The sequence below is a fragment of the Gordionus sp. m RMFG-2023 genome, chromosome 1, assembly GCF_954871325.1.
Source record: "Gordionus sp. m RMFG-2023 chromosome 1, tfGorSpeb1-WG-v2, whole genome shotgun sequence".
NCBI classification, from domain to species: domain Eukaryota; kingdom Metazoa; phylum Nematomorpha; class Gordioida; order Chordodea; family Parachordodidae; genus Gordionus; species Gordionus sp. m RMFG-2023.
In genome coordinates, this window is record NC_088775.1 from 6,727,510 (window position 1) to 6,860,240 (window position 132,731).

A 132,731-nucleotide genomic window follows, 5' to 3' on the forward strand; every position below is an offset into this window, starting at 1 on the left:
GACAATTTTGCCACGAACTTTTGAACCAAATATAATTATATTATATTTCCATAGATTTTTTATAAAAATTATTGTTTCATAAGGGAGCATAAATATAATTTAAACAGATGACAGGAACGAGAAAAATTATTAAAAATAAAGAAAACTCCAATTCTATTTATTTTTAAAAATTATCAGAGAAATAACATGAATTTTAACCCTTAAATTAATAGGACAGTGATTTCTTTGTGTATGTTTTCTAGATAAAAACATATTTTTAAAATATATTTGATATTCACCAGATAAGGATGTTTTTTGAAAAATTAAAGCCTCAATTTTGGCATATCTTATGATTTGTCTTTTTTTTAGATAAAATATTTTTATAATCAATAATACTCTCCTCTTCTACATCCATTAAAAAAAATTTAGACAAAAAGGAAAATTAACCAATAAATAATTGAGAAAAACATTATAAATTAGCAAATTTTTATTTGTATGAAAGCATTTAAATTTTAAAATTATTAAATAATTTACTTAAAATATAAAATTTTAAATCAATCTTTTTGCACATTTTAGCGCACGCGTCCTAGACGTGTTAATGACTAATTAGCTTAAAAATTGAAAGAAAAATATTTTTCATAAAAAAAATGTAGTAATAAAATATATTTTTTTTAAACTACCCTTCCTTTACGCTCTCTCTCAAATTCTGTTATGCGTAGAAAAGTTGGTATTCATTTTAGGCCTGGTTAAAAATTATTTTAAATACTATAAAAATTTTCAAATGAAAATGAAAACATTTGCAATAAAATGCTTCGTGATGTATTGTTTTTATTTACTTTTAGCTTTCGCATTTATTCTGACTAGAAATTCTATTCTTGGAATATATACTTCATAAACCCCGGGTCGTTTCCATAAATTTCTAAGAGTTATTGTCAATTTGTTGCCATTTATAAAGGATTTCGCTTCTATCAAATTTTTCTGCGAATAATCTTTCAAATAGAAAACTTTAACTATATCTGAGGAAGTGATATTAAATTTGCCTATATTGAGCTCGACATCTTGTTCACTGTTATCATGGGCTTCTATATTCACAATTTCGCCTAAATAATTATGTAAATTTTATATGTTTATTAATAAATACTTAATTATTTTTCAAAAATATCTTTTATAAGTATACCGACTAAGAACAGATAAAGCTTCGAAAATTTAAATATTTTTCATTTTTCAGCTGTGACAAAATTTTAATATAATTTTTTTTTTCCGATTCTGGCCCCGGCATTTTTCAAAATATAAGTTAATTGCATTTTTATAATGTGAAAAAATAAATAAATCTCCGATTACTTTGACTTAATAAAAGTTCTAATTATCTTTTTTATTTTTATAAAAGAGGAGAAAAAAATCACGATTTTCATATATTTTTGTTAAATATGTTTTGCGCATGCGTCATTTTAAGAGAAATGGTTTGGTCAGACATTGAAATAAGTTCGCCACGTTTCCAAATATCAATTCCTATGGGAAAGTAATGTCGAAAAAAAACAGGTTCTCGTTCAATTCTCGACCCAGATCCGGAAAGGGATATGCAATGTTTTAATGAATACAATATCCAATTCTAGTTATTCTAAACTAACCAAGAAAAAAAATAGAAGATATCAATATATATTTAACTAACCCTTTACTTCTAAGCTGATTTCTGCTACATGAACCTCGTCGATCAGTACTCTATATATTCCAGTAGGAACGCATTTTTCTATGCTGAAATTAAAAACATTACGATTGATTGTGAGATTTATTAGTTTGGCATCAGTATCTGGGGATTTCACATGGAGTAGTGGGTGAAAGCTATTAGTTGCTAAATAATCGGATACTGTGGGCCAAATAAAAAGAGAGACTGGCAATATTTTATTTGCCTTTCAAATCTTTCGACTATAAAATTTGTAACAAAATAATATTTAACTTTATCGTAACAAATAAAGAATCAAAGGCAAAAAATTTTTACGCTTTCTACCAGAGTTTAAAATGTTCTTTAAAAATAATCTTAAAAGACTTTTGATATTTTTTTGATAGAATATATTTTTGCAAATAATATTATTGATCAAATTTTACCGAAGATTAATATAAATTTTGAAAGTATTAAATATTTACCTTATATAAACATTCAAAGATCTTAAAATATATTTATGAAATATTTTAGAAAATATGAAAAATCTTGAAATTATTTAAAAAATGTTTTTATTCAATTTTTCTGGTAGCTTTTAATTAAATTTTTGACATTTCATTTTAACAATTTTCTTAACTATTTTGGAAAATTTTTTAAATTTAATTTTTTACTCAGTATTTTATTGCCAGTAAGAAATTATATTACCTAATTTTCAGCCTATAAAAAATCTTAGCCTTAATATATCCAATTAGACATATTTTTTTTATAAAAAAAGGATAATATCTAGAATAGGTTTTAAGAGGTTCTACTGCTATACACGATCTTTACATTATGATAAGAAGAAGAAAAAGTATTAAATAATTTTATAATATTTTTAAACATTTTGCCACTTGAAATGATTTATCATCCGGTTGCTTATCTTTCAGCGAGTATATGCCTACGGTTTCATCCAAGATTTGTACATCTAGCATTGCCAAATTTCCTAACCAATAGCCATTCATTTCTTTTTTAATTCCATCTTTTTCGTAAATCCACACTGGATATTCTTCTCGGTTGTTAGCAACTAAAGTCGATATGTTTACTATTTCACCCAAATCGTCTACTTTCAGTTCTTATTTCGAATTTTTTTTTTTGAAATTTAGGGTATGGATAAAATATTTGTGGATAAAAAGCATTCGATATAAATTATTTTCTTTAAAATAATAGTTATAACCAAAAGTGGCCATATCATGCGGAGATGCAACGACACCATTTCTTTAGTCGATACTTAAATTCATCGTTGTGATTTCCGAGTTAAAATTGACAGATATTAAAACAAATTGAGATATAAACTTAAAAAATAAATATCAAATGCACCTATTCTAGATACTATTTTTGACCACGAAAATATTTTTCAGCATAGTAAACAGTAATTGTTCTCTCCACTTCAACCTATATTTTTTGAAACTATGCATCCCCTGACTGTTATTAATTTATTTAAGCGTTTTTTTAAAAATATTGTATTTAAATACAGTATTTTGGAAGAAAAAGATGAGTTGTTTCTATTTTCAATTGATCGAAATATTTCTCATATCCAATATACATTTATTTATAACTATTTTAAATGTCTATATCGGCGATTTACCTGTGCAAATCGAGTTCCAAATTGTAATCCTTATTTATTTTGTTCCCAAATCGTCCCTCTTCTCTAGGAACTTTTTTGTCATTATGAATATCACCAAGTAGTTCATCTATCAATAATTATGACATTTTTACAAATTTTTAACATAGCCTCAGGGATATATATTCATAACGTGGAAAAGATTTAAAAGCATTAATTAATTTAAAATTTAAATATTATGCTTTTTTGCTTGTATTATTTTAAATTTATTCTCTGGAGTTTGCATTTTAATATTATGTTATTGGGGGTTTCTCTAAGGGCCTGTTCAAAATGGGGTAATCACGGAACGTAAAATCCCGGTCTCTGAAGTCTGGAAGGCAAGAGGTGGGCACTGTTGCTGTCCCAAAAGGTAAGGGTCTGAGATAGGTAAGGATCTTTAGACGTTGATACGTTATTGTGATATCTTGAGTGGCTAGACTAGATGAGATAAAGGCTGAAAGAGAATGTTGAAGTGGAGATCGGATACTGATGTCACCTGACTCGCTTGGGGGTGTGGCCTTAAGCCAGGATGAGTACAAAAATTTTATGTTCAATATATTCTCGGGGAGACCCTTGATTTGGATTTCATGAGAAATTAGAAAATCGCTGCATTTGTAGAACATTGCTAAGTGCGTAGAGGATTTAGGAAATATTAAAATAGTTTTTAATTATAAAAAATGATTGATGTGCAGGAAGGTAAATTAAATAATATGCTAATTTAGACAAATTCCTGAGGGGTTTTTATTTAAAATTTTGATATTTTTTCCCTCTTATGGGTGATCCGAGGTGTGTCATCTCATCCCTGTTGATGACATGGTAAGATTTTGGAAATATATTTCACTCTTAAGATTGAGTAAATGACATGTAATATGTGAGAGTTCCACGATTATGGGTGGGATAGACAGGGTTGTGGAAAGGTTGGCAGCAACAATGTCATCATCGCGATACCAGGAATTTAAGGTGAGATTAAAAATAGATTTAATTTCCTGAATTATTTTGCTGATACTAATGTAAAGGAGGGCAGGGCTCAGGGGGGAACCTTTTAAATTTTCTCATGAGATTTGATTATGTTATTATTCTATTTTAAAAGTTGTGATAAATGTATGATGTGTATTCACAAATGAATATAAAACGCATTATTGAAATCAAGTTTTAAAACTGTCATCGGGAATGCTATTTAATAGTCATACTAGCGAGATAAATGCATATTTCTAAGCCTCCAGGAACGCCACAACCTAATTGGAGTGTCGACAGGAATGAGGAAAGAGACTCCCTGATACGTGAAGAAAGGATTATTTTTGAAATAGCTTTTCGGAAGAAAGACTCTACTATGATTGGACGGACTCCTCCGTCCTTTTTTTTATGAAGTTATTGGCCGAGCACCTAATAGGAATGATGGGTGCTGGAAGAGGCCCAATGAGGATTACATTTAATAATAGGGTAAGATTCGGTAAGAGTGTTTGCATGCAATTTTCGGTTGTTTATCTTGAATAAAGATGGCACGAATGATAAGACTCCAGAAAAGTCTTTTGTATAAGATCTAACAGTTCATTGTCTCGTCGATATTGATTTAAGGAAATAGGAGTTTCGCGTGATGGAGATAGAAGTCTCCGTGTAAACTAAAAAATTGCGGGAGTCCCCCTGATGGGGCGGGCTGGCAACCCTGCTTTTAACTAGTAAAAATAAATTAATAATGGGAACAGGAAAGGCTAATATTTTTTTTGAATACAAATGTCTTAAAATCAATGGTTGTAAAGAAATAATATTTCTTAGCAATTATGTTACTCAGATCGCTTCTTTGAGCATGAGAATTTTACGAGTTTTAATTTTGAGTGGTGAAATAGGAGCCATATTTATATATTTATAAATAATTATTATTTTCGAGTATCTGCCAATCTGTGGAGCTGTATAGGTGCATCTATTGATTTTGTAAAATATGATAAAAGGAAAATGTAGAAAAGAAATAGAAAAATAAATTTTACCCAATGGAACTAATCGAATATGAATTTTTGAATATTCATTATTGATCTCAAGGCTTATGCCTTTAGGGGAACGATATCGTTTTTGAACTGAAACATGAACGGTTGTGGCGTTCTTTGCATATATCCAATTTACCTCTTTCGCCTCATCAGATTCTTCTATCCTCAGATTGTTAGCATTTTTGAAAAATCCCGTATTCACTAACATGTTACAATTTTTTAGAGTGTTATCATGACAATACATCGATAATTCTCCTGTTATAATAATTTAATTGTAAATTATAAATATTACAACCATAAATTTATATTTTGCCATATTAATTTGATCAAAATATAAAGTTAAATGATGCTATCTGCTTGTTTTTTTTTAATGTAACAATTTCTTTTGTTAATTTATATAGATATGGTCTTAGCAAAAAATATTTAGCTATCTATATAAAAGGGTTTTTAAACATCACTGAACGTATCCAGGTTTTTTATAAAGAAGGGAAAGGGGGAGTTTAATTTTTGAGGGAATTTTCTCACCACAAATTTTATTGAATATTTTTAGGTAACTTCTTTAAAAATATACTATGGCCAAATTATAAATTTGATTTTTCATTGTATTATTTTAAAAATATTTTAACTTACATTTTATTATTATTTTACAAAGTTCTTTTTTTAAAAAAAAAGATGAAAGACGTTCCTTTTATTTTTGACGAACTTTGAATGTGAACGCGTTCATAGTTTAACGTCCGTTCAATTTTAAAAACACTTTTTATTGTTATTTATTTGAAAAATTTAATAAGTAAGCCGGAATTAGCTTTTGCGAAGTCTTATATTTTATAATCAGCTGGTTTTTCCTTTTTCACATCTCAATTTTTTTTTAACACGCCATTATTATAGTTTATTAATTTGAATATTATTGTTTATATTTTAATTTAATGGATTATCATAAGCATGGACATTATATTTTCATCATCATTCAGATTCTGAAAATTCAAAACCAGATGAATTAATCCATGGCCCAAATATTTTATAGTATCATTCTATATTGAAGGCTCAAAAAGTATTATATCAGTTTCAAAATCTTCAAGTTCCAATTTAAAACGACATTTGATTGTAATATAAATAATTTTTTATATAATATAATATAACTAAGTAAAATCATTATATTTGAAGAAAAAATGCATTTGGGCTATTTATCAACCTTTGATAGACTTAGTATTAAATGGGATGAATAAAAGGTATTAAAACTATCACTATCAAATTAATTACATGTATATTATTTTTTTAAAGATTTGAACCTATATATGAAGATCAATATGTTCTCTTTGCAATTATACATCCAGTATTCAAGCTTCAATGGCCATGAATAAAACTTCCACAGAGCGAACCCATTAAAAACAAACTTATATGTTATTGAAAAAATACATTGAAAACGTTAGAAATTATAAAGCAATATCCCTTTATTTGACAAGGAAATCGAGATGGATTGGAGGAGGATAACTTATCTCAATTTTTTGAATCAAAGGACAAAACAATAAATGTTTTTTTAATAAATTCCCCGCGTTAAAAGAGTTGTTTATTAAGTATAATACCGCAAGCCCCTCATCTACACCTGTAGAGGGCGTTTTTAGTATAGCTAGCGTTCCTGTATATCAGATGAAAATTTTGAAACAATTGTTATTAGAAATTAATAAGAAATATTATTCGCTATAATATATTGTATTTATAATTATATTATCAAAATAAAACTATATTATTTTTTAACATGGCTAATATATTGTGTTAAAAAATGTATGACATTTATTTATATTAAGTTAAATTTTTTTTTAAATATATCATTAAATTTTGAACGAACGTGAACGCGTTCTATTTTTATCAATGAACGTTGAAGGCGAACGCGTTAGATTTTTATCAATGAACGTTGAAGGCGAACGCGTTAGATTTTTAAAAAATTAAATTTTGAACGAACGTGAACGCGTTCTATTTTTATCAATGAACGTTGAAGGCGAACGCGTTAGATTTTTATCAATGAACGTTGAAGGCGAACGCGTTAGATTTTTTAAAAAAAATTATATTTTTGGGGATATGGAGGCGGGAGGGAAAAATATTGGCAGAAATATATTTATTTTCATAAAATAATAATTAAGAAAACTGGCGAATTTGTTATGGGGTGAAATTCCCTTCCCCACCCGGTTTCGACAGTGGATAAATTGAAGATTATTGTATTACAAAGCTTATATAATTAATTTTTTTAAAACTATTATTACATTTTCAGATATTTAACATAAAACAACGAGTTAATTATATCATGCCTTTAAATTAGCGTTGTTAAAAGACTCAATTTTTAAAAACGGCTAACCCAACATTTTAGTCAAAAAATTTTCGTTAATAGTTGCCCAGACCTTTCTGTCATCTATGAGTCAAATCTTCAGGCTTGGCCAATATTTTTGGGCCAAAATCTTGGGTCAACAACGCATTATAATGGTAATAATATAATAACTCAATGGGTGCGAAAAAAATAAATAAATTCAGAACTTTGAACCAATACAAAGGTTACTTCGAGGATGATTAATTATAAATACCCATGCCGATTATACACATACAAACTGTTAAGATATTTATATTAGAGATCTACAAAAAGTAGGCCTGGCCCGTATTTTTAAATATATCCAAATTTATCAATTTTATGTTGAATTTTTTATGTAAAATAAAAAATATTTGATTTTATTTATAGGAGACGACATGTAACATATATCGTTTATTTTGAGTAATTTCTATATTTTAATAAATTCGGGCCGGTTCGGTAAATTTTTTCAAAAAAAATTTCGGGTTCGGGCCAGGCCGGGCAAAACTTTTTAAAAAAAATTCGGGCCGGGCCGGGCTTGAAATATTAGGCCCGATGCAGATCACCAATTTATATAAATATATAATTATTTTTTTTACTTTTCACAAAAATGGTAAGATTTTTCCATCCATGGCCAACGCCGATTTGGTGCTTCCCTTTCATATTCATTTTAACCACGTCAAATGTTAATATAGCATCCCCAGAATAGGAAATATTGGACGAAAAATTACCTATATAATTTTTAAAAGTTATCACGCGGTCTTTAAATTGTGCTGGAAATTTGATCTCTATAATACCTCTTTTGCCTTCTGTTAATTCAACAATCGTGTCTTCGTTTTTTTTAAAAAAATAAAAGTTATATATAAATTGGAAAATTGGAGGGTTGTATTATTCTTCTTATGGTTTATTTACATTGATGAGGGGAAAAAAAGTTCAGATTTTAAAACAATCAATGGCTCCTATACTTTCTGAGCAATGGAAGCAGAATATCGCCCTGAAAAGTACACCCCCCCCCACCCCCTCGAAATGATGGTTAATTATTTTATGAAACCCATAAATTTTAAAAATAATTTTTATTGAATCAATCTTTAATATATAATATAAATAAAATGTAAAATTAAATATATATTTTTAAATTATTATTTTTAAATGAATAATTTAGACAAATTAGGGGAAGAGAAAGCGAAAGAATTTACAATTTTATCAATATTTAATTGTTTAAATAAATTTTTTCCCATTGATAAAATGGTTAAATTATTAAGAAATGGTTCTTTAATGGTATGACGAAGTCTTGTTTTAATTAATTTAATTTTACTCAAGACACTTTAGGGCAGTACATAAGGTGGTAGGAATGGTAAATAAATAATAAAATTGTTAAATTAGGGATAGTAGAAATATTTAAAAGTAGACGATAAAGTAAAATAAACGAATAGTTTTTCCAGTCTGAATCATAAGTCTCAGAATTATCATAATCATAAGAAGAATAAGCTAAATAATGTATTAGTGTATAATAAATATTTTAATTAAATAAATTTACAATTCTCAGAATCTGATAAATCTTTAGATTCCTCAACCTCTAGGTCACGTGTAATAATTACACCCCCGTTTTACCCATCTTATAAATTTTTCGAAACTTCAAACATTTCTTCAAAAATTGGACTTGAATTTAAATGGTAAAATTCGCTCTATCATCTTTAACAATTGACTTTTCCGCCACATTCTTTGGTGTAAAAAATGAAGTTTGATTCAAAGAATTCATCATTAAATCTTTCATTAAACTGATGAAAGCACGCTTCTTTTTGGAATGTAATGTTTGAAGTCTAGAACTTTCAAAATCAAATGGTAGATTTCTCTCCTTCATAAAATCTTGTGCCTTTGAAAAAACATCATAAAATTAAGTGTTATTATATATTGGGATTAAAAAATAATAAAAGAACAATAATTTAAATTTTACTTTTCAAATTAATCAGGCAAACTTTTGCCCAATTGAATTTGATTATTAAAATGTTATAATAAGACCTCCTCCCCTCCCTTATTATTTAATTTAATATGTATTAACAGAATCACGAGGTAGTCGGACATAGCAAACCAGAAATCACCTAGTTATGGATGGGTATAATAAAACTATATAAAACTCAAATTTTTAGAAGCAGTTGCTTCGGTCCCCTCCAGTTGTAGGGGCCACTTAAAACAATTCTATACATAATAATAATATCTGATAAAATAATTCAAAATTGTAGATTAAATTTGTAACTTATCGAAAACGGTAAAGTTATTTGAATTTGACAAATCACTTGGTCGCCAATTACGATTCTATACAATCCCCCATTATCAATATTACAATGGACTATTTTAATTCCGATTTTGCGTTTCCTCTTCACTAATTTGATTTGTTTATTCTTAATTTCTTTTAAATCAATCCATATTAACCCCATTTGTTTTTCTATCGATGCATTATTATAATCAATGCTATCATTTTTTAGGATGGTATAAATGAGGGGTTCTTGGAGACATTCGATATCTAATTCGATATAATAATTTCTATTGAATATAAAAAAAAATATTAAAGGATATTATTTATGTACATCTTCATGTATTATATTTCCTTCCTTCCTTCCTTCCTTCCTTCCTTCCTTCCTTCCTTCCTTCCTTCCTTCCTTCCTTCCTTCCTTCCTTCCTTCCTTCCTTCCTTCCTTCCTTCTTTCCTTCCTTCGTCTCTTTCATTATATTATAATAAATATAAAAAATGGGAATAACTTTTATAAACGGTTTTTTTCTCTGGATTATTGTTTATAAATAATAATTATAAATTATACTAAAACATTTATATTATATATTAATTAGTATAGAATTTATTCGCGCAAATTATGAAGATATTTTTTTTACTCAAATTACTGAAAAAGTACAATATTTCAAAAAAAAATTATTATTAAAGGGGCTAATGATATATCAACATTGTTAGTAATCCTTTCCTATTCCTTCATCAGTACCCACCTTATAACCTACTATTCTTCCATATTTAGCCAAACTGATCGATCTTAAGAGGGGTAATTTAAAAAAAAATAATAAATCCAAAGGGAAGGTAACATTACATCGCATTTATTGTTATTTAAAATTAACGGAGACCTGTTGTTATATGGCAGGTATTATGCTCTTTTGCGACAAAATTTCATTTTTATTGGTTAATAAAAGTAGTGTTTCTTTAAATCACAAAGTTTTTTATTTTTTATTGTTTAAAAATGAGTCATCGCAATAAAGAAACCCCCAAGATAAAGAATTTCTGGCAAAAATAAAATATGCAAGGACGATGAGTGCACTGTATCAAATCTTTATATATTTTTTTTTTACTAAGTGATAATATTAAAAACAGTAAAAATTCTACCTTTCTCCTTCATAAAATTTTTTCTAATCACCCTCTAAATATTTTCAGATCAAAATCGTCAAAAGTAATCCAAATCCTCCTATTCTCTCTTATTATGTTTAAAGATCTTCCCCTCCCCCCAGAATGTGTTTACTATCATGGTTTGTGAGTCTAAATTGACTATAGACTCTTCAGCTGCCACGAGATTTACATCGGCGTTAGGGGTAATTGGAAAAACGTCATACAATATAGTTTTAATCTCTAGCATGATCATTACAAATATAATCGGTAAAAATATTTGTTTAGTGGGTAGATTCTTTAGGTGGAAACACAACTTAAAATATTTTGATGTGTTTTAGCCTTTCCAGAAAATTTGTTCCATAAATTGACCATTTTAAATTTTAACCCATGCAGGAGCTCTAGATAGGCTTAAAACTCCGAACCACGTTTATTTGGCATCATAGCAATGGTCACCATTACTTACAAATTTCATAAAATTTAATAGAATACTTTTGCCTTAAAGCAAAAAATAGCAAATAAAAAAGTTGGTAAAGAAAAGTGTACTAATAAATTGATTTTGATCAACATCTTTTGAATATGAATATATAGTCGATTTGTATAGAAATACACCTTTTTACCAATAAATAATATATGACATAAGGATAAAGAAGTTATAGCTGTTTGCCTTTTAACTCCACCTTCTATACAGCCACGGTCTCCCTTACTTTGTTTTTTAAATACCCAAATTGATTTTGTAGTCCTAAAAAAAGTTGATTTTGAATATGGGTAAATTATAAACAATATCTAAAAAATGAAAATATCAACTCGTGTAGTAATTGTTTAATAATTTATTTATTCTATTTATTAGATGGATCCACGTGATAAGATTTAACTCCTCAAATCTCTATTTTAAAGTCGATATTTTGAAATAACTTTTCTATATAATTTGATTCCATTTTTTAAGAATTAATATTTTTCCAAAAATCTTCAATAGGGGCCCCGCCCTGCTCCGATCGTATTTAGATTTTTTTTTAAATTCGGGAAAGGCTAAAAAAATAACTCAGGCCTGGACCGGACCTAATTTTTTTTTTTACAAAATACAGGCTAGAACGATTGAAATCATTTTATTATTAGACAAAGTAATTGCTTTAAAACAGAATTTTAAAAAAATTTTAACGTTTCAGTCTGAAAATTAAAAAAAAAATAAGTGTGACCCTTTCCCAAGTCTCTGATGTTTACATTATATGAAATATTGTAATATCATTTTAAAAAAAATTGTAATATAAATAACATTAATCACCAAATATCCATTTTTTCAAATCTTATTATTATATTATATTTTATTTTATAATATATATATATGCACCTGATTGGACGATTATAGAACTCCAGACGCAAATTGCTATAATTATTAATCCATATAGTTGTGTCATATTCTTCATGAATCGGAAACAAATCTTTAATTATTTTCAAATATTTTCTGAAAGAATATTATTAAGTGTTTTTCATTTATTACATACACGATCTGTAAAATAACAAACTTCAAAGTTTTATAAGTTAATGACAATTTTAATTCGCTAATTTTACCAAAAAAACAAATGGCTAATGAATTCACGTTGTTTTCAGAACAAACAGATATATAAAAAACAAGAACCCTTTTAATCTTAATCTCATCATCTCTAAGAGGTTGGTATTCGAAGATCTGATCCCAAAGGGGATCAATAGTAATTACAAAAATTGATTATTTTTTTGTATACAATTAATTCATAGATTCGTTCCCCTTTTTATATATTAAATTTATAAAAAAGATGTTATTTAAAAGTTACAATTAGCAGAGTTTCAAAAATATATAATTGAACTATATTTTATCAAAAACGTCTAGATTTTAAATTTTTCTGCAGATTTATTTTGTTTTTTTTTAAATAAAATTATCCTATCAAATAAAAAAGTATATTTAGCTCCCATTTTTACATTAATCTTAACCTATATAGTTTAATCTTTAACCATACGATATTCTAAGAAGGTACCTGCGTATGAACCTAGATTTCAGAGATTAGTTATCATACAATGAGGGTTGAAAACTTGCTAAACTATTGGACAAGTAACAATGTATAAAATATTATTTAAAAATAAACAATTTCAGTTATTTCTAGGGTGAATTAAAAATATTATTTTAAAATCCAAAAAAAATTAACCATACTCTTTTTAATGAAACACCATATATGAAATCAAACAAAACTGCTATGTTTTGATTAAAAAAAAACACAGCAAAAATTAATTTATAAACTACGCGTACCGATTTTAGAACTGTGCACATTATGAATGCCCTAAAAATCCGCGTCTAACGAGAATCGTAATTAGTCCAAATAAAAGAAACACCTTGATTTCTAGACACTGTCGCAGACCGCACGGAAATCAATTATTTGATTAATTTGTTGCTTCTGAATCGCATATTAGATTATCGAGCCATGCACAATCGGCGATGATAGAAATAAGAGAAAATAATTTGACAGAAAATAATTTCATCGAGAATGAAGATGTTTAAGAAATATTTGTTAAAAATAAACATAACTAAATCATTTAGCATCTCTTCTTTATTTTATTTTTTTTTTGAGAGATTGCATGACTAAAATTATTTCGAAACATTTGTAGCTAAAAGAAAATTACATCTTTATTTATTTCATTAATAATAGGAATAAAGTTTTAAATGCATGCCAAAAGTGTTGGGTAGCTGTTATTATTCTCTTCCACGCAAAAATTTTAGAAATAATTTAAAGGAAATTAAATTGCACAATGTTGTAGAAAGAGAAAACATTTGCCCCAAACACAAGTAATATATTATATACATATATAAGAGGTTACCTTTTTCTCTTCTTTCTGTTCCCAAGTTAAATTTTATTAGATTAAAATTTTTTTAAATATAATGTAAATTTTGTTTTATGAAATGTAAAACATAAATTGGTTTTAATGCTTAGCTATTTATTTCTTATCTCCCCTCAAACAATTTTACCTTTGTACCTTAGATTAACCTTTCCGAAAATTCAATTAACTTCTTTTTTTTTCTATTTTTTTTTTTTATTTTTTATTATTATATTTATTTATTTCACATAACACCTAATTAAAAATATTATAATTTATAAATTATAATTATATAATTAAAAATAAAATTCTATAATTGAGTCCCCAAAAAGGAACAATAATTGTGTCTAAAAATTTCTATTTGAATTTTTTGTCGAATAAAAAGGAATTCTCTTGGTTCGATATAGATAGTTTCTACCGGATCTTTTTGCTTTTATATTTTAACAATTTTTTTATAAACATGCTTACATTTTTTTTCTTATTTATTTTTTAAAAAATAACCTTTTTAAAGGTTTTGCTTTTTAAATTTTTGGTGAGATAATTACTGGTTGTAGAATTTTTATTTTTTATTTTTATGACCATGGCTAAATAACTCTTTCTATATTGATCATGTAATTCTACAAAAAATACTTAAATAAAAATTATTTTCATGAAATGAATACCCCCACGCAGATGAATCCTGGAATTAGCATGATGGGATGATAAATTATATAAAATCATGTAATTCGGCTTTCATTTTAAAAAAAGAGAGGTCAGGTTTTGATAGATTCTAATGTTTATATTCAATCGTTGAAAGTATTGAGAAGAACGGGAGGATACATATTGAGTTGTATAAATTTGTATCATCTTTTCCTTAAAAATGTTATTCGAAAGGATTAAAGAGAGGATGAAAAAAAAAGATAAAGATCATGAAATAAGAAGCAAAAAAATTGAGAAAAGATTGGAAAAATAGAGATTAAAACCGACTTGAAGAGATCGCAAAAAAATTAGAAATTAAATAAGACGGAAATTTTAAAATAGCTAAAATGAAAGAAAATGAATATATATATACATTTCTGTCTAATAAAAATGACAACAAGAAAAATTAAAATTATTTTTTAAAAATATTTTAAATAATACGATTTTCTATTTTTGAATGAAAATTTTCTCGGACCTTTTCCTATTTTGATTGACTGACACCTTTTTGAGTCTTAGCAAAATTTAATAACTATTTTAAATAGTGACTATAATTCAAAATATTTTGAAAAAAAAAATACATTCGTAAATATTATTTTCATAAAAATCTAATATAGTTTAAATATTTTGGCCATCGATAAGTGGACCTTAAGATTAGGATCGATTTTTTAAAACAGCCCGATTAAGATTTTTAGCCAAAATAATATTATGTAAGCATCCAGTGGCGAATAGATGTCCATGCATTTCTGCTATATATGCAAAATCTTCGGCTTACATAACGTTATTTAGGTTATAATCTTAAACGAGTTAATTTATGTAAATTAAATAATTATTTCAGAAGTTGGGCTTGTAAATAGGCTTGTAAAATGGTAGATCATGAACCCCTGTCAACTCTTAATAAATTATCGTGATTACCAATGTAAAAAAGAAAGAAACCTAATAGAAATATTAATTTCATGTTTAATTATTATACTATAATTTTAATAGTATATCAGCGCATCGTATTAATTTTCCAGTATTCATCTCAGTGAGGATATTCATTTCATAAAAATGATTTCCATTTGACTATTTTTGTATAATTACACGATCGATATGGAAAGAGTTATTTAGGCATGGCCAGATAAAATATAAAAAATAAATTCTCGCTAAAAACCTCTTAAAAGGATTATTTTTTAAAAAAAAAAAAATAAGAAAAATGTAAACATGGTTAAATAAAAAAAAATGTTAAAATTAAAAGATAAAAGATAAAAGCAAAAAAGATTCTTAGAAACTCTCGATTTTCAAGCTAATAATAAAATATTAAAATCGAATTTTCGTAGAGGTTAATCTAAGGTACGAAGGTACAATTATTTGATGGGGAGGTGGGAAATAAATAGGTAAGCATTAAACCTCTTTGATGTTTTATTAATTGTTTCTTAAATTTAAAAATTATTAGTCTAAAATAAAATTTACCTTGGAACAGAAAGAAGATTCTTGGAAAAGGGTAACCTCTCATATAGAGGTGGGCGCGGGCCTAATTTTTTATTCACCGCCCGCTCACGGTGGCAATAAAAAATTCACGCCCATTCACGCTTACCACTAAAAAATTTGACCCGACCCGCCCGCTCACGAAAAGCAATATTTTGATTCACGCCCGAAAATTCACGGTGTTTTTAAATTTTTCAAAACTATTGCTATAATTTTACAATTTTTTGAATTCATTCTATTTATTTCTCTAATTTCTTAATTCATATTAATGACAAAAAATAAATACAATCTATAAATCGCATGTATTAAGAAAAAGAAGAATGCCCATCTTTTTTTATTTCAATTGTGTGCGTCTTTCCTCTAATAAGAGATTGGCTACAGAAAATAACCTTTCACTAGAAGCCGAACTTGCAGCTGACAAAATTTTATTCGATAATTTTCTCAAAAAAGGAAATGAATATTCCTGCTTACAAAACTTCAAAATATTGTCTTGTTATTTATCTTATATGAATCTTTTAAGTTCATCCTCACAGCTTTCATCGGTGATATAGATGCTTCATCAGAATCATCTAGAAATTCTCTAAATTTTTTATTTAGAATATACGGTCTTTTATGATTGTAGGATGAATTGAAAGTTATAAATGATAGTTGGTATTGACCCTTTAGAATATAAGGTTTTTCATGAGTTTAGGATAAGTTAGGAAAGTTATAAATGATAGTTGGCATCGACTTATGCATATCATCTAATTTTATATCATTTAACATTTTTAAGATTGTTTTATATATATTATCCTTTTCTTCTTTTATAAAAAACTTAAGCCTTTTGAAATTTGGATCTAGAATTAAGCCTACCTTATGTAGTGGCTGCATAATAATCTTTTAAAAGAAATCTTGTTCTGTATTTTAAGGTTTTGATTATTATTGTATCACGTTCAGAAGGTTAACAAAATTTTACTAATTTTTGTTTCCATAGACAAACTTCATTTATTGTGGGAGGAGAATCTGCTCTCAGATTATCTGAGCATTCTTAAAATATTGATAAAAATTTATCTAACTATCGTATGATGCTGATATTAATTGTGGCTAATCTTTTTAATTCTTGCTTTCTAAACAAGTACACCTGTATTTCAGAATATAAGAAACTATATCATGATATATACAGAACTCATCTTGTTATTCTCGTTATTACATCTTGTTTAAGGGTGTGGCTTAATTTGCTATTATCTTTAGATTGTTGAAATATTGTACTATTTTTTTTACACCATTTATATTTAAGTATTTCAGTTAAACAATTGTCAAATATAATGCATAATATTATTTAGTATATGGCATATACATGCTAGCGTTTCGTCATCTTTGAATGCACTTATAAGATTTACTCCGTTATCACTCACAACTATACATTTATTTAGGTAATTTTCTACTTCTGTATATTCTCCTAAAATTGAATTGACTACACTTTTAATATTGACGTTTTTTTTCATCCATCCTTGCTAAGACAAATGTTTTTAATTTAAAATTGTAATGGTTAAAAAACTTATATTTTTATAGTCATCCGTCCAAATATCAGTGATTATGGACAAGTAATTATTATTGATCATGCTTTTAATCTTAAATTTTATTTCATTGTATATTTTTGGACTTATAGTATTCATGAGAGTTTTCCGGTTCACAGCTTTTATATTTTGTTATCCATAGTAACTAGGCCTAAAACGAATTATTTGTTATTTGATATTCGATTCGTATTTTACGAATACGAATAACACAATTATTCGATTCGAAATTTCGAATCGAATATGAATAATGAGGAAAATTATTCGTATTATTCGAAATTATTTATATATAAATATTCGTAATTATTCGCAAATATTTTATTGCAAGTAAAATAAATCTCGATTTTATAAACTCTATCAGTGCGATTGAGAAAATAGAAACTTATTATAACTTAACAAATATTCACACTATAATATCAACAATACTGGATCCTAGACTAAAAATGGAATTTTTTGAGAACTACCAACTACATATAACATAGACACGATAAATCTATTAGAAAAATTTAAAGATGTATATAATAATTACAAAATAAAATATAATATCAAATCAACATCAGTTAACCCAATAGTACAGTCGAACATGGATAGAATTTTTAAACAAAATAACATCGCATCAGTATGTGAAGTGGAGACATATCTTAACGATATAAGAATCAGTCCAAATAAGAGTCCCTTAGAATGGTGGAGATTGCATGGGGATCGTTTTCCTGTGTTGTCGATAATGGCAACTGATATATTGTCAATTCAGGGATCTTCGGCTTCATGTGAGCGGTTGTTCTCAATAGGAACAAATATGAAAATGAAAAATAGAATGTCTTTGAAGGAGGAAACTATTAGAAAGACTTTATGCTTAAAAAATTGGATATTATCAAATTCGGATTTACTATAATTTTATTTTTTTGTGTATTATTTTCTATTTTTATAAAATGAGATTATTGTACATTTTTAGAAAATTTTAATAAAATTTGCATATTAGATTGAAGAAATAGTTTAAATATTTTTTTATAAGCAATTCTAATTCTAAAAATCGGATATTTTGGTCAATTTGTTTGGTTAACGTTATATGAAATCATTGGGTTTTATTTCGTTTATTTTCTATAAATTTTTATATTGTAATGACAATTAGTTTAGAGAATCCTTAAAAGTGTCATCTTTAAACATCTGTAAAATTTTTTTTGCAAAATATTTTATAAGCTTTAGAAAAATTTTCGAATCGAATCGAATATTCGACGAATCAAAACGAATAATGATATTATTATTCGTGCGAATACGAATAGCGCAATTATTCGATTCGATTCGTTTTTTTGTAGGCCTAATAGTAACACCAACATTTATCTTTTGACCTAGCTTGTATAATCCTTTTCTGATGCATTTAAAGATTGAAGATCTTTAAAATTAAATATAACTGGCTTTTCTGTAAAAAATTTACGCAAAATTTAGCATAAAGTCTCGGATAAATAACACCTAAACATAAAAAGAAAATAGAACTAACGAAATGTTACCGGATGTTGTTTATAAAATGCGGAAGTTTTTTAGTTTTCACAAATAATTTTTTTTTAAAAAAAGAACTAAATTAAATAAGAAAATATATAATATAATTATAAAATTGCAAATTTATATTCATAAAAAAACAATTATAAAAATTAAAATTTCCGTGATTCACGGGAAATTTATGTTCACCCCCGATCACGCCAGGGAAAAATTTTGGAAAGGCCCGTCACGCCCAATCACGCCCAATCACGCCTTGGAATTTAAAATTTATTCACACTCATGCCGTGACCTACAATGACACGCTGGGTCACTCGTAATTTGCCTGCGCCCACCTTTACTCTCATATATTTATATATAATATTATTACTTGTGTTTGGTGATCAATGTTTTCTCTTTCTAACAACAATGTACAATTTAATTTTCTATCTATGTTGCTTTTAACAAATATTTCTTAAACATCTTCATTCTCGATGAAATATTTTCTGCCAAATTATTTACTCCTATTTCTATCAATGCCGATTGGGCATATTTGGCTCAAGAATCTAATATGTGATTCAGAAACAACAAAGGAATAAAGACGTGTCTTTTATTTGAACTAATTCCAAATCTTGTTAGATGTGGATTTTTAGGGTATTCATAATTTGCACAGTTATAAAATCGGTACGCGTAGTTTTATAAATATGGTTTTTATAGTATGGTTAATTTTATTTTATTTTTTTTAATTTGAAATTTGCAGTTTTTTAAACATATATTTTTTAAATCACCATGGAGATTATTTATTTCTAAATAATATTTTATATGTTACCTGTCAAATAGTTTAGTTAAGTTTTCATCCCTCATTGTGTGAAAACTCATCTCTGAAACCTAGGTTTATAATACACATGTATCATATTGTATGGTTAAAAATTAAATATTATATATTTTTTATTTTTTATTTTATGTGATAATTTTTTTTTAAATTTAAGCGTTTTGTATAAAATAACTCTACAATTATATATTTTTGAAATTCTGAAAACTAATAAATAACACCTTTTTTTAAGGATTTTAATATATATTTTAAAAAAACATGTCTACGAATTAATTTAATCAGTTATTGATCCCTTTCGGGATCAGCTTTTTTCTGTGGAAACCAATCTCTCAGACATGTAAGATTTAAAGGGTTCTTAGTTTTGTATTTCTGTTTGTTGTGCAAACAACGTGATTTATCATTAGCCTTTTATATTTTTTTCATAAAATTTGCAAATTAAGTCATTTATTTTTTTTTAACTTTGAAGTTTGTTATTTTACATATCGTATGTATTAAATGGAAAACACTTAACAATAATTCTTTTAAAAAATATTTAAAAATAATTAAAGATGGTTTCCTACTCAAAAAGAATATGACCCAACTATATGAATTAATAATTATAGCAATTTGCGTCTGGGTATCATCGTCCAATCGGGTATGCATATACTATATATATTATAAAAAATAAGAATGGATGCAATATTAAGCGGTTAATGTTAATTATATTATAATTTTATTTTCAAGATATAACGATATTTCATATAATATAAATATCACATACTTAGTTAGGTCGAAATTTGTACCTCTAACCAGTCCTGATAGACAAAATAATTTCCACCCATTTGTTAATTTTTAGACTTGAAAAACGCTATGACTTGTTAATCTGTTCATTTTAAAGACAAAAACCATTATCTAATATAAAAAAATTTTTTTTTAAATCATAGCCGATATTTTGTAAAAAAAAAATAAAAATTAAACCTATTTAAAGCTCCCTGGCCTGAGCTATATTATTTTTTTAGCCTCTTAGAAATTTAGAAAATTTAACAACGATTCGGAACAGGGTCCGAGTCGCGTTTGCAGATCTTTGGAAATTTAATTATATTTTAAAAATGAAATTAAATTCCAAGACAAATACACGAGATAACTGGCAACACCCCCCCCCCCTTATTAGTGTTGTTAAACGGCTCGATTTTTAAAAACGGCTAACCCAATATTTTAGCCAAAAAATGTTATGCAAGCCTCTAGATCTCGTTAATAGATGTCCAAATCTTCTGCCATCTATGAGCAAAATCTCCAGGCCTGCATAATATTTTTGGCTAAAATATTTGGTTGACCCGCTTACCCTCCATCCTTTAAGAAATGCAACTTTAAAAAAAATTAAGCTAGATTACTATTATAATGAATTTTAGATTTTTGCTGTTTCATAATTTGAAATTGGTAAAGTGAAAAGAATCAAATATTAGACTTTTTATTATAAACATAAAAATAACACGAATTATAAAAACTATAGAAAAATTTTAAAAAAGGAAGAAAGAAAAATTGCCATAACTTTTTTTAATATTAATATGATCATAAATTAAAATAAAATTCAAAAAAAAATACCTAAGGCGTCTTCAACGCGGATTATTTTTGAAATTTACTTCTTTAGAGCAAAGACACCCTATTCTGGTATTTTTGAAGTTTTTTATATATTAAATAATTATTATTTTTTATTTATATATTTTTTTAGGATATAAATAAAACAGGACCTATTCGGGTTACATCAATCTAAATCACCTCTTTTTTAGGCTGTTTAGAGGACCCTAAATAGGCAACTAAACTGACGGCTATCTAGAAATATTGAGCTTTGGCAGGTGCCGTAAAGTTTAGAATTTTTACTGAATTTCGCTGACTTTTTTTCTTAAAATCTAAGACGTTTTAGAGCGTGTCATATTTTTCTGAGCGATTTATTTTTCAATCTAAGCGTTTTAAGTTTTATGCAGTTTTTTTATTTGAGCATTTGAGTATTTTTTTCTGGGTGTTTTAAAGATTTTTTTCCTAGAATTTTAGTTTTAATTCTTTACGAAATATGAAACCTTTTATAAATAAATAGTATGTCGTTAATAAGTAAGCTAAAAATTAATTAAGTTCAAGCTTTTAGGAAAAGTAAATATTATATTGTATAATTTATATATTTTTTCGAGATAAATGAATATTATTTTATAGTATATTTTTTCAGTTGCAATTGCAATTATATTTTTTATTTAAAGATATTTTAATTTAAAAATTCCGTTGATTAAAAAAATTATTTTGAATATTAAAGGTGATTGAGGTACATAAATCATTAATAAAGAATAAAAGTAAGCATAATTATAAATAGTTACTTTTTTATAAATGTAACTTAGAGTAGTTACTTCTCAAAATTAACTTTTAACAACAAATTATACATAAAATAAATAATATAATTATAAAAAATAAATCATAAAATAAACAAAAAACAATGATAGTATTAGCTGGATTTTTTTTTTGTTGAAAATATCGATATCTGATAATCGCTCATAAATTTCACGAATCGTAATATCAAATACAGAGCATCCTATCACCATTTTCACTTGCATGATCAAGTTAGATTTTTTGTCTATAGCCTTCTCGCCTGACAATAGCAAATCTTGAATTATTTAATTATTATTCTATAAGAAATTTTATAGGAATCTTAGACGAGATTCATGTATATTTAATGACGCTAGAAGATATGCAGTGCTCAAAGTATGTTCTTGTTGATAAATACGCAATAATTTTTACGAATCAAGTATGCCACTCGGTAGTATTATATTTATTTGTTTAGATTTAAAAGTTTATTTTATGCATGATGCTGGCTTTTATGGCTAATGTAAAAGAACTTTTACTTCATGAAGCTTGAGGGCAGCTTTGCTCAATTAAAAGGATTCTGAATATCCTGCTATTTCTGCAATGGCTAGTGATAAAGTTTTTAATCTAAGATATTTTTTTATCACTGTGTTTTGGATAACATATTGTTGATATCAAGCTTGGCTCGTACAAAATTGCCATCGATATCGAAGGATATATGGTTTGCAATAAAGCAATTCATTGACAAAAGATTGCCTGATTAATTTGAGAATTTCAAGATTTTATGAAGAAATCTACCTTTTGATTTTGAAAGTTCTAGACTTCAAACATTGCTATCCAAAAAGGAAAGGTATATTTATATACACTATTATTATTAAATCTATTTTATTTTTAGCTTCAAAACAAGTGTAATTTAGGCTGCACTTGATTAATAATGCATTTTTTAAGGGAATGGCGGAAAAGACATTTGTATCAAGGATATATCATTAAATTTTAGTCAAGTTTTTGAAGAAATGTCTAAATTATTGATATGATGGCTAAAAATGGGAGATGTAATTAATACACATAACCTGAGAATATAAAGGTTTGTCAAATAACAGAGTTGAGCAGTACAGGGAAAACTTTATCTTAGATACAAAATTCTTATTTATCTTGTACTCAATATTTTTTGACTAACAAGATACTAGCATCTTTATCTAAGAACTTTATTCTGAAACGAATCATTTTCATTTTCTTGACAAAAGATACAGTTACTTTTTAATATTCATGTTTAAAAATTTACAACAGAATATAACCTTATTTTCTTCGTGGAATCATGTATTAATTTCTAGTTTTTTCCGCCATATTTTAAATATATTGACAACCAAAATCAGCTGGAAAATTTACAATTCACATAAAGATAAATAAATAAAATAACAATACCAATGAAATGAAATGAATAAATAATATATTTTATATATAATGTAACTCGATAGAATATTATTACCAATTTAATGTAATCTACTTTTTAATTTGTAGGATTATTAACAATCATGGCAGTAAAGAAGGCGAAAGTGAAATTATGAAAATAAATTACCCTGAATCATATCCCAATCTTAAAATTAAAGATGTAACATTTTTATAAATAATCCATGTCAAAAAAGACAATGTATACAGGCTGAATGTCACACTTATACAAAAAAAAATGATAAAAGGTTAAACAAACTCTTATAAATATTTTGTTAGATTAAATATTATCTATAGGAAAATTTTATGTTATAATATAATTATATATTTAAAAAAAAAAACTAGAGATGCATTTTAGGATAATTAATATAAATTAAAACCAACAAACTCTACTATAAAAAAAAATGATACAAACCAGTGTATCTGCTTCATTTGATGTCGTTAATAAAATAAAACCAATAATTACACAAAAAAGAATTGATTAGTTGATATGTGCATTTATTGTCAAGGTTTACACCTTTTGTGGCAAGACAGCCTGAATTTATTACAATGATAAAAAGTTATATAATTTATAGACAAATATAAACTTTCATATGATAATTTAGACTCTTAGTAATGTTGGATCATTTTTAACTTTCTCAGGGAGGTGTTTGCAAAAAAGAATAGAGGAAATTTTTTATCAAACAGCTATTTTAAAAGTATTATAAAGGCTCAATCATATATCTGCACCATAGCATATTTGTAGTCTACAAAAGCCCTTAGTTTTATGGGAATAACAGCTTACTGGGTAATACCTTATTTAAAAAATTTTTATATTTGAAGATTACCGAGAAATTTTAAAAGGCAAAGCCTTGGCATGTAGAAGAATGTCTGAAACATATTCATTTGATAAAATTACAGAGTTATTTGAAGCTAAAAAATATATTTATAAAGTATATATTTTTTACATTTTCATTTATAATATATATTAAAGATTGATGCAAATCAAAATTATTTTTGAAATATGCGAGTTCGTAAACTTTATATTTGACCGAAGCTTATAGAACAATATACATAAATGTGGGAGGGGGGGGGGGGGTACCAAAATTCCGCAGTACTTAGCCATAGCTTGGTAAGGTACATATCTAACGATAGCGTATTGTAAATAAGTTATTATTTTTAATCAAGGCCTTCCTCCAATAATATTCTCTATTTACTTAGCCCGAATTTTTATTATAAATTTTACAAAAAAAATATAAATACCCGCATTTTTACAGGATGATAAAATGAAGTAAAATTCACGAAAAATTTTGAATTATAAATTTATCCGCCAGGCCCGATTTAAAATTTTTTTTAGGCATTAAGCCAAACCAGATCCGAAATATTTTTAAATGAACCTGAGCTCAATTTAGCCAGTCTCCAGGGGCCATACCAAAAATCCTGAGAATTCAATTTTTATATATTATTTTTCTACTAAAAAATATGAACAAGCAAAAGAATACAACAAAAAATCAATAAATATTATATTAAAATTTGGTTCGACCAGATCGACCTATTTGGTAATTGAGTGTGGTAAACCTTTTCGACCACAATACACGGTCGATGTCGTATATAAACCCCCACCATTTAACAACACTAAACTTAGTATAAAACTGTCTCTAAATCTGATTTAAATTTTATTCAGAAATATCTTTGAAAATTAAAACTGCCTGTTATAAAACTACATCCATTTTTATAGAATAAACGTGTTGAATTTTTTTTTAAAAATATATATTATGTCATACTATAATAAAAGTGTTATTTTGATGAAAAAAAAATACAAAAAATATAAGTAACTAAATTATCATATTCATATGTAATTATAAAAAATAAATCAATAAATAATTATATATATATATATTATGAGAAAATAAATAAAATAGACAATAATAAACTAGTATTATTTACCCACATAACTACTAACTTTTTTTTAACGCCATTTAAAAATTAAATTTTTATTCTCTTATTCCTGTATATTCAACGAACGAAACTATGTAAGAAAACAATTATAAACATTAAATAAGAATATTGATTTTAAAACAATTTTTTTTAATCTAAATGGTAACTTCTAAAAATGGCAGTATATTTTTTTTTGCCCCGAAAATGCTTTCGAGCATAGCATAACTAATGTTACCGGGTGCTTTGGTCTGCCACTGCTAAGCTTTAAAAATCAATCAATACCCTGTGCAAGTAATAAAAAATAAGCATTTTAAATCAATAAATAAGCAAAAAAGGATCAATTTGGTCAAAATTGGAAAATTATTTGCTATTTTTTGAAAATAAATATAATACCCTAAGACTTAACAAAATGATAATATAGTCACTTTACCAGATATATCCCCTTTATTATCTCTTATTTAATATTCATTACCTCGTATACTTAGTGTAATTAAAATAAAATATCAATTTTAGCTCCAACAATGCAATCTCAACAAGGGGTCAGTCAAACTTCTGAAGGAAAAATTCCCCTCTGCGGAAATACGAATTGCCAATGCATAAAATGCGAATGCTCTAAGGAATGCTGCAAAGTTCGATATTTTTAGTTCATAGAATAACGACACATTATAAGTATACTCAGAAGACTGATCTTTTAAGATCATAATTAGAAAAACATTTTTTTTCCTTTAATTTCTACATATACATTAGCAACTTTTTTTAAGTTAAAACATTTCACAAAATTTTCAAAAGATAATAATTATTTAAATTAAACAGGGAGGCATTCTGTTTATTATATTATGTACTATTTGAGAGCATAATAAATAATATAAAATACCTCTAGGACTTGACTTCTTCGTTTTACCTTTTCTATCTTAGATTTTATCCATCTTAATTTTATTATAAAATCATATTTCTTTTATAAAGTTTAAGCATTAATTTAAAAATTTTTCCTGAAAATAAAATGGGTAAGGATGGGATAGCGTCACTGAGAGTATTAAATCCTGCTAAACATATTTTTGTATGTCGCAGTAAATTTGTGATGAGGGCATGCTATTACTCTTAAAAAAAACAAGGAAGAGGGTAGGAGAATTTTTGTTCTCCCAAGAATTTGAAGCACAATTTTTTGTTGAAATTTTTTAAATAGTTTATATCTAAGCATATTATATCTAGGGTTGTTAAAAAGCCCTGGTCAAAATAATATCTGAAGATTTTGCTCATAGATGGCAGGAAGATTTGGACCTCTATTTGCCAAATCTAGAGGCTTACTCGATATTATTTTGCTAAAATCTTTCGAGATAGAAAGAAAGAAAGAAAGAAAGAAAGAGAGAAGGAGAAGAAGAGAGAAGAGAAGAAAGAAAGAAAGAAAGAAAGAAGGAGAGGAAGAAAGAAAGAAAGAAAGAAAGAAAGAAAGAAAGAAAGAAAGAAAGAAAGAAAGAAAGAAGTAATTATATCTGTTATATAATAATAGCTATTAGGTGAGATATACAAAAATTGAAATATATCGCAATGATGGCATAATTTTTTAGAATACTTTTCGTAATTATTAAAAATAATCATATTATTCTAATATAATAATGTATAAATCGGAATAAATATATTTAAAAAAAAGGTGAAAAAAACTATTATATTCGCCATAGTGAATCTTTTTCGATATATTTAATAATATTATCACAAGTTTCCTTGATCGTTTATCGTTGACCTGTGACTTGTCAGCCACTATTTTAATATATAGAGAATAATTACACTGACTTATAAGAGGCGAATGAAAATATTTTTTAAATAAGATTTGCCTGCAAATCTGTCATAAGACATTCTTAAGGTAAATACCGCGCTCACAAACTCTTTCAAATATAGGATTATAATCATGATTATATTCCCCCATCACATTTACGAGATCAACATCGAACTTCAATAGGGACAAAGTCATTAGTTTCCTCTTTCCCAAAAATGTGAGGCGCTACTGGCCAGTTATCTTTTTTTTAAATATTCTATATCAGATAAGATAACTAAAACGATAAAACTATCATTTAATACAGTATTTTTAATTAGTAGAATTATCGGAATCAGCCCCCCTCCCCAATAACCTATTTTGTATATAATTGATTTTCGTTACCAGTGTGCCTTCTGTTTTCCTTTAATATTACTAATCCATGTGTGTATTTATTTCCTTAGTTTCTTAAGCCTTATTTTTAGATATCAGAACTTACCAGGTATATCCTCAGACGAGTTTAGAACATGAATCGTTTGTTTTATTAATTTTTCGGCTTTAGGTAAACTGATTTTCTTATCTGAAGCCTTAAAGACAGATTTGATTATTTAAATGGAATATCACATATCAAGGCAAGATCTGATAAGAATTCACCACTTTCTAATCTGGTAGACAACCCGTCAAATTTTTCTCTGTTGCTAGAATTTGCTACATTTTTGGTAATACAGGGCCCCATAGTTATTCCAGATTGCTTTAACACTAGGAAGACTAAAACACCCATTGTAAATCAAGCTTCCAAAATATATCTATTTTAAAAATATTTATTTTTTTTACAGTGCGGCAAAAGTGACACAAAAGGAGAAAAGGGCCAAAAATGTAAATTTTTTTTATTATGTATTGATCCATTTTATCAATTTCTTACATATTTTCAATAATACAGGTTGTAATGAAAGTTGCCACTGTTGCGACAAGGGATGTTGTAACGTAATCTTTTTTAATAATATCTTCTTTTAAATATCTTAAATTCGAAAATACATATTTTTTTTAAAAAAATGGTCTAATTTTGTGATTTTAAAATCTTTATCTAAGTTCTAAGATGATTAAGGCCACCATTTTTATGATACTTACTTTTACTCTGTTCATTTTCATAGCATATTTATTTCATATTTTTTTAAATTATAGTGCTGTAAAAAATGCTGCGCTGAAAAAGGTTGCACGCCTGGCAAAGAATGTTTGAAAGGTCCAGGATGTAAGATACTGATTGAATAGAATATATATTAGAGATATGCAAAATTTGGGCTGGTAATTTGGAAAAAATATTTCTGTTTTTTAAAAAAATAAATCTTTAAAAAGGAAAATTTATGATTTTTCATTTCATAAAAAATATATTAAAACTGGGCATGCAAAAATATTTAACGGACAGGGTTCAAACGGGTTCCGACTCCTAATTAATTTTTTTTAAATAAACCGGGCTTGGCTTATAAGTCGCTCTGATCTTTATGTATATTACTTCTTTTATTTAAAGAGAAAGATTTTATAAAACTTTGATGTTCATAAAGATATTTCAATAAAATAATAGCACTAACAAAAAAAACGATCCAACCATACATTATCTCTCATGATTATGTTTGAAATTTATTTTATGACATATAATATAAATTAAATTTTCTATCACACATATTTACTTCATTCCAAGCGATATGAATCCATCAAAAAATGATAACATTATTTATTGATTTTCTATAGAATTCATCTCAAGGGCATTCTTTGTAAAATATTCATGACAAATTATAAGATTGTGATATAATGACCATAAACTTTGCGGCCTTATTTAAATATTGATCATTACTTTAGGGCTATAAAATAGATGAAATTTACTTTAATTTTTTTTTTAAATGGCAATTAAATAAGTAAATATAAAGAATTTGAAAGGGGTTGAAAAGCGATGTTCATTCGCTCTTTCTTGAAGCACGTGATTTCAAAATAATATATAAATATTCGTCGTTTATTTATTTTTTAGGTGATTGTAGTTGTAAAATGCAAAAGAAATGTTTCATGAAAACCTGGACACAAACCTTAAATTAAATTATTAAGTTAACTATTAATCCACAAATTGTGCAGTTTTATCACACATAAGCTTTATTTATAGCGTATCGTTAGTTGAACTTTGTCATTACACTATCGAAATTATATTATAAATTTATATGTATTATTGATAATTTTATATCGTAAATTATTATGATAAAAAATTTGTCGAAATGTCTTTTTAAAAGATTTGATGTTAGCGGTTCACCTTTTTTTGTCAATAAAGAATACACCTTAGGTTCAATATGATAAACTGCATCACAGTTAGCGCAAATTTGTATACTTCATCTCGATATCGTGGTAACCATGAATTCAGGGTAACGCCACATTCAGTTTGCGCTAATTCGCTGAGTTGAATATAAAAGTATAGCGTCTTTTGTTAAATTAACCCTAACGAGTCCGATTGGAAATATAAACCCAACCCTATAAGGGTTGGGTCGAGGAAGGATTTTTTTGCCCCATGGAGGGGTAAATTTTAAGGATGTGCTATAAAAAAAACAGTAAAACCTATCCTTATAGTTTAATACTCCGGGTGGAAAAAGTATTTCGAAGCCGTTATAGTTTTACGAACCATAGTAATAAAAAATCTTAAAAAGTAAATTAACAGATCCCTTAAACTGAGAGGTTGGATGCTGGCACCCCTTATATTAAATAATCTTACTAAAATAAGGGCGGCTTCTCATTTTCTGCTATATTAAATTCCTGTACATTAATTTTTATATACTTCACCAAGAATTCGCGCTAACTGTGAATGCAGGGTTATTCTAGAATAATTCCACATTCGTATGAAAAATTTTTAAAAAAATGTATTTTTTGCATTCGAGTTAGAATTATTAAAATGATTCGTTTTTTTATTTTAAAAAAAAATATTATAAAAAAATAATTCATACGAAAAAATATTTACAATTTTTTAAATTTAACAAATAGGAAAAAGAAACAGTAATGTTAACCATAGAAATTTATTATGGAGTGACATAAATTCTAATAAAAAGTATTTTGGGTAAGCAAGCAACAGATCTTTAACTTATAAAATTTTTTTAGCATTTTAAATTTGGAGTCGTTCCCAGAAATATTTCCCGGTTATAACTTTTCTGACTTAAGAGCCTTTTAAAGCTCCTAAACAATTGAGATAATAAAATACCAATTAACCTTACGTCTCAGGAGCTTAATCTATTCTAAGCTTTAATTATCGTTTAGAAATAATGTGATAAGATGCGGTATTTATCATTCTTTATTGTTTCTCATTTATACCTTGATTTTACATTGATTTGTTTAAAAAAAACATGTGATGGATTCCCGGTTCGTAGCCTTTTTTTTAAAATGGAATCAACCTCATCTAAAGCGACTAAAAATACAGGCCAAGGAGGCACTGTTTTTAAAATAATTTTTTCATAAATTATTTAAACACATCATTTATTTATTATAATATATGAAAAAATGGATGTTTTCGCATGTCGTCTGTGGCCTAGTCGGCGAGTGCGTTAATAACGAATCCGGTAGACTTGGGTTCGAATCCAACAAGGGTCATTTTTTCTTCTAAGCCAACTTGGCGGTTTCATTAGGATAGATGACACAGAGTAGATCGGATTCAACCCCGTGATTCAGTTAATATATATTTTTTTTTAAAAAAGTGACATATTTTTACAAAATCTGGTAATTGTTTAGCAAATGGTTTGACGTGTATTATCACTAGCCATCGAAGTGTATTATTATTGTTTTTTTTTAAAAATGTAGGATTTGTATATAAAAATATTAATTAATATAAAAAATTAGATTTTTTTAGCAAATTGATATATATTGTTCAATCATATGTTTTGTAAAACGATTTAGGGAAGGATGAAGTTGAAGAAAAAAAATTTAGAGATTATTAAATATACTAGTCAGATATTCTTTTATTTATAAAAATAGATATAATGAGTAACATTAGCAGTTCATATAAAATATTAACCAAACAAAAGGAAAATAATATTTATAATAAATTTTAAAATAATTATAAATTAATTCATTATATAATATTGTCAGGATTTTTTATTTAGTAAATAAATATAATATAAAATAAATATTGTAAAATTTATGACAATGGCTTTAAAACCGGTGTCTGCATAATGGGCATGTTGTGTTATGACTTGTCTTAAACCATTTGTACTTTTAAAATAATAATAATTATAATGAATATGGTATAAAGAAAATCTAAGAAAAAAATAAGAAATTAAATAAAATCTCACTGAGTTGGAAATTTTTACATTTGTACATCTAAAAGATCGATAAATATATTTTTATATTCAATAATTTTCCTCACTTATAATGACAATAACCAGAGTTCGAAAAACAATTTTTAAAGATTTATTTAAACTTATAAAAGATTCAAAATTTTAGTTAAAATTTGATCAAAGACTATTCTCGAGAAAATAATAGTGTGATAAATCCTAATTTTCAGATATAAAATGGATATTCTTAGAAGTTTTGGCATAAAAATTATTTATTTCTAAATTGCAAAAGTTTGATATGGAAAAAATATATATTTCTAAAAAAATCGTCTATTTAGCCTTCTAACGTCTCGTTCAACAGTTAGCGCGAATTTGCGGGGAAATAAATAAAACATACTCTATTTTTGTATTCTTGGCCGCGAATTAGCGATAACTGTAAATGAGAAATAAAGCTTCCTCTAACCATCCTAAAAAGAAAGGCCAATTATATTAAAATGGTTAAATGATCTGTTTTATTTGTACCGAAAAAAAAAACAATATAAATATTAATTGTACAAACAAAAAAAACAGACCTAAATGAAGTGTCCTAGTTCAAGATCAATCTGTTTAACCCAGGTTAAACAGAAATAGGTTTAAAAATAAGACGGACCAGGGTTCGGCCTTAACATATTTTTTTTTAATCCTTACCAAACAAGTAGAATGATATTTATTCTTGCATTGAGGGCATGTGTTTTTGCCGAGGGAATAATCCTTTGGGTCTATCATAGAAAAGCATATCATACATGACGCAGCTCCTTTCACGTATCTATCAACATTTCGCTTCCATAATTTTAAACCATCCAAAATGGAACCATCCTAAAATATAACAATGTCAATAAAAAATTTAAAATTTACCTCAAAGTCAGCGAACTTATTAGCTTGTAAGATAAAATAGTTTATAAAAACATATCAGGGTTGTTTTAAAGATAGCTTTGACAATTATTTAACCCCCCCCCCCTCCCATTGTATATTCTATCGCCTGTGCCTAGAGCATTCATAGTAGGATCCGATTTAACAGCTGATCGATTTTTAAAATCTGTTTATGAGACAATTTTTTCTATTATTAATAGTAATAATAACTTTTTTCTATTCGTGATAGTAATTCTAAAAAATATCTTAAAAGAAGAATTGATCTCTTAAACAGATTGCTGTTAAATCGTGTGGGATCGGATGCCATTATGAATGCGGCCTAGGCCTTTCTAAGACAACGCAAAGTCATCATACTCTATATATTATGAGCGCGTTTAATTGTAAGAGCCAGGTTCTCCATTGAGTCTGATTAATTCCGGATTTTTTGTCGCAAGTTATTTGACACGGGGTCAGCGGGTACTCTAGCGGCAATTTGATGTCTATTTCTATCGAAAAATCGTCAGCTTCGTATGTAGCAGATATTTCACGAACTTTGCTCTTGACCTGTAATAAATAGCATCCATTTTTTTTTGGATTATAGTCTAATTAGAACAGGATTGACTGTAGCTTAAACTGGTTTCAAAAATAAAGTTACCAGTCTACCATAAATAAATCGTTTTGGTTTGTAGGTTCATAATAGGAGAAGTCCCAAAACTCACGAGGCTCCGTAATGGAGTTTATGTTTTAATCTCAGGAATTTAAAATAACGCGTTTTGGGAGTAAGGTAAAAAATATCGATTATTTGTTTACGCAGCTATTTCAGCTATGGGGTGCTAAAAAACAGTTGTAAAATATTTCAGAGCAAAATGACCGTTAAATAATGAGGGTCTCACTTCATAAAGATCTTAGATAAAAAAAGCTGCATTATGTTCCAATAATAAATTAGGAAGAGATTGATGCATAAATCCTTCATCAAAATGTCATCTAAAATAAAAAAATATTATACTTTAACGTAAAATCGGTTCTGATCTTCGGCGAATGGATTTTTAATGACCTTATTCGGTTTATCAGATTTTGAGCTTGCTTTATTGACCTTAGCCACCGAATTATCTTTGGCAGTGGCGCCATCTTGTTGAGGGAAATAGATAGCTATTCGGTCGAATTCACGATCCATCAAATGCTTCGCCAATTCGAAATGAACGAATAGCAACTTGTTGACTCTCGCTATGTTAGCCTTGCTCCTGTTAGATTTTTTACCACCACTACTATCTGGCGAAATCGACCAGACTTGCCTGAGTCTGGTCGGGATTTCGTTCAAGGCTAAGAACACTTGGTGCAAACAAAGGCATTCGCGAGTAAAAGTGGAAGGATTCATGTTAGTTATTTCGAAACTCGAAGGGGGAAGCGTCGGTTGAGCTTTGAAATCTATTTTTTTTTTAAATTTGGCGAATAATTAAAACGTCTAGTAACAATAATTTTATCAATTATTATACCAAATGAGCCTACTAAAAGTAATCGCCTCTTTGCTTCTTTATGAAGGTCATCAGGGTGTCGAACCGAAGAGCGAATCGTTATTATAAATACTTTCTAACATGTTCAACCCAGTTCATAACTGTATTTGAAATCATATTTATTTATTTTAAATGATTGGCATAATTTTAAATATTTTTTAAAAAAAATAATTACCAATTTATGATGTTACCTTAATTTGATAGCTAATGAATGTTTTCAATTCAAATAAAGTAATTCAGCTTATGTTCTTTAATTTTATTTGATATTTTTTAAAATATTTTTATTAGATTATTAGGTATTATTATCAAAATAATATAATACGATGATTATTTTAAAAAATAAAAAACTTATAAAAACCAAAACGAACCAATATAAATTTGAAATAATCGGAATAAACTATTAAATCGATTAAAGTTTAAAAAACGATAATGAATTTTATTTCTAATTCTTTTGTATATATACATTTATATAATAATCCAATTTAATTTCTAATAATATGCAATTTGATTAACCTCGATAATATAATATTACATGTCGGAAAGTTATAATATAATATACAAATAACGTCCTTTTAAAATATATAACGTGACCTTTTAAAATATATCTTACAAAAATAAATATTCATATGTAACATAAACCAGGATGCCCACCTTTATGTAGTGGTCATATTCTTAAAATATTTGTAAAATCTGGCCACCTTCCTATATTAGGATATTAATTCATATATTGTAATTATTTTACTGTTAATACAATTTAAATAATAGCAACAATTAAAGTACTGAAGCTTAGTTTTGCTGTAAAATGTATCGAAACAAGTAACGGTAGACGTTAATTTAAAAAAACGCTAGATTATGACATGACATTTATAAATTAAATCTAAGAATTCGTCATTTTATTGGTTTTATATATATAAAAAAATAACCTTGTCGAGGTATCAATATTTTTCCCATAGCGGCCATGACAAATAAATCGAAATAGGAATCCATTACGACTTTATTTCTTTCGCCTACATTCTCATCGAAAGATTCTTGGAACGGTAATCCAACTTTGAGCCACCAGGTATGGAGTACATGTTTGTCCTCGCAATATCTGGGTAAGATTTTGTTGTTCTCATCGTAGAGTTGGTTGGACCAAGTCAAGATATCGTCAAAGCATTTGTCCAAGCAAAGGTCCACGAGCGTACAATCGGTGCGCTCTTTCGCGAACATGTTATGGACTTCATCCATAATCTCGAGCTTGTCATTTTCGCTTTGGGAATAAGACATTATGTCGTTTACGTTGGTCTGTATGGCTTTCAACTTCAGGGATTGGTCGGAACACGTCCTGAGGCACAGGAAAGTTAGTATAACGGAGTAATTCAAGCCTAAGACCAGTGAGTTTTTAGTGTATTCGTCTAGCAAAGGTAAAAAAAGAGGCAATTTATAGCTCGTTGATTATAATAAAATTTGAAATAAATATAAAAGGAAAAACACAGCGCCATCTTTTCCGAAAATCCAACCAAGTTCGATTAAATTGCGCAAGTTGCTCAGATTGTAATTAAACTATAAACAGATCGTCGTCATATTAATAATTTTTATTTGGATTAATTTTATAGGGAATTTGAAAAATATCGTACCATGTGGTTAACATAATACGCAGAGATCTGCAGATGAACCATTTTCGCGGGCCTGTCCCGGTTTTTCAAAAATTTCCGGGCTCGGATTTTTTAAAAAGATATTTGATTTATTGTTAATTATGGTAGCTAATAATGATGATTTAAAATATTTAGTTTTAAAATATATAGAATAACCGGGCCGGTTATTTGTAAAAAAAAAATTTCAAGCCCGACCACAAGTATATTTTAAAAAATTAAAATACGACAGCCGGGCTTATAGCCAGGCCAGCAGGTCTCTGATAATATGAAAAAATAGATAGATACATTTTTAAAAAACATGTGTATCCGCAAAAGAAGATTAATATCTTAAAGAATCATATTTGTCAAATTCAGGCTTTTAAAAGATAAGATTAGGGTCATTTCATGATAAATAAATCATAGAACGTTGTTTTTCGGAAGTAAAAAAAATATTAAAAAAATCTTTAGTGCCGATGAAAGTAAAACTAAAAATGAGTGATTTCGATAAGTAAGAATTAGAATAGAATAATATTATTATTTCCTTGACTTTAACAGTTTTAAGAGATCTCAACTCAAATTCCAACTTAAAGTTCACTTAGAAGTAGAACCATATAATAATTGAGATCAAGATCTTGAAATTATAGTTAAATTCTATTAATTATGGTATTACTTTTCGGTTCTGCTAACATGTCGGCATTCGTTTTTTTGCTCAACAACCCTAGACATCTGTTTAAGACGAGGTTAATTATTTTTGGATATACCATATCTTCATCACCTTCAAAATAAAAACATTAATTAATAGATTTTAGACTTAAAAAAATTTCTTTCTTTCCATAATATTTGTATTTTTTTAAAAACCTTCTGGTTCAAGAATCTTTTCCGTATCGGTTTCGAAGATAGTAACGTTTCTCCATTCTTTATAATTTTTCAAGGTTCTAAAATAGTATATAATATGAATTAGAATTTGAATCGTGATGCCAGCCCCCTCCCCAATATATATATTAGTGATCTGCATCGGGCCTAATTTTTCAAGCCCGAACCCGAAATTTTTTAAAAAGTTTTGCCGGCCCGGCCCGAATTCGAAATTTATTTTAAAAAAATTTACGGCCCGGCCAGGCCCGAATTTATTTAAACATAGAAATTAATTTTTATAATTACTTAAAATAAAAGACATATGTTATATAGCGTTTAGTTTCAATAAATTAAATCAAAAATTTTTATTTCACATAAAAAATTAATAATAAAATTGATAAATTTATAGATATATTTAATAAAATTTCCAAGGTCCGACCCGACCCGGCCCTAAATTTTTTTAGAAATATTAGGCCCGGCCCGAACCCAATTATTTTAAATAGAATTAGGCTTGAGCCTGACCCGAAGCCCGTTCAGGCCGGACTTGGGGCGGGTACGGGCCGGCCCTAACTTTGCAGATCTCTATTAAAACCCACTTTATATTTAACTTGTTCTATATTTCTACCCGTAATGCTTCCAGTACTTCCTTACATATTTATGATTTCTTTTCATTACTCGCCTATCCAAATTTTAAAAAAAAATTTTTTTTTACCCGCAAACCAATAAAAACGATAATGTTTGCAAGCTTATATCCCGAGAATTGCACAAAAAGTCCATAAATCGCGTTATCAATCGCAAAATCAATTTATCATGGGTTAAATGCTCGAGCGCTTCATCGCTATTTTCCCCTGCTGAGTCATTGTTAGGAATTTCGTCCAACGCTTTCTCGCAGGTCAATAGCAAATCCTGCATCCGCGAAGCGTAATAGACTGATTTGCAGAGGGAGGCCAAAACCAGGGCGTCCAAATAGGAGGAGGCTGTATTATTTAAAATTAAAATTAGGATTTGTGCTATATTAAAAAAAATTATTAGAAGCCATGCTTATAAATTTTAGGCTAAAGAATAACTTTGTTGAAGAGTTATAACGGGGCAAGAATGACCAGGCTTATTTCGCATAAAGAATTGATAGATGGGTATATAGATGGGCGAAGCAAAAAACTCCAAAAATTCCTTGCGCGTTTCTTGGCATTTGTCGGAGGAATTTAATACCAACGAAGTCAGAGATTGGGAAAAGTTTAAGAATTTCAGGATGAACAATTTCACATTTATCCTCGACGAGTTCCCGTGATCGATTTTGTAATCGGATACCTTTTCAGCGTAAAGCGTGTCGAGGATGTCTATAACATCCTTTAATTTGAATATAATTTTTTTTTTTTAAATTGAGGAAATGCAGAATGGGAAAAATATTTTTTTTATCAAGTTTTCATTTTTTTGGATAATATCTTATTTAAAACTTATCAGTATCGGGTAAATGCGGTATTAGTGCATTTAATCGTCTACTATTGATCCCTTAAAAGTGTGTACATATAGGTAATCAGCTGTAGACGCCGCTTCGTGGTATGCGAGTAGACTAAATGGAAATTTATCGTTTAATATATACAATATAGTTTTTTTTAAAAAGATTTTAATTCTAAGTAAAAGGAATACAGTTATTTAAGGGAAAGGAAAATGCCATTTAGATAAGGTGCAGACAATAAAATGGCCCTATCTAGTGTTGTTAAATGGCTCGTTTTGAGCCTATTTTTAAAAACGGCTAACTTAATATTTCGTCCAGAAAAATATTACGCAAGCCTCAAGATTTTGCTCATAGAATGAACAAAGGTCTAGGCATATATTATTGAAATCTCTAGACTTAGGCAATATTTTTCTGGCTAAAATATTGAGTTAGCCGTTTAACAACACTAGCCCTATCCTATGTATGCACACGCTTAAATATATTTCAATCTAGAATATATTTATATCATTGAATAATTGGAAGGATAATTTATTCGTATTTATATTTACGTTTAAATCGAAAAGTAATTTAATGGAATAAAAAAATAGATCGTATCGCTTAGTCACATGATCATGCCATATTTGATACAATATGGTGTCCAGCTAGGCAAAAAATTTCCTAAATGGAGGTAAATGTTTAATACTCTAAATCCAAAACCGTGTTTTTTTATAATTTTTTTTTACTTTTCGTTCACTTTCTAACAAACCGGCGGTTGAGTAATATAAGGTTCCATATCAATTTTTAAAAAAAAATATTAGGAGAACATTTAAGAAAAATATATTGTTTTTAAATAAATTGTAACAATGCAAATAAAAGAATTATTATAAATTTATATTTTAACATTTTTATTGGAAGAACTCATCTATAGGAAAAAAATATGCAATTTGAAATAAAAGTAGATATAGAACACTATAATACTCAACCGATGCAACAACAGTTGCAAACAAAAAAAATAGATTAAACTATGAAACGTTGCATTCTAATTTTATATGTGTCACCATCACTAATGAGGGTCTAATTTTCATTTTGATCTAATCTTTAGTTACTATATTTTTATTCTTCGAAATTTTTAACTTAGTAAATCTATCCCATATCTCCCCAACCTTTAATCCTAATCCATAAGTAAGTACATGTTTTAAACTTTCTAAAAATTATAAACCATCCAAAAAATTAGATTGCAAATCTTACATTGCTGATAGTTTCAGCCGACTGCAAATCAAAACATTTCCTAAATATTACTTGAGCTGAGTTATTATTGTATTATCGAGAATGATTTAATAAACGTATACATATAAAAACAAACAACAGTTATGAGGTTCCAGTCCAGGTTCCAGTTTCAAACTCAGAATTTTAATTTCAACATTTTAGAGGATTTATAAAATATTCTCAGTTTTTTGCTTTTTTGTGCATTTCGCGTTTTAAATTTCATTAGATTTTTTTTACCGGTGTATAGGACACAACGAGACAAAGCAAGAAATCGGTATTTTTCCTAGTCAAAAACGTGATCGGATCTTCGAACCCGGCATCATTTCCGTCTCTCCCGTTCTTGTTGGAATTCGTGTGTTCTTGATGATAATGGTACCCCGATATGTGCTCTATAAAAGTTGTAAGCATGCCGAAAAAATCGGTCGAAAATTTGAGATTGTGTTCCAATTGTTGACTAAATGAATTCAACGGTTGTTTTAAGCTTGCCGCGAGCTCTTTAACAGTCACGAGATCTAGAAAAAATTTGTTGGAAAACCAACTAGAAGCGTACTCAAGTAAACTATTAACCGGGTGGAATAGAGCGCCAATAGTGGATCCATCGAATTCATTCCTAAATGTTTGAGAAACGTCTTCGAAAACCATGCCCATTTGTGGTATGAATTGATTCTCAACGATTAAAGAGTCCGTTTCTGTCATCGCCGTTAGCGAGTCGTAAAGGTTTTCCAATTTTTCCAGCTTGTCGAAAAAGTAGCGGTTAAGTTCGTTGCGACGCTTTTCCTCCAAATCGTCGTAGGGCGTTACACTATTGATCAACTCTTCCGCTTTGGGGTTGGGCATGAGGGGTAAGGGATTCAGTGCTAAAAATATTTTCTTTTCCACCTCCTTGCCAAAAGGATATAAGTAAGAAAAGTTGTTAGTAAATTTAAGAGCCCAATCGCCAATTTCGATCAAGCTTTGTCCAACTTGGTATTGAAATACACATTGGCGGAGAAATGTATTCAAGATAGTAGCACTACATTCATTGGTCTTAAGGTTGAAACTCCGCGAACAGAGGTGGAGCCAATTTAATAAACGCGAAATTTTGTTAGATATTTCTTTGGTATCGTAATCAGCTGACTGGGGTGGGTTGATATAATTTACAATGATGTTAGAAGTGTCTAGCGGATTTTGAGAGCGAATTTTGTTTTTTCTCTCTTCCAGGTGTTCCAAGAATTTTATAATATAAAAACCAACCTGAAAAGGCCCGATCGAGTAACGGATAGAAGGGAAGAAAGCGTTTTCGTTAGACGGGAAATAAATATCGCTCAACGGGTAATTAGTGCGATCCCTGCCCGAATCGTTGTCTCTTGGAGTGAAATCGTTGGAGAGAAGGTTCAAAAGGTTCCACTAAATCCATTATACAAATAAAAATATATCAAATTGGCAAAACTTATTAGAGCTGATTCCCTCTCGCGTCGATTTCTGATTTTAATAAAAACATAAAGGTTCCAGTTTTAATAAATTAAAACCCAGGTTAGGTCATAATAAAACCACATTTAAAAAGTGGGACTAGATCTCTAATTATTGATTGAGAAAAAAAAGGGAACTTGAGAATTCTGGGATAAGCTTCGATCAAAATAATTCTTGATGGCGGAAGGATCTTTGGGTAAAAATGACAAAACTAAATCGAACCCAATTTCGCTGTCATCCATTGATTTGGTAAGGGCGAACATCTTTTCCATTAGTTTGATGAGCAATATCTTGCTGTCAAATTATAACAGAAATAAACAGTAATTATATATAAATGTCGCTTGCTCTAAGAAATAATTAATTTCATCCTTTCTCTATACTTCAGTTTCTTTCTTTTCAAATTATAAACTTTAATTTTATTTTTACTGGAAAGGACAGTTTTCTTCATCGGACTCAAATACTTTTTGACTCGTCATATTTCCTATTTCCTTCAACTTTTCACTATTTCGTGCATTTTTGTTCAAGTATTTTTGCATGTAACGACCCCAAAATTCAGCTACATCATTCAGGTATGATTCCGTATCGAAATTGGTATTGATTGTCGTTTCGTTCACATCTAAGGAAGCATTAAAGAATTTAGCCACAACTGACCCATTCAAATCTAAGAATAAAAGAGCCGAATAAACGGAACAGAAATGCGGATCGATATTTGGCGCAATGTTCGGTTCTGCGCGACTTATCGTGGTCCTGACCCAATTAAGGCCGTTTACAATATGTGAGAGACGAGTACGTTTTCTAAAGATTTCATCACCATCGTCTAGCAAAAGGCTTATGGAAATCCTGGCAAGATAGCTTAGCAGTGTATTCGCGAGTGTTTCCCAGAAACGCGCCGATGCATCGTCACCTTTTCCTTGGTGAGCTACTTTAAAAAATTGGCAAAGATTGTCTAAGCAACCTTCGATAGTTCGGTATTCAATCTGAAAGTCGCTATCAAAAAAATCACTGCCGTGATCGATTGAGATTGAATCTAACACGTTAAATACTGATTTGGAAATGTTTAATAGGAAAGCTAGTTTATGAGTATCGAGCAAAATGAGGCACTTGTCCGCGTCAAAAGATTTAGTTGATTCTTTATCAGACGCGTAGATGGTTGCAGATGTCGCGACCCGGTCCACCACACCCGTGAAAAGAGATTTGTCCTGCATAAAATTGTTGTTTAATTTTACAAATAAATAAAATTAAAAATAAATAAAATGCATTTTACAGAAATAATCATTTTAATTCTAATCCTTTCTTCTTCAAATGGGCATCGAATCATTTTGAGAAAAATCTTAGCTCCTAAAATTTGAGATTCAATGTCTCCAGGAAACTATTTTTCATAATTAACTAAATTCTTTAGAGTCCATTGAATAGGGCCAGAGGTTGCTGTCTTGACTTGTATGTGTTTTAAAACTAACATATACAATGTAGTGTCTATCAAAAATCTTATTTATGCGCCTTTTTGATAAAAAAAAGGTGTGGTTAACATAAGATCAAAACTTTCTACCATTGTATATGTGAAATCTCGAAGCGTTTATTTTTTTTTTGGTTAAAATCTTTTCGTTATTTTATAGAAAGCGTAAAAATCGAGTTTCCGTCAACACTTTAAAACCAATATTAAAATAATTATTTATAAAAATAAACTTTTAAAAAAAAATACATGTTTCACGTACTAAACTGAAGATATTTTCGAATAATTTTATCTGATCCATGTCATTCACGTGAAAAAAAGTAGTCGCCAAGATTCTGGACATGTGCGTGATTGACAGGAGGGAGAATCTGTCAGAATTTTGGTAAACGTTATGCAATCGCGTAAATATCCTCTCGTAGTCTTCTCCCGCTAAATTTTGGTTAAAAGCCCCATCGACCTCGTATAAAATTTGAAGATTCTCCAGAAATAATGGGGTTAATGATGGATCGAGGTTGTGTTGATATTTGAGACAATAATTTAATTGGCAAGTATAACTCAAAGTTTGTAATAAGGCAGAATAATATTCGTGGTTATTATCTTTTGAAATCGGTAGAGGATTGATGATGCCACAATCCCTGAACAAACTACTTATGAATTTGTGTAACAATAAGGCCAAATTTTCGTAAAATACTTTAGCAGATCCCTTATTTTTTAAGTTGTCCAATAAGGTTAAGACACCAATAGATGAGAGGAATGGCTTTACGTGCATGAAATTCATATTTTTAATAAGATCATTAGTACTATGAGAACGGAAACGTAATTCCTTCGTTTCTCGAGGTGATTTATCGACGCCACCACTGCAGACAATGGGAGCCAATAATTCGTTCGTTATAATTTCGAAGCATTTTGTGGCTATACACGAATTCACGATTTCATTTTGGACGCACTCGCGCAAAAATTTACCAAAGCTATGCATGAAAGGCGGGTTGGGCGCGGGAATAATGCCGTGCACGTTACAAAGGGTTGATATTTGATGTCGACAGAACTTATAGACCTATGTTTATGAAAATTGAAGTTATAAACCATAAAATTGCAATAGATTTAATAAAAAAATTTATATTACCCAATCATCGAGAAATATATTGAGCCAATCATCATTTTTAAAAGTAGAGAGAACGTAGGATATGCATTCGAAATAGCAATCGTATATGGTAGATGTCTTTTGGGAATTCCTAATCCTGGAATTCGAAAGAGTCGAATCTTTCAAACTTTTATCAATAATTATTTGTAAAATAGTATATTTAAAAATAAATTGATTATAAATTAAAAAATTCTATTCTTAACCCTTCAATATTCTAGGACCCCTAGGCATGCTAACTGTTAATTATTATGATCTGGGATCTTCAGTAGCTTCATTAAATACATCTTGGAATATATATTTTAAATTTCATTTATTTTGGTTGAGAAATTTTTAAGATATAAGCATTTCGCGACTGATGGAGTCTGTGAAACCTCACTAGAATAAAATCGTTAGTCTTTTAGACCTTAGTTAAGAAGATAGGAAATTTTTTTTTAAAAAACTTTCCATTTTATTCAGCTGAATAAATAATAATTTTATGAAATGTTTTGGTTTTAATATTCAATAATTTTTTTTTATACTTAATATTCAGTTAAATTTTTTAGAAAATTTTGGTACAAGTTATAATTATACTCAACATTTTTTCGATCTAAGCATAGTAAATTATAACAAATGCATATATTTTATAAGGCTTTAAGGTTAGTTCTATCTTATATCAAAATATAAAAACAAAATAATGAATATAAATGGAGATATATTTAATTGAAATTAATATCTATTAGACCCCACTAGAGCATGTATTTCATTTATTTTCATCGGAGTATTGAAGGGTTAAATACTTAAAACGTGAGTGATATTAAATTAATGACTTATATTTAAACAAACTTTTTTTATTAGTGTTTAAATCCGGAACACTGAGATCCGAGACAAATTTAAAATCGGAATTAGAAGCTCCCCTTTAAAAATTTACAGGAACCGGTACCCGGTTTTAAAATCTCCGGAAACCGGTTTTGTCAAAAGTGCAAGCAATATAGTTTAAAATGTTGAGTGGTAAGATTTTAAAAAAAAATATCATTATCTTTAACAAAGCAAAATACAAGTTGGGGTTTTAACAAGAAAAATGTATATATATTTTTTAAATTTAGTAAACGGAGGCCATAACCAGTAATCATAAAATGACCTGGCTTAATTTTCATTCCATTTAATACCGTCATGGACATTTAAGGAATAACTTTAAAAACACTGTTATCACACTTTAATAGTGGTCTTTCGTAAATTGTCGAGTAATCATTTCAGGTATTTGACTTCTCAAGAATCAAATAAAGAAAGAGATAAAAAATATGGCTTCACAATCAGCTGATTTGCAATTCCTATTAAATAATATTGTTATATCCAAAAATCAATGGTCAAATTTTTGTTTTAAAAATGAACTTTCTTATTTTCGAAAATTAATTCCAAAATATATTTTAAACTGCTAAACCGTTTAAAAATTATGTATATTTTTCTATTGTTCTCCATTTTTTGTTATTATTATTTTTTATTTTTTCAAATTTAAATATTTTTAAAAGAAAATAAAGTACAAATTCAAAATTTGGGAAATAAAATAGAAAATATTTTTGTTTACATGATATTTCAAAAAAAAATTTTTTTTAAATGTCGTTACGTAAAATTAGAAAGGGAATTTATAATTTAAGCAATAATTCGAAATACCGCCAAAAGATGATTTTATTCGTTTTCCACGCATGCTCCATTAGGTATCGATACAAAACGAGGAGATCAAGAACAAAAAGTAAATTCTGAAGGTATTAATCTCGCAAAATAGAAAATTTAATTGTTACGCGGTTGATGCAAAAGATTGAATTTTATCACACAAATTATGATGATCCGATCAATCAAGAAAAAATTTGACCTGCGAAAGAAGAGTCATGAACACAAGACAATTCTCCCATATTTTTCTTCGAGGATATATTCAGGAATAACTAAAAATTAGCTAATTTCTGAGCGAAGGAATTATTGTTTATCGCAACTGTCAATCGTTGATCAAAGTTTTCAAACTATATAATGTACTTTCTGTTTACTTGAAAATGGTATTCCAAATGAAAATAATTTTCGTAAAATGTTGTGAACGGAAAATTAGGGAAAAACGTCTTGAGATTAGCCAGAGCAGATGTTTATTCATATTCACAAATAATTTCAATTTTGAAACCGTATTTGGAATGCCATGCCCGATGACAACATTCTGAATATCAACTTGTGGGTGAACTGAATGAGTGGCATTCATAGATTGGTATTGAATGGAACAGGCACAATAAATAATAACATCGAGTTTGATTGAAAATATAAAATATTAATAGAGGAGACGTACAATCTTGGATTCATTCCGTTCCTTAAAAGTATAATTAGGTAGTTTGCCCTATTTTCAAAACCTAGTTTTTAGCAGAGAGCTATCACTTAGGACACCACCTCCCCAAGCCATATCAGAAGGCGTAGTAATTTTTTAAATTTTAACATTGGAAAATTAAAAAATAAATGTCATAAGATGATTGACTCTTGTTTCAAGTATAAATATTATGTAATATGTAGTAAATTGGAATTATTAAAATTATCTTTAATTTTAACATTTTAGCGGTTTCAGGTGTAACTCGCGCTAGTAACAGGAATATGATTTTAAAGTCGTGGTTTCAAAAATACAAAGTAGCCCTCAAAAGGAAGATAAATTAGCTCGCATCTCAATGACTAAAAGATTTTCTTCAGCATGTACTTGTAGAAATTGAGTGGAGAATGGAGATCGCTAATTTTTGTAGACTTCCTTGCCAACAAAAAAAGCGTGCTTTCTTATCAGGACGAAACGTAGACCAACGTGCTGAATGATCTTTTCTCCTTTGCATTCACCTTGTGCCTTTTTTTTCGTTTTCTGAAAATATTCATATAGAAGTTTTCGAACCTAATTTATTGATAGCGCTCAAATGATGCACCATGAATTTAGAAATTGGATAAAAGAAACAAATTTGTGGGGTTTGTAAACCAATGACTCTGATTGGACAAGGACAATGCACGTGTCAAATTTATTTAAAATATATTATTACAAATTTTGTTTATACGAAAAATATATTTTCATTTCAAAATTTAAAAAATCTGGAGTATGCGTACAAAAAGAATTTTCGACCCGGAACAGACGATTTAGTCTTTAAATTTTGTTTTAAAGTAGAGAATTACGTAAATTTATAACTTTCTATACGAACCAAACAACTCGTATAAAATTATTTTAGGCCCAGGCAAAAATTTTTTTGAGTATTATGCATCACATGATTTAATGAAAAACTATCATTTGGTATTACTTAACCATAGGGAACTAACGCGCATAAAACCAATAAAAAAAACTATAGAAGATAAGATCAACATAGCCCCTAAGCTTCAAGTGTCTCACCTCAATAAATCTACCAGTTGTACTGTTCAAATAAAAATTCATTAAGCATAGAGATTACCAAACTAAATCTGTTTAGTGACGTATAATAGGATATAGAGAACCGTGTTTTGGAAGTTTCTATTAGGTCAAAAGATGGGAAGTCTTTGACAAATTTCAGTTGTCCCGGATGCGGCATAGGGTTGGCAAAAATCGTGATTTTTTAATGTAAATCGCGATTTAAACCAAATAAAAATAATTCAAATTTTAATGAGAGAATTATGGTCTAAGATTCTAAAATCTTGTTTTTTTAAATTGCAGTTAAATATTATCTTGCAAATAAAGGACTAATGCTTAAGGGAACAAGTCAGGAATTGTTGAAAAATAAATGATTATTATTTGATACCTTTTCAAATATGATAATAGTTATTTAAAAAAAAATTTAACTATCAATATCGGTGTCGAAAGAAGATCGGCTAATATTGTTGGCTAAAATAACTTTATTGTAAAATTTTCTGATTTAAGTGAAATTTAATTTTTTCAAACTCAACTGGTTAGAAACTAGCCCAATTTAAGAAACTTGAGGGCATATTTTTCATTCATAAATTTATTTATTTTTCGGTTCCTATTACTATTATTTTTGAAAATCTTGAAACCAAATTTTGTATTATAGTATAAAAAAAATTAAGTATAAGGTAATCTATTTTTAAGTTCATTAGATATAAATTTCTAATTATACAATTATATTCCAATACCAATGTTGAGGATATAAATATTACTTGTGATTTTTAATATATGTTATTTCTTAATTTAACAAACTAATTAATTATTTGTTTTATTTTAAAGAAATAAAAATAAATTTTTGATGTTAGTTTCGTTTTACATTTAGAATATTAAATAATTTTTCGCTATTGCGATTTAGATCAGCAGCTATTTTTCTACTATGTCAAAATTTGAAAATAGAAAAATAAAATTTTCTGTCTAACAAGTGATTAATAGTGCAATCTGATTATTTAATTTGCTTATCTAAGTCCTTATCTTTCACTGTTTTGATTTAAATCATTGATTTTTTTAAAAAAATCAAGACTCCAATGCGACATCACCCAATCTAAGCAATTTCGGCAATATTAGCTATGCTCGTTTTAAACAAATGAAATACAATAGATCCGAAGGTCGATTTTATTATTTCTTTTTGATGATAAGAACATAGGCAATTCGTCATGTTACAGGATAAAATAGAAAATCATATAATCCAAATACTAGTTATTTTAGCTTATAATCTATTTTTTAAAAGGTTTTTATACATATTTCTTAAATCTTTAATGTTTGTTTTCTTTTTAGATAGACCAAATCGATAAATTTGGTGCGATAATTCTAGGTTTCCCATCTGTAAAGCAATGTTATAAAAAAATACTAACCCCATTAATAAATCGATGAGGAGATATTAATAGTTATCATTTTAGTAATAATTTATGTTTGGGGCTTTTCACATGACACGACAAAAAACTCATTCAAAATCTTTAAATATAAAACAGCTGGGTAAATTATACTCACCTTTGCCGTCTTCTTGCTTATGAGAAATAGATTCTGAGGTGTATATATATATTTACAAATATATGACGGCAAATCTCTTTAGTAAAAAGGCAACGAAAGATTTCAGTCCATACAATGTGTATGATGAGAAGCAGTGTTAATTTAGCTGAAAGCTAACGGCAAACTTGCATGAATCCTTCCATTACCATTTTACAAATGTAAATGTTTAAGTTTTATTCTAAATCCAATAGAAAATATATTTCAAAATTTAATCAATTTTTTTTTGTGTGAGTGAAAAAAAAATTATCATAATATTCTTTTAAAAAAATATATATTTGCAAAAAGTAAAATATGTTTATACAATTTTTTTTAAAAAAAGAAAAAAAGAATGGGCTAAATGCTAACAGGCAAAATAGGGTGAATTTAGGGATATAGTTATATTTATATTATATCAATAATGGTGTATTGTATAGTATTGTCGAAATCGAGATTTCGCCGATTATTTTTTTTAAAGAAAAAGAGTGGAAATAAGATTTTAGCCATAAAAAAATCATACAAAAGCATCGAAATTTGGCAAATAGATGGCAGAAAAATTTGACCAAACCTCAAGAGTTAAATAAATTTTTTGAGGCTAAAATTGTTTATTTAGCCGTTTTTTAAAAAAAAATAATATCGGAGAAATTTTAGATTTTATGATAACACTAATAGTGTGCTAGTGTATTTCTGTATTACCTTCCATTGTTAAAACGCTCAAAAAAATTTTGCACAAAGCTTTCCACATCGTATCGAATATGATTCGATTCCTCTGAAATTATACTGGTAATGAGTTTTAATAATATTGGCAAAGATGGACTAAGGGTTTTGTAAAAATCGGTGTTCCTAGTTTTACCCTTGTGGTCTATAAAATTGATATTGCTAAGATCGTGGTTTAGTTGCTGAGTTAGATGATCTGCACTCTCTGTACTTGGGTGAGATTTTAAATTTGGGTTAATTGGATGTTCTGGTCCAACAAGGTTTAATATTGCAGGGATCAGTATAGTTTCCATATCTAAAAACTCTTGATAAAGCTTGAGATAATTTTTGCAAGAGTAAAATACAAAACAATATTTAATTTTTCATAGTATAATATAAATTCAATTGTTTGAAATTTAATTTTAAAATATTGTTTAGTAGTTTTTTAAAAATAATTCAATATGTTATATTTTCTACAAATGCATACTTGAAAATTTTTCAGAATATTTATGAGTAAATCCAATATGTGGAGATAGTAAAACTGAGGGTATTTGTTGTTATCTTTCAAAATCTCAAAAGTTTTATTACAAATAAACTTCTCCCATTCATGTAAAAGCACTGCAAGTTTTTCATCTTTATGATCCTTATTCCTGATCTTCTGGGTATGACCAACATAAACATTCATGATAGAAAAATATGCCCTAATAATTCCCTTTTTTATATATTTTAAAGTGGTATATATGAAATTTGTTATAAGGATACTTACTTATCAGAGACCTGCAGTTAGGGCCTAAAATAGTCATTAATTTTAAAAACCAGCAAGGACCAATAATAAATATTAAAACATAAAATGAGCCAAAAATATTTTACAATCTAAATCAGGTTTATTTTTTAAAAAAAATCAAATTATTTACATTAACCAAATGATAAAAATCATGACTGATGATTATAAACAATCATTTGCTCATTTATTCAATTCTTTTCTGAATATTTTAACAAAATGCTGGTAAATAATAGAAAATGACCAAATTTTAAAAAAGATCGGGACCAAAAATGTTTAAATTTTAAAGGTGCAGGCCAAGCCCAAAAATATAAAATAAGGGTAATTTAAAAATAAATCCAATCCAGATAAAGTTGAAATCTATAGGTCACTGATAAATATATAACTTCTCTATTAAGCTAATTTATTCTTTATAAAAATAAAGTATTACTTCATTGGAAGTTTCTTTAAATAAATCCTCTTCCATTAAAACTTTAAAGATTACATTGAGATTTTCAGGTTTTAACAACAGTTCATGGTTTTCATAATTGAATCTTGATAATAAATCATGAATTGACAACAGATTTACAGTCAAAAACATATTTTCATCAAAATTTTCCCTTTTGTATAAATGTTTTAATTTTAAATAAAATATTCTTACCTTTTTTTCTTAGCACTCTTTAGATTTTTGATAATAATTAGGACCAAAAAATCTTGGATTTTTATAAGTATATTATTTGAGTTATCAATACCATCGTACATCAATGAAAAGTTATCACAATGTTTAAAATTACAAAATGATGATATATACAAATTAGATAAGAAAATTGATATGTTATTATCAATAGTTATATTTTGTGATTTTATTATCTGGCAGAAACATTTAGATATTTTAATAGAGAGTTCTCTTACAGTGTAATTATTATTCTAAAAATGAATAAATATATATAAAATAAACAATAAAATATTACAAAAGTAAGAGATTCATATAACTTTATCCACCCTGAAAGAATATATCTTATGTCATTTATATTTGCATTTTCGCATATGACTGTAATATCTTGGAGTGCCTACATGTGAAAATATTTATTAAAATTTAAATTGATATCATACTTTAATTTTTGTAGTTAAATCTTTTTTAATTAATTTTTTTAGAGCTAAATCAAAAATAGGATTATCATATTGGCCGATTATTAAAGGAGCGTCTTGTACATTAGATTCTGGCGTTGGGACTGAAGATTGGGTATTAAAACCTATAAATCCACTTTTAAGTAAGGTTGGATCAGATGATAATATTTGAGCAGCTCGTTGGCTACTCGAAGGCTATAGAAACAATGATTAAAACATATAAATAGAATATTATTAGTAACTTTGATGTTCCCTTTAGTCCGGTAAGCTTGTCCCTTAACCATGATAAACTTTCGTATCTTTCAAAATTATTGGAATTGTGTTATATTCTCAAAGAAATGAAAGATATGTCGATGACAGCTGTTAAATTTTATTTGATAATTGTCACCACTCACCAGCATATTACCAATTTTTAGAACTATCTCATATGTTGTAAAAATAAAATCTCGCATTCATTTTTTAATGAATTTAATTTTAATTCGGAATTTTGTAAGCTTATTCTTAAGTTTATATATTTTATTTTATATATTAGACTAAAGCACATTTTCCTAAAAGATTCAATTATTTGGAAAAAGTTTCTTATGATGGAATGTCTGATTATGCTAAAAAAATGGAGCAATTAAGCCGTCAGATATTCAATGAGGTTGTAAGCCCTACTGAGAAAACAAGTATGCGAGTTGTGGAAAGGCATTCATATATTCCTTTATATAAAAATCCACATTACGTTAAATGGTATCCAAGATTATCAGAAATAACAAAATTAATGGGAATATTAAGAGATCATGGGCTTTATAGGTTAAAATATTATATAAGATTTTTTTAGAAAAAATTTGTTCAAAAATTAACCAAAAATATTATCTGTATCTCTGATTTTTATGATAACTTTATTTAATAAAGAGATAAGATTATATAGGGGCCCTAAAAATAAAAATTAATTACAGACCAGGCTAAAAGTGATTTGTAAGGCTCTATATTGTCCTAAGTATTAAAGCTATGCTACCTAACTGTATAGTTTAAAAATAACTTTAATTTGATTTCTACAATGGTAACATTTTTTGTGTCTAAGCCATTTAAATTTTTTTAAAAAATTTATATGAGATGTGATCAAATAGAATCCACTTTACATTACCTTTTTCTTTTACAGAGATGAACATTTAGATTTTCGAGAAGAATATGCTCGCTTAAGAATACTGAGAGGCAAAATGCCTTTTGTTCCTAAAGATAAAAGGACTGGTGAAAAAATCATACGAAAAGTTAAAACACCTGAATACTAATTTTTAATCCTAACATTTTATTAAGATCATTTCAAATTTTATATTTGTATAATGTATTACATAATAGTGGAATATTTGTTTTAATATTGTATAAGATGATTAAAAAACTAACTGTTATATGTGAAGAAATAATTTTACAAATATGTAATTATTACTTTTCCAGAATCTGATGAACTATTGAATGATAATTATTATTTCCCAAACAGAACTTTCATTAAAAATTTAAAAAAATTCCTGAACCAAACTCTTAAAAAGGTTTGTAATGAATCTATTAAAACACTAATTTGATAAGATATGCTCTGTTATTTAAGTAATTTAGCATAATAAAGTATATTCAACTATAAAATTTATTCTTTCCTTTTAATAGACTTTATTTGACAGAAGATTATTTTAAAATCAATTTAAATAGAATTTTTTCTTTACTGAACTGATATTATTTATTTTTGCAACTGATATTTTCTATGGATTTACTTCCCTGCATTTTTTTTAAATTTAATTTTAAAATATAAAAAGTGTCGTTTTTATTCACCATTTAATTTGCATAGTTAAAAAGTGTATATTTTCCAAAAATATTTTTATTGATATAACCAAAATAGTGACATTTTAGGGGATAAGTTTGGAATCGCTAAAAATTTGAGTAAATAATACAAAAGATGCTAGGAAGTCAACACTTGTATTTAAATTGAGTTTTTAGAAAAATCGATAAAAATGGAGATGCTCCCAGAATTGGAAATTTGAGAATATTGATGATATTTTCCTCATTTTTAGTTATTTTTTTAAAAAAAAACTCAATTTAAATACAATAATTTACTTCCCTAGCATCTATTAATATTCATTTTAAATTTATTTTAAAAATTTTCTAGAAGACACTAGATTCCCAATTTTCATTTTGTTCTAGCGATTTAGAAACGGGAACCTATTTTCGAGTACATAAACCTAAAAAAAAACAATTATATATGCACGTAGAAAATACAAAATATAATTCCCTTTTTTCCGTAAAATCACCATTTACTTCTGATGAGTCCTACACCATCAATATATAAATATAATATCTGTAATGGACTTTGCCGAAAATGATAGATTCATATTTGAAAATTATCTGATTCGTATTTTTGTAGGTATAGCATTGAATTAGAGAATGGGAAGGGTTATTTTTTAAAACCAATTTTTAAGTATGAAACTGGGTAGGGAATGGATTGAAGTTCGGGTTTTAACTTTTGGTCTTCATACCCCGTGCTCCTTTTTACACATTACATAACGAATTTAAATATTATCTCACATTAATCTTTGGCACATTTTAATTTTTTTTTTTAATATTTTCCAATCAGAGTAATCTCTTTGGTACAAATTAGAAACGTAGTTTTGACCCACCAGCATAATTTTTTAAAGAGATTTGATTGGTTGGTTAGTTTGGTTCTTTATTTTATATCTGGTTATTTTATTAACTTAAAAATTAACGTTGATACACAACCAATTTTTAAATAAAAATAAGCCTGTCCTCGCCATTTTCTTTTTATAATAATAAAAATATAATCTCATTGTTTAAATTTTTCAAACCCGGTTTGGGCCTCGCTGCCCAACAACCAGTCCATTGCAGCCTCCTGTTATGTATAAAATTTATTCTAAAAGTTAAATATCCTAAAACAATGGCGGAAAAAATAAATAACGTGATATAAATATCTATCACATTTTTTAAAGTTTTTATTTGATCCCTAAGCCTACCTATTAAAAAAAAATGTTAGAAATTTTAACTACGTTACCGGAAGTCCTCGAACAACCGATTGTGCTATACCTACAAATCTTTTATTATAGCGCGGAAATGCGTTCCAGCATGTGAAGAATACCTACCCTAAAAATTTCAGACAATTTTATAAATTATTGACTTAAGACATTACTAACAATGAACCTCTCCGCCAATAGATTATTTGGCTTTAGACCGGCATCGTTATGTCAGCATACAAACATACATAATAAACTGTAAATTTGTTTGTATATTATTGCCAACAAATTAAGCATACAAAATGTATATACATCTTTATTACACACCAAACAAAATATGAATAAATTTACATAAAAATTTATATATGTTTATATAATATCTTAACAAAAGATAAAGAAATGAATCATCAAATTAAGCCTTGCTTGACAACATGATTGAAAAATTGCATATTATTTATAAAAAAGGAATATTATAATGGATTCATAAATGCATTTACTCAAATATAAGTTTAAATATACAAAATTGAATTTATAAAATTATATCAGCAGCTATATCATTGTAGTTATCATGTATAGATCTAATTTTATCCAAGTTATCTAGAGATAATGAAGATCATTATTGATATCAATATCAAACCAGCAACAGAAAAAATAGGTTCATTCAAGGTGCTAATAGCTGAGAGAATTGCTAGAAAGGTTTTGTATCGCGATGCACAGGTCCAATTATATAAATAATATTATTTAACCATTTTAGATTAAATTTTGTTAATATACCAATATAGTTATCTCTTAATAAGAACTTAAATCAAATATAAGGATTTGAAGGACAATTACTCTTTATCCCTAGTAGAGGTTTGCATAACTGACCCGTTTCGGCTTATAAAAATTTTGCACCCGTGGCTCAGCACGGGGATTTTTTTACCCAGAACAACTTGTTAAAGGTTTACGGAAGGTAAGGCCTGATCTGTAAAGTTATTTTGTACGAATTTTTCGGCTATCGCATTTTTGATATCTTTATTTATCTCCCATCCCCCCCCCCCATTCCCTTGTTAATTAAGGCCCTTTACCTATTTTCTATGGCTATCTATTTCTACAACAAAGTTTTATTAACCAATTGTTTGATTAAATAATTTCTATTTGTAATTGGATCACATCATAAATACGTTTTTTGTTTGAATTTACTATATTATTTATTTTAGAGACCTTAAGATGCAAATAAATAAGCAATTGTAATTTATTTTCAAATAGTAAACAAAATATTAGCATTCAAATAAATATATCAAAATTCTAATGCCAGGACTGGCCTAAATTTTAAAACAGATTTGCAAGGTCTTGCCTAATATTTTATATATAAATTGCCTGACCTGGTCAGAAATTTTTTTATGTGTAAATTTCCCGGCCCGTTATAATTTTTATAAAATTTACGCGGACCATCCGAACTTAATTCTGATTTTTAAGTTTAACCCCCCCCCCCCCTCTGCCCCAATGTTATATCATCGCAAATGTCAATTTCTGCCAAAAGATATTACCACAATGCAATCAAACGCATATTATTACAGCTAATATATTCACTACAAATTAAATTTGAATATTTGAGATAATCCTCATTCATCGAATTCAAGTGTATATTAATATGGTTGTGAATTAATATAGCCTTCAAAACTCGCAAATCCATCGAAAAACCTTTTAAATTTTTACCAACCAAATTAAATTATAGCTACTATCTTATTCTCGAGAATGTTGTGTAACCCCCTCCCCCACACACTCCCATCATAACTACTTTTCCCTTGACTAAAAAGTCACCTTAAACGCGATTGATTGGTATCTTCACATTTTATTCTCTTATCTGCCCATTTACTATCCGTCTTTCATAACCTCCCAAACAATTTTAGAATTTTTTTTTGGACACTGCCTTGTGTTGTTTCGTCCAAATAAATATTTATAATTTTTTTAAAATATATTTTGTCTCTCTTTATTTATTCATTTATTAAGATGGTAATTTAATATTTTGCTAAACATTATTATAGCTACACCATTTTATAAATACAGTACTGAATATATATCATATAATAAAATATTATAGGGCAAGGTATACTAAGTACAGCACTGAACATATATTATATAAATATACAATGATAATATATAATTTGAATATCATTTTGTTTGCAAATAATAGTGTCTTAAAAAAATCTATTTTTCGATAAAATGCTGTCTAATATTAAAATTCGTCGTTTTTCTTTTAACTGCATCATCACCATAATTCAAGTTTTGTTCATGTTCGAACTATATTTATATTTTTATATAATAATAAAACACTAATTAACTAAAATTAATTTTTTTCTTTCCGAAAGTTTTCCAACTTTTAATTCTTAGCCATAAAAACTAGTGTTGTTTAAATTGTTTAGCAAATTTGATTTAGTCGGGGCAGGTTTAAAGCTAGAAAATAACCCCTACCCAATGACATAATATTACCTAGAAACTCAAATTAATTTGTATTTTAGATAAAAAAAAATAGTAATAATAAATTTCATATTAAACAAATTTTCCAATTTAATGCCCACTTATTCCATTTTTAAAAATTATTTTATTTGCGCCAGATGGATTTATCCTGGCATAAACAATTTCAGTTGAAATGTATGTTAACTTTTAATTTAAATATTAAACTCACTTTTAAGTGACGGTATAAAATATAAGAAAATAAGCTGAATAATATTTAATTTCATTCCTTATATAATCATACCAATTTCCAAGAACTTCGGCAAGGCATTTTCCTCTCTAAAGAAGTTAGGAATGAAAATTACTCATCCACGGACGATCCTAAAGTATATTATATTTGCCAGAACATTAGCTTAGAAATTTGCCGTTCAAACCTTTTTATCAATTCACGGCTCCATATAGCCTATTAGCCATATTTTATTAATAGTATTTTTATTGTTCATTTTTTTAAACCTTTTTCTTAAATATCTAAACAGATCAAATTGATTTATGTTAAAATAAAACTGATAAAGAAATGTAAGCAACATGTTTAAAATTGATAAAAAAAATAAATATGTTTTTACAAAAAAATTGAATGCTAAGAATAAAATATTCTTAAAAATTTGAGAGCAAAAAAAATACTGAATGCTATGAATACATTTCTTAATGCTCAGATTAAAACTAAAATAGCTAGAATAAATATTGTATTCAATCTTGTATTGTCAAAGTATAACAGAATAATGCTCAGATTTAAAAAAGAAAATGCTAAAAATATTACAAATGCTATAACTAGACTATGATAAACTTTTTTTTTCTTCTTAGGACACCAAATTGAATTATATATAGGACAGTACAAAAGATTAAATTTCCGAAGCAAATTCACAAGATAATTGACACTCCTTTGAGATATGAATCTTAAAAAAAATTATGCTTGAAATTGGTAAAGTGAAAAGAATTTTAATTGAAAAGATAACACGCATTATAAACTTTAGAAAAATTTGAAAAAGAAAGAAAGAAAAATTGCTATAACTTTTTTAATTTTAAATAAGTTGAAATAGTCCTAAAATTAATACTTAGAACGTGTCCAGCGCGGATTATTTTTGAAACCTATTTCGGCGTATCCAAGGTTATTCAGCCTTAAGAGCTACACCCCATTTCTGGTTTTTTATGAACATTAAATAATTATTAATTGTTATATAGGTATTTTTTTTTAGGGTACAAATTAAACAAAAAATCTATTCGGGTTCTATAAATCTAAATCACTTCTTTTTTAAGGTGTTTAGAGGAAGCTATATAGGCGTTTAACAAATGGCTGTCTAGAAATAATTTGAAAGTTGACGAGGCCGTAAAGTTCAGAATTTTCACCGAATTTCGCTGATATTTTTCTTAAAATCTAAGACGTTTTAGGGCGCTTCATATATTTTTCCCGATCGATTTTATTTTTTCAACCTAAGCGTTTCAGTCTTATGCAGTTTTTTTTATTTAAGCATTGATTATTTATTTTTTTCTGAGTGTTTTTAAAGGTTTCATTCCTAGAATTTCACTTTTAATTCTGAGCGATTAAATATGAGCCTTTTATAATCCAATAGTATGTCATTAACAAAGATAAAAATTAATTAAATCCAAACTTTTAAGCAAAAGTAGGTATTATATTGTATAACTTATATCTTTTCTTTCCATTTTTGGATAGTAATGTTCTAAGTCTAGAACTTTCATAATCAAAAATTAGATTTCTCCCCTTTTAAAAATCTTGTGCCTTTGGAAAAACATTCAAAAATAGAGTGTAAATATCTAATAATATTTTCAAAAAATGATACGCGATAGTAATTTAGGATATACTTTACAAATTAATCAAGCAATCTTCTTTAGTGCAAACCTTATATCCTTCGATATCGTTTGCAATTTTGTACAAGAGAAGCTTGATATCAACAATATATTATCCATAAAGTGATAAAAAATAATTTTCAATTTTAAAAACTATAGCACTAAACATGTTAGAAATAGCAGGATCTTCAGAATTCTTTAAATCTGGCAAAGCTAAATTTTTTTTTACATTAGCTGTATAAAATAAAATTTTAAATCTAAAAAAATAAAAATATTATTACCTAGGGGCATTCTTGATGCCATAAAAATTGTCGCGATTTTGTCAGGTGCAACAATCTGACTTTGAGCACTGCATATCTTTTAGCACCATTAAAATTTAAATGAAACTAGTGTAAGATCCCTAAAAAAAATTCTTAGTTTTATTGTGGATCGTCATAATTGAACAATAATTAAATAATTCAAGAATTGCTATAGTCAGGTGAGAAGGCGTTGAAATCTAACGATGGTCATGTAGGTGAAGATGATAATAGGGTGTTCTGTCATTGATATTTCGATTAACTTTATGTACGATTATCAGATTTCTATAGATATTTACAATCGAGCCAATATACTATCATTGTTTTTTGATTATTTTATGATTTATTTTTATAATTATAAAATTTATTTTGTGTATAATTTCTGATGTTGTTAAAAATTTTGAAAAGTAACTACTTTAAGTTATATTTATAAAAAAGTAACTATTTACAATTATTCTTACTTATATTCTTTATAAATATATGTAACTGTGTTTTATGCTGCACTTGATTTAATGATAAGGCGATCTTTTTAAGGGAATGGCGAAAAAGACATTTGTTAAAGATTATATCGAGGATATATCATTAAATTTTAGTCAAGTTTTTGAAGAAATGTCTAAGTTTTGAAATATGGATTAGATAAAAAGTAAGTGGGGGGGGGGGGGGGGGTTTAATTATTACATAGAACCTGGAGGTTAAAAAATCTAATGGCTTGTCAGATAGCAGAGTTGGGGAGTACCGCGAATGCTTTATCTAAAATCTTGGACTCAATCTTTTTGATATTTTCAACAAATTACTAATATCTATAACTAAGAAATCTTGTATTTTCATTTTCCTGAAAATATAGCCACTTTTTAAAATTCATGTTTAAAAAATTTACAAAAGAATATAACCTAATCTTCTTTGTGGAATCATGTATTAATTTTCTTAAATGAAAAATTAGCTGGAAAATTTACAACTCCTCACCCTAAGATAGGTGGATAAAGATAACAACACCAACAAAATAAGTAAAGAATATATTTTATATGTAAATGTAACTCGATAGAATATCAATATCAATTTAATGTAATACTTTTTAATTTGAAGAATATTACTCACATGGAGTGAAGAAGGAGGTCATGAAAGTGAAATTATGAAAATCCCCCGAATCACAGTAGTACGTGGCCATTACTGGTAAAGAACATATCTGACGATAGCTTGTTTTAAACAGGGATGTGAACCCTTCAACAAAAAAAAGTGTCCGGGACAGAAGTAAAATTAAAAAGGGTTCGGGTCCAGGTTCCGGGTTCAGGTAATAAAAAAAATGACTCAAAATAAGAATTTTTATACATAAACATAATTTACAAATAAAAATTTTAAAAATAAAATAATTTGTATTTTAAACGTTTTATTCAATCGCATAATCATAATATCTTCTAAAATATCATCCTCGTCACGTGAATTAGATAATATATATTTCAAAGATGAAAATCCACTTTCTACACTGACCTAAAATATATAGTTATCTTTTGTGTCACCGGTACAGCTATGACGATTTTAGACAAGATATTTAATTATGGATTGAAGAATTTTCTTCCCAGAATTTCAAAATATTTGTATCCTTATTTATTCTTTTAACTTCTGAGAACTTTTCTATTTAAGATGTAATGGACATTTTTGGATCCTCATTTCTATTTTATGATAATTTGATTTTTTTTTCTCTATCTAAAAGTAAAATTTCAAGATCATCAATATTACTATCATTATCATTATTATCACTACAATCAATAGGTATTGTCGTAGCCGTCAATAATAATGGAGTTATAAATCCTTAAGATGGTCTTTAGCAATCTGTTTTTGCTCAATACTCAATACTCAATAAAACTTGATATCTATGGTCTAAATATATAGAAGCATATACGTTTACAAATATTATTGCTTCGAATTTTCATGTTTTCTAATATTTCATATGAAAAAGGACTAGTAAATCTTTCTAAATCTAATCGGTATCTTATCCATATGCCATAAAAAAATCAGATAAACATAATTGTTCTGATTTTAATCTTAATTTTATTATTTTTAAAGGAACTAATACACTATTAAGGTCCTATCTGGCACCAATCATCTTCCGAAAAACGACTTTACATTTAATAAAATCAGTACACAAATCTTTCAAACTTAATAATCGTTCTAGAATTTAAAATTGAGAACCAAAGTGTTGATATTGCCATTGACCTTTTCATTGATTTTAATATTCTTGCAATTGTGAGAGTCTTAAATATTTTGCAAAATCCCTTGCTTTATCGATGATAGTTTTCCTACACAAAAAAATAATTTGTGATACCAATCTCTAAATAAAATGGAAGCCCAGTAAGAAAATTAAAAGAAAAACGCGAAGATAAAAAATTAATTCCACGAAGAAAAGTTAATAAAATAAAATAAATCGTTTTTTAAAAATTTTTTTTAATAACATCTAGAACCCTTTGACCTTCCACTTTTAAAAAGGGGCCTGGTACAGCCAAAATACAAGGGTTATGCAGGGTTCAGGGTCCCGATTTATATCCTTATAAATATTTTATTACTTTTAATCATAGCTTACCCCCAAAATATTATCTATTTGCCTAGTCCTATTTACAATAGTAAAATTCACTAGGAAAAATTTCCCAAATATAAATTTATCTGCCCGACCCGATTTTTAAAATATTTTTTTTAGGCCGAGTCAAACCAGTTACGAAATATTTTTAAATGTACCCTGAACCCAGTTTACCCGGTCTGCAGGGAGCTATACCAAAAATCCCGAGAATTCAATTTTTATATTTATACTATTTATTATTTTTTCCACTTAAAATATGAACGCGCAAAAGAATACAAAATCAATAAATATTATATTAAAATTTGGTTCGACCAGATCGACCTATTTGGTATTTGGGAATGGTAAACTTTTTTGACCAGCAATTCATGAACAATACTAAACTTAGGGTAAAAGTGGCTCTAAATCTAATTAAAATTTTATTCAACAATATTGTTAAAATTTACAACGCTACTTGTTATAATCCTCTACACTCATTTTTATAGAATAAACGTATTGAACTTTAATTTAAAAAAAATATATATTATGCCATGCTATAATAAAAGTGTATTTTGATGAAAGAAAACCAAAAAAAAACATTAGTATATAACTAAATTATCACAGGTAATTATATAATAAATCAATAAATAATTATATATATAAAAGTAAATAAATAAAATAGACAATAATAAACTAGTTTTATTTACCTACATTTTTTTCAAAATTGTTGCGCCATTTAAAATTAAATTTTTATTCTCTTAATTCCTGTAAATTCTAAGAACGGAACTATGTAAGAAAACAATTATAACATTTTAAAAGGAATATTGATTTTGTATCAAATTTTTTAATCTATATTTTTTTTTGTTTCGAGATTGCTTTCTAGCATAAAACTAAATATGCTGTGGCATCTGGTCACGACTGTGCTTTCTAATTGGCACAAAAAGGTCGGCCAATGCTAAGCTTTATAAATCAATACTGTGTGCGAGTAATAATAAATATAATAAGCATAAAAGGGTCAATTTGATCAAAATTGGAAAATTAAATCATTATAAATATAATACCCTAAAAACTTGACTAAATAGTAATATAGTCACGTTCCCTTTATATTATCTTATTTAATATATTTTTTGTAGCAGCATATACTTACTATAACAATGAGTGAACAAGAGGCTGGTCAGGACACTGGAGAACAGAGACGTTTCCTCTGTGGAAATGCGAATTGCCAATGCACAAAATGCGAATGCTCTAAGGACTGTTGCAAAGTTCGATATTTATAGTTCATATAATTACAAGAAATTATAATTTCTTTCAAGATCAGAATTAGAAAACCATTTTTTTTCTTTAATTTCTACATTTAGAATTTTTTATTTAAGTTAAAACATTTCACAAAATTTTCAAAGGTTAATATTTATTTAAATTAAATGGGGAGGCATTCTGTTTATTTGATAGCATAAATAATAATTAAATACCTAGGATTTGACCTCTTCTTTTTACCTTTTTCTATTTTTGATTTTATCCAAAACAATGTCTTGATTATATTATAAAAACACATTTTTTTTTAGAAAGTTTGAGTCTTAATTTAAAAGTTTTTCCTGAAATTACGATGGGTAAGTGTAGAGTCACTGATAGAGTACTAAATCTTGATAAACATGTATTGTATGATGCAAGTAATTTTAGTCTTAGGGACACGCTATTACTCTAAAAAAAAAGTCAGTGGGCAATTAAAAAAAATAGAGGCGAATTTTTGTTTTTTCCAAGAATTTGAGGCACAATTTTTTGTTGTTTTAAATAGTTTATATCGGAGCATATATAAAGTACATTATAGCTATGGTCGTTAAAAAGTACGATATAATCGACCATGCAAGCCTGGAGATTTTCATAAATGGCAGAAAGGTATGTATCTCTAGCGGCTAAATCTCGAGGTTTTCATAATACTGTTTTGCTAAAAAATTTCGAGTGTATATAATAGCTTATTTAGTAAGATATATAAAAATTGAAATATATTTATATAAAAACTATTATATTTGCCCCCCCCCCCAATTGATCAATTTTGCATTTGATTGATTTTCGTTGATACCATAGTGCTTTCTGTTTTCCTTCAATTAATTCAAATGTATTTATTTCCCTAGTTTTTCGAGCCTTTTTCAATTTGGAACATACAAGGCATATCCTACGATTTTAGAACATGAATCGTTCTCTTTATTGATTTGTCAGCTTTAGGTAAACTAATTTTTATTAACTGAAGCCTTAAAGACAGATTTGATCATTCAAATGGAATATCATACATAAAAGTAAGATCTGATAAGAATTTACCACTTTCTAATCGGGTAGACAACCCATCAAATTTTGGGCTCTTTCTAGAATTTGCTAAATTTTTGAAATGTGTATACACGGCTCCATAATAATTCCAAATTGCTTTAACACTATAAAGTCTAGATCATCAAGTACACTTCCAATATTCAGGAATAGAATAATTCATACGCTATTTGAACCAACACCTTTTGATTTTTGTTAGACTTGTGCCTATAAAGGTTTTACAGTTATTAATATCTGTGTCACTTTTTATTGCATCAGACGCTGGTAATTCTAATCGTAAACAATTCCAGGGTATGATAGTTGGATATTCTTTTTATAGGAAACCATTAAAATAGGAAAGTGTTTTTGAATTAAAAGCGTAAAATACACTATCATTTGATTTATAAAATATTTTACAATGTTTATTTCATGATAAAAAAATATTAAGAATATGCTAAAATCCAATTATATAAAAAACAATTTAAATTTAAGGGGCATATACAGTCCTGGTATGGTAATAAGCTCGATATGGAAATAGGGTATATCAGAGTTAAATGTATCAAATGCAATTATTCCATTTATATTTTATATTCCTTTGTGTTATTTTAAGCAATGCTAAGTAAAATAAATAGGCCTGCCACATTCGTGGTTACATAATGCATATCCAAATATAAGATTTGATAAATTGAGCAAAGGTATTAAATAAACATAGGTAATCAAGCATAAATATTGAAGTTATTAAATAGAAATTTATCCTTTTCGCCGTCAAAAAAGAATGAATTGATTTATTCATCATCCACGTTTACATGAACGAAAATCGGTTAGAAGCAAGCCCTCCCACTAAAAATTGTTATATTCCTAACTTTTTTTTATTGGTAAAATACTAATATACCTGTCTTAAGAGACTTAATTGTAGGGATCCATATTTTAATATTAATTCCTTTAACATAGATATATTACTCAACATATTGTGGTGTTTCCCAACCATATGGTGAATAATTGGTTAATATCTAAATTAGTGTTGTTATAAACGGTTCAATTTAGCGAATTTCAAATAATAACAATAGCTAAAATAATATTATGCAAGCCTCAAGTTAATAGATGTTCAAACCTTTCTGCCATCTAATGAGCCAAATCTCCAGGTGTGGTAATATTTTTTGGCTTAAATATTTTGTTATCCATTCTTAAAAATTGAACCGTTTAACAACACTAATCCAAAGTTCTCTAATAATTGGTCCCGAGAGTATAGCATTTGTTCTTAGTCATTCTCTCATTTTTTTTATTATTTGAAAATTGTTTTCAATAAACTTAAACATAAATTATTTGAAATCATACATAAATTCCTTTCTTTCTTTTATATTTTTTTTAATGGAATATAATAATATTTTACATTTGAAAATTACTTTTTTTAAAGCTATTATATTTTTAATACAATCAACTGTGCTGTATTTTGAAAATATTATTATGAAAATTTAACGATTATGATTATCCTATCTAATTTATATTTTGAGGGTGTAATTTTCTGCTTCATTGAGACTCAGCTTGAGTAACCTCCAGATGAAGTTCTGCTTCATTGAAGCTCGGAGGGTAGTATGCAAGTTGTTGCACTTCTTTCTTTTTTATAAATATAAATTTTATATAATTTTATTGTTAAATATCCATTTTAAAAATATTTCTTTTATTTTACAGTGCGGCAAAAATGACACAAAAGGAGAAAAGGGCCAAAAATGTAAATTTTTTTTTGTCATTATGCATTGATCCATTTTATCCCTTTCTTTATCAAATAATACAGGTTGTGATGGAAAATGCCACTGTTGCGACAAGGGATGTTGCAATGTAATGCACCTTTTTAATAATATCTTCTTTTAAATATATTAAATTTCGAAAAATAATATCATTTGAGATATTAAAATCTTTATCTGAAGTTCTAAGATAATTAAGGCCGCGATTTTTATGATACTTACTTTTTACACTGCTCTTTTTCATCGCATTATATTTTTTTTAAAAATTTTTTTCATTTAAATTATAGTGTTGTAAGAAATGCCGCGATGAAAAAGGATGCACGCCTGGTAAAGAATGCGTGAAATGTCCAGGATGTAAGATACTGATTGAATAGATTATAAAAAAAATTGGGCCGGTTGGGGAAATTCGTGCTGGCCCAGAAAATGAAATTTATGATTTTTCATTAAAAATATTTTACGGACCTGATTCAAACGGGTTCGATTCCGGATTTGACTTTTTTTTAAAGAGAAAGATTTTCTAAAACCTTTGAATTCATAAAGATATTTCAATAAAATAATGGCGATAAAAAAAAAGCATTCAATCATTACATTATCCTCTCATAATTATGTTTGAGATTTAATTTTATAAGAATTGTAAAATTAAATATCTATCACACATATTTTACTTCTCATTTCCACGAGATACCAATCCATCGAAAAATGATTATACATTATTTATTTTTTTTCTATTGAATTCTTTTCAAGGGCCAATTCTAAAATATGTATGAGATCATTAGATTGTGATATGCGGACCATTAATTTTGAGGCCTTATTGAAAATATTAATCATTACTTTAGGGCTATAAAATAGATGAAATTTACTTATAATTATTCTAAAGAAATAATAAATTAAATAAATATAAAGAATTTGAAGGTGTTGAAAATCCATGTTCATTCGTTCTTTCTTTAAGCATGTGACTTCAAAATTATTTTATTTTTTTAGGTGATTGTTGTAAAAAGCAAGAGAAATGATTTCGAGAAAACCTGGATACAAGCATTTAAATTAAATTATCAAGTTAACAATTATTCCATAAATTGTGCAGCTATTATTATGCATAAGCTTATTTATAGCGTAGTGTTAGTTGAATCTTTTGTCATTACACTATCGAAATTATATTTTTTATAAATTTTATATGTATTATTGATAATTTTATATCGTAGATGATTAAAATAAAAAATTTGTCGAAATGTCTTTTAAAACGATTTGATGTTAGCGGTTCACCTTTTGAGTTGATTGTAAGATCCAAATCTATCAGTTAGCGCGAATTTGTATACTTCATCACGATGTCGTACTAACTGTAAATTCAGGGTAACACGTAACACCCCTCATTGAGTTAATTCGAATTCGATGAAGTTTAATATAAAAACATAGCGTATTTTGTATAAATCGCTAACAACTCAAATTGTGAATATGGAATCAATTTTATACTATAGGGTTGGGTCCAGAAATGGTTTTTTTGCCCCATGTGAGAGGAAATAATTTTTAAGAGGGTGCACTATAAAAAGAAAAAATAAAATCCATTTCAATACTTTAATCCCCAAGGTGCAAAAAGTATCTCAAAGCCGCTATAGTTTTACGAACCATAAAGTAACAAAAAAATCTTACAAAGAAGATAATCGATCCTTTATAAATGTTTACAGGCAAAACTAGTTCTTTAAAAAAAAATTATTTCATTTAGCATAATTTGAAAATATTTATTTTTTAAAAAAAAAAAATAAACGAATCCTTATAATTTAAATATTAGCTCATATTAATCTTTGGCGCATTTTAATTTTTTTTTAAAATATTTACCAATCAGGGTAATTTCTTTGATACGAATTAGAAACGTCGTTTTGACCCACCCGCATGATTTTTTTAAAGAGATCATTTGATTGGTTGGTTAATTTGTTCTTTATTTTATATCTGGTTATTTTATTACAATACATGGTTGATACTTAAATTAGCATCATTTTGAAGTAAACAACTTATTTTTAAATAGAAATAAGCCGTTCCTCGCTATTTCATTCGTATAATATTTCAAGCCCGTCCGTCCTTTATAAGCCCATTGTTAAAAATTTTCTAACCGGTCTGGGCCTCACTGCTATTCAGCCAGCCAACTGCAGCCTCTGTTTATGTAAAAAATTTATTTTAAAAGTTAAATATCCTTAAAACATTGGCAGAAAAAATAATAAATAACGTGAACTAAATGCCTGGCACATTTTTATATATATATATATAAGTTTTTATTTGACCCCTAAGTCTACTTATTTAAAAAATTGTTAGAAACTTAAATAATATTTATCTATTCTAAACTGCATTTGTAAATAATGCATTGTTATATGTCCTTAATATATGAATCATAATTTTAAAATAAATTAATACAATCTTTTCAAAAATATTTCTTCCGATTCATCAACATCTGAGTTAATTTTCTAATTTGTAAATTGATAATGAATGAAAAGTTTATCAATAAATGGTCTGAATTTTTATAGTATAGTATTACCGAAAGTCCTCAAACAAACGATTGTGCTATTTACCAACTTTAAATCTTTTATTATAGCACGTTTTTAAAAAAGAAATTTTGTTTTAGTAATTTGTTTTTTTTAACTGAAATGCGTTTTAGCATGTGTAGAATACCTAACCTAAAAATTATAGACAATTTTATAATTACATATTGGCTTAAGGCAGCACGCAAAAACAGACCTGTGCGCCGATAGATTATTCGACGGCGGCGACGCGTGTCCGTTTTTAGACCGACATCGACGTGCCAACAAAACAACATGCTTGATAAATAGTGTAAATTATTTTGTATATTATTGCCAACAAAATTAAGCACAAAAAATCAAAATTTAACCAAACTTAATATGAATATAAATTTACATAAAAATTTATAAATGTTTAAAATATCTTTTAACAAACGATAAAGAATTGAATCATCTCAACTTAAGCCTTATTTATCAACATGATTGAAAAATTTGACATTATTTATAAAAAGGGAATAAAATAATGGATTCATAAATGCATTTACTCAAATATAATAATAAATATACAAATTGAATTTATAAATTATTACCAGCAGAAGATATATCATTGTAAGTATCATTGTAAAAATATAATTTTCTCCAAGTTTTCTGGAGATAATGAAGATCTTTGTTGATTTCGGTATCGAACCAGTAACAGAGAAAATAGGTTCACTCAGGGTGATAATAGCTGAGAACTTATTTTCCTAACAAGTATTGTAAATTATGTAATTCTTGCTCTGCGTTCTATAACGTAAGTTTCAATTTATGCTTGCTGTCCTAATAGGTCATATTATTGTAAGAAATATAAATGATATTGATACTAGTATTTGTTTTAATTTATTATGAATATTTTTATACAAGATTTGTGTTTTCTAAGACATTTATAAATAAGCGTCACGCCACCGCCAAAATTGGAGGTACCATGAAATGCTAAAAAAGTTTTGCGACGCAAGCACAGGTCCATTTTAAAACAGATTTGCAAGGTCTGAATGTTATTTTATGTATAAATTGTCTTACCTGGTCCGGAATTTTTTTTATGTGCAAATTGCCCGGCCCGTTATAATTTTTATAAAATTTACCCGGTCCATCCGAGCTTAGATCTCTGATTTCTAAGTTAGTATAAATATTAGCAATTACTAATCCCCCTGTCCCCAGTGTTGTATCATCGCAAATGCCAATTTCTGTCAAAAGATATTATAACACAATGCAATCAAACGCATATTATTACAGCTAATATATACACTACAAATTAAATTTGAAATAATCCTCATTCATCGAATTCAAGGGTATGTTCTTATGATTGAGAAAATATATCTTTCAAAACTAGCAAATTCATAGAAAAAACTTTTAAATTTTGACCATCTAAATTAATTTATAGCTGCTATCTTCAACGAGAGTGTTGTATAACCCCTTCCCTCACACACACTCCCATCATAACTACTTTTTCCTTGACCAAAAAGTCAACTTCTAAAGCGATTGGTTAGCACATTTCATCTCTTATCCGCCAATTTACTACTATCTGTCTTAATATTTTTTTCATAACCTCTCATTATAAAACAATTTAAAATTTTTTTTTCGACACTGCCTAGATATGTGTTGTTTCGTCCAAATAAATATTTTTAATTTTTTTTATATATATATATTTTTCCCTTTATTTATTCATTTATCTAGATAGTAATTTAATATTTTGCTAAACATTATATAGAGTAAAGAAATATCACCATTTTATAAATACAGTACTGAATATGTAATAAAACATTATAGGGCTAGGTATACTAAGTACAGCACCGAATATATATATTATATAAATACACAAATAATAGTGTCTTTTTAAAAAAAAATCTATTTTTCTATAAAATGGCGTTTAAAATAAAATTTTGTATGATAACATCTGTCCAATCCTAAAATTCGTCGTTTTCCTCTCAACTGAACTCATCATCACCATAATTCAAGTTTTCTTGTTCCTATATTTATATTTTTATACATATATAGTATAAATTTATAAAAATTTTGCAAGAAAGTATCGAACCAATAATAATTAAATTATCCTACCTCTTCGAAAGAACGATCGTCGTTTTCATTCTCCTTGCCTATAGAGAATATGTTAATAATAAAAATAAAGAACTATAATATTGCTTAAAATCGTTTTTGAACCTTATGGACGTCCCAGCTTATAAAAGGGTTCAGATGGTGACGTAGAGAATAAGTATGGGGCCCCGTAATCCCCTAAAAAAACAATTTTTTTATATATTAAATAAACTGGAAACATATATAAAAATCATAAGATTCAAAAAAAAATTTGAATCAGAGAAGAACTTCAATGCATTTAGACATGATTGATTCTTGAATCGTAATTTAAAATTTCGATATTTAGGACACAGTTTAAGGCATGCCGTAGTTTTTATTTCGCTTATAACTGGTTTTTATTTATTGATTAGAAAAAACTTAATGATAAATTAGTAGGTACTTATCATGCCTTTTTCATTGCTTCTATAATTTCCTTTCTAACATTCACTCTTGGCAATTTTTTATTATTTTACCAATAATGTTTTTCTTTAAACTATTTCAAATAATGTGCTGAAGCAGTAAAAAGTAATGAAATAAATTCGCAATAATTATTGGCATAAATATCAGAGATAATGCTTCCATATCTGGGGTTAAGTAATTCAATTACTATTTTTGTGGCTTTCAAAATTGATTAAAGAATTAATAAGTAAGGCACTAAATAACAATGCAAAAAGTTATAACTTCTATATACTCCGTTCTAGTATGATGCTAATTTTGATAATGATTTATTTTTTTTTACCAATAATTCTTTCCCCTTTTAACCAATCTACAAAACAGAATAAAACAACATAATGTTCTAATAAAGCCCTACTTAATGATTTGGTATAAACTTCATTTTTAAACTTGGCTAACTTCTCGCTTAAAGTGTAAGGTCGTGTTTTCTTTTTATAACTCAGTTTCCTTTTGGGGTTCTATATTCGATTAGGAATTATAAAAGAACAAGATTTATTTTTACCAAACGGATTAAATTAATATACAAGCACTAAACATTAATCAAGTCGATTTTTAATCCTAAGATTGGCCAAAATTTTATTACTAACAATTTTTTCATTTATGCTGGCTACTATTCTGGTAAAGCCAGATACTAACAAGTCACACAATATTGGCATATTTTAGAATTAGTATTTCATATCCGAAAAATCATATTCTTTATAATAGGGACCAGGCTAAAGGCCGGTAAATAATCCCCCCCCCCTCCCCTTTCTACTTATAGATAAATCCTTGCTACCTCACTGTGTTCACATGATTTAAAATGATATAAATGGTCTCGAATCGGTGAATGAGTCTTATAATGAGAATTATAAATTTGGGCGATCTATATCATACCAACTATTCAAACTAGTGTTTTAATACTTTTGTTCCATTTAATAAACTATTTATTAATGTTTTTTCTTGCTCAAAAAATTTTTTTTTGGAGTATAGACTAGACGTTAATATTTCAAAATTCATTTTATTTTGCAAGTTTCAAACCAAACACTTTAATCGTTTTACCAATAGTCGCTCCATCCATTCCAAGATGATAGTAATAATATAAATTGTTCTATACCCTTATTATTTAACGTTTAATATAAAATAATAATTTAGCGTAGGGTTAATATATAAATATAGGAAAATTTACTTTCGCCAAATTCTAAAAAGAGATTTTAAAAAAACTGCATATATAGATAATACTACATGAATAATGCAACTATAATCAGAATATAACATTGTTATAACTTTTCTTACAGTTCTACTAAAAATAATTATCCTATCGTGAAATTTCTAGCTTTGATACTAATATTTTTGGCTAAAATCTTCAGGCTTAATCCCACCCTCCTCCCCCCACCTATTCTTGAAAGCTATGTAATATAAATTAAATAACAAATTTGAAGTAGAATTTACTACTAATAATTACCTAAATTTTCCGATAAGATGGGACTCCCCTCGTCTAAAAAAATAATTTTTAAAATATAAAATGATTACCATCCATAAATGGTTAAATTTCAAATTATATTAATAAAAAATTGATTATAAATCAGGGAAATCATCGGGAAAAAGGCCCTATCAAAAACATCATTTGGAGTAAACTTTCAAGCTATATCATAATTCTTGTTTTTAAACAATTCTAAATCGCTGTCTTAGATATGATTTGTTAATTAAACTTAAAAACAATAAAACGATCTTATGTAAAATACATTAATTTTCTAAATAGAATGTTAAATTCATCTTTAAGATCATACATTAAGAGCAGATAATTATCCATAATTTTAACAATAAATAATATTAGTTTTAAAGTATATGCTGCCTGATCTCAAAACTAGTTATATAATTTAAGGCATGATGTTAGTGTTGGGGAAAGGGAATGGGGTGGTTCTGGAAGGTTTTTTACGAAATTACTCAAAAATTTTGAAGAAGTTTTGATTGATGTTTCATTGTGGTTTCCATTTTTTTTTGAAAACGATCCTTTCCTACCAGGTTTACAGTTATATAGTATATTATTTAAAGATAAACCAATCTTAACATAATAATCTCAAATTAAAAACATTAGCATGTAGATATAAAAAAAAATCATTAAGTTAATAAGATAGGAGATAAAATGGCATACCTGGTACTGTCATTCCTTTTATATAAAATATTTTAAAAAATCAATTTGTTCATCCTTCGAGATGTATTAGTTATTAATGTTTTTTTTATATGATGTTCAGTTTTAATATCTCCCAACCTTTTTAAACAATGGCATCGTTGGAGGATTTAAGGTGAACGCGATGCGATCACAATTTAACAGCTGATCAAATTTCTAAAATTTTTCGCAGAAATCGACCAGCGGTTATGAGTCATTTTTATCTATAAATATCAAAATTGTCTTTCACCCTAAAACTTATATCTAATTAGTGCGTCAATCGCGAAAAGCATATGGACTATAACGTTATTCATAAAATAACAAAAGCAGAAAGCCTAATCCTTATAGAAGAATGCTAGGACTCGATCGCGATCTGGTTTAACTCCGTTTATTACGGTTGGTGGTCCAACAAAATTTAATTTAGCTTAACCCAGAGTAGCGGATAAACCCCTTTAAATTAGTTTGCACTGGTATAACCATATTACGTGGTTTAAGGCAGATTTGAAACCCTCATTTAAAAATAAATCGTATACAAATTTTTATATGATTATTATTTTATGTTTTTTTATTTCTTATTTATGTTTTATAATTGAAATAAAGAAAAAATTGACTTTCTTTTTTTTATTTAAAATATTTTTCAATAGATTATTATGAGCCGATTAAAAAAAATGCATATTCTGATTTATTTTAATATATTCCAAAACTTATAAAAACCATGAAAGGTTAAACCATTGTGGGTTTCTAAACCGGATCAAACCGACCTATTAAGAACCTGAATCAAACTTACAGTTATAACGTATAACAATTTTCCTTTTACGAATCAAAAAAAAAAATTATTTTATATGATCTATTCCCCCTTCCCCTCCAGATTAAATATTTAATTAAGCACACACCTCCTAAAATTCTCTTTTCTTTAACCCCCCATTGGATTAAATTTAATGTAAAACCCCTGATTTATGGTTCCCGTATTTAGAGTCTTTCCAGTTTAAAATTTCTGTTGAGAATAAGACATGTTAATTAGAGATTAAAAAATTTGTTTTTACCTTTTAACATGGGAATTAATAATAGAGCCATAATACAAGTTAGAATATAATAAGCGAAATTCATTTTTTTTGACCGAATTTTTTGAAATGAAATTATTTAGATATAATATAATAATCTTTTATATTTTAATATTTTTTTTAAAATTAATTTTTAAATATAAATGATTGAATTTTCGTTTATTTAAAATATTATATACAAACTCTTATAAATAAAAAATAAAAAAATTTTGTAGATAGGTAAATAATAAATAATTCTTTTTAAATTAGTCATATTTACTTAGTGGTTGCCAATTAAAGAAAGTAAAAATATATTATTATATTATATAATAAAAATTGTTACCCTTTTTTTAAAAAATAAAAATCAGATTATTCGTTGTAGCCATTTTTATATTAGTAATTTGAGGGGCCAAGAAAAGTTTAGTAAACATTTGTTTATAAATAGGGAAAAGCCATTTTAAGTTAATGTTATAGAAACAAAAATAATTATTAAACTTTATACTCTAGTATGGTTACTCGTTACTTTTGAAAAGTAAATTGTTATATTTACTGGTTATGTCTTTAAAAAAGGTGAAACTGGTTAGCTACAAGTTAGATTATTTTGCAAGTCACTTTGTAAATAATTTTTATAACCCATCCTAGAGGTCCGGTCCGCAGCTGGTGAGTTTTAGCCCACAAGCCCGTCCGCCCAACATTCTTACCCGTCGACCCTTTAGTCTATAAATCTTTACCCACCCACCCCTTAGTCTATAAGTTTTTACCCATCCGCATATTATTTATAAAAAGTTCGAACCCGCGTCGCCCAAAATAAAATTTAAATAAACTCAAGGCCGTGGTGAAATTTCTAGCTTGGGTACTAATATTTTGGGCTAATCCCACTGCCCCCCACCCATTTTTGAAAGCTATGTCATATAAATAAATATAACAAATATGAAATAGAATTATTACTACTAATAATTACCTAAATAATCATAATAGTTGGGACTCTCCTGGTCTAAAAAAATCATTTTAAAATATAAATAATCGACTAGTCATCATCAGGAAAAAGAGAAAGAAAACCATGGAAAAATATATCATTTGGTGTAAACTTTTAAACTACGTCATAATTCATTTTTTTAAACAATCCTAGATAGAATATGATGATAATTAAACTTAAAAACAATAAAACGATCTTATGTCAAAATGCATTAAATTTTTTATTAAAGGTTGCCGGTCGGCTTTTCTGAATAGAATGCTAAATATTGCACAATAAACAATATTAATTTTAAAGTATTTGAGCCCTAATTGCCTGCCCTAGGTATATAATTTAAGGTATGATGTTAGTTTTGAGGGAGGAAGGGGGTTGTCTGGAAAGTTATTCTCGGGAATTACTCAAAAACTTTGAAGAAGTTTTGAATGAAGTTTCATTGTGGTTTCAGTTTTTTTTTTAAAAACGATCCTTTTCTTCCAAGTTTTTCGTTACAAAATATATTATTTGTAGATGTAAAACCAATCTTAGCAATCAAAGCATTAGTATGTTGATATAAAAAAAATCATAAGTTAATAAAATAGGAGATAAAATGGCATACCTGGTATTACAATTCCTTTTATATAAAATAAAAAATCAATTTGTACATCCTTCAAAATGTAATAGTTATTAATGTTTTTTATATGGCGTTCAGTTTTAATATCTTGCAACCTTTTAAACAGTAATATCGTTGGATTGAATTTGTACGCGATGCGATCACAATTTAACAGCTGATCAAATTTCTAAAACTTTTCGCCAATTCGACCAGCGGTTACGCGTTATTTTTATCCATAAATATCAATTGTCTTTCGTCTTAAAACCAATACCTAATTCGTGTGTCAAACAGTATCGCGAAAAAGCATATGGACTAGATCGTTATAATTTCATAAAATAACAAAAACAGAAAACCGAATCCTTATAGATTATTTTAAATCTTTAACTGGTTGGTTAGACAGGACTCAAGAACGATTTAGTTTAGCTCTGTTAAGTACGGTTTGGTTGTTTAGAACAAAATTTAATTTAGCTTAAACCAAAGTAGCGGATATACCCGTTAAAATTAGTTTGCACTGGTCTAACCATATTACGCGGTTTAGGGCCGATTTGAAACACGCATTTTAAAATAAATCGTATGCAATATGATTGTACGAATTTTTTTTATTTCTTATTCATGTTTTATAATAAAATAGAGAAAAATTTGTTAGGTTTTTCTAAGATCCACGTCATTTCGGCGCGTATCTAATACAGTTGAAGTTTATTATAAATTTATTAGTGTAAAACAAAAGGATGATTAAATAGAAGTCATTTTGAATGTTGTATACCATACCTATTAATTATTTCTACATATATTTTTTTTAAAAAAAAATCTCAATTTTATTCACTAAATGTGTAATATCAAGAAAATATTTAATATTATTTAAAAAAAAATTAGCAAACCAATCTTTAAACCGATTTCTTTGGTGGACCAATTAGCCTTGTTATAAGATATGTTGATCTATAAAAAAAAATCAAATTATTTAAACTAGAGTTTGGAACCGTTAAAAGTATTGTTTAAAATTTTTTAAGAGATTTTGTTCCATTTAGGTTTGAAAAATATTATTTAGGTTCGGATCGGTATAGAATTTAAGACAGTTCTTTTTGGTTCGTCCACTTTTTATAAATCTGATTTTTTTAAAAAAAAAATTAATCATAAACCTTGTATATATTATACTCTTAGAGAAAAAAATATTTTTGATAGATATTTTTATAATTCCTTATTTAATTTAACCATGTAGATTATTTCTTATCTAATTAACTTATAATTTGCTTAATCTCTATTAAATTGAGTATATATAAATTAAATACAATAAACTTGGTATTTATTGTGAGATGAAGATAATAGTTCAGTATAAATAATTTTAATTTGATAATAAATCACGAATATAAATTGCCCCCCAAGGAAAATTAAAATTTAATTTTAAATTAATTATTTTAGAAAACCGTTGTCAACCGGTTTAAATTGGTTCAAGAATATTTGTAACAGTTCGGTTCGCTCTTTATATATTTTTTAATAAAAGTTCGATTACGGTTACGGTTCAATGAATCGTTACTATTCGCTTCGAAACCCTGATTTAAAAATGATATTTATTTTTTATGATTAATAGAATAATTTTAAGGATTCTTAATAAATCTATCAAATGAGTCAGTCTTAAAAGGAAAATCTATTTTTTTTAGTCAATAATTATTTTCTAAATTAATACAATCGCTGGATATGATTGAAAAGTTTAACCACTGAGCATGAGACTTCCCTTTTGTTAATTCCTAACTTCTAAAAAATATATTTGAATTTTTTTTTGATATCCAACCCTCAACATGACTTCTATTTAATGATCCCTTTGTTTTTTTTACTAATGAAATTGAAACTGTATTAGATACGTTCCGAATTGAGCGAATTGACGCTGCGCCGATTAGCCGCCGCGCTGAGTTGACGCTTAACCGAATTGACGTGATACCGTTTTTTAATTTAAAATAATTTTCAATAGATTATTATAGGCCGATTAAAAAAAATATACATTATGATTATTTTAATATATTCCAAAACTTATAAAAAACGGAGCAAAATGCGTAGACCGTTTAGGGTTTCTAAACCTGAACAAATCGATCTATTAAGAACCTGAATCAAACTAACCGTTATAACGACTCGGGAAACCCTGAAACTAAGTTATAAATTTAATATTTTCTTTTAAAAAAATTTTTTATAATCTATAGAATTTTGACAACCTTTTTATAAAAAAAAATTATTTTCCTTCCACGAGTCAAAAACAAATTTTTTTTTAATAATCTATTTTTTTTTTCTCCACAGATTAAATATTTAATTAAACACACCTCCTAAAATTCTCTTTTTTTAACTCCCCAATGGACTAAATTTATTGTAAACATCTGATTTAAAGTTCCCGTATTTAACGTCTTTCTTCTGTTAAAGAATAGACATGTTAATTAGAGATTTAAAAAATTTTTACCTTTTAACATGGGAATTAAAAATATACCCATAAAACAAGTTAGAATATAATAAGTGAAATTCATCTTTTTTTCTGGCAGAATTTTTGGGATGAAATTATTAGATGTAATATGATAATAATTAATAATCTTTTTATTTTTTAATTTTAAACTTATATTTTAATTTTTGACTTTTTTTAAATATTATATCCAATCTCTGATAAGAACGGTAAATAATAAATAATTTTTATCAAAATAATCATAGAAATATTTACTTAGCGAATGCCAAAGTAAACTTTTAAAGAAGATAGAAATATATAAAAATCGTTAAGCCTTTTTTTGAATCAAGATCAGATACTTCGTTTTAGCCATTTTTATATAAAGTTTAAAATAATTTAAGGAAAGTTAGTAAATATTTGGTTATAAATAGGAATACAATTTATTTGAATTAGTCAAGGTTAAAACCAAAAATAAGTAAAGACCTATATTCTAGTATTATTAATCGTTACTTTTAAAAAGTAAAGAGTTACATTTACTGGTTATGTCCATAGATGGGTAAAACTAGTTACATACAAGTTAGATTATTTGGCAAGTTACTTTATGAATAATTTTTTATAACTAACCCTAGACGTCTGCAATGGGCCGGTTTTTCTCCCACAAGCCTGCTCGTTCAATATTCTTAAAAAATTTAACCCGACCCTCTCAACCCGCCCATTATTTATAAAAAAAAGTTTTAACCCACGCCGCCATAAAATTTAAATAAGCTCATTCTTTCACAATTTTTTAAGCATCTAATAAAAAATGATTTAATTTCAGCGATACATCCTTACAAAAAAGTTTTATAATTTAGGAAATTGCTATATTGAGCAATATTCAATTTAAATTACGGATATAGAATTTATATAATCTAATAAAATATTTAATAAATTAAAATTAGTATTTATTGATACTAAAAATCTCCCAACAAATACTAATTCCTCGTTCAGAAGAAGCACTGGTTGCTGGGATTGCCAATATTTTTTCTAGCTAATCTTTATAGCTTTGAAAAATCTTTTTCTTGTCGTTCCCATCAAAGTAGGATATCCGTTTGAAGTATATCCTCTACTCAAGTGTGTTATTTAAATAAAAAAGGAAATCATTGATAATATATTTTTAAAAAATAATTTAAATTAGTTGTTAAGTGAAAAATCATTTAGATTTTTTTTTAAAATAAAATCATGTCCAAAACATATTCTAGAAAATTCAAGAAATTTAACAAACAACGACTTCATAATACAAAGTATAATAATAGATATAATGGAAATATAATTAATGCAAATGATTATATGAGGAATAGGGGGGGGGGGGGGATTTTAAATAATTTAGGGAAGAAGAAGAAAATCTAGATTAATCGGGCTCCTCGGGGAATAATGAAGCATGTGAAATTAGATTTTATAATCTGACTAGGCGTTGACGTAAGTAGACGCCTTCTTTTGGGTCTCCTGATTTAGTTCTTAAGGCTCCGCTAATCTTTTTAATTAGGCTAAGAGCCTGACTTCCAAAATTTATACTCATCTTGAATATCCACAAATTTATTTGTTTTAAATCTTCGGTGTATTTTAAAATGTCCTTATTGATTTTGGAGGGTGAGAGGGGGTCAATGCAAGAGAAATTCCACGCTAAAATCGGCAATTCTCCCAAGGAATTTGTGTAATTCCACCGGGTTGTCTCCCATCCCTAAAGAGACCTGGGGGTTCTAAAGTGGTAGGAAAGCCTGCGGACTGTAAAGCTCAGGGCATTGCATATGTTATGCCGGATTGAGCGTCCACTGCTAAAGATGCATTGGAGGCAATGACGACCAGTTTGACCTACTGGCTTTTTGCACTTGGCACACTTATATGAAACTAAAGCTGTTACATTTAAGCTAATGGCTACAGCAAAACAGAATTCTTGATTTGAAAGTTCGAGATTTTTAGAGGGAATGGCATCCAAGTATTCATGTCCTAAACCTTGGTTGAGGGAAGCTAATAGGGCATGATCTTCAGATTGCAGGGTCGAAAAGAGGTAATCAACGGACCTTGCAATCATCAGATTATCCCAATTCTTTTGTTTATGGGAGGCTGGTGGTTGATATTCATCTCCGATTGAGGCTTTCCATATGACATTGGCTTCGTCAAGCAGTGCATCTGGCAAGGACAGGTGATCAGTTATTATTTTGAAGCTTGTCAATCTGGACGAGATGAAACCACTAATTGATAAGGCTATGGGTGATCGTAACCCCAAGCCTCCTTTATTGCAGGGGAGAGTGGCATGATGCCACGAATTGCAGTTAAATTTTAGGTTAGTTATTTTTTCCATGATGTTTTTAATTATGGATTCATATGCTCTTAAGGGTTTAGGATTTTAAAAACAGCAGTTGACCGAGAGCATATAGGATCTTTGGTATATTGAAGAAATTTTTAATTAAGAAGAAAGATTTATGTGTGGGAAGTTGCATAAGTAGTTCCTCCATATTGTTTAAATTATTTATTTCTTATTCATGTTTTATAATAAAAGAAAGAAAAATTTGTTTTAGATTTTTCTATTTAAAATATTTTTCGTTAGATTATTATGGACCGAAAAAATATATATTATGATTATTTTGATCTATTCCAAAACTTATAAAAACCTAAACGAAAGGCTGAAACCGTTGTGGATTTCTAAACCGGAACAAACCCATCTATTAAGAATCTGAATACTAACCGTTATAACGGCTCAGGAACCCTGAAACGAAGTTAAAAATTTAACATTTTCTTTTAAAATAAATCTTAAAATCTTTAGAATTTTTTTTTTTGACAACCCTTTTATAAAAATTATTTTCCTTCCACCAGATTAAATATTTAAGTAAGCACACCTTTTAAAATTCTCCTTTCTTTTAACCCCCACTGGATTAAATTTATTGTAAAAACCCCTGATTTATAGTTCCCGTATTTAACCTCTTTCCAATTTAAAATTTCTGTTGAGAATAAACATGTTAATTAGAGATTAAAATTTTTTTTATACCTTTTAACATGGGAATTAATAATATAGCCATAAAACAAGTTAGAATATAATAAGTGAAATCCATTTTTTTTTGACCTTTGAAGTAAAATGATAAATAAAAAAAAAATTTGTAGAAAGATAATTAATAAATAATTCTTTTTAAAATCTCACATAGGAATATTTACTTGGCGGGTGCAATAGTAAACTTTTAAAGAAGTATTTTTTTTTCCAAGAATAATACGCACTTTAAAATTAAATTTCTTATCATAATATTTATTCAATGATTCATCCTTTTTTTCTCGTTAGAAATGCTTATGTTAGCGGAAATATGTTTTTTCCTACAATCTATTATTTTTTCAACATTAAATCATTTTTTGAGCGATAGATTTTTAAATTTAAAAAAAACGCGCTCAAAGTTGAAAAAATCACTGCCGAAAAAACGCTTCCTAGAATGTCGAAATTGACTGAATATCAAACATTTACTATATTTTACAAAAATATTTTAAAAAAAAGGTTGGAAAATTTGAGATGACGAATTTATTTTATTGGAATTTTTTAAGGATATTGATTATTCTTAAATAAGGAAAAAATTAGTTTTTAAACCCGTAAAATCAAATTCTATCGCTTGTAAAAATGGTCGACTGTTAAGAATATGTTTACGCTCCGAAAATATCAGTTGCCATGTGACCTCTACCAAACCATTGCCAAAGAAAAAAGAAGCCATTTTATTTATAAGGTAATTATATTTTTATTAAATAAAGAGATTTAATCATCCGACTTTGTTGTTTGACTTGGCAGTAAACAAAATCGTTCTATTTTCTTTCTTTCTTTCTTTCTTAGATTTGATTCTAATTCCATAATTTTATTTTCTTTGTAATTTAGTTAATCTTATTTATTTTTTCTTGACAAAATTACGTGATACGTGATATTAAGCGCACTAACCCTAAAATGTCATATATATATCAAAGATATATATATAGAGCAACGCTTGGTTCTCTCATAAGAGCCCATCTAACTGGGATAAAAGAATGGGAAATAATTAAATAAATAAGAGGACCATCCACGTTTTTGGGGCAGGCCGCAGTTACCTATGCGCGCAAGAGGCAAAGCCCCTTACTTAAACGCCCATGGGAAAATAAAAAGAGAGGTAAAAAGCCCAAGCCCGATTAAATAAAAAATTTGATTATGGGAGGGATATATTGGCTATATTAATTTTACCATTAATTAGAATGTGAGCAAACCTAGAAATAAACATGATTAAATAAAATAGCACCAGTACAAATACAAATACAGTACTATCACTTTCTTCCAAAAATTTTTGCACCGGATGTAAATAGTAATAATAAATATTATTACTATTGATATATAAAAAAGTATATCTACTTTATAAAAATTAAACATATAAAAATCTTATTAACGTAACTATTTTTTAGTTAGGTTCCATAAAAGGAACCAATTATATGAACAAATCAATTTGCATTTTTTTTGTCAGAAAATAATCTGTTCATTAGTAAAATATTTTTGATTTTAGAGAATAAAAATTTGTATAGGGAAAAAAATGTCAGTTTGTTTATAATACGATGGGAGAGAACAAGTAGGTCGATAATTTTTAGATATTTTTTTAATTACAAAATTAAGCTTTCAATTTGTTAAAATCGAAAGCCTCTGCACTTTATAGGCCCTTTTTTCGGCTAATATGAAATCATTTTAATATTTAAATAACCTTTTAAACTTAGCTTCCTTCTTTATTCAAAAATGAAGATTATTTTTCATTACGAAATATAAAAAAAAGGGATATATTTATGTTCATTTTTGGCGAAATACATTTCCTTTTTTGATGTAATTTTTTAATTGACTAGAAATTAAAATGGGTAACTCACTGAAGCTAGGGGAAATTTTTATTATTAATAAATATGCGATAGCATAAATCTGTGATTTTTATAATTTTCTGATTGTTAAAACTGCAAAACGACAACAATCATTATCTCTGATATTTAGTATCTTGACAATCATTTTACCATATAATTTTTTAGATTAATTTTTTTTTTATATATTAGATCAAATAGGTACCACTTTTAACTGTAATTCAATATTTTTTAGAGGTATAAAAAACAATTAGCAATCTTAGATTGAAAATGGTGAAAAATAAATAAATTCATTTTATCTCATGATAAATTTTGCAATTAATAGACGAAGAAAATATCATTCAAGTAGAACGCATCCGAGGAAAATAATAGGCTAGTTCGGAAACTGTAAGCAGTTAGTATATTTTATAAATATATACAATTTATTTTATTATAGCTATATGTGTTTGCGATAAAAATAAATTAAGTAAAAATATTTAAGAATGAGATAATTGTTGTAGAAATGAATATTGTATGATTCAGGAGATGGAAAGTAAACTTTTTTATCCTAGTTATTTTTAAAATATAATTGCTTAGTTACCTTTGATTATTAATTTGGCTTTCAAAAAACTAAGATAACATTTGTGAGATTGCTTAGATTTTATAGCTAAGTTTCCAATATTTAATGTGGATTAAGATTTTAGGTCTTAAGCAGTTTCTTACTTTTCGAAGAATTTTTGTTAATGTTGTTTAAGTTGTTTAACGGTATGCTACGAGGCTCTTAGTTATTAGCTTTGATTTTCTAAATTTACACATTAATGAGATGGCATATTTTGCCATTTGAAATTATAAACTTAAATTCTCACAACTTTGGATTTTTTATTCCTATCCTAGCTATGGTACTTGGGTATGATTTGCCTATAGTAGAACAATTGACTTTGAGTGGTTAAGCTTTGAATTGCCTAGCTTTCTGAGGCTAAGTTTTAAAAAGTTATGTCACAGGTTTATTAAGGGTTAGTTAGAATTTTGCTACTTATGAATTTTTAATGTTTCAATACTCCTCAGACATGAGTAGTTTAACAGTATATGTCTCGACTAGAGTTAATAGACTCTTATGTTAGCTGTTGAGAAATGAGGTAGAATTTGGAAATTTTATTGATAATTTCGATTCTCACGACTTTAGATTACTTGTCTATTCATGTCAGTATGATACATGCCTTTAAGTAGCGTATTGTAAGGCCTTTGGGTTTGAATAGTTAAGCTTTGTCGAGGTTAAGTTTTGACAGGGTCAACAGTATGCTGTCTCAGCTGGAGTTATTAGTTTCTTAGCTTGTAGCTGCAGAGAAATGTGGTGGAAAATTTAGGCATTTGAGTTGCTTGACTTCATCTTCACCACTTTGAGTTACTTCTCTATTAATGTCAGGCTGTGGTACATGGCTTTGAGTAGCGTATTGTCAGGTCTTGAATTTGGGTGGTTAATCTTTGGCGGGGTTAACAGTATGCTGTCTCGGCTGGAGTTATTAGCCTCATAGATTGTAGCTGCAGAGAAATGAGGTGGAAAGTTAAGACATTTGAGTTGCTTAACTTCGATTCTCACAACTTTGCATTATTTATCTATTCATGTAAGGCTATGATACATGGCTTTAAGTAGCATATTGGAAAGCCCCTGGCTAGCTAAGCTTCAAGAATAGACGGTATGTTTCTTTGATTTGAGTTGAGTTGCTGGTCCTTTAGCTGCAGGGTAATGAGGTAAGGTTTTGACATTTTTGATGCTTAAACATGGATCCTCATAACGGGTCAGTTCATATCAGTCTCCGGTATTCTGTTTAGAGTTGCGTATATGGAAGCCCTTGACTTTGAATTAAGGTTTGTGGTGCCTAACCTTGTGAAACTAAGATTAGAACAATTTTCTAGTTTTTTTCTCGGATACATTGTTTTACGTTGCCTGATCTGTGTGATTTGTTTAACATTAATCTTTCTATCTTATAGTTTTATATTTAAATTGTTTAATACTTTGCTAATTTGCACTTAATATTTGTTGCTTAGCTAAACATGTTTCAAGATTTGATATTCGCATTTGTATGTTACTTGTGCTTTGTTATTTTGCAATACTTCTAGGCATTTAATGGCTTGCTTGGCTCTGTGTAATTAGCTTTAAGTTTCTCATTTAGCTCCTCAGTCATTAAATAGTAGGTTATGGTATTTGAGTTGATTAACTTCGAACTACATGATTTTGGTTACTTGTTTATGTCTATTTGGGTTTTGGTAATTAGCTCTGAGTTGCCTATAGGAAAATTCTTTGCTTTGAGTTGTTAAGCTCTAGGTTGCTATGTGGGAAGCTAAGTTTCATGTAGCTTTGATATGGGGTAATATTTTGATTTGCTTAGAATTTTGACTATTTTCAAAGAATTTATTTTGTTATACTATGTTCTTTAGCTTTGATTTTTGAGTTTTTTTGTTAGGGTATTTCGAGTTGTGTTGTCATGGGTTTATTTCTTAAGTTGCTTAGCCAAATATACTTTTAAATTTCATATTGCAGTTGTGTCTTACCTTCTTTGTTATTTTGCTATACTTTAAGGAATTTTAGCTGCTTGGTGTTTAGTTGGTTTTAAATTATTTAGCTTTTCGCTGCTCATTCATGGATTTTTATTTTGGCATTTGAGTTGATAAACCTCCTCTTAGTTGCGCGTACACCTGTTTATTCATAACTTGGCTCCTATAAGTACTGAGTTACTTGTAACAGAACTCTTTTTTTTAGGCGGTTAAGTTTTGAGTTGTTGGATTTGTGAGGCTTAGTTTGTTATAGCTCTTATATTTGTTATGCTTAACATTAAGTTTTAACTATGTATAGTTAGCTTTGAATTGCTTTAGCTTTTACATGAGTTAGTGTTTTGAGTTGCTTAGCATTTTGTTAATTTGCTAAAAATAAAAATTGCTGCTCTATGTTGTGTAGCATTGAACGCTAAGTTACCTAAGCTAAGTTTCGAGTTGTGTCATCGTTGGTTTATTTTTTGAGTTATTTATTATTTTGTTACTTTGTTAAAATTTACTCCATTACATATAATACTGCCTGACTTTCGTGTTTAACAATATGTGTCGTATCCTTGTGTTATTTGCTTTAAACTGTTCAGTAATTGAAGAATAGGTTCTAGAATTTAAAATTTTAAACTTTAATCCTTAGAGATTTGATGCACTTTTTTATTTCTTTATTTGATTCACCTTAACCTTTAAGTTAAAGCCAAGTTATTATTAAATTTGATAAAATTAAAACCATTTATGAGAATGATTTCTACTTTAAAGCCAAATTTTTACTCAATTAAAATTTTACTTTTATCTATATTTTTTTAGAATTCTTTCATATCTTTCTTTCTCTCCTCTATTTCATCCTTCTTTTATTCATTCTACGCTCCCCTAAAATCATCTCCCACCTTCACACGATGGGGAGTGAACAGCATGGCCGACTAAGGGGGCTCTGGTATTTATTAAATGTGAATATTTAATAAGATGCATACTAGTTTTATGTTAACCAACAGTACGAATGGCTAGTAAGATTTTAAAAAAATTAATAATTCGTATCTAAAGTATTCAATATCGTTCTTATTTCATAATTCAAATTTATTTAACTTAGAAGGAATTTTCGTTAAAAATTTTAGAATGAGTGAAAACCGTTTTTGGATCTAATATTTGTCAGCTCCAAACGTAATTGTTGTGAACAGCACTTAGAGCCAGCCACTTGTAAAAAAAAAATTTTCTGTCTTTAAAAAATTGTCAATTCCTTATTAAATTTTTTGAGATAAGAATTATAAATATTCAAAAATTTTTTGTATATATATTATATTACTGTTTTATTTGGCACTTATTTATATTAAATGCATTTAAAAAATAAAATATTTATAGATCTGAATGAATACGTTTACGAATTTGGAGGCGTTCATCTGTAAATGAATTTTGAACGCGAAAGCATTTGATTTTTTATTTATTAATAACCGATAAATGCGAACATATTTGTTCTCTCAAAAAAAAAGATTATAGCGACTTAGACAATAATATCGAATCCTTAAACTATCAACTTCCTGAAATCAAAACGAAAAAAAAGATGGCTAAGATAAATTATATTAGTAATTCTGAAGCAGAAAAAGGTTTTAGAATATAATAGCAGATTTAATACGAACCATTTAATCCGTGATTTATCATTATCGTATCCAGGTTTTTCCTACAGGTGTGGGGGTCAAAAAATTTAACTAGTCTAGTCATCAAAATATTATTTCTAATGACTTGTATACTAATTTTTGTAGGGAGTGTAGGGCAAATTTTTTTTATTAGCTAGTAATCTTTACGACGACTGGTAAATTTGCTAATTGTGAAATATTAACCCCACCCCCTCCTTCCACCTTGGTTATGTCACATTTTATCAACTTGTGTTGATCATTTATCCTAATTTAATAATCATAAGATCACCATAGACATAATCAGTTCCAAAAACAAATGATTGTGATATTCGATGATATATTTTAAATTTTGTCCACGATTTCTACTGTACTGCTAGCAATGGCATTCATGTCAAGATGCATTTTGAAGCGTCGTTGATTACAAATCAGCTGGTGACACGCCATTTTGATTTCAAGTATAATAATCTTTTTTATAAAGTGAGAAACTAAATTGGATCACTATCTTATTTGTACTGATATACATTTAACTAAATGAATGGTCAGTCTATGAAGTATTAGAGTTCACTGCACTGACCTAAGACGTGTTAAAAATTATAAAAAAAAATTATAGGGAACGCCTCCCCTTAAAGATGCCAAAAATTTGAAATACCCTAAATAGCACCCCATCCTATCTCACGAAATTAGTTATTCTGAATTTCCTCCCAAATTTGTGAATTAATGTTATTTTAAGTAGATTGATTACTAATTTTAGTAAAATATATATTGGACAGATACATTTGATGACATTCATTCTTATTATTGATATAAGACGCGGCATAAAGAAATATCACACTAACTGCGATAATATACGACTTTATTTTCCAATCCTCACGACGATGACGATTTATAAAATAAATTAAAAAATGTAACATAATGTAATAAAATTTTTTTTAAATATTTTTCATTAGCCTTACTCGCGTTTATGATTGGTATGCAAGATAAATTTTAAAAAATTTAAAAACATTATTTGACAAATATACGATTTCGAAAATTAAAAATTAAGTCGACAATTAATTTTGTTTGACAAGGGTGATATTTGAATTATATAATTTGTGCAAAAATATCATATATTTCTTTTTGAAATAAAAAATATAAATAATAAACATTTATAATTTAATATAAAGTTAGAAAATCATTCATTTCTTTTTAAGTAATATAAAATAAACTCTTTTTAAAAATAGAATTATTATTGTATAAAACAAAACAAAAATTGTTTTTTATTATTTTTGACTTTTGACTTAGAATATTTTTCAAAAAGAAAAAATAACTAATATAATAAATAAAATTATCATTGCACGTTTTGTTGTGATTATATAAGGTATTTATTTTTGATGATTGCTTCTTAAAAATACTGGGAATTTTTTTTTAAAGATATAAAATATTCTTAATATCGGGCAAAATTTTTGGACTTAAGTAGGGGAATATTATTTTGACACATTAGGTATGTTAAATATATATTGCACATTTAAATTATAATTTGGAAAAAATTTTTTTTAAAAAAATATGGATTGGATAATAGCTAAAAATGGAATGATTTTTTTTAATTAAAAAAAATAGGAATATTTTATGAGATTTATTTGGTTTAAAGGAGTATCTTGAGTAAGAACACTTTCATTTGAGCTTAAATTAATATGAAATATAATAAATCCAATATAAATAAACGCACACTATAATTCGTGGAATTTTATAAGTTGGTTGTGAAAATGTTATAATAAAACTAGCCGTTACAGAGTTAATGGGAGGGAGAAGAGATAAATATATTTAAGCATTGATTGCACTTTTTGAAGGCGAAAAAAAAACAATACATTATGGGAGGAAATAATTTATCTTAGGCGTTAATTAAACTTGTCCGTTCTTCCTCGTAGCCTTCTCCCGTGCCCGCGAGATACGAATCATTATTTTTGTTGTTTTGCGTGGTTCGAGTAGAGTTGAGGGTCGAGTTGGACATGGACAGGTTGGGCGTGGAAAACTGTACGAAACTGTCTTCGTGGTCCTTGCCAGATACTCTGGCTTCCAGGGTGATGTTTTCGAAGGTGGAATTGCTGTTAAAGGACTTTTAAAAATATTTTTAAAAAATTTATTACAATTTCTGAATGCTAACTCATTTATCAAACGAGGTCATCTTAAATTTTGCCCCGTTGACGGGTCTAATCAAATCCGAGCCAAATATTTACATTTTTTTGAATGAAAAATTAAATAAATAGGATAAATTGCAATATATATTTTCCTAGTGTGGTTAAAAAATTCGCTAAAAATGGTGCGCTAATTTTATAGTTTTAATAATTATTTTAGTCAAAAAAAATCCACAGTTAAATAAAATTGTAACTGAAGTTCTATGAATTGATAATTTCTAGTGTTCAAGCTCGAGTTACAATTTTTACCGAGTATTTTTCCTACTATGTAACAATCAAAATTACAAAAAAACCTTCCCGCGAATATTGTTATTGGACATTCTCCTGACATCCCTACTAGTTGGTATATCTCCACCGCCATTATCATTATTGTCTAAGAGAGAAATCCCATCCTCATCACCAACGAATTCGACATTTTTAAAGGAGCCACCACTTCTTTCGGTAAAACGCTGAACGAATCGTCGCCACAGTGTATCTTTCGCGGGTCCGCTATTTTGTTCGTCGGTATCTCCCTCCGATAGTGCGCAAGAATCCACGGCAGGTAGGGAAAATTTTCCGTCACGAGGTGTCCTAATGTTGGTGGTCTCTTGTACCAGGGCCGTGTACTTGTATTCGAGCCTAGGCAATAAAATTTCAATGTTATTTACCTTTTAAAAGTATGTTGGTGTCTTTAGTAATTACAATATCATTGTAGGGTATAATTAAAATAGTATCGCTCTTAAATGCATTCAGCATTTCTTCAGAGTACAAGAATATTTATTTTTCTCATCTCTACAATTATAAATAAGAAATTAATTTTTATAAGATACAAACTTAATTAAGCTATAATAAAATAAATTTATATACTATACATTAGAATATTATATTGAAACGAACTAGTCATTACTTTTGGTTCTTCTTCCATAAGAATAACAATACCGAAAGCAGGACCACACCGGCACTCATTGAAGTCAATACTATTAAACGTATCTTTGAACATAATTATGTGTAGTAAAATCATGTTAAAAATGGTCCTTTACATGCCAACATATTTACTTATGTGTTGATAAAACAATTGATCATTTTAAAAGGCTAAAGATTACAGCCAAATCCCTATTAAATCATTGATAAACCTAATTTGACACTTTAAGTAGATACTCCTCTATACTACAAAAATTATTACCAAATCAACTAATTCCTTTATCCATAAGGAGAAATGTTATCTAATTTTGGTAATAGCTCCCTAAATACACCCCTATTTGAGTTCTAGAGGAAGAGGGAAGGGGGTCGCTCAAATTAGAAACTTTAGAATAAAAATAATTATAAACTTTGTAATTCAACGATGAGCAAGATTGAACCAGGGCGGAAGAGAAGGAATTATCGTCAATCGTTCTACAATATCTATTTAAAAAAATAATAAAATAATATATAATTCGATGATGTGTCGTTTTAATTATTTTGTTGTAATATATTTGAATTTAATCGTAAAGGGGTCACCGATGGATGACATATTTTACCATTTTTTTGAGTGCGCGTGAATCGAAATTTTCGACAAGCGAAAAAAAAAAGATAGTAAAACTAAATTAATCCGGAGCCGTGGCCATTAAAGTTGAGCAGAAAAACCTGTACCAACCCCCTTTATAAAAATTTACCACCTTCGGCGGCCGATATTTCCAAATTATAAATTACACGTTTTTAATTATAATGTTGTCCCCTTCATATATTTTATTCTCAATACTCTATTGCCAATGTAAAAGAGTTATTATTTAGAACATGAATAATTTAAAAAAACCCTCATTTACAATGAATGCAATGCTTTATTATAATATATTGTCACGAATATAAATTCGCTGATAGAATGTTTAACCCTTTTAAATCACACTTAAAAAAGATAGCAGAAAATTATCCAGATAAGTTTTATTGAAAAATAATGACTGCGATTGTATGCAATATATAAATTTGGTCGATGTTTAGCAAAATAATAAAAGTATAAAATAATTTTTTTTACAGCAATATGTTTTTGTCCTATCTTATCTAAAAAATTTATTAGATAACCTCCCTCCCCCTCCCATAAATTAATACTACATTTAGCTAACCCCCCCCCCTTAAAAAATTGGAAACAAACTGTACCACTCCCCGCTCATGTAGACGTGGGACTTGAGAAGAGATAAAACTGGTTCGGAAAAGAGGTTATGACAAGCAGATTGGGCGAAATGACTAAGAAAGGATGAGATGAAAACTGAATAGAAAAATTGTAAAATTATAATATCCCACCATTATTAATGTTAACGAAATCTCGTGTCTTAGTCAATATTTTTCTGGTTAAAATATCGAGTTAGCCGTTTTTAAAAAATCGGCTCAAATCCAGTTGTTTAACAACACCTAATGGTTTTCCATAACTTATATATATCATGGTGGTAATAAATGGACTGTAGCATTTAACTATTGTTTTTAAACGGCTCGTTTTGAGGCGATTTTTAAAAACGGCAAGCCTCAAGATTTCTATAATGTATGTCTAGACCTTTGTTCCTTCTATGAGGCAAAATGTTCAGGCTTGGGGAATATTTTTACTGGATGAAGTATTGAGTTAGCCGTTTTTAAAAATCGGCTCAAAACGAGGCCTAGTAACAACACCACATCTTACTATCATTATTGATATTTTATAATAAGTATAACGCATATAATTTAAAATGACTCCTTTTTTAAATATCTGCTATCCGATTTATTTGCATTCATTAATTTTAATAAATATATTTTTTTTTAAATTTAAATTATAATAAACCTTCCGGGATAACGGTAAATAACTTGTTTGCCATTAGAACATTCGCCCTTCACGATCCTGAAATCCTTTTCGGAACATATAGGGCACGCGTGCATACTTTTAAGCATTATCCTAAAATGGCAACCATCACATGTTCCTTTATTAATAAATTTTTTTTTTAAATAGCGTTAAGTAGGACACGGTGAGAAATATAATATTTTTTAAGCCACATTTTATATTAATTTATTGTTTTTATTGAAACCTAATTTGCATTCATCGGGCAGGTAAATATGTTCGGTAGGCGATATATTATCCTCCTCGAGGTTGAAAAAGGGATTCAAATCGATTTTCCGTTGACGCGTCAGTTTTTCCGCGGTTATGGAAAGGGCGGATATGTCGCATATTAGGGTTATAAGAGTAGATCGGCCATTAGGGCAAGCTAAGGTAGGCGTGTTGGAACGGTATAGGAAATGGACGTTGTCTAAATTCAATGAAAGAATGAGGTTATAATTCGTTAAAATTTGGGAGGAACAAAATAAATATATAAAGCCATTTACCAGGTTGAGCACTGAGTTGTTTAGAGAAACCATCTTTTCCGGCAAACGACGTTTTGTTCTCCTTAAATTTAAATTCCTCATTCAAAGCTCGAGCGATAAGGGGTACTTTGGCCGTTCCCACTGCTAGCAATTTATCGCCTAGGCTAACGGATAAAACTCTTTTGTTATTACCTTTAACAACATAAATTATTATATTCCACCAGGAAAAAAAAGTAAAAGTGATAAGAGTATCGTACTTAGGAATTGGTTTTATGGCTAGAGGCAGAATATGGGTGAGGCTGGACAGATTATGCAAAAATATTTTTATCAAATAGGCTTGTTCTCAATTTTTTTAAGGCTTAACAATTAGACAAAATTTATGACTTTTTCCATCGTAAGGGTAAAAAAAAAATTATGGGTGAGGCTAGAACAATTTGTATAAAATTATTTTACGAACTGGATAAAAGAAAATTTTTATGCGGCATATGCTGGCTTTTAATTTACTGGCTTTGCTTCTACTAGGATAGCAAAATCATTCTGGCAAGTATTTACCATGTGCATGGTTATTTGGGCAGTAAAATAAAATATGTTTTTTTTAAAACTATGTTTGTGAGTATCATTCAACGAAGGAATTAAATGACTTTTGCCAGTAATTATTTCGAAAGAATTGTAAGGAACAACGATGGAACGGCACACCGAAGGCGAATTCTGGGTTAAAAAATAATAATAATTAGAGGTAAAGGATTTGCTTTAGGGAAATTTTATAAATGTTAAAAAACCTTAAAATATCCGTTTTTCACGTCTCCCTGGCTATGATCACCAAGAGGGTCATTCCCGTTGACATTAGTGCCACTACCTTCTTCGTTATCTTCATCGTCGCTACAAACGATAGGTAATAAAGGGTCTATCGATTCGCTATCATGGCAAAGTTCGAAGCTGAAGGAGTAATGGTATTTAGTACCACCCGATGTGAACAGGGGCTCGGAGTCGACCAATTTCAACCTTATATATAACATTATTAAATATTATATCCATAATTGGAAATATATTTCATATTTTTAAAATGGAGAAATTTTAAGATAATATATGTAATAGTTTATGTTTTCTAGGGGAATAATTTAAAATCTGAATAATAGGGTTTTTTTAAAAAAAAAATGGAGATTGAGAATCACGACTGTTTTTAGGATCGATTTTATTGTTAATAGTAACTACCGAAATTTAATAAAACTGAATAGAAAATAAAACGAGAAAGTAATGATGTTTTAAAATAATTTTTTTTTAAAAATTTGTTTACCCGGAAAGTGCCCTAAAATCGTATCTATCCGTTTCATTTCCGTTTCCCACTTTTTCTTGCAATTTGCAATCGCTGACGCATTTAGGGAGCAACCCGTTATTCTTCGAAGGCTTAGTTCCGACCCCGCAAGACTTGCAAGCAGCTACGGTCAACATTCCCGGATTATTATTCGAGCCGTAATAATGATCTAAATCTATTACCGTCCCCTCCGGGCAAGGTTCGCAATGCATCTTCTTACCGTTATCGCCGGTTTCGTTGTGTTCATTAACCTTTATAGAGGAATTATTCGCGGAGGCGAGAGAGGACGCATTGAGAATAGGACTACTTATCAGCTCAAGTACAGGCGGTTTTGGTTTGGGAGAGAGGGAATAAAAGTGTCCCGGGGGACAGGGTAGGCATAAGTTGGGGTCTATATCCCTAGAGGGGCGCAAAAAAAAGGGATTATTTTTTTTTTTTTTAAATCTTCCTATTTTTATTTTATGTTTATTTTAGAAATTTACTCGTTTTCGGGATTCGAAGATGTTATACAAGGGACACATGAGTCAGCTCCCCCTTTTATAATTTCTTTCGATGTTGAATATACCAAGGCCACGTTCGTCATGTTTATAGTGTATATATAGGCACTAAACATATTTTTATTTATAAAATTTTAATAACCAATAGGAGTTGTGCTAGACTGGCCCAATTAAAATTATTTTTTGGATACCTGGCCACGATATTAAACCAGGGTCAGAAAAAGAATTTATTTTTCAGCCCTGAAAATGGGTATCTCCCAAGTATGATAAAAAAAAAATTAACAAATGATTCTTGAAGTTTAATTAAAGACAAATTTTTAAGCCCAACAAAATAATATTTTTAAAAAAGGATTGAAATTTTACTGACCCAAACTATTAGTAAAAGTTTCTAATAAAGAAAGTCTATTATAAACAAATCAAACATAATTAACCATTCATTACCTACAATAATCGCCCTCTAGCTCACTGCCTTCTCCTGAAGCGTTCTTTGGGTGTATAGAAACTCCGAAAGGTTTTTGCAGAATCCACCTGAAAGAAGGGAACATGGATGACTGAAAGTTAGCAGAACTCTTGACCTTGTAAGCGAAGGTGAGTCTATTTTGCGAATTTTTAGAGTAGAAGCGAGGTTTACGCTTAACAGTCACGTGAGATGATCTATGAGTATTCTGACGACTGAGTTCAGATAAAAATTGGGCCCGCGTCCATTTCCTGATAATTTGAGCCAATTTGTTGGGAGTTGTCTGGTAAATTTTTCAATATTAATTAATAATGATCGATTTATATAATGCAATACTTCATCATATTAGTTTGGTTCAGTAAGAGTGACCCTATTACATATTAAAATGGAGGTTCAATTGAGGGCTAGACGAATGGTGGAAAGGGGGGAGGGTAGATATATATGTTACTCCATAGGGGAGTCCTATCATTATTTGTTTAGAGAAGATAGACGACACTGTGCTGCTTTATACAAGTATATAATTATTTTTTGTTTTGTCTTTGCCAAGCAATTTATATTATTTCCAAACACTCCTACCAGGAATCTAATGACAACTACGGATTAAAATTGATCAGTTGTGCCAAACCGAACGGCAAAACAAACAAAAAAAACGTTATAGTTTTCCGAACCGTAACTAAGCCATAACCGTTATGAAAAAATTTGGCAAGGAGAAACGTGAAACGTTATAAATACTTTCGCCCCGGTGTAACTCCTTTTATAGCGGTTTTCAAAATTATATTTATTGGATTCCATATAAAATCGAATTAAAAACATGGTTTTCGAGGGAGCCCTCGGGATTTTGGTAAACTTTTATAAATACAAACTAAGATACACGTAACTAAAGCATTGTACACATTGTAGCATCCCTGCTCTAATATTATTTTTTAGATATCAAGGATGTAAGTATGCGAAATGGCCTATTATTACGCTCATCGATTATCACCCAGTTATATAGAATTACAAATAACGATGATTCTAATTAGTGATCTGCATCGGGCCTAATTATTCAAGCCCGGCCCGGCCCGAAATTTATTTTTAAAAGTTTTGCTGGCCAGAATTTATTTAAATATAGAAGTTACTTTTTTGTAAAAATATAATTTAAATTTTTTTTAAAAATTATTATACCAAAAATAAAAGATACACCTGATTAAAATCAGATTTTTAAAATTTTTAAAAAAAACGCGCTACACATTGCAGCTAACATGTACAAAATTTCACCCAAATTTCAAGGAGTCAAGAGAATTGTGATGGATTTAGACATGGAATGAATGGATTCCTTATTTATTTTAAAATGATTCGGTAGAAATTTATACGTTATTTGTGTTACGTTAGTCGATTTGTTATTTCTTGCGCGTAAAGTAATTTCAAATTCAACAATTATTGATTTTGGTTGTTTATTTTTAATATTGATTACTATTATTAAGATTATTATAAGGTGTTAAACGAAAATAATATATACGATGATTAATTCTAAAAAAAAATTCAATAAAAACCGGAGCGAATCAATTTGGATTTAGAAACAGGAATGAACCGATATAAATTGGTTTAAACTGGATTTGGAACTAAACCATTTTAAAGTTATCAACTATAACCCGGAATGAAATTGAACCTATAGGTTCGACGCTCCGGAGAAAACGATAAATTATTTTCCAGTGGTAGGCGGTAGACTTTAGACAAACCTTTTAAAAAACCAATATATATATATTAACCTTGACGAAATATAACACGCAGCCCTCAGCAATACGCTGGTCGCCATCCGTCGCGCTGATAGCGAATTCAAAGGTCACGCTACCATAAGGGAGCATTGGTTTAACGGCCGCATCGACCGATAACATGTAGTATTTGAAGTAAGCCGATTTGTAGCTCTGGGTCGTTTCTTTTTCCGGAAACTCCTTGCCAGGGATAGGATGCGATTTTGTGTAGGTGCCAATATATCCTGCTGGCCCTCCAACCCTCCATCCTTCTTCACTCGAACATTTCCCTTTTATAAAATGAGTGTTACTATATTGATCGTATTTTAATTATGTTTTGGCGCGACTCAAATTTTATTTATAGGATTTTTCAACTCTGGACCGTATTCATACGGAATATGTTAGCGTTGATGTGTTATTTTTTTCAATTGAGTCATTTTTTGAGCGCTTAAATTTAAAAATCTGATTTTACCTGAAATGTATTCCAGCATGTTTAGAATACCTATCTCATGAATTGTAGACAATTTTGCCGTTAACCTTCGAGTCATTCATAATTTGTGTAAAAAAAAAATCTATGGAAAAACCAATATAAATTATATTAAGTTCAAAAGTTGGTGAAAAAACTGTAGGATTCATAGAAGTAGGTACTCAAACATGTAGAAGTAGATACTCAAACATGTAGAAGTAGGTACTCAAACATGTAGAAGTAGGTACTCAAACATGTAGAAGTAGGTACCCAAACATGTAGAAGTAGGTACTCAAACATGTAGAAGTAGGTACCCAAACATGTAGAAGTAGGTACTCAAACATGTAGAAGTAGGTACCCAAACATGTAGAAGTAAGTACCCAAACATGTAGAAGTAGGTACCCAAACATGTAGAAGTAGGTACCCAAACATGTAGAAGTAGGTACCCAAACATGTAGAAGTAGGTACCCAAACATGTAGAAGTAGGTACCCAAACATGTAGAAGTAGGTACCCAAACATGTAGAAGTAGGTACTCAAACATGTAGAAGTAGGTACTCAAACATGTAGAAGTAGGTACTCAAACATGTAGAAGTAGGTACCCAAACATGTAGAAGTAGGTACCCAAACATGTAGAAGTAGGTACCCATACATGTAGAAGTAGGTACTCAAACATGTAGAAGTAGGTACTCAAACATGTAGAAGTAGGTACTCAAACATGTAGAAGTAGGTTCTCACATATGTTGGAATACATTCCTGGTAAAATCCGATTCTTAAATTTAAAAAAAAAACGTGTTCAAAAAATGATTTAAAGTTGAAAAAAATAACACATTGCCGGAAAATACACGTCGCAGCTAACACATATTAATCATATTTAAATATTCCGCCATCGGTAAAGGAATGGCATATATATTGATTTCGAAAAAAGCCTCCATTAATAACATATTATATAATATTCTAATTTTTACCTTTTTTTTGTTCTTATCATGATAATTTAATTTGCAGAATTTTGAATTTGGACTTTTATAAAATGAGATGGTTTCTTTCTTTCTTTCCTTCCTGGTTGATCTTATCCAAACCCCGTTAATAAGTGATAAATAAGAAGAAAAAATTAAACCGCTAAATCAATTCCTCCTAAATGAATCACAATAACAGCATTTTGAAATAATATCAAGGTTTAAAAAAAAATAGTGGTACTTTCCTAAAGTTGATAAACGGCTTACCCAATATTTTAGCCAAAAAAATATTATGCAAGCCCGAAAACTTTGCTAGTAGATGGCGGAAAGGTTTAGGCATCTATTAACGAAATCTCGAGGCTTGGATAATATTATTTTGGATAAAATTTTAACTTAAACTTGGGCGAAATCGAGCCATCTAACAAAAGCTACCACTTTCGTTAGGGTTAGCTGGGCATTTCGACATGGTTCTTAGCTTTGACCCGTTTCCTAGTCCGTCCTTCGCGATATAATCCCTCAGAGGGGGCGAATATTAAATTACGACTTTATATATATATATATATATAATAAAATAAAATACCTGTGAGCGTATAGCAAAAAGCGTTTAAGTAAGGGGGCATAGTAAACCATTTGTCGTAGTAAAAACCGTACCTAGGAATGGTTCCAGCAGGACATTTTTGATATTCTTATCATGTGAATAATATGGAAGAGAAAAAAATAATTGCAGATTTATTCTTGAATATATTTTTCAAAACTTAAAATTTTTTGCTATTTGTTGTAGTTTCAGTGAAGTGGAAAAATCCGGTCCGAAGAACTGATATTCGGCCCGAACCTTTGGAAATTTTTATTTTAAAATGATTGACAAGATTAAATTTATTATGTAAGATATTTCTAGCCCTTCACCCCCTACCTCCTTTACCAATTTTTTTTCCCTTAGACTCCTTAAGTTTCTTGTTATATAGATCATTATCATCTATAAGATATCTTTGATTATATTTTTTAACCAACTTGCAGTGTTTTACACAAAAAAAAAATGAATATATAAACAAATTTTAATAATGTGCTAATTATTTCTAATTGATCAATATATCCCCTTTTTCCTAGTTCTGGGTCAAAGGGTAGTATACTAAATATTTGTTTTTTGAGAAATTGATGGCAGTCATTCGTGGTCATCGATGAGCAACTTGAATTATACAAACCAATTCTGAACCTTCCATTTCCAAAATAGAGATTTAACGTGTTGGTCTAAAAGGGTTTTTCAAATTTTATATAATGATGCCATACATAATAATAGGGTTCCCATTAGTGATCTGCATTGGACCTAATTTTTCAAGCCCAGCCTAGATTTTTAAAAAAGTTGTCATGCCCAGCCCGGATTCGAACAAAATTTTTTTTATTTTTCCCGAAAAGCCCGACCCGAAATATAAATTATTTGCTAACCCGGCCAGGTCCGAATTTATTTAAATAAAGAAAAATTCAGTATATTTTTTGATCGTAAAAAAAATATTGTACAAATAAAAAATATGAGAGCCTTGTTTCTTGCAAGAATTTTCAAATATATCAATTTATTTGACATAATTTTTATATCATAAACAAACTATATGACAATTTTTATGATTATATGTAATATTTTATATATTCCCTAAAAATACTTTATAAATTGTTTGTATTTATTGATTTTAAAAAAATATAGAAATTTTTTTAAAAAAAAACATATTAATTCTAAAAAGAGAAATAAATTATATAATTACCTATGTGCTATGTTGATATAAAAATAAAATCATATCCAAAACATAATTTTAGAAAATTCAAGAAATTTAACAAACAAAGACTTCATAATACAAAGTATAATAATAGATATAATGGAAATTGCAAATGATTATCGAGGAAGAAGGGATGGGAGGGGGGGGGGGGGGGTTAAATAATTTAGGGAAGATGAAGAAAATATATATTAATCGGGCTCCTCGGGGAATGAACCGTGTGAAATTAGATTTTATAATCTGACTAGGCGTTGACGTAAGTAGACGCCTTCTTTTGGGTTTCCTGATTTAGTTCTTAAGGCTCCGCCAATCTTTTTAATTAGGCTAAGAGCCTGATAAGGTTGTCGTGACAACTGGTACGAATTTATACTCATCTGGAATATCCACATATTTATTTGTTTTAAAATCTTCGGTATATTTTAAAATGTCCTTATTGATGTTAGAGGATGAGAGGGAGTCAACGCAGGAGAAGTCCCAAGCTAGAAATAGGCCATTCTCCCAAGGAATTTGTGTAATTTCATCGGGTCGTCCCATCCGTAAAGAGACCTGGAGGTTCTAAAGTAGAAGGAAAGCCTGCGGACTGTAAAGCTCGTTTTATGAGAGCATTGTATCTGTTCTGTTATGCTGGATTGAGCGTCCATTGCTAAAGATGCATTGGAGGCAATGACGACCAGTTTAACTTACTGGCTTTTTGCACTTGGCGCACTTATATGAAACTGAGGCTGCTATATTTAAGCGAATGGCTACAGCAAAACTGAATTCTTGATTTGAAAGTTCGAGATTTTTAGAGGAAATGGCATCCAAGTATTCATGTCCTGAACCTTGGTTGAGGGAAGCTAATAGGGCATGATCTTCAAGATTGCAGGGTCGAAAAGAGGTAATCAACGTACCTTGCCATCGGATTATCCTAATCCTTTTGTTTATGGGAGGCTGTTGGTTGACATTCATCTCCGATTGAGGCTTTCCATATGACATTGGCTTCGTCAGGTGCATCTGGCAAGGACAGGTGATCAGTTATTATTTTGGAGCTTGCCAATCTGGACGAGATGAAACCACTAATTGATAGGGCTATGGGTGATCGTAACCCTAAGCCTCCTTTATTGCAGGGGAGAGTGGCATGATGCCACGAATTGCAGTTAAATTTGAGGTTAGTTATTTTTTCCATGATGTTTTTAATTATGGATTCATATGCTCTTAAGGGTTTAGGATGTTTAAAAACAGCAGTTGACTGTGGGCATATAGGATCTTTGGTATATTGAAGAAATTTTTAATTAAGAAGAAAGATTTATGTGTGGGAAGTTGCATAAGTAGTTCCTCCGTATTGTTTAAATTATTCGTAGTAGCCTGAAAAAAGGCTTCAACTGCTAAGTAACCTCCAAATGGTGAGCCAAGATGTGTTAGTTCTTCGGCCATAACCTCATTAAAGGCGTAGCGAGCTGACATATTCTGTTTTGTTGACGTTTAAGAGGAGGCCTATGTCTGGCATATCCTTTTGCAAAATTTCTAGGGTTTTGTCTATCTCTTCTGGGCTTCCGCTTATAATCCCGTCATCTATGTACCAGATATGAAAATCTAACAGGCAGCTGCTTTTAATTTTTTTAACTAGATTGTCTATTCCTAGACAGAATAACATCGACTCTAGGGGATCACCCTGTTAAATTCCTTCTGAAGAAGAATGCCTATATTCACCATATTGTAAGATGGAGGGAATCGCATAGCAGCTTAAAATGTAGTTGGAGTAGCATGGGAAGCTATTGATGAAGGATTCTAGAAAGACAGACCGTTTTATTGTGTTGTATGCATTGTTAACAATTTTTAATAGGTGTTTATTTAGAGGATTATTTTGAAGATAGATGTGGGTTATATGAGCGGCAGACTCACAGCCGCCTTTGACACCAACCCCTAGTTGAGTTGAAGTGAGAATTGTGGAGACTTTCTCATTGATTCGAGCCGAAATTAATTTTGATACTAATCTCCTAAAGAGGGTGCCTATGGCAATTGGGCGTAGGTCTTTGTTGGGTTTTGTAAGAGAGATTAGTTTTGCTCCAAAAATTGGCTGGGCGAAGGTAGGAACGTCACCATGTAAGATCCTGTTACAAAGGAGAGTTATACTGTTAAGTAGGTTTGAGAATTTAGAAGAGGGATTGTTAGGTCTTGAAGATATATCGGTCTCATGCCTTCAATCGCTCTTACGCCCAATTGCCATAGGCACCCTCTTTAGGAGATTAGTATCAAAGTTAATTTCGGCTCGAATCAATGAGAAAGTCTCCACAATTCTCACTTCAACTCAACTAGGGGTTGGTGTCAAAGGCGGCTGTGAGTCTGCCGCTCATATAACCCGCATCTATCTTCAAAATAATCCTCTAAATAAACACCTAATTAAAATTGACTTTAACAATGCATACAACACATTAAAACGGTCTGTCTTCCTAAAATCATGTAATGATATATTTAAAAATTTAGGCCCGACCCGGCCCAGCCCGAACCAAAATTATTTTAGACGCAGCCCGGCCCGAAACCGCTCGAACCGGACCGGGCTCTGGCCGTGATTTGTAGATCTCTATTTTTCATATCTAACATGATTTGCTAGTTTATCTAGCCACCCAGTAAACATCAGTTCCCTGTGAAAAAATATCTTACAAAAGGTTCCGAAGGTATGAAATTCATCATTAGTCTGCTAATCTATCTTATCAATGGAATATTGATTCTTCCCTGCCATCAATTCCTCATAAAAAACCAAAGATTAAGCGTAATATAGAAAATTAAATTATTAGGAAATAACTTTCGACCAGTACTAGGAAGGTAATAAGATTGATTAAATTAATGAGTGTTTTTTAAGGCATAAATTTAATTTTCATAAAAAATAGATTATTCGTGAAAATAATAAAACCAAATTGTGCACCATTGTCATAAAATGGTTGCAAAAAAATGGGATATAATTAGTGCTGCAAAGTAACGTCAACAAAGTAAAGTCGTTACTAATGCCGTTACATTTTTGACGAAAAGGAACGCCATTCGTTACCTACTTCTAGAGGTAACGTTTTCTTAAAAAAACATCGAAAAAACTTATTTTATTTTATTATATTATAAAAATATCTTTATTTATTTTGAAATTTTATAAATAATTTAAGCCGAGTTTTTAAGTCAAATCAACCACCAAATCCTTTCATTTTTATTTGGTTGTTAAATTTTCAGTCAAGATAATCAAATTAACATTGAATAAAATCAAGATTATTAATTTATATTCTCATTCTCTAATATTATAATTTATTTTATAAAGAATATTATGTCAATAATATATTTTTTCAGCTAAAGATGATTTATTCTGCCCTGGCCACAATATGAAACATTTTTGACACCAGAAAATTAAGGGTACAAAGTCTACACTTTGTAAAATTGTGTCCCAACTCACTTCTTAGATAATTTAAATGTGACACTTAAAGCCAACTCCTCTCCATTTTCCTGTTTGTAAATAAAATTTTAAACATCACTAAAGAAAGACTTACCGGTGGTAAAATTAAGACCGTCAGTGTATGTCCCAGCGGGACTAAAATGGCACATCCCAACTCCTTCCATTTCAATGTTATCTTCAAGGCTCAGGCTTATAGATGTGTTCGTATCTGCGCGTTTAAGATCGTGAATAGAGGTGCTGTTATAATACATACCGGCATTGCAGGGTTGACAATCTACATATTGATTCTTGGAGGAAGGTAGCCTGATAGAACCTTTTAGCGTGTCCGAGCAAATTTTAGGGGATATCCATGAGTATATCAGTTTCCTCTAGTATGATAGTAAGTTACATTAATTAAATTAAGAATGTGCGTTGGGTTTGTTATAATTCCCTTTTCGAGAGGATTTATGGATCACGAATTGATTTATCTTTCGTTACTTTTTCTTTAAAATCTGTAATATTTTTCTTCTTTCTTTTTTCCTCGGGGATATGTTAATTTATTTATTTTACAAAAATTGAACCAAACCTTTTTAGTCTTGGTGTCGCATTCCGAATACGTTTCGATATAATCGGCGACCCTGCACGGCTCCCTTTCAAAGCATTGGGAGGAGCTTTTGGCTAAATTTGGTGTTTGATATAAAAAATATATATATTTAATTTTTTTTTAGGCTACGTCTACAGCTGGTTTAAACTTTTGGTGAACAACAATGTTTTAAGAAATAAGTGTCCAAAAAACTTAAGAACACTAGAAAAAAATAAACTTTGGGCAACATATTCCTTAACATGTATGATTTATTCCAACAAAAATAATAGAAAACAGGCTGACATATTTTGCGGTTTAGAAGATTTTCCTTTTAATTAATTTTCTCGAGTCCGACAAATCAAATGGAGTTTATTTTATTGGGGGAAAAAAAGAAACGTAAACTTAGTTCATTTTATAACGACATTATGATTTGGGTATTTACGAGAATATTTATGAGACGGACAGGCAAGGCAGGATGGTGACCCGGGTAGTGGAGTATAGTAATTTTCCGAACAAGATGGACACTCGGTAGATCCGTTCGGGCTAGAAGTTCCCGCCGGGCATTTATCGCACTGAGAAGCGTAGGCTACACCTATGAAACATGTTTTTTTTAATAAAATTAATCGTTAGGAGTATTCCAAAAAAATTAAACATTTTAGGGTTCAGCTTTTAACCTAAAATAATCTTAGTCCAATTTAAAGAATGTTTACGAGAATGTACAAAAACAAAATTATATGGTAAGTGTATAATTGAGAGAACAAAAATCAATAAAAAATTTTTTACTTTATATAATTCTCAAGCTCAAAAAAATAATAAAGGCCCTCTAGAATATAGAGTAATTACTATATTTTAGCCAAATTTTACCCCCAGTTTTTAGCCGAAAACTATTTGGCCTCAGAGTAGTAGCTCAAATTTGAAAGAAACGAATATAAATTTTAAAACGCCTTAATGCTAAAGGGTTTTCTCCAGCAAGCGTTTGTAGATTGAGCCAAAATTACCCGACATTTAGCCATTACTCAACTATACTCTAGAGTATTAAATATCAGGGGCAAAAAAAAACAAACCTTCGATTTGAATCTTTTGAATAAGAATGGCCATTGTTAAGCTTGGACTTTCTATCACTCCCGCGCTCCTCCAAATTATAATATTTTGACCGGATTTCAAGTCGATCTAGTACAAATAAAAAATATCATTCGATTCTTAGTTATAAATACAATAATCTTACTGAATGAGTTATTTTTAAAAAAATACGCATATTATAAATTATATAACGCATTGCTGTAAAGTGACGTCATTTGTATTCTGCAAAGTAAGAGGTAATGCGTTATATATATATATATGTAAAGTAATGATAAACGGTAATACATTCACCATGCGAAATAACGACGAGTAATTTAAAGAGTCACTTCCTCAAAATAAAGACTAAAGCCTAATCGACAGACTCATGGTTACGCTTATTAGTTCCAAAGATCCTTTCTCGCATTGTGTAATTTTTCAACTTCAAATCAAAGATAATCTTCATTGCTGAAAAAGGCTTCAACTATAAATTTATAATTAACCCCTCACTCATGGTACTGGTATTTAACTATTGGAAGATACATCTTACGAATTGCTTAGATTTTTATCTTTGACAGGGTGGATACCTTGTTTATATATCCGAAATCCAAAATACGTTATTGCATTACAGAAACTTTATTTTCGAAGCGTTCACCTTTAAACTGGTCACTTACAATATCTGTCTATTAGAGCGTTTTTATAAGTCCGTTTTTGTCTTAACATGGGGTAATGATATCATCATTCATGTCATAAACATATGTTAGTCATCAGCACTCTCATAGGCCTACATAAAATTGAAACATATTGAGCCAATCACAGGCAGAACCTAAATATTGTGTACAAAAAATATGGTGGCAAATCATCAAAAAGTGTTGCAATTTTGATAAACCTGTAATCCTTTAAAGATAACCATGTTATCCCCACTTTAAACGATTTCATTACTCGAATTAGTCGGTGGTAATAAATTCATCAATATATCACAACTCCCAATCTACTTGGAGTCATAATACCTATTATTTTGAAAGATTGTACAGATGTTTTATTTTTGGTAACAAAAATAGTTTTTAAGCTTGTCCAATACTCCGCTATCCCAGTTTAAAATAGAAACAAACTTTTAAGAGACGCCCAATGACCAGATATCACTACCACCAGTCAGGAAAAAGAGCAGCATATAAAAGAACATAATATTTAAGAATCTTTATCTTCTCATTTCCGATTAATATATAAAATTATGAAATTGCAATGAAAAAATAATATCTCCACAAATCCGCTAAATGTATTTGGAATTCAGTATCATATCGATAAACAAAAGATCCATCCTGAGGATAGAAGTAACGAAGTAACGCGTTACTTTTTTTTAAAGAAGTGTTTATAAAGCGCTAAAATATTAAATCAGAAAACATTTTTTATTTAAAAAAAAATAGGTCTATTTCAAAATAGAATAGGAATTGTATAAATCAAATAATCTAATTTACTATTCGTAATTATACCAATCAAATAAGTATTAGTAAATTTTTTGATCGAATACTAATAACTTTATTAGCCACTTTGTATTCCTTTTTATGAATCGGACTGTTTTTTAAGATGAAACATATTTGGAAGTATGTCTAACTTATATTACTTCTTCCAATTTCCAATCATTTTCCTCCGTCAGTTCTGGCCATCTAACTTTGGTATCTTTTAAATTTTGACATTGCTCGTTCAAAACCTTTAAAATAAAAGGTAATATTTGATTTAATAAGACTAAAAAAAAATATTTGTCCATAATATTTAATATATCGCTCCTTCTTTTTGATCCGTATAGGAAACTGTGTTTTTGAAAAAAAAGAGGGCATTATTTTACTAAAAAAAGGTGTTATATTTTTCTTAGAGACCTTATTAGTGTATTTCGCAAAGTTAGAGTAATATAATTATTTTATATTATAATCTTCTTTTTCTCCTTTAATGGCGATTAAGAAGATTTACTATAACTTTGCAAAAGATCCTTATTAGTGTACTAGTGTGGTGATTAGAAAAAAAATCTAAGATATATAATGATATCGCAAAGTACAATATTAAAAGACTACGTGACATAGCCGTTTTTAGGCACATAAAGTAGTGATCTGCATCCGGCTTAATTTTTCAAACCCGGCCCGGCCCGAAATTTTTTTAAAAAGTTTTGCTGGCCGGCCCGAACCCTAAATTTATTTTAAATTAATTTACCAGCCACGCCAGGCCCGAATTTATTTAAATATAGAAATTAATTTTTATAATTACTTAAATAAAAGACATATGTTATATAGAGTTTAGTTTCAAAAAATTAAATTAAAATTTTTTATTTTACATAATTCAATATAAAATTGATAAATTTAGATGTATTTAATAAAATTCCCAAGGTCCGACACGGCCCGAAATTTTTTTAAAAATATTAGACCCTGCCCGGCCCGAACCCGATTATTTTAAATAGAATTAGGCCCGAGCCCGGCCCGAAGACCGTTTGGGCCGGGCCGGGCCTCTAACATAAAGGTCATCATGTTCTAAAAAGGATACTAATGTGACTTCAAGAAAAAATCTATAAAAACTAACCATATAATTGAAAAAGGTGTCAATGTTGGAATAACGGTACACGAACTTCAGTTTTCCGGGCTTGACTAATTTGACCGTGTAATACAAGGAAGCGACGCAAAGGTTGGGATAAGACGCTAAAAATTCGCCCGAGGCTCTCCACAGTGATCTTAATATAAATGTAATAATTGAAAAATTTAATGTATAATAAAAAAACTAAGATATCAACATTATTCTGTAGTTTTGATAAAATATTAACAACCTATCATAAGATCAGATACCACTTGAATTGAAAACAGCCAAAAAAAAAAAATTTCCCAAGAAATTCACACCTATCATCAATGGCTTGTAAATTACAGGGTCCTGGTGTTACTTTTGATCGAAATTTTATCGAAATGGATTTCCCTTCGTCCACTCAACTTTTTATTGATGCTACTTTTGATCGAATTTTAAATGAATTTCCCTTCGTCCAATTAACTTTTTATTTTCTCCGCCAAAAAAAATCGATTTTAAGTAATGTTTTTTTAAGTGATAATAAAATATTAGTTTATTTTAGGGCATCGCTTAGGAAATTGGTTAGGGATAAAGCGTGCTCCTACAAAGGCTAAATCTGATTTGAGCGTAACATTTTTAGACGGTAGTAGTAGAGAATCAAGGCAGACCGGAATGAAGCCTAAATCAAGACCAGAAACTGTTCTGTAAATCGGGTACGAAATTAAAATAGTGGACCATATGTTCCTTGAAAATTCGATGACATTAATACCAATCTAGACTGCCGATTTATTTATTAAGATTATACATATATTGAAGCCAGTTGTAGTCAATATCATTCACTTGTAGTTTTATATGTCTTTCAATGGTGGACTTCAATGTACACTTTTTATTGCATTTTGAATGAATTGTAAGACTAAGTTTGTACTAATGTCCAGCACGCCTAAATAATCAAGAGGAGCTAACGATATCGCAACGTTAATGATATGGGTAGCAATTTTTTTTTAAAAAAAAACGTGATTTTCCTATTAAGAATCGATCAAAATTGCGATAAAAATCAATATAATGCTATACTATATTTCATGGGAAAAGGAAAACTATTAACCTGAGCTCACACTTAGGGCATATTTTTAAAAATTTTTTTATTTAAAGTATAGTGAAGAACTCCGTTCTATATTTCGTTGGATATCATGATAACAATAAAATAAAACATGGCTAATTTGGGCTTCGTCGAGACCATGATTTTGCCCAACTTAGACTAGACAGCTGCCCAAAAGAATTTGATTGGGACTCAAAAATTTTGGTCAAAATATGGAGTCACCCGAATTATCAATAGCCCAAATTAGGCAAGTTCAACTGACTATATTATATATTATTATCTCGTTTAAAAAATATATATAATATTTAATAGGGGAAAAGGGAGTAACGTAAAAATAGGGAGGGAACCCCTGACGATAAAATATCGATCATAACTTAATTTACCGCCAAAAGTGGAGTTAGAACATATAACTATCAAAAAATCATAAATTCTTTCGCCAAATATGTCCTTCCCCACCCCCATATATGAACTTGTTAGAACCCTGGCTTATTTGTGAGCCAACCTAATCTAAAAAAATAGTCAATGTACTAATGTTTAAATGGAGATTTAAACTTGGAGCAATTGTATTTAAGGAAATCGGAGGCATCCTTATCGCCAAGGTCCCTGTCCTCGACTCCCTCGCTGAGAGATTTAAATCCGGGAGGCAAGGAATTCCACTCTTCGAACCTCAAACCACCGCCCAACGAGTAAGTGCCGGAGAGGCACGGGTGGCACTCTTGATCTCCTTGAATATCGAGAAAGTAACCGGGCGAACAGGAAAACACTTTTTTTTTTAAAAAAAATTTATTAATAAATTTATTTTATATAAAAATTGTTTTGATCATATTTCGCGCTATTAATTAGCTTCGTGATGGAGCCAAAAGGCTGCGTCTAAGCCACTTTTATGGCAGATACAATCTCAACCGTTACTCTAAGGCTCTAAGGTATCAGCTGATCCCACCGGTATCAAAAAAATTGTACTCATAAAATTCAATACCGGACCGAGTCGAGTATTTCGGTCTGGAACCAATAAAAAATCGGTAAACCCCCAAAACAAAAATTATTCGAATAAAAAGGGGAAAACCTTTTAAATATCCAAATTTATTATTTTGTACATCTTAAATTGATATTTTGGTTTTATATAATTATTTTTATAAAAGTACAAGAACAAGACCAGGTAAAGCGTTTGTTGGATTAATAATTAATGAGATTATTAAATATCGAAAAATATTGGAAAAAACCACCGTTTATAAAAATAAATGTTAGCTCTTTCTAAAGAAATCCCTTAAACAAAACGAATACAAACTGAAAATTCTCAGAGGTGATTTAATTTATCATACACCACTTCATTACTGTTAATTTTACTCATATTTTGCCTTTTAAAATGTTTTATTTTAAGTTTTGTTTTTTGCTGACGTGATTCATAACAGCTGACTATTGTGGATATTATCTTGCCTGACGTAAAAAAAAACTATTCATTTGGATTGCCCTTGTATCAGTGCATTTCACTTCCTATAGTTTTGAGTATACAAATTTAAGATTTGCAATACCCGCCCGAAAAATTTTAATAAACCGGACGGTACAAAAAAATTTCCGGACCGAGTCGGGCAAATTTATTTTGTTGTATAAATATATTTAATGAGTTCTGATATTTCGTGGAAGTTATAATCCATAAAGTATAGCGTTTTTCGTTGTTTATTTTTGCTGTTCAAACAATACATATTTTGGTTTAAGCCTTGTATGTAAAAAAAAATCAATGGAACCGGGCTGGGTTGGACAGAGCCCATTTTCCTGCCGGGTCGGGCCTAAGAATTATAGCATTTGCAGACCTACAATAGAAATAGCATCGTTGCAAAAAGTACGTTAAAGTAGATATTCCAAAATGGAGTAAACTGGAATTTCTGCAAATCCGAATAATTTTTTTCCCCCTTAAATTTTCGCTTGGGTAAGAGCTAGAATATGTTAAATTTGGCGGGAAAGTCGATATACGTAAAATTCCGTGCCAGGGGAAAACCGTTTGCCCTTATCCGGTTCTTTCCGAAAAAAACCCCAATATAGTTTATGAATATAAATTTTTAAAAAATACCAGGAATAAAATAATAAATAAAAGAATTAAAAATGTGATAGGTTGTTTCTATTCAAAATGGGCGAATTTCATAATTGAGAAGTTGCGAAAAAATATTTTATGCGCTCGACAAAAAAAAATCCATTATATTATTATAAAATTATAACATAATTAATCGATGATATATTTAAGATATAATTGATAATTATTTAATATTATATAATTGATAATTATATGTCAATCATTCATTTTTACGAGATACAAAAACGTAGACTGATCATGTTTTTATTCATTAATTTTTTTCACGGATTTTGAAACACAAAAAGAGAAGCCATTTTTGATTTGCAAATTACATAGGCTTGATATGATGTATTCTGAAAATAAGTTGAAGGCTGGAATAAGATAATAATTGACTAATAAAACATTTTGGAGTAAATTGAGAAATAAAATAAATTATGAATTATATTTAAAAAATATGACTAAATTTAAAAAAATAAATAATATTTGACTAAATATAAGTCGAAAAATATATAAGTATTTTCAATATTCGGTGACATACCCACCCTTTATGGGATAAGGACATGCAGTCGACTACACCTGATATCGTTTTATAAAAATTGATGTAAACACATATATAATAACGTATACGTTATACTTATGATTTTTGCAAAAATTGTGGTAACTATAAATTATAAACATGATATATACAATATTTTCTACAAACTATTGTAATAGGAGGTCTCCCAACAACATCTAGAAAGTTGCAACCATGGGACCATTATCATTAGTAGCCGTCAATTGTTCCAAATTAACCCTTTCTTCTATTGCCTGCCTGGTGATTGACGGTCTCTGTGAATCACCGTTGGATTGATATTTGCTGAATTACCGTTTAATAATATATGAGCTATCATTCTTTTTTTTAAAAAAAGACGCTGTTTTAAATGTCAAGCAAATAATCATCTCATTGGACAGTGCGATAATCAACCCCGAAAAATGAAGAATAGACTACGACCAACAGCATTTGTACTTAGATGTATAATCCCGACTAATAATGATCCGAACCTCCCAGGTAGAAGCAATTTAGCCAATAGAAAGTTTCCCTGGAATCCTAAGATCATGTATAGAAACCGTCCATAACCAAGCAGGCACTAAAGAAAATGGATAACTTGAAGCAATTGATAATGGATAAAGATGGAAAAGAAGTGAATGGTCATATGATAACTACAGACATGTGGTGTGGGAAATACGAAACGCTGCTATTACAATAGTTGGTAGATAATATGGTATGATTTTTGTTTATAATATGTATCAGCATCAATTCGTGAAATTATATTTAGTTTAGTATTATGTAATATATGTTATGTATTTTATTTAGTTATATTTTTTGGCAACTTAATTTTTTATAAAAATTATAATAATTAAAGTCTACTGCGCATACTCTTGGCCCATAAAAGGGTGTGTATGTCACAGGTTTTGAAAATAGGTATATTTTTCGCATGCAAATTTATTAAAAATTATTGATTTGATTGGAAATAATAAGATATATTTATTAATTATTATTTATAATATATAATTGATATTTTTTATTACTGAATATAATGTAAAGATTTTGCTCAGCACAATGATTTGAACATTCTATTAGCGAAATCTTGATGTGTTAATCAATATTTTTTCTGGCTAAAACATCAGTCATTTTTTAAAAAGAGGCTCGAATCTGACGTTATTATTAAGAAGATAGAAAGAAATTTTTAAAAAATTGAATTCAACCGTTAAACGGGGGCTAAAAAAAATGTTCATAAAAACAAAACATGTTTCAAAATATGACCACCCACCCACACCGTTTCTCAAAAGTTTATAAACCCCGAATCCGCGTCGAACCCTAGGGTTTAAGACTACTTATCGCATTCAAGGGATGCGTCGATTGACGTTTTTCGATTAACAATATTTTCTTTTTAATTAGCAAAATTTTAATGACGTAATTAAAAAAATCAATCATTCTAATTCGATCGATAATTTGGGTAAATATAACTAGAATAACTCATGGCCGAATTCGGAAATAAAATTTTTGTCGGGGCCACAAAAATCCTATATTTAATTTTCGATTATTTTTTAAATAATATTATTTTTCATTTTTCTTTTCTAGCTAATGTGGAGGGAGAGGTTGTGAGTGAGGAACAAATCCGTAATAAAAAATTAAGATATTATTACTTAATTTTAAATAATTAATAAAATCGTCATTTCATTATTTAGCGTCTAATTTTATTCGCATAAAGAATTTCTAATTTTATTAATATAATTAACGTTATAGTAAAGAAGGATATCACATTTTTTTTTGACAATAATAAAAAAAATAAAACAAATTTGATGAAATCGATAATAAATAAAATAAATGTACGATAATTGTAATCTAATACTCGTAATAAGAAGAGGAGAAAGAAAAAAAAATATTTAATATAATTAAACAAAGCGTATCTAATAATAATTATACAAGGTATGTTTATCCTGTTTATCAATTCAATCAGGTTTAGTTACTAATTTGATAAAAAAAAATTTAAAAAGCGTCACGCTAAGTGTTTTTTTTTGGAAGCCTAGAACGCATGGTCCACTTATTTAATGCCAAGGAAGGGAAGGAAGGAAGGAAGGAAGGAAGGAAGGAAGGAAGGAAGGAAGGAAGGAAGGAAGGAAGGAAGGAAGGAAGGAAGGAAGGAAGGGATAGGCAAATATTTAATTGCTGAAAATATATGGAGCTTCATATATAATAATGGCAGAAGTCCAGAATTCCTAAGAATAAGGTTGTTCTAATATTAAATATCAAATGTTATAAAAAAATTTATATGAAAGATAGTACTGTTTCCTCTTTCGATATTTTCTACAGATATTTGATTATTTTTCTTCCTCTTTTTTCTGGACAATCCTATTACAGTTAAATCGGATTCTTTCCGCCTGCCATGCATTCTAGCATGTAATATTAAATTAGCTATTTTGATTTCCAAAGAATCTATAGATTTAAGAATATTTATAATTTTATAATAAATAAATTACCATAATTTGATGGGATTACATCAAACAATTTATCACGCTGATTACATTTCTCCATGATATCAAAGTTCTTTGTCAATAAATTCAAATTTATCCTGCGATAGATGTGAGAAAATTTTGCTTGGGGTGTTAATTTTTCTTATCATTTTATTATATTTTTCTTTTTGCGATTTTTTTTGTAATGCAAATAGGTGTTTGATTTATGGTAATATTTGGGTAGCCCACTTGGTGTGTGTTAGGATTGCAATATAAGGAATAGGCTTTTGTCCATTTTTTTACTGCAGTGTAGCTCTTAAAGCCTTAATATGCCTAAAAGGCAGGAGCATTGTGGTAAGATACCCATAGGAACATTGTTCAAATGATACATTAATCTTATACCCCATATCCAGTAAATCGACAGATGTGAATATATTAATACCAACAGCTGTTTTTACTGAGCAACTTTCAGCTATTTCATAAAAAAAAAATTTTTAAGCATAAGCTGTTAACAATTCTCTATACTTGAATTCTGGAAAAAAAGTCGTTTATATTTCCCATAATCTTTCGTCAATTTTTTTCAAGTGCCATTGAATTTATGCGTAATAGGGGTTAGTCTACTAATATTTTTATTATTTTCTGTGTCGGGATTTCCTCCTTCCACCATTTTTTTGATGAAGTTGGTGGGGATTATTAATCTTACAAAAAAAATTATCGCAAAGAGAAAAATATAATAAAATGATAAAGAAATAAACATCCCAAACAGAATTTATCTCACATCTATCGCAGGATAAATTTGATTTTATTGACAAAGAACTTTGATATCATGGAGAAATGTAATCAGGGCGATAAATTGTTTTATGTAATCCCATCAAATTGGGGTAATTTATTTATTACAAAATTATAAATATTTTTAAATCTACAGATTCTGCCACAGCCTCTTAACAATACCCTCATGATACCCCAGCCTTACAGGAGAAAGTATCTGCAATTATCCAAAGTAATATTATATCTTGATTTAAATTAAAAAAATATATTTGGAAAGAGACAAACAACGTAAACATGATGAAAGTATCAAATTATTTGTAGTTTCATTTTTAAATAAATTTAAATTATTAGTTTGCATTTTTAAACACGGTCAAAAAATTTTGTTTTAACTATTTTAGATAAAAAGAATTTGGAAAGCAAAATAGCTAATTTAATATTATCTGCCAGAATGAAAGGACATGGCAGGCGGAAAGAAGAAAAAAGAGTAAGATAAATAATCTAATATCTGTTGAAAATAGCAAAATAGGAGACAGTTCTATCTTTCATGTAAATTTATTTATAACTTAATATTTAATAGAACAACCTAATTCTCAGGTATAAGTTATTAATTTTCATAATAACTAGCAATATAAATTCAGGTATTTATATATATTTTTTTAAATTAACTTTATTATAATTTTGCAAATAAAAATTTGTTGGAATCTAGAGATACTTTGTATACTTTTTTTAATCCCAGAAAATAAAATGGCCTACTCCCATCTTTCAAATATAGAAAAAGCTGTCAACTAATTATCAAAGATGATATCTATCCAACTATGTCGAGAGATATGTGATGTCTTAAAAATGATGATGTCGATATTAGTATCGTTGTTTCATATGTTACAAAGGAAGCTTTGATAAAACTTAATGTTTTACACAATCTTATTTTAGAGGAACCATGGCTTTGTCAAAAATGTGATATAATTTTGAAAAATGATTTATCTATAATGTGCGATATATGCTTAAATTGGTACCATCTTCTTTGCCAAAATATTTTTTAAAAAAACCACAAAAACATATATGGTTATGTATAAATTGTCGTTAATGTAATGATTATATTATTTATTTTGCTTATATTTATAAAATATATAGATTAATAAAGCTATTTCATGTTTGTCACAATATATTAGGTTTGATTACATAAACCGGTAGATTTTATTAAAAAAACAAAATTAGTTTTAAAAAACAATGTTTGAATATACAGATAAAGGCTTGATTACAAAAAACAGGGTTATGTTTGAATCTACATAAAAAAATTTACTTATTTACCCCCATTTGAGGGCAGCAGCCTAAAATTTTTTATTTACCCCCATTTGGGGGCACCTTGCCTATAATTTTTTTTATTTACCCCCAAATGGGGGCAAGTAGCCTAAAATATAATTTCCTATTTACCCCCAAGTCATATATAATTTTTATAACATTGTTATTTAATATTAAAACAACCTTATTCTCATGCAGAATTTATTGATTTCATAATTAGCAATATAAATTCATAGTGTTGTTAAATTACCTAACTTTGACCATCTCTGTTGTGGCTTAGTCAAGCTTTCAGCCTAAAAAATGAATTAAGCCTCTAAGTTGAGTCTCAACTTGAAGATTGATTCGAATATGTTTGGATAAAAACATGGCTATGCTGTTTTATATATAGTTGACCAAAATAAGGTAGTTTAACAACACTATAAATTCAAGTATTTATATTTTTTTTATTTACCTTCAAATGGAATCTTGCAAGAATCCAGATATAGCAAGTATGAATTTTTTTAAAACACTTTGTATATTTTTTTACCAGAATATAAAATGGCCTACTCAATTCAAATATAGAAAAGGCAGTTTGGATTTTAGTAAGATTATCAAAAATTAATGCTAAGGTTAAAATAGAAAAACAGCTTATAATTGTCAATGATGATATCTTTACAACTATTTCAAGGGACATGCGATGTCTTAAAAATGATGATGTCCATATAGGTCTCATTGTATCATATGTTACAATGAAAGCATGGATAAAACTAAATGATTTAGAGAATCATATTTTAGCGGAACCATGGCTTTGCCAAAAATGTGACATAATTTTGAAAAATGATTTGTCTATAAAGTGCTATATATGCTTAAATTGGTACCATTTCCATTGCCAAAATATTATAAAAAAACTACGAAAAAATTTATGGTTTTGTATAAATTGTCTTTTATTGTAATGATTATATAAATTTATTTTGATTAAATTTATAAAATATATATTAATAAAGCTTATTCATATTTGTCACAATTGATTATAATTATAAAATTTGATTTAAGCCAGCAATAAAATGGGTGGGAGTGAAAAATTTAATTAAATAACTATTTTTGCATTAGCCCTTATTTAGATTTAAAAAATAGTTTTATTATAGAAATTCAAATATCAAATAATGTTATTTGTAATATATTCTGAACATTAAAAGATAATGATATTTGTTTCTAAAAATAATTTTATTTTTTTTAAATAAAACAATGCATAAAAAACAAGTGTATATTACAAAAAAACAAAGTTAGTTTTAAAAAACAATATTAGAATTTACAAAAAAAGATAGTTTTTAAAAAAACAAGGTTTGACTGTTAAAAATAAGGATAGTTTTTACAAACAGGGGCATGTAGGCTATAATTTTCTATTTACTCCCAAACAGGAGCAAATGGCCTAAAATATAATATGCTATTTACCCCTAAATAGGGGTACATAGCCTTTGCCAAAGATAATATAATTGTTGACTTAACAGAGGGCATGGTAAATAACAGATAAACATGGAGGACTGTTAATGGGTCAAATTTAACTGCAATTGATTGTTGAGGTTAAGATGTTACTATTTTTATGGAAGTAAGGATTAAAATTATAATGGTCATTATCACACATACTAATTTTAATATTCTTACGTTTAATAAAAAGTAAAAATATACAATTCTAGAGAATTTAATATATTAATAAATAAAATTGAAAGATAATGAATAATTCTTTCTTCAAGAATCTATTACAATTGGAATTAATTTCCTAGATTTTTTAATTCTTTAATGAAAAATATTTAAATTGTATATAAGTGTGAACAGAATTTATATCAAACAAGTCAATATAAAATATTATAGATAATATATAGAGAATCATTATTAAATATTTTGAAGTGTTTTAATTAGTTTTAACTACTTAAAAATTATCACTTTAATGCATCTTAATAATAAGCAAAAAAAAAATTTACTGCAATCCTTCCCTCTCTGAGGTGGCATGGGTTCACCGCCAATGCATTTATTTAGGTCCGGTACTGAGACTCTCCATCTGCCTCCATGTTTATCACATTCTGTAAACTCATAATGAAAATCTTCCTATATTTTTTTAAGATACATAATATTAACTTTTTTAAATTATACCTTCTGGCAACGGGGAAGCTCTTCTTCGATGGTATAGTAGATAGCTATAATAATATATATTACAAAGTAATAATTTAAATATTTCATCAATATTTTATCATTTTTAGAATCACAGGTAATTTTTATTTTTAATAATTTTAAAAATCAAGTGTACAAAATGGCTAAATATGGCGGATGAGTTTACTTATGCTTAGACTGGCTTAGACCTTAATTTTAATTTTGGATCATCTGATACGTAAAAAGTGCTTAGTCCTATAATGTTGTAATAGCCAAAAATATAAAAAAGCTTTTACCAGAGGAGATCATGAAACAACGACAAGAAAATAGGGGAAGACCAGCAGGGATCCATGAGAGCCGTCTTTGACTATCAAATATTTAAAATTGTAGGGCTCCAAATTTTGCACCCACCATCTACATGATAGAAGGCATCCCCATAACGCTCATCTATTATTCTATAAAACACTCATGATATTAAATTTAAAAAATCTTATAGTGAGCCGCCACCATTTATAACCTACCAACAAAATTCTAATTGAACTCAGCTATGAATAATAAATAAGAATTTGAAGGTGATAATAAACTAGTTGGTATTAATATTTTATTATAAAAAATTAGAATGAGTGTATACAATTATTTCTGTATTAAAATGTTATCTGTACTAATGTGGAGAGGCGTCGATAGCTCTTTACAAAGGAAGGAAGGTGCTAATTTATTTTAAAATAAGTGTCAATCATTAGAGTATTTATTTCATAATAAATTATTGTTTACTATACCAGTATAAAAATTATTTAAAAGATATGTCAGTTCTGAAGAAGAACTTTAATATGAAAAGGTAAATATGAATGACACTTTTTTGAAATGGTAAGCAGGATAGGGGGAAGGGGGGTTGAAAATAAATTTTTTCCATCTATCCAAGGATGAAAATAAAGTTGGATCTGCATATCTCGAGAGATATTTATTAGTCTAGCGTATAAATTTTCTTTGAGGTCTCTAGAGCGGGAGACTCCGGCAATTTTTTAGTTTACACGCAGACATCTTTCTCCAGCAAAACTACCGCAATTGGAAATCTCCCGCAAAAATCTACCGCAATTTTTTAATTTCTCCCGCAATTTTTTTTTAGTATTTTAACATATTTAACAGAGTTGTTAAAGTAGCGCGCTATCTTTTTTGGTAGCTATAGCTAATAGCCGCTACCTTTTTTTAATTATTTAATTTTTTAGCGCGCTACTTTTTTAAAAAAATATAATGAATGTAAGTATAAACATGAAAATTTAAATATAATATCATAATTAATTATAATTTTTATAATTTATTATTTAATTTTGAAATTTAAATATATTTTTAATTTTTATTTACAATCCGTGTTAATAATCTAAAATGGCATCGCCCATGGATATCCAAATCCTTGAAAGTGATTCAGACATGGAAGATTCAATGGAAGAAAATGTACTTAATAGCTTTAATAACGATTTCCCATTCCCTAGATTTGAAAAAATTTTTTAAAATAAATATTAAAACAAAATTTGGATTCAAATTCCTGTACTTAAAATGTAAAAAACATATATCATCAAATTAATCGAGTAGCTATAACCTGAAGAAACACCTAAAGATAAATTGTTATTTTTACATTATAATATTATTTATTTTATTAGACTCTTCACGCCAATTGCTATAAGGAAATAGAGAAACATATAAAAAATTTTGGTATAGGAGAATCTTCATTCAAAAAGACAAATACTATCCAAACCAAATTAACTGATAATAAACATGCCAATATTTCACAAAAATTGGCTGATAAAGTAATTGTTTTGGTTGATAATCCATCATTTACTATGATGATTAAAACTTTATCCCCTGGCACAATAGTTTTATGTCGCCAGACACTTATGAATAAAATAGCCGACAACTTCAAAGTGATGAAAGATGCTCTAATAGTAGAGTTATCAGATATATCTTATGTATGTACCGCGGCAGATAGTTGGACACATAACAGAAGGTAAAAACTTATTTATATTTATAAATTGATTTGATTAAATATTTTTAGACCTTATTTGGGAATCACAGGCCATTGGTTAGACCCAAGGACTTTAAAAAGAAGATCTATAGCCTTAGCCCTTAAAAGGATTATAGGATGCCAGACATATGACATACTTGCAAATAAAATTATTGACATCCACAAGTCTTTTAGGATTCATAGTAAAGTTTGCAAGATGGTTACTGATAATGGGTCTACCTATCTGAAGGCATTTAGGTTATATCACAAATTTATTTATAATATTTATTTTAAGTTATGATTTTTTGGGCAGTAAATTAATCAAAATGGAATGGTTATTATTTGATCTATAAAATATTTAGTATTTTAATATTTCACATTATTTATAGAATTTTTATTAACTAAATACATACATATTTTAGTAATATTATGATTATCATAATTTATATAAAATTAGTGAAATTAACTAATAAAATATAAAACAGAGGTGGATTATTTCATTAATTTTTATTGTACAGTGTCATTGAGCTAATCTAACATTTAATAAGATATGGTTATTAAATTCATGGATGATTAGATTTTTACTATATTTATTTCTTATTGATTAATTGCCATCAATTTATATACAGTACATGGAATTCATTCAATGTATTCATTTGATAAAATATTTTTACTTAGTTACATTATAATTCCTGAGGTTCAAAATTTAGAATACTAAGAAATGATTTTATCACTCCATTTTTGATAAATATTACTAGACATTTCTATTAAAATTGGATGAATAATTTAATCTGTCCTATTTAATATGAATATAGAATATTTGGTAAGGATAATGCTGAAGATGAGATACAGAATGATAGTCAACATTGGAAGAGGAGGAAATAGGTGTTGATGCCAATGATATTAATGAGATCTTAGAAGAAGATTTAAATTATTTTATAATACATGTTAATCTAATCAATATTCTATAGGATCTTCAAATAACTCCACAATGTTACCCAGCCATCAGAGATGCTCCTGTCATAATTTAAACTTGATAGCAACAGTAGATGCTGAAGGAGCTTTAAATGATGAAGATTTTAAAAGGGTGTCAAGATCGACATTTTATAAATGTCAAACTTTATGGAATAAGCAGAACAAATCTCCTAAAAGTTCTGACATGTTTAAAAAAAATTAGGGAGGTATTTATTAACCCCATATCGTACAAGATGGAATTCTGTATACCAAGCAATAAAACTTCGCTTTTTTTCTGGAGGAAAGAAGATTAGAGATTATTTATCTCTGTGATCTTGTTGAAATTGAATAAATTAACGATGAAGAGCATACTTTTATAAAAGAGTGTACAGAAGTAATTCTAATTAATAATGATTCATTTCCATATCATTTTTATTTTTTAGGTTATGCAATATGTTGCTGTTTCCCTTGAAATTTTGGAAGAGGATAATATGGAGATGGGGTATTATGTTCCCACTTTAAGTATCCTAAATACCAAATTAAAGAGATTGAATAATCTAATCTTATGTCAGCCCCTAGTAGACTCTCTGTTAAAAGGCATTGAGAGAAGGTAAATAAAATTTATAATGTTTTGATTTTGACTGAAGATTTATTCTAACTTAATGTTTAAAGCTAAAAAATTTATAAAATTATATGATTAAGATATATTTAAAATACTCTATTTTTTTAACTTTTAGATTCCCAAACTTATACAATGATGACAATGTCTTAGCAACAATGGTTCATCCAAAGTTTAAACCAAACTGGCCATATATAAATTCCGATGATGCCAAACATCAACACGATAGGCTAATGGCGAAGCTGAATAATCTTACTCCAACAAACATAGATTGCCGAGTATCTACCACGAAGACATCTTCAAATAATTTTTTTGAAATTAAAGATGATTTAATAGAAAATCCAATTGATCTTTTTTTCCAATCAAAAAATATTGAAATGAATATTTTTGATAATTTTTCATATATTAATAATTTACATATAGAATTAAATACCCCCTTGCCCTCAAGTGCTAGTGTCGAGAGATTATTTAGTAAATCAAAGCTTATACTTTCTGATCGTCGCTCTAGACTTGATGATGATAATATTAAAATTAATGAATAATATAAGAATAGAATAAAATGTGTGATTGTATTGAATAAGTTACGGAGGAATTCACAATATGAAATTTTGAAGATTAAAATTGGAACGATTATTATTATGGTAATTTACAATATATTTTTATATATTAAAAAAGAAAAAACAAGTGGTTTTTTAAATGAAAATATAAATTAATATATATATATTTAATTGCCTTGAGATATACAAATAAATTTCACTTAACTTTAAATATAAATTATTTAAGTATTTAAATATACAATAGCGCACATGCAACAGAAATGATATTATTATTAAAATGCAATAAATTTAAATAAATATTTATTTATATTGCTTATTTTTTTATAATCTAAACTAACTATATTTTTATATTTATAAATGTTGATTTTTATATATTATTTATTATACATTTACATTATAAGCAAAAAAAAAAAATAAAAAAAATTTGTTTCATTTGTTTCTTAATTTTTTTTTATATAAAGTAGCTTAAAATTAGCTAAAGCTACTTTTGAAAAGTAGCTAATAGCGCGCTACTTTTTTTGACAAATAGCGAAAGCGATAGCGCGCTACTTTTTTACAAATAGTGAAAGCGGTAGCGCGCTACTTTTTTTAACAAATAGCAATAGCGATGGCGCGCTACTTTTAAAAATAGCGTTTAACAACTCTGATATTTAATATATAATAATAATATTGAGAGACATTAATTGATGATTTTTATATTTTTTAAATAATTTTAAATATTTATTCGAAAATCATGTCTAGTTTGTAAATTTCTTTCTATCCTGTTTTATTTTTATCCAATAATAAATCAACATCATTTCATTCATATAAGTCAGTACAGGGAGGAGAGGGGGGGGGTGGTATATCAACATCGATTGCAATACAAAAATATTCTAAATAATAAATAATACAGATGTAACTACATTTGCGTAAATCGTATACATCTATCATGTAGTTTAACATTCACAGAGCTAATCATCACAATGTGAGTCGAATCTTTTTCTCATGATATTTAACGACTCCATTATAAGTGCAAACCTTACTTGTGGTGGAACAAAATGAGCAATATCACAAGTGTTTTAGTACCTGGATTTTAGAGGTCAATTTTAGACGATTTGAAAGATGGGCATCCATATTCAATTCTAACAGATGCATCTAATATGGGAAATATAAAAACATTTCCCTTGATCCTTCGATATTTCAACAAGAATAAGCATATTTCCATAAAACTGTTAAAAAATTTTCCTCGGATAGTGAAAAATCCAACGATGTAGCTAGCCACATAATGGTAAATATAGCTATTTCAGGTTTATCAAATTTGCATGTCAGCTTTCTGCGCCGATAATGCCCCTGTAAATTTTGACAAAAACAAAAGTTACCGAATTGAGGCAACACAATAATGAATTAATACCAATTGGCTGTATATGCCATATACTACATAATTCTTGCAAGAAGACAATAAATGTACTATCTGTAGATGTCGAAATAATTGTGATAAAATATTTTAACGAATTTAGTCATCAACTAAAAGAGTTAATGAATTAAAAGAGTTGGTGAAGTGGTGACTTGGAATGGTATGAGTTGTTGCGATATATACCTATCAGGTGATTGTCATTAATACCTGCCATTGATAGAATTTTAAAATTAAACAAACCCTTAAAAAAATACTTTTCTTAAATAAAGATTTTAAAAGCTGTCCTAATTGAAAAATTTTTTCGAGTATGAAATGGCAGAAGCATATTTGGGATTCGTTTCACATGTAGGAAACCTATTCATGCAGTTAATATTCAGTTACAATCAGAATATTCTTTATAAAAAAGATTCACAAAATCATGCTACAGCTCTGTTCATCTCTACAGCAAAAATTGATAATAAATTTTATGGCGCTATTGCTAAAATATTATATTAAAATGTTCAAATAATATTCTAATTAATACATTTTTAAATGAAGCAGATATTTTTATTATGGCAATTTTAGAATATTTACATAAAAATTTGATTTTAATAACTCTATTTACAAATGTAGAAATATTATGATCTTGGAACAGAAACAATCAATTGATGGTTTTTATAATTATTATTAAAAATACCGAAAGACATTGATTTCTTGTTTGAGGAAATTGTAATTCTATCTATTTTTCATGATTCACCAAAATACTTAATAGATGGTCTAAAAGCAGAGGAGAAATGGGTAGAATTTTTCGTAATAACGATAAATCCCCATGCTTGGGAAAATATGCGAGTATGTCTTCTCCTTACCTCATTCTAATGCCTCATCCGAGCGCATTTTTAGCTTGATGAGGATTGCATAGAAAAAGGAGAGAAATCGGATTGTTTTAACAACATTAGAGGCCGAGCTAATGATTAAACAAATATATAATATGTCAAGCCAGGAATTTTAAATATCTCAATAACGACAGTAAACATTTAGTTCGATTAATTAAATCTCAAATAAAATATAAATAAGTTTTAGATATGGCGCCATAAAATTTATTGTCAATTTTTAACTGTAAAGATGAACACATCTGCAGCATAATTTTGTGAATCTTTGCTAAGATTCTTCTGATTGCAACTACACATTAACAGCATCATAAGAGTAGACAAGGGGGGGGGGGGGTAAGAGGAAATTTTCCCCTTCCCCCTTCAGAAATTTATCACTTTTTGTAAATATCATTTTTAGCTAATAAAAAATATCCCCCTTAGTCTTCCCCCCACTCCCTGACCCTCAAATATGTATGCATATATCTTAAATAATAATTTAAAAGAAAGAATGTAAAAGTTGATATTTTTTTATAAAACTATTCATCATAATTTATAGATTTTTGGGAAAATAAATTTATAAATATATAAAATGAACCAAAAATGTTTTTTAATAAATGGAATATAAGCCAAAGATAAGTCTTAAGACAGAAGTGAAATGTATTACAATTATTAATAATAGATCCATAAAATTACTAAATAATATAATATATCAAATATAATTTGTTAAAGTGAGTAATTTTAATTTATTAATCTTAATAAAAGTAAAATATAATTATAAAACTATTGATAAAATTAAATCATAAATTAAAAAAATATAAAAGCACAATACAAACAGTGGAATATTATATGTCGTATATTTACAGTATATCTAATTATCAAATGACAATCAAGTAATTTTTACCAATATAGCAAATTATATATTTTACAGAAAATATAAAATATTGATAAGGACATCAGAAAATATCTTTTAAAGACATTGTGGGATGAATAATATGAAGATTAAATTTAAATATCATTTTTACTTAAAATAAATAGATTACGTTAAATAATTGAATGCAAATTGTTGCTATATTTAATATCAAGAGCATTGATTAGTAAAATTTGTTAAATTATTAACTGTAATATATTCTCTAACTGTCAAATATGTCTGTAAAAGTGGAATTTTACCTAGTATTTTATAACTAATTCTATATAATAGATTAAAATCAACTATATGTCTACTTACTTTTTATAAATAAATTTCTTATAATTGTTTGGAATAAATTATTACCATGCTTTTATATTAAGGTATATACAAAACAAGTAATTTATTATATTTTTATTTTATTAAACTAATTAAATACACTCTGTTTTTACCAGATTCACTGAGACATTATCAGATCAGAAAGCTGACATGCAATTTATTGTTAATCTCGAATCTGATATATTTATATGGTTAGCTATGTCTTTGGATTTTTCACTATTTGAGGGGAAAAAATTTAATAGTTTTATTGAAACGACCTTAATTTTGATGAAATAGCAGAGGATCAAGGGAAATATTTTAATATTAATATTTCTATTTCCCTTATTAGATCATATGTTAGAATTGCATATGTATGCCCATTTTTCAAATCGTCAAGAATTGACCTCCTGGATTTAGGTCCTAAAACATTAATGATAGCCTTGCTCATTTTTTCTACAAATATAGTTTTCATTTATAGAGTCGTTAAATATTATGGGAAAAAGATTCTACCAATATTGTGATGATAAGTATCTCTGTGAATGTTGTAATACAAGATAAGTGATTACAATTGCCGCAACTGTAGTTTCATCTGCATTATTTATTATTTTTAGAGTACCTTATTATGTATTTAAAGTGATACATGATAATTAAGCGCCTATCCCTATAATGTTATATACACACACGGTAGATTTCCAATTGTGGTCGTTTTTATTTTTAATTGTAAAATTAAAATCGTTTTTTTTATAAAATTTTATCTTGTTTACATTCTTTTATATTTAAAAGGATCATTGGTTTTTTTTTATAAATTAATATATTATAAATCAAGATGTTATTTTATTTTGAAAAATAGTTACCGACTTTGTATTTATATAAACTAAATAAAAAATAATAGGCGGATAATTAAATCAATTTAAAATTCCCGCAAAATTTTTTTTTAACAATTTTTATATTTCTACCGCTATTTTTATATTTCTCCCGTATAATACCAATTTCTCACGCAATTTAATATTTTTGATCTTGCAACCCTGGTCTCTAGTGATTTATTTTATACAAATTTTATTTATGCATTATATATTTTTAAAGTAATTATAGGATATAATGCATTTCTCTCACATTGTTTCGGTTTTTAGAAATATAATAAATCATTCTTTTCCCCATGAAGACTGAGCACCTAAATAAATGTGATAAGTGCGAGAGCCCCGCTGATCCCATGATATAGCCCTATGATAAAAGCTGTTTCAAGAGTGGTTCTATCTACCGTTAACCATTGTTATTGTTATAAATTCGATCCCCTTAGAACGAATCAATATTTATAATTGTTATCTAGATTGAAGATTCATTCATTAATAATTATTTTGAAGCGACGGAATACAAATCAGCTGGTTACACAACACTTTTGTTTCCCTTATAACAAATTCTATAAATAAATGAAACTGATTTCTTTTTTAAAGTTTTGATAAAATTTTAATGTAAATTGTTTACATAGAGAATTAAAATGGCGTCCAGCTGCCGAACCATGACCTTCTCTAATGATGTTTGTTATACACGTTCTTTTAATCTTAAAAAAGGATATGAATTATTATTTTATATTTGTAATTTTTTTGTTTATTACATATACGATCCTATACCCAAACTAATTAATTATATGTGTCCTCAAGAAGATATCAATCTTGATGATAATATTCAGTAATTTATTTCATAGTTTTTTCTTTAAAAGTAAAAATATAGCACAGATTTGTATGCCTCATTGTTTAAATGAAAATAAAATGAAGATTTTTAAAACATGGATTAATAGCAATGACATTGAATGTATATTGTATTTTTTATATATATATATATATATAAATAATAATAAAGAGCGAAAAATATAAAGGATTTAATTTTTTTTTAAATCACGTAAAATGAGTTTGTAAATAAAAATAATTACAATTAAATAGTTGATACTTCTTATGTGATAAATTTTTTTACAATCTAATCGAAATATTCTATACGCATTATATATAAACATTTTTCGCAGAAAATTATAAATGAAAAATTATATAACATGATTGATATCATTGTCAATAAATTTTATATTTTCGATAAATAAAAAATAGTGTAAATTACAAAATAGCGATATAATAATATGATTATTTAATTTTCTTATCAAATAATATTTCTTGTAATAAATGACACAAAATTCTCAACCTTCGTATATACTCCGGGTCTTTTTGGCAGAGCACAACTGATTCCCCAACTAACAATTCCTTCTAAAAACCATTTTTTTTTGTCAAAGGAACATACTAAAGGACTACCACTATCGCCCTGTAAAAATATAATTTATTTTATTTGACAATGTAGGTAGAGATATGAAGAGTTTTAATAACATATAAAATTATATGAAAATTTCTTACATTTATTTTATATTTTTGAAGGTTAAAGTTTTAAAATGTAATTTATTTTAAAATTTATTATATTTATATAATTCCTTCTAAGGTTTCTTAATTGTATGACTAAGCGGTACTATAATTACTCCGCATGCGTCCTTTGTTCCTTCATCGTACCCTGCACAAATCATGTTTGTTGTGATTAATCCCGACAGATAATCCGAAGAATTACAAATATCCGTTTTTAAAATGGGCACTCTAACTTGATTTAGTACTATATCATTCCCAGTTCCTAGAAAAATGTTTATTTATTTAGCTATTAATTGAACAGGATCAGAAATTGATAGTATATATCTGAAACAATTGCTGTTTATGTGAATTGAATAATTTAGTATTTTATTTATGATGTTATTATCAATAGTTAGTCGAATAAAAGATTTTATTCAATTTGTAATTTTTTTAATCATATTTTGAATCGAATAATTTTTAATAATAATTGTCATTCATTACCTAGAGTTTCTCCCCAACCAGTGACGAAACATTCTTTGCTATCATTATTCCATAAAACCGTTGATCGCGGTAGTAAAGGTAAACAGACCAAATTGACATACTGATTCAACAAGAAGGGTTCCTTAGTTTTTAAGATGGCAATATCAGAATCGAATTGCAATTCTAATAATATATACAAAAATATAAGCTACGTATGAGAGATTAACATATAATGAATATTGCCTATGATTTTATTAAAGGAGTGTATGCAATATATGTAATATTAGTCATTTTTAAAAGTTTACTATTTCTTATAAATCCTTGTTAAAAAATTACATGGTTTCCTATTGGCGCACACCTGTTTTTATCGGTTTTACGGATATATTAGAAAATAAAAATTATTTTTAACCAGTTCCAACAAAATTATAAATTCACTTGGTTTGCCAATTTTATTATATATAAAATTTATTGTAGGATAATTTTAAATATTGCTATGAATAATTAATTTACTATCTACCTTAAATGACTAATATTTTTAATTTACATTTTTTTTTGTTATCCACATATGTCTGGTTGATATGCTAAATGCTATAATTTATATAATTTTAGCCAACCTATGAATTTGCTTTCTCTGATATTATTTCCAGTTAGAAATAAACTATTTTAGGAGTCTAATAAAACATATAATCAACCTTCATCAAAGTTAGGGTGAATAATTACATTTGATATGTTTCGAATTTGTTCATACTCACCAAGAATCGATCTATTATGAACTCCAGCGTGTAGACGGTATCTTTGACCCCTTGGATATAATATTTTATAATTATATAATAGTACAATCATAAGGGAAATTTATGCAAGAGCTGGTTATAACCCGAAACTCTATTTCAACGTTTATATAAGGTCAGACCGATCATATGTAATCAGTTTGGGTTAAAAATTTGTATCGCGCAGGTTTCCATATTTTTTTTATTCGAAACCACAAATTTTTTTAATAATAAAAGTAATAAATAAAAATCACGTGTTTCATTTAAAAAATAATGATAAAAAACACAAAATTTCCGTGAGATTCAATCTTTTTTTCTAATACAATATCACACACCATGTGAGTATTTGAACATAATATTGCAAAAAATAGATATCGGGAAAATATCGATGGATGACATACAATATGCACTGTTTTAATATACTCTTACTCATATTAATAAAATTGAATACTAATATGCCCAATTATGATAAATAAAAATATATGATAAATAAAAATATGATAGGGGAGGGTCAATTCTTCATTTGTAAAAATTATGTTCGAATTTTTCTTGAAAAATCAAAACGGAAATATACTAATTTTTTTATCCAAATATAAGGTAAAACTTACGTTATAGTATCAAATGATTATTATACAGAGATATAATCTTTTCCCCATATTCATTTAGTAATCATCTATATTGTAATTGAATTTCACTCTTAAAACTTTCACATTTCATAAAAAAAATAAAATGTCCTGACGTGCCCTGATCTCTATTTCATAAAAATAACAGTAAAAAAATTTTTAAAGTGACTAGTGATGGATCTAAATGTAAATTTAATCGTTTTTTTGAACCAACGAAAGTATCGATGAATAAAATAATTATTTTTAAAAAAAATATTTGTATAAATTTTGTCCCTTAGGGATGTAACATAGTTTTTAATGAAAATCAACATGTATAGATATATAGATTACTTAAAATTTAACTAATCATCCTTCTCTACCCTTACTAAAAAGTGCTTAATTACTAAAAATTCGACATTTTTTAAAAAATAAGGGCCATTACAAATTTTGATGAAAAAATATGACACGTTAAAAAGAAATAATATAAAAATGCGTTTTTACGGAATAATGCAATGGGCTGATGTAATTACATGAGAGTCAGTTATGAGAGAACCTCCGCAAATATGCCTGTTGTTTCGAATCCTTATATCAATTTGCCAAGGCCAAGCATTAGGGACACTTTCTTCCCCTCCTACAATTCTATAACGTTCAGTAGGCATCCTTTTTTTGAATAGTCCCGTCATGTATTTCAATCCACAATCTACTTGTATTCCTTTTTAAATTATTTTATTTAATCTATATATCTTTGATGGGGGTAGGGGAAAAGCTACGATAAGGGTAAGGAATAAAAAAAATATCCGAAGGCTATGGGGGGGGGGAGTGGTAGGAAGGCTAAACCTTAGTTTTGTTTAAATAATATAATCATTTGAATTCTGATTGCACTTTATATTATTTACTTAATTTTTTTTCCCCATAGCTACGATGGATATTTTACGCGATATATCTTTTCCCCTTGATTCCATGAGACTGCACAACATTTATGATTATATAGTAAGTATGAAAGTTACTGGTCTATCAATTTAAAAATCCAATATTTTATTAGGAAATTTCTTTTAGAAAAATATCAATTAAATTACAAATCGCGCCTAGGAAATTAATATATTTTTTTTACAATATCAACCAATTATTTAAAACATTGATTAATAATCTTTAATGCCAGATGAGGTATAATACTGGGGTTTCCCTTTTAGAGTTGATCGCTATATAACTAATTAAGATCACACCTTAATAATGTCAATAATGGATTATTCGAAATTATATTTTAGCATTTTTATTGGTGTATGGAAGAATACAGTACAGAAGGATTGATTTATCGAAGAATGTATTTTGTAAAAGAGTGGATACGGAACACCATAATATTCAGCTGGCGATATTTTTTTAAAATAATATTTTGGATTTTTCAATAAAATTATAAGTATAAATTAAGAAATATTGATAATTTCAGTTCTACTTATGGGAGAAAAATGGGTAAATATATAGTAAGTCCTTTTTCAAAGACAAGGTGTTTTTTTTTAAAGATAAGGTCCTCCTATCTTTTAATTGGCATTAAAAGAGGACACTGTCTGTTTGAAAAAAGATATTACGTGATTAAAAGAGCTATATATGGTATAATTATTAGTGAAGGTCACGGACCGATCTTTCACCCAGACCGAACCATGGTCTTTTAGAAAGATCGATCCAGATCGTGGTCCTAAATAAAAAAAACCGGTCTTGGATCGAAATTTCTATTTTTTTTGGTATTTAAAAATATTTTTCTTTTTACCTAATTTATTTCTTGTTTATTGGGACTCATTAAAATTCTTCTTTAAAAAACTTATGGTTTTCATATTGCAAAATAAAAATGAAACTAAAAATTCATAAAACTAAAATAACTACTCTAGAAAAATAACATGAAATAAAATACAAAAAAAATTAGGTAAAAAAAATAAGATTAATTGAATAATAGGGCGAATTTAAATATTAATAAAAGACCGATCCGGATGGTCTTCAAGAAAAAATCAGTCCAGTCCGATCTAAGGTGGATAGAATTGAACCTTTGACCTTCACTAATAAAGATGAATTAAAGAAAAAATATTTTAAGTATCATTAATTATACTGCATAAAATGTCTCATTTCAAAAACTAGTTTGATTGGCATATATTTATAATATAGGGTAGATAACATTGTTGTTAAAGTAACTCGCTACTTTAAAAAAAAAATAGCAATAGCGGTAGCTCGCTACTAATTTAGAAATTATATAATAAATACACATAAAAGTTGTTAAGATATATTTATATTATTTCTATATTTAATATTGAAATTTATATTTTAAAATCTGCATTATAAATTTTCAAAATAATTTAAATTGTCGGGTATTGCAGAAAATATTGGTCTAGAACATATTGACAAAGTAATTTCCCTGGATGATAATATCGAATTCCTTTTACTGAATTCGCAAAATATTTTAATCTTGATATAAAAAATTAACACGGTATAAATATCATGGTAAGATGCGCCGGAAGGTTTTATCATCAAACAAAACTTCAACAAATTTATTATTAATGTGTAGTCCAATTCTTAATCTTTAAAATATATTTTGAATCATGGCTATATTTACAATAGTTTTTGAGCTAGATGAATATATGAAAATTGATTTTTTGTCCCAGTCCAAACAAGGCATGTTTCAACTGGCCATAAGATATTATTCAAAAATTATGTAAATTAAAAATTACAATAAATAATTAACATTCATTTTATCATCAGACTCATCTATTTATTGATAATATTTTGTAAATTATTATCTAGGTTATTAATTCTATAAATTTTATCAAAGCCTGCTAAAAAATACTTATTTCAATTCTTTCACATTTTAACCAATTCCGAGAGAAATTGGTTCAATAGATAAGCAAACATGGCCACCCACTTATCCCCTACATAATTTTTATTATAACTATTACTATTATAATTTAGACTGACCCTATCCAGATCAAAAACGCCAACTACTATGGATGATTGATTTTTTTAAAATAAATAATAATATTATTACAAATCCTTTAAACGGATTTTTTAAATCTAAAAATATTTTTGATTTTTCTTATATAAAAAATATGTGTATTAGATTTAATACTGCATTGGGTTCTAATGAACGATTATTTAGTAATAGCTTACTTTCTGATCTTCGCTCTAGACTTGGAGATAATAATATGGAAATGTTATTATTATTGGGATTTAGTAAAAAAATATATATATTTGAAATTTTAGTCATATTTTTTATTTGTAAAAAGTAAAAAAAATTTTTAAATACTTTTTTTAAAAAAGCTAGCGGTCGCGATAGTGATAGTACGCTACTTTTTAAAAAAACGCTAACGGTATTGATGCACTACTTTTTTAAAAACGCTAGAGGTAACGATACTACATTTTTGAAAAGTTAGCGGTAACGATAGCGCGCTACTTTTTTCCAAACGCTAGCGGACTTTCTTGTAAAATGGCGGTAGCGATAGCGCTCTCCTTTTAAAAATAGTTTTAACAATAGGACAACTTCAAAATAAAGCATTCTGATTATAGGAGCTTCCGCTATAATTAAAGAACTGCCTGTTTTATTTCTTTTTTTAAAACATTTTAAAGAGCTTGTCTCTGATAAGACTGGCACAAGGAATATTATATTTTGTTCAATCAAATTATTTTAATTTTTTAAAGGCGTTCTGTTCTAGACTAGTTTTAAACGTTCTGAAAAGCCGTTATAATAGCAGTGGAATATTTACACTTTTAGAGAAATCGTATTTGAAAATGCATTATCACATACTATAATATAACCTGCTTATTTAAATTTATGCTCCCTTTGACACTCGTCTATATTAAAAACATTATTTCAACGTTGAAGAATTAAAATATGCATAATTTACTAGAGTTAATGTTATTTTATATGAATAGATTATTACTTTTAGAAATCGAATTAGGGTCAACACAAGAATATATTAATAGATTGCATAAGGTTAAATTAACAAATACATAGTATATGATGTCCATTTTAGTCAAAACGAAAAATTAAATTAATTTATATATTTTTTTTTCTAATTAAATTTATATATAAAAATTAATTGCTTGAGGATATACTATTCATTTTTCATAACACAAGGTTTAATATTTTATATTTATTTTTTTAAACATTTATGAAAAAACTCTATAAAAAGACTAATCATAGGCGTAGCCGGGGTGGACAAGGTGAGATACCCCCTTCATAAATTTGCTTGTTTTCATATAAGCTAATTAAAATTTCCTCCTAAGCTTCCTCCTCCCACCCATTTCTTCCCCAAATACATATATAATATATAACTATAAACAAGAATTTGAAAGAAAAATTCGTAAA

The 132,731-nt window shown here is 28.1% G+C and overlaps 6 protein-coding genes and 1 long non-coding RNA gene across 11 annotated transcripts; 3 read left to right on the plus strand and 4 right to left on the minus strand.

Annotated features, from left to right (window-relative positions):
* The first annotated feature begins 25,438 nt into the window (after positions 1–25,438).
* On the plus strand, positions 25,439–29,437 carry LOC135922131 (keratin-associated protein 5-9-like). Its single transcript, XM_065456548.1, has 6 exons — positions 25,439–25,586; positions 26,005–26,120; positions 28,075–28,114; positions 28,179–28,222; positions 28,421–28,487; positions 29,259–29,437. Exons 2-6 carry the CDS (start codon positions 26,013–26,015, stop codon positions 29,321–29,323), a joined length of 324 nt encoding a protein of 107 aa, XP_065312620.1. The 5' UTR covers positions 25,439–25,586; positions 26,005–26,012; the 3' UTR covers positions 29,324–29,437.
* Positions 29,438–31,242: 1,805 nt separating this feature from the next.
* On the minus strand, positions 31,243–50,276 carry LOC135931136 (uncharacterized). Of its 2 annotated transcripts, XM_065468035.1 has the most exons (18): positions 50,162–50,276; positions 49,952–50,120; positions 49,228–49,452; positions 48,741–49,075; positions 43,118–43,262; positions 42,257–43,048; positions 40,971–41,743; positions 40,682–40,838; positions 39,333–40,481; positions 37,462–37,741; positions 37,107–37,371; positions 36,401–36,477; positions 36,213–36,317; positions 34,853–35,323; positions 33,425–33,843; positions 32,794–32,982; positions 32,218–32,385; positions 31,243–31,468 (listed from the first exon to the last, which is right to left on the minus strand). In XM_065468035.1, the coding sequence occupies exons 1-18, from the start codon at positions 50,260–50,262 to the stop codon at positions 31,409–31,411; spliced, it is 5,880 nt and encodes a 1,959-aa protein (XP_065324107.1). In that variant the 5' UTR covers positions 50,263–50,276; the 3' UTR covers positions 31,243–31,408. The 2 variants fall into 2 exon arrangements, with proteins under 2 accessions (XP_065324107.1, XP_065324108.1); XM_065468036.1 differs by lacking the exons at positions 48,741–49,075; positions 49,228–49,452; positions 50,162–50,276 and having other exon boundaries at positions 31,247–31,468; positions 49,952–49,971.
* Positions 50,277–51,040: 764 nt separating this feature from the next.
* Positions 51,041–52,074, plus strand: LOC135922056 (small ribosomal subunit protein mS33-like). Its single transcript, XM_065456466.1, has 3 exons — positions 51,041–51,117; positions 51,161–51,423; positions 51,773–52,074. Exons 1-3 carry the CDS (start codon positions 51,091–51,093, stop codon positions 51,900–51,902), a joined length of 420 nt encoding a protein of 139 aa, XP_065312538.1. The 5' UTR covers positions 51,041–51,090; the 3' UTR covers positions 51,903–52,074.
* A 9,373-nt stretch (positions 52,075–61,447) lies between these two features.
* Positions 61,448–65,908, plus strand: LOC135922253 (metallothionein-like). Of its 2 annotated transcripts, none has more exons than XM_065456668.1 (6): positions 61,448–61,551; positions 61,895–62,023; positions 64,746–64,785; positions 64,849–64,892; positions 65,086–65,152; positions 65,780–65,908. In XM_065456668.1, exons 2-6 carry the CDS (start codon positions 61,916–61,918, stop codon positions 65,806–65,808), a joined length of 288 nt encoding a protein of 95 aa, XP_065312740.1. In that variant the 5' UTR covers positions 61,448–61,551; positions 61,895–61,915; the 3' UTR covers positions 65,809–65,908. The 2 variants fall into 2 exon arrangements, with proteins under 2 accessions (XP_065312740.1, XP_065312741.1); XM_065456669.1 differs by having other exon boundaries at positions 61,508–61,551; positions 61,898–62,023.
* Positions 65,909–69,072: 3,164 nt separating this feature from the next.
* LOC135922358 (uncharacterized) lies at positions 69,073–73,185 on the minus strand. Its single transcript, XR_010570864.1, has 3 exons — positions 73,048–73,185; positions 69,391–69,428; positions 69,073–69,302 (listed from the first exon to the last, which is right to left on the minus strand). It is a non-coding gene; the product is annotated as an uncharacterized LOC135922358 (long non-coding RNA).
* Positions 73,186–87,639: 14,454 nt separating this feature from the next.
* Positions 87,640–116,708, minus strand: LOC135931025 (endosome/lysosome-associated apoptosis and autophagy regulator family member 2-like). Its single transcript, XM_065467878.1, has 23 exons — positions 116,577–116,708; positions 116,408–116,531; positions 107,876–108,086; positions 106,255–106,402; positions 105,311–105,397; positions 103,698–103,803; positions 103,076–103,225; positions 102,637–102,728; positions 102,166–102,439; positions 97,480–97,584; positions 95,498–95,769; positions 93,734–94,032; positions 93,278–93,400; positions 92,778–93,194; positions 92,263–92,485; positions 92,086–92,191; positions 91,505–91,675; positions 91,210–91,428; positions 90,969–91,104; positions 89,416–89,587; positions 89,094–89,176; positions 88,501–88,825; positions 87,640–88,128 (listed from the first exon to the last, which is right to left on the minus strand). Exons 1-23 carry the CDS (start codon positions 116,661–116,663, stop codon positions 87,904–87,906), a joined length of 4,155 nt encoding a protein of 1,384 aa, XP_065323950.1. The 5' UTR covers positions 116,664–116,708; the 3' UTR covers positions 87,640–87,903.
* Positions 116,709–125,839: 9,131 nt separating this feature from the next.
* LOC135925129 (plasminogen-like) lies at positions 125,840–132,430 on the minus strand. Of its 3 annotated transcripts, none has more exons than XM_065460333.1 (6): positions 132,304–132,430; positions 128,888–129,098; positions 127,770–127,819; positions 127,039–127,200; positions 126,675–126,820; positions 125,840–126,466 (listed from the first exon to the last, which is right to left on the minus strand). In XM_065460333.1, the coding sequence occupies exons 1-6, from the start codon at positions 132,389–132,391 to the stop codon at positions 126,308–126,310; spliced, it is 816 nt and encodes a 271-aa protein (XP_065316405.1). In that variant the 5' UTR covers positions 132,392–132,430; the 3' UTR covers positions 125,840–126,307. The 3 variants fall into 3 exon arrangements, with proteins under 3 accessions (XP_065316405.1, XP_065316397.1, XP_065316413.1); XM_065460325.1 differs by having other exon boundaries at positions 127,710–127,819; XM_065460341.1 differs by having other exon boundaries at positions 127,710–127,819; positions 128,888–129,121; positions 132,304–132,415.
* Positions 132,431–132,731: the final 301 nt, after the last annotated feature.

Bases quoted from the DNA above. Each gene is read 5' to 3' on its own strand.
- LOC135922131 (XM_065456548.1), top strand. From the start codon at position 26,013: ATGCAATCTCAACAAGGGGTCAGTCAAACTTCTGAAGGAAAAATTCCC. The intron at 28,115-28,178 runs GTAAATTTTTTT...TCAATAATACAG, and splicing joins AGGAGAAAAGGGCCAAAAAT to GTTGTAATGAAAGTTGCCAC. The intron at 28,488-29,258 runs GTAAGATACTGA...TTTATTTTTTAG, and splicing joins ATGTTTGAAAGGTCCAGGAT to GTGATTGTAGTTGTAAAATG.
- LOC135931136 (XM_065468035.1), bottom strand. From the start codon at position 50,262: ATGTACGATGGTATTGATAACTCAAATAATATACTTATAAAAATCCAA. The intron at 49,076-49,227 runs GTATGCATTTGT...AATTATCTCAAG, and splicing joins ATATTCTGAAAAATTTTCAA to CTTTATCAAGAGTTTTTAGA. The intron at 32,386-32,793 runs GTATGATGACTT...GTTATATTTTAG, and splicing joins ACGCGCTCATAATATATAGA to GATGGTTCCATTTTGGATGG.
- LOC135922056 (XM_065456466.1), top strand. From the start codon at position 51,091: ATGAATTTAATTTTAATTCGGAATTTT. The intron at 51,118-51,160 runs GTAAGCTTATTC...TTTATATATTAG, and splicing joins TAATTTTAATTCGGAATTTT to ACTAAAGCACATTTTCCTAA. The intron at 51,424-51,772 runs GTTAAAATATTA...TTTCTTTTACAG, and splicing joins AGAGATCATGGGCTTTATAG to AGATGAACATTTAGATTTTC.
- LOC135922253 (XM_065456668.1), top strand. From the start codon at position 61,916: ATGAGTGAACAAGAGGCTGGTCAGGACACTGGAGAACAGAGACGTTTC. The intron at 64,893-65,085 runs GTAATGCACCTT...TTTAAATTATAG, and splicing joins GCGACAAGGGATGTTGCAAT to TGTTGTAAGAAATGCCGCGA. The intron at 65,153-65,779 runs GTAAGATACTGA...TTATTTTTTTAG, and splicing joins ATGCGTGAAATGTCCAGGAT to GTGATTGTTGTAAAAAGCAA.
- LOC135931025 (XM_065467878.1), bottom strand. From the start codon at position 116,663: ATGAAATATTTAAATTATTACTTTGTAATATATATTATTATAGCTATC. The intron at 116,532-116,576 runs GTATAATTTAAA...AAAAAAATATAG, and splicing joins AGCTTCCCCGTTGCCAGAAG to GAAGATTTTCATTATGAGTT. The intron at 93,195-93,277 runs GTAAATTTCTAA...GCGCCCCTCTAG, and splicing joins TCTTCGAATCCCGAAAACGA to GGATATAGACCCCAACTTAT.
- LOC135925129 (XM_065460325.1), bottom strand. From the start codon at position 132,391: ATGGACATCATATACTATGTATTTGTTAATTTAACCTTATGCAATCTA. The intron at 127,201-127,709 runs GTTGATTATATG...ATATATTATTAG, and splicing joins TCACCCTAACTTTGATGAAG to AATTGCAATTCGATTCTGAT. The intron at 126,821-127,038 runs GTAATGAATGAC...ACATTTTTCTAG, and splicing joins TGGTTGGGGAGAAACTCTAG to GAACTGGGAATGATATAGTA.